Source organism: Anser anser (assembly GCF_964211835.1).
Source record: "Anser anser genome assembly, chromosome: 5".
NCBI lineage: Eukaryota > Metazoa > Chordata > Aves > Anseriformes > Anatidae > Anser > Anser anser.
The window spans coordinates 39812866-39957044 of NC_139725.1; the positions used below are offsets into that span (position 1 = coordinate 39812866).

Here is a 144179-nt window from a genome sequence, read left to right on the forward strand (position 1 = left end):
TGAAGGGGCTGCTATAATCCAGAGCGCTGTAAGGAACACCATGCTTTGCATGCATGTTGACTCCCATCAAAATAATTTCTTTTAATGCTTACTGAAAGCATACAAGCATCTGTGGGGAAATAGCAACATTCACTATTCTCAGAGGTAAAACTCTACCTGGCAAAGTACAAATTCCCTTTTGTAGGCAGATGGCTTTTTTTTTTTTTTTTTTGGCTCTGAAGTAATTTTACATTCTTAGCCTTAGACTGCCCTGTAGTGGCAAAGACAAAATTTGCAGCGTTACTAACTACACAGGATCTTTTAACTTTTGTATTTTCAAGTAGTTTGCCTGTCACTAGGAGGGATGGAAAGAGCCCATGCAGATTACAAAACAGAAATGAAAAAAATGAAGTCTGGGACATTTTAGTCTCCAGTGTAAATATAGCATGCAGCAAAAAGCCATTAATGACTTGGAATTTTTTATCCTTTTCATAGGAAACAAGGCAAAAGTGATCACACCATGTATCTGCTCATTTCCAGAAGTGATTCCAGCCAAATTTAACCACAAAAAATGAAAATCTTAAAGACAGCTAATGACCAACAGATTTTAAAACTAGCGGTCTTTAAAAACAACTCAAAGAAAAGTAGGGTTGTCAGCACAGAGGTTGTTACACAACAAAGAAACCACCAGAGAGACTGACCTGGTAAATGCTCCAGGAGAAAAGTCTCAGTCACATCTCACATTGCACCTAGAGAAATCCTTAGAACCCTGTACTGAAATAGAAACCAGGCTTCCATAGCGCTGGCACTTGCTACATAGAGCGGCTAAAATTTTCTTCATAGATCAGCTATCTTTCCCCCACCACAGAAATGAGCTCTCTAAAGGTAGTATTTTGAAGACACCAAATTTCTGATGTTTCATTTTCTGTACATCCCTACTGGTCCCTGCCTTTTAAGCTGCAACACATAGCAGCACCAAACGGTGACACCAATTCTACAACTTTAGGTACCTAAGATGCTTGCATTCAGATTGATGGTGCAAGAAGAGGCCTCAGAAGGGTAAGACAATTACTGTTCATTAACAGAAGCAAAAATAATGCCAAATACAATTTCTGCATACAGCAGCAGGTGTGTGTTACTCTAATTGTACTTCAGGTATCTTCAAGAGAGCTGTCCATCTCTCAGCTAATCTCCTTCAACTACCTTTGCAGTGACATCAGATAAACAGGCACTTTGGAGTGCAATTCAACTAATCTCCTTTGGCATGAGTTGAATGAATGTTGAAAATGGCTATTGCACTCCATTTCCTGTAGAAAAACCTAGGACTACTAGCTCAGATATGGACATCTTTTTTGTGAAGCTTGAAATTTGAAGACCTCCTACTATAGGTATACATCTAGCATACATGTAGATGAGATGTATATGGTATACATCTAGCATACATCTGAGGGATATATACACTAGCTATACATCCCTCAGAGTTCAAACAATGTGAATAAACTTCATATCCTCACAGCTGATGGACTGCTTAGTGAAAAGACATAACAGTGATGAACTGAGACTGTTCTAATTCACACGCAGCCCTACTAAAATGAGACTGGTGCTGAACTAGAATGAAAGTTTCTCAGAGTTATCTGAATCGTTTTATGATGCATTATTCACCTTCAGCTTTGCTCTGGCAGGCAGAATAAATTTTTGCCCCACCTTACATGTTGGCTCCTCCAGACGGAACCTTCTAATATTTCAGTTTTTTGGGAGCTACAAAGAAATACCCAAAGTATTTGGGAAATACATCAACTCACTTCCTATAACTTGAAAAAAAAAATCCTTCTCTGTTAAAGTTCAGGCTCATCTAGATAGCACATGAATAAGCACAAACCCCATGTTGTTTGAAATGCATTTTTAATCATTCAGAGAAAATAAGCTGATTATAAAACAATCCAGAGGGCTATGCACTTAGGAGAAAGTTCACTGTACTTTTGTACACAAATAAATAGAGTACTGTTAAAAATAGTCAGAGAATGCATAGAATATAGTAACTGGGAAAAGCAAAGTTTAAAAGTAGTCAAGGAAGATGAGAGCAGTGCAGAGTCCCTTTGAATGCAGTTAGGTTTCTTCGCATTCATTTTGTTGTTAAACTGATGGCCCTTCCGATACAGTTGGAGTGCTCTCGTGATTTTCTTCTATGCTCAGAGGCTCACTGGACTGTGGGATGTTGCAATGAGTGTCCTGGCAGCTGCAGCTTTCCACGTATACATACTTATGTTGAATCGAGCGCCCAGACGGGCATTTCAGTTCCACTTCCCTCGTGCTAGTTTTTGCTTCCCTGCAGCAGGAACAGCTGTGCTCCAAAGAATTGGCCTCAATAGAGTATCTGTTAAGGTGGAGAAAGACAACATTACTTTGTGCTAGAAGCCAGTGTACATAGGAAAGAGTGAAGTTAGATATAGAACTCTGTGAGAAGTTTGGTATAATATGTAAAAAAGCCATATTAAGGCTAATGCAGGTGTCACACCAGCCACTTTCTTATAGCTACTAACACCACCCACAAGGCATTTGTTTTCTCACTTCGTTACTGTATAAAAATCATTCATGTTTGAAACTTCCTTTAAAAGACAGATGTGTATTTCATTTTATATGTTAATTCTTGAGAACCACTTTTCGACTTATGAACATCAGGTTTGGCTGCTCTCTGGGCTCATTCACATTACAAGAAATAATCCATGTTCTCTTGTGATGACTTCTGTCCAAGATGGTCTGACAAAAATGACAGACAAGCCATCTCTTAATGAATGAACAAACCTTATCATAGCATAAATCCCAATGCAATCCAATACCCTTTTCTGTTTTGCATTAAAATTAATCAGCTCTTCAGTTGTCCATGATTTTGTGCCCATGAGTTTGAGAGCTGATAGTTTCAGGTCTAGCATTCTCTAGTCTACCTATGTATTGTTCCTTTTATGCAAATAATGTCAGTGACAGAATTCAAATCTCATTGTCCAATCAGTTTACTTACAGTGAGAAAGTTCCACATGTTCCTTCACATTCAGTCATGACAACCCTCTCCACAGAACGGCAGTTCTTATAGACAATAAAGTCTTCCCTTTCACGGACAGAGCACGGTGTGGGACTATCCAGAGGTATACCTAAGGGGAAAGATCAGAGCATACGTTCAGTGAAATAGCTCCATAAGTTCCCTGCAGTTCAGCACACTTGGCTTAGCTAGTGCACTGAAAAATTGTCTTAAGTGGTCTTTCTGCTTCAGTTTAAACTTTCCCAGAGAGACTGGGCACTGAATGCTTGGAATAACAAACATAAAGACAAGAGTATCTATTCAAATACTAACATATCGGCCTCCATGATATGGGCTAATATAAGAAGAAAATTAATTATCTGTTTTGTTGATTCAGGTATGCTGACATACTTACAGGTTTTGCAACAACCGTTAGGTAAGAATGTAATAGTTCCCTAAAAGAACAAAAAAGACAGGAAAATAGTATTATTTTCATTCCCTGTATTAAAGAGGCTTTTAGGCAAATAACTGAGGAGAGAAATTCTCCATTGGCTGGAAATTAGTAGCTAAAACTCTAGCATCTGAATAAACAGAATTGTCTATACCAGACTTGAAATCTATCAATTTACAGATGACCATAGAAATACAGGTTATGATTTAAAGGAAATCTACAGTTATCATCATGCATTTCTAACTCAAAAACAGTCCCAGAAAAACATTTTATCAGAGACTTCTATATTTGAATGGTGCATGGTGTTACTGGCAGCCTACTGTCTGAACAGCTGTGATATTCAAGAAAACATGGCTCTTTTTCAGACAGGACCCCACACAAAGCAATCAGCAAGGACTTTTATCTCAGTGCTGACCAGTTTTTTTTTTGGCTACTGACGGAGAGATGCTAGCAACAAGCTTTAAACTGTAAGCCAGGTATCTTATTTTATACACTCTGTAGGTTTGTACATGGATGCAGTGAAAACCTGTGCCCTTGGGACAGAGAAAATTTGGAGAACAATCATCAAAATTTAATGTGGCTTTTGTTGCTAGTTAGGTGGCTGCACTAAACTGAAGTAATTTATACATTAAGTAGAGGGTGAGTTTTCCACATTAACTTACAGGTTTGCAGCTCTCCGCATTGAATGCTGGACAGGTAATCTCAGATGTGGAAGAGATAAGCTGGTTGTGGAGACTTGTACAACTATAAATGGTGCAGTTGTCATAAGGATCTTTTACAAACTCTCCAGGCTGCAAGTGAAATACAAAATGTAATAAGAAAAGCTGAAGGGAGCTCAGGCAGAAATTTTCATGTCTTCTGACAACGACTTTCATATTGTTTCCCACTCAATTATTTTTAGGTTAGCAGCCATTTTCAATACTGATTTTTGTGTGTATTGCAGTATGCCACAAGTGGAGAGAATCTTCAGTTGTCCATGGGATTTCCCTTGGAAGAGAAATAAACCTCTAAAGCATTTAGAGCACATTAGCGATATTAACAGTCATTCATGCCAATGGATTTTGCCTAGGGAAAACTAAATAGGGGCAATAAAGTTGTTTCATATGCAGGCTTTTCTAGCATTCTTCAGTACACAGAAATTAAATAATATAGAAAAGCTCAAGCTTCTAGATATCACAAGAAATCCTTTGCTATTGTATTACTGACTTGTCATTTCAGAAAAAGCCTTCCAGAAAATTTGATTTTGTGAATCCTTCTTTCAGGACAAAAAAAAAAAAAAAGGTAGATAAGCTTTCCTTTAGGTGAGCTGCTGACCTTTCAGATATAAAGTTACACTAAGCCTTATCTCTGCCAAGGGGATGTTCACTCTCTGAAATGGGGAAGTTTACAGATTTGGTAGAAATGTAAGATGTAGAACATACTTACACTCAATATGAGGTTGGAACTGTGTGATGCATGTATAATACACTTAGTCTGCACACATTTTCCACAACATTCACCTTTCACTGATTGCCGTTCATATCCCTAGATATTAAAATGAAATAAAAATGAGAGCTCTGATAGATGCATTGAGGAGAAATAAGTGAAAACTCACTAACCTGTGAATTGATTATGCTTAGTAGTTTACTCTAGAATTTTGCCTTTCTGTGCCTGAATATCACTGACTCCACAAAACACAAGTAATAAAAGTAGGCTATAGATGGAATCAATTAAAGCACTATAATAAATATGCCTAATAGCTAAATATCATTCCACTAAGTGCTCTACAGAAATTTGTTAGCTAATCCTCCCAGCACGAACTGAATACTGTTCACTACATTGCCAAGCTACATCCAGTAGATTGCTCAAGGACAGTCAGTTTCCAAGCCAGAGCTGGATTCTGGATTTCTGCTCCCTATCCTTCAATTATGCAACAAATTGGTCACAGTATTTTTCATGTACGTGTGTATTTTAGTTTTGTTTGTTTGTTTAAGTGTGTCACTTACAGGTTCACAATATGTGTCACATGGAACATGTTCACAGGAGATGACATTCAGTTGAGTGCTGATGTTAACTTCATTAGTGCAGAAGCAATTCTGACACTTATCAACAAAGACTGAGGAATTAGGCTGTAAATTTAAAGAAACAAAGGTTCATGTATTAATGAGATATGATGTGTGACAGACATTTCTTAATTCCCAGAAGCCTTTAAACCAAGCAATGGAATAGGAATCCATCATAAACACTACTGGATAGGTATTTAGCTAGCTGGTTATGACAACATCATCAATATTGAACTTAATTTAGTATGTGTCTTCATTGAAGTCCTACACAGCAATGATGAACTCAGATATTAAAAGCAGAGAAGTCAACATATACAATAAATCAATTACTAGACTCAAAAGAACTTGTTGGGAATCTAAGTCCATTCAGAATAACCCTTCTTTACAAATCTTTTCATTTCTGAAAGCAGAGTCTTAAAACTGAAATAAAGTGCTGACCGTAAGTGTGAACTGACTTTTAAAAATGTATACACACTTTACTCTAAAACCATATCCCTCTCTGGTTCTGACATTTAGAAACAATTCTACAGTCTCTCACACATGGCAACATTTTCAGAAAATTTTTAAACTATGCTGAGCTGATAAATCCCTGACAGGAATCTGAAATTTTCTAAAATATTCTTTCTACTGGATAAAGCTCCTCCTAGCACCTCAGTTAAAGTATGCTAATTGGTCTTTCAGGCATTTTCAGAAGACTTTTGAAACAGGAACTTACCAAGAACTCAGCATTCTGATGTACACAAACCCTCTTGGGAACTGTTAACAAGGAAGGAGTTAGGCGGTTACATCAGGGAAAAAAAAGTCTTTACCCCACTCTAGTCACACTCATTTCTTCCACAATGAATCACAATGCTTATGTTCAAATACATTGGTTATTTTCCATTTCTAGTAGCAGATAAGGCTTATATAAAGTAAAAAAAACCTAATACTTCACATGCAAAAAGGGAGGAAGATTTGGCCCAATATACGTAGTCCAGTTCATAGCCAAGACTGTTCACCTGACAGTTACGAGAAGTCGCCTGTTTCAATTACTAAGAATAAAACGGACTTTGTAAAGCTATTTTCTTTTGGGCACACTAACAGGGACATTTTTCTAGGTTAAACTGAGACCACAATCTCAGTTAGTTCTGTAGCTTTTCTTACAGGTACTTACAACCAGGAAAGCTGCACTTGAACTACCAGAGCTCTATATGATTTTGCAGCTGTTTGTCATAACTATGGCAGTAATAACCAATGTTAATGGTAACCAATTCATGCAATCCAACTGGGTTATTAGCTCTTTCAATATTACATACAGTCTCATTAAGCCTGATACTAAATTATGTAATAATTATATAATATATAATGTTATTCATTGTAATATATTTCCAGAGTACTTACCACACTCGTACACAGGACAGCACTGATCACTGGGAATATGAGAATAAACTTCAAATCCCAGTGTACACTTGGGGGGTTCAGTTGTGCACAAGCTTGTATTGCATTCTGAAAAAAAAAAAAAAAAAAGAGAAACACAAAGTATATTAAATCACGGCTAGGAAGAGGCATCTCTCAGACTCCCACCTGAGCACTTAAGATAGACTTTCCACTGCTAGGGAATATTCCAGATCCTCCCCAAAGAAAAAAAATTGCAGAAAAAGGACACATTTTTCCTAGTGAATCCAGGCACTGGATGGGGGGGGCCTACACTAGTTTATAAAACTTCTGGTATGTAATTATCAAGTATAAGAAAAGTACCACATTTTTTTTGCAGAGAAACAGTGAACAATTGTTACAGTACTCTGTCCCAGATCGTAGGCAACTGCTGCAAAATGAAAACCTTACAGCCACACAGAATTCTATGATCTGCATTTTACTTTAATATGGGATTCTGAACTCAAGAACTGTAGATTCAGTTATGCTGAAACCCAGAATCATAAATTCTGTTATGCTGAGTCACTGCAATATTAAAACGCATTTTCCCTAACACTGGACAAACTGATTTTAAAAAGCATGATATTATTTTGTGACTCCCTATTGCAGGTCTCTGGTGCTAAACTAGTTTAGGTTCTCTTTTCTTTTCAGTTCATAAAGGGTAGAGAAAGGCTAGAAACAAAAGTAAAAACTCACTACAGGTGACAATGGGGCAGCAGGAGTCTTCAGGATTGACTTCATTGACCTCGTAGAAGCCGTTTCCATTACAACTCCGCTTATTTTGACTGGGACATTTGTGAGGCTCACATACAATGCCACTTCCACCTTCCAGGCAAATACAGTCCTGACAGTCTGCTGTAAACCTTTCCCCAAACTGTCATTAAAGAAAATAATGTGAGTGACTGCATGGTTACCAATTAAAAAGAACAGAAGTAAAAGCAGGAATGAGAGGCTGGGAAATGACAAAACAGAGAACATTTTTTTCTCCCCATCCCAAACCTCTTCTTGAAATATAGAAGCAAACGTACCTCTCTTGGTATCATATCCAATCCAACACAGCCTGTGAAAATATCAAAATAAATTTCCATTACCACTTATATAACAGTAGATATCTCCACTATATGTTGTATGAATACTGCATAGTCAGATCTATGTTGTATGCATCAGAAGGCCATAACAAAAAGGAAATCAACATGCATCCAATTGAAGTGGTAAAACTCACCGCAGGTGTTTACACAGACATCCACACCAGAGTCATACAGCATTGTACCATTAGGACAGAAACAGCCTTCCACTTGTTTAACTGCAGTTTCATTCTGCTGACTGTATGAGACAAAATGTTCAGAGGAACACCATTACTGTCACAGGCATGCAGAGGAAGGTTAAGCTGGATAACCATTAATTGAAAATAACAGGGCAATTAACCTGCAGACTTGCGATTCAGGGCTTTTTCATGTTTGGTTTAGCCAAATAAAAAGTACAGGCACCCAGATTTAGGATCAAGAGAACAGTGGTAACAAATAGGATAGTCAGCTAAAGACAGGACAGGAGGCTGTTTGACTTCTCTCATCCACTTATCCTTTAGGTATGACTGAACAGTTATATGAGATCTAACAGTGAAGGAACTCTTTACCTTGATTTGCAGGTTATCTCTTTACTAGGACCACATGCTCTATATTCTTTATGTTTGGGACATTCATAAGCTGGAATAGGAAAATAAAAAAGAGGAACAGCTCAGGAAAAATATCATAGAAAAAACCCATGACCTTATGCCAAGAAATTAAACACTAGTCATTTTCCTATGTATCTTTGACAATCTTGAGAAGCATAGAGATTAAATAGTTACCAGACTCATGTCTCTGAGTGGGATTACTTTATACAATTTAGCCAGAGGTACAGCACCATACTTTAAATTTAAGGAGATAAAGCCAGGAGTCTATATCCTGAATACAACTTTTTCATAATTTGGGTCTCTTTTGTATAAGTTCTCAAAGAGGAGTGTATTCCTATCCTCCCATCCTCTTCTGATTACACTAAATACATGAAAGATCTGCTACTGCCTGTAAAATACACAGTTGACTCTGCTAAAAATAAAAAAATAAAAAAATCTACTAATACAGATGTTTCTGATACAGTAACTGGATGCATATTTTTGCAGGCTCATTTATCATTTCCATTTATAAAAATGTTACCTGACAATTACTTGAGGAAAGCAGCTATTGTAATTTATTGATATCTTCATTGCTCAGAAAGCAATATGGCATCATTTGGACGTTATCATAGAATCACAGAATGGTTTGAGTTGGAGGGACCCCTGAAGATCATCTAGTCCAGCTCCCTGCCATGCTCCCTAGCATAGGCTTTTCCCATGGTTCAAACTGAAATAGCTGAAATAGTTATACAAGCTTCCCTAACAGTCCATGATAAAACAGCTAAATACTTACAGCAAACACCATTGGTATGACTTCTCCAGTCAATGCAGACATTTTGATCAGCGCAGATGGCAGCATAGATCTGCAGACTTGAGCATTCCAGGTCTAAGCTGGGAAGTGCACAACTATCAAAAACACAGGCTGCATAGAATCTATCAGGGTTAACAACTGCATGGCACTTCTCGAACACCCTAGAAATAGAAACATGCATCGTTATTAGTTATTGAATAAACCATGAATTCTCCAGTGTGCTTAGCATATTATAATGTGGCAACAGTGACACTTAAGGAGGTGTGAACAAGGACTATTACTGAGAGATTTCTACTAAGAGCACTCGACTAGATTGTAACCTATCAACATATTTTAAAGAATTCTCCCCTCATCTACAAAACACCCAGGCACCACTATTTTCTGTCCAGGAGCTACATGATTATTATCAACTGTAGCCAGGGACTACTTTTCAAACTAGATTTTATTCAAACTATTTTTAATTCTGGCCAGGTTCCAAAAATGAAGATCTCTTTCTTCAGTTGGTCTCTGCTGCTAAGTAAGAATAGGAAAAGGCCAGAGCATAGGACAATGAGAGCAGAAAGCACAGAAGAAAGTGAGAACATCAAGAAAGGCTAAAGTAGCAGTCAGACGGTTGGGAGTAAGCTGTATCAGCAAAGAATGACATCTAGAAACAGCAAAAGAAATGGAAGAAACCTACAGAGCTGCTAGATGGAAGTAGCCACTAAATGGAAGAATAGATGGAAGAATAGTTAGAAACATTTTGTATTGAGAAACGAACCCCAGAATTGCCACTTAACTTAAAGATCAAATTCTTATAAGCACCAGAGGACTGTTGGAATATCTACCTTCCCAAAATAAGCTTGCAGATGGAAGATTCTTTGCAAGGCTGTCCTGTGGTTGTGCCAGGTGATTTTGTAGGAATTAGGCCTGGAGAGCATTGTGGTTTGGAGGGATCAACAACTTGCCAATGATCTGCCATGGTTTCACAGTTTTCTGCAATGTTTCCATTTGGTAACCTGCAGTCATCTGCTGTGTTGTTATTGCAAGTACCTAAAACGGGTAGGGAGAGAAAGAATTCACTCACAGATTTGTTATCAAATGCCACTCATCTCTCTGGCACTGCTGTCATTTACTTGTTTGAGGTTTTCTGAGAGTATAAAAACCATAACAGCAAGACTTACCACACTGTCCTTGAGTGTTGTTGCCAAACAGGCTGTAGGGCATTCTGATAGAAAAGGACAAGCCATTGTAGGACACATTCATTTTAAGCTCAGGAATTTCCACTACACGATTTATGCCTGACTCATAGATGCTCACTCCAAATTTTTTATAAGGCAAAGCCACTGTCTGTTTGTTTACAGTCACCTGATAAATAAAACAGAAAAGAGACACATATTTCATTTGATTTTAGAAAACAATCAACTGTTCATTACTTAGCATTGGAGATGCAAATGTAAAGGTAAATAATGTGCATTTAGTTTATAACAATTGTCCCTGTCTTTCCTTTTACATTACTGAAAAGTCAAACTTACTTTCTTGAAGCCAAAGAAAAGGCCTATCAGCCACTAATAAACTAGACTACAGTTTGGAGTTTAGACCAGCAAACACTCTATAGATTTGTTAGAATGACTATGGCATGGAGGACACCCTGTACAAGTACAATATAAAATTCTCCTAAATTCTGAGTGCACAGAGTTTTATCCTTCTTGGAACCATCAAAATCACCAAAATAAAAGGAACATGTTTGTAGCGAATTTTTAAGGAAATAATTATAAGGAAATTGCAGGAAAGCACTAAGCCAAAATCTGTATTATTTATTTAAAGATTTTCCTTGATATACCTATAAAATTAACACTGATAGTTTTACTCAGCAACAACTGACTTAATTGCTTTAGAGAAAAAAAAGAAGTCTATAAGTTGGAATTTTTCTATAATTTCACAGATTTTTTCAATAATTTCAAGAATCACAGAATGGCCGATGTTGGAAGAGACCTCTGGAGTCATCTGGTCCAACTCTCTAGCTCAGACAGGGCCACCTGCTTGTCCAGAATCATGTCCAAGCAGCTTTTGAATAGCTCCAAAGAGAGAGCTTTGCCTAATGCAGTCCATGATACCATTAACCTTTTTAGTGGCAAGGGCACATTTGCTGCAACCTAATTTGTAATATTCCCACACAGTAACATTCAAAACAAACACACAAACAAATCAACCCCACAAAAGCCTAAAAAAAATTCAGTTGTCACCCAATTTTGAATTCCCAAAGTTGGGACATGATGTTTACCAATTAGATAAACACACAGGAGCCCCTCTGAAAAATGAAAAAGGTGACACCAATCTAAGATAGTAAGGATCATTTCTTAAATGCTTAAGCCAGTACTTTAATTGCTATGTCTAGTTTATGTTGTATCCTCCCATTCAACATTCTTTTTCTTTCTTACATCAATGTCAACTGTAAATTAATTTATTTTATACCGTTAACTCTTAGCTATTCATCCATGTTTATGTATTTAGGAGAGATAAGACACTGCAAATATTTATTATAAAAAAGGGATAAAAAAGAATTTGTAGAATATTTTTCCAGTATTCAGATTCAGAAAAGCAGTCCTTCCCTGCAGTCCTAATTTATAATCCACAGATTCTATTTTTATTTTTTTCCTAACAATGTAAAATTATCAGATTCATACTTTATAAATAGTTCAGTCAAGAAATCAAAGGTAATATTCTCCAATACCTCTACTTGTAGGGTATTTGGTTTTACTGTTGCTATGCGCACTTCCTGAGTCTCATGTCTCACAATGAGCGTTCGTGGACATGAGACTACATCCCGTGCATCACAATGGTAGTTATCAATGTAGACACCAAAGTTGTCGACTGTTTTATTAATCTCTTCCACAAGAACATATGTGCAATTCCCTTGATAGCTGTAGTACAATCCATCAAAAGTCATGTAGTGTGGGTCTCCCCAGCCAGTGCAGTAGCCTGTAAAAACATAAAGCTAGGTTAGCTTCTTATGGTAACATACAGAATCTGATCAAACTACAAAAAAAAATATCCGTAGGTGTGGGATTCACCTCATTTAACTTTAAGCATTTAAATATTTAGAGTGCATCTGCCAATGCATAACCTCATTTCTAAAACTCATCAATAATAGAAAAACAAAACAACAACAACAACAAAAAAAAAACAGACTTTCAGGGCACAGTATATCTGACATTTCTGAAAAACAACTGAGAATAGGATTAATCGTGCCCTAGAAGTACCTTTACAGATCACCTCAACAAGTAACTTATATGCAGACCTCTAGCCTGTAGATGTCAGCATCTGGACATTTAAATTCTACCATAGGAGACCAATTTGTTCTACTAACAGAACAGTGATGTTGAAATAATGGCAACCAAATTAAGTAAAAACCACTCGTTAAGTAAAAAGGATCAATGTAGCACTCTAAAAGAGACCAGTACTGGAAGTCTGAGGGCCATATCTTGCACGACACTTAGCCCTTGATAAACACTGCTGTTCTTTACACTAGTATTGTTCACACAGGAGAAAAAAATATTTCATAAAATATATACTTACAATCACACTCCCAATGCCAACAGCATTGATCGTCATCAAGGACTGGCACAGGAGCAAGACCATTGGCACATGTGGGTTTAGGAGGTGGCTCACAGATGACTGGAAACAGCTGGACTGTATTGTTTTCTACACATACTGCCATAGTGCAGTTACACGGCCACCATGACTCACCTGGCTGTATTTGGAAAAAGAGAGAACGAGAGAGAGAGAAGCCTTATGAAGCAGTCAGAGTGAGTCAGATGGGTAACATTTATACTGGAATACTTTTTGCAGAGTTTTAAAACACCTTATGTTTATTGACAGATTTTTTTCCAGCAGAAGTCTGAAATTGGGAAGGAAGAGCAGCATTCAGCACCATCAAGATCTGCAAGATAACCTAGCTTTATTGAAAGCTGCTGAGTGAAAGGCATTGATTAGGAATCAAGCCAGTAACCAAAAAGCAGAATTGCCTTTTGCAGTTTCAGTTGTCTAAAAGTATGATGTCTTATCTAATTTCAATACCTAGGCTTCCCTCCAACAGTTAAAGACAAGTATGCTCAATCACCTTCCATGAATGCTTAGAACAGATTAACAGCTGAAGCTACAATGAACACCAGCAATTTGGGGAGTAATGTCTAAGGCGACTATAAGCATGCATTGTGAGTGTTAAGTATTTTTTCTAACTTGGACCATTTTGCAGCCACTAATTCTTTTTATCCCAGCAAAACTAGATGGTTTCAAAAAACTTAGAATTGGAGTGAAAATTCATAAGCATTTGAAAGTGGTGATCTTCACAGTTAGCTCTTGAAATCAGACTATGACCAAAAATAACTGCAGAATAATTCCAAACACTGACTAGTTCAATCCAATGTTTTCTTGTTGGGTGGTTGCACTGTAATCACAGCAAACAACGTGGACATATTCAAAACCAGAAATAAGAAAAGAAAGTGTAGCAAGACTTAGTCCTTAGTTACCTCCTCAGAAAAGCTTTTCTACAATAAGGATAAAGATTGATCTGTACTCTACCTCCTTGAATGAAGAAAGCCTTTTAAAAACTATTGTTGAAGAGCTAATACCAGTATACTTGTTAAAAAAACAAACAAAATTCATTGGAAGTAATGTTGGTACCCCCTCCAAAAAAAAACCACAACAGAATGAACAGATACCTCATTTTCTATCCAGATGAATATTTACACACTATGATAATAACATTGTAATTATGTACCTAGACACCTTTGAAAGAACAATGATATAAATCAGAAAACGAAATCTACTAACCGCATATGTTTCATTAGGTGAAATGGTACAATTTGCGCCAGGACTGGGAGTTGAACTTGAAGTACTGAGTGTAGTAACTGTGCTGTATGTGGAACTTCCGGGAACAGTGACTGCACTTGATGCTGGAGTAGTGCCAAAAGTACTAGTTGAACCAGGGGGAACAATTGCAGATGTGGTAATGGTGGTTGAAGTGACATTGGTAAAAGGAATAGAGGTTGTTCCTGAAGTAGTGGTAAAAGATTTGGTGGGAGTTGTTCCTGAAGTAGTGACTTCTGATGGGGTTGTTGATACAGAAGAAGGTGAGGTACTGATAGACGGAGTTGACAATGGGGAAGATGATCCCAAGGTTGGCGTGCTAAAAGGGATGGTAGGCGATGATGTCGAAGGAAAGCCAGTCCCGGTGCTAGTTTCCTCAGTGCTACTTGATGCTGTTACAGTAGTAATAACATGAGAAGTAGTTCCTGAGAAAACACAGTGGTTTACAGAAAGATGGAAACACGACTTTTGGTATTAAAACCTATACATTCTAGAGAGTTAAAAAATGGAATAGAAATAAAAGCAAAGGAAATTTAGATACCAAAAAAGAAGAAAAAACTATTTCAAAGACCGAGGCTGCAAGAATCTCCGCAGAACCCTGAGGCTACAGGAAACACAACAGCTTATGCTCAGAACACCTGCATCCTCCTAATCTCTCCGTAGCAAGCCCTGGAATGCCTGGAACCACAGAGCGGGACTCCATGCGAGACTTGGCCCACAAAAGCAGAGCACCTGCTTGAGCAATATCTGCGCTAGACCTCAGCCAGCCCTTTTGAAACTACTCCCCCACGTATTGCCATGGCGGGATAGGAAACTCGGGCTCACTATGCTGCTTCATCCTTCTCTCGTGAGCACGCTAGTTCTCGCTGTGGGCCTCAATGCCAGAACTGCTTTTCGTTTGCACTGTTAGAAACTGTTGAGGACACACTGAGGCCTGCCTCAGAACCGGCTACCTCTGTGCTAGTACAGCGAGACGTGAAGATACGCGTAGGAGAGAGAGGAGCACTGCATACACCAGAAGAGCACAGGGCTAATGCAGCACAAGAAAAGGAAGAAAGTTGGCAAAAGCTGCGTCCCAACAGCGCCTGGAAACACAGTGACACAGAAGACAAGCCCCCCTCCCCTCGCATACACCGCTTCCTGCTCACGACGTTCTCTCCAGCTGAAGGATGAGGCCCCGCAGCAGCAAACGCAAGACTTCCACTCCGATCCCTATCTGACTAAGCCGGCCGGAGGCCCCAGGCTGGAACAACCTCCACAGAGCACTGCAGCGTTGGGAAACACCAGAGCTTCTGCCCAGGACCCCTGCACCCTCCTCACCTCCACACAGCCAGCCTCAGGCCGAGCGCTGGGCACCAGCGCTTTTCGGGAAGGCTCAATAACTCCTGCCAGCCCTCGTCCCACACAGAAAGCGCACACAAGTCGAGGTGCTCACAGACCTTCATTTCTCCCCCTACAAGGAAACACGTGTCCCCATGGCCAGACAATTACCTTCGCTTGTCGAGGACGGAGGTGACAGGGAGGTGGTGTGTGTCGGCGTGGGCGTGGATGCGCTGGTAGTAGTCAGGGTAGTCGGGGACGTGGTCGTTGGAGGAGTAACAGGCGTTGTCCCCGGGGTGCTGCTGCTGGAGGGCGTCGTGCCACTGGTGGTACTGCTGGGACCTGTCGTTGAGATTGGTGGGAGAGTCGTGGTCGACACAGGGACAGTCGTGGTACCGGGGGGAGTGGGGCCTGTCGTCGATATTGGCGGGCGAGTGGTGGTCGACACAGTTTCAACAGATGTGGTGCCGGGGGGAGTGGTTCCTGAGAAAACACAGTGCTTTATTGCAAACCGGCAAATGGCGCTTGGCATTAACCTCCGTGGCTTTCCAGCAACCTCATGAAACGCCATCAACCTGAGCAGAGGAAGTGCCGACAGGAATAAAGCAGAACCAGCTCTCCTCGTGGCACTTGCAGAAGAACATGGGGATCACAGACAAAATCTCCTACAGCTTGCACAGCAGACAGATGCCAACACTTCCGCAGGGACCAACGCTGCATGCAACAGCTCTCTGGAGTCTGAAAACTCTATACTGCACAGAAGAGCTCAGCAGTCCCAAATCCAGCCCAATTCACGGACATCACCAGCCACCTCTTTGCATCCTTCCCTATCGCTCTCACCCTGTAAGCCATGGACAGATCCCCGCTCCCTGTGCGTGAAATCACGGGGCATGGTCACTCCAGAAGCCCATCCCCTCTGCGAGACTTGGCTCATCTGAACCTCAGTAGCTGCTTGAGCAATATCTGCGCTAGACCTCAGCCAGCCCTTTTGAAACTACTCCCCCACGTATTGCCATGGCGGGATAGGAAACTCGGGCTCACTATGCTGCTTCATCCTTCTCTCGTGAGCACGCTAGTTCTCGCTGTGGGCCTCAATGCCAGAACTGCTTTTCGTTTGCACTGTTAGAAACTGTTGAGGACACACTGAGGCCTGCCTCAGAACCGGCTACCTCTGTGCTAGTACAGCGAGACGTGAAGATACGCGTAGGAGAGAGAGGAGCACTGCATACACCAGAAGAGCACAGGGCTAATGCAGCACAAGAAAAGGAAGAAAGTTGGCAAAAGCTGCGTCCCAACAGCGCCTGGAAACACAGTGACACAGAAGACAAGCCCCCCTCCCCTCGCATACACCGCTTCCTGCTCACGACGTTCTCTCCAGCTGAAGGATGAGGCCCCGCAGAAGCAAACGCAAGACTTCCACTCCGATCCCTATCTGACTAAGCCGGCCGGAGGCCCCAGGCTGGAACAACCTCCACAGAGCACTGCAGCGTTGGGAAACACCAGAGCTTCTGCCCAGGACCCCTGCACCCTCCTCACCTCCACACAGCCAGCCTCAGGCCGAGCGCTGGGCACCAGCGCTTTTCGGGAAGGCTCAATAACTCCTGCCAGCCCTCGTCCCACACAGAAAGCGCACACAAGTCGAGGTGCTCACAGACCTTCATTTCTCCCCCTACAAGGAAACACGTGTCCCCATGGCCAGACAATTACCTTCGCTTGTCGAGGACGGAGGTGACAGGGAGGTGGTGTGTGTCGGCGTGGGCGTGGATGCGCTGGTAGTAGTCAGGGTAGTCGGGGACGTGGTCGTTGGAGGAGTAACAGGCGTTGTCCCCGGGGTGCTGCTGCTGGAGGGCGTCGTGCCACTGGTGGTACTGCTGGGACCTGTCGTTGAGATTGGTGGGAGAGTCGTGGTCGACACAGGGACAGTCGTGGTACCGGGGGGAGTGGGGCCTGTCGTCGATATTGGCGGGCGAGTGGTGGTCGACACAGTTTCAACAGATGTGGTGCCGGGGGGAGTGGTTCCTGAGAAAACACAGTGCTTTATTGCAAACCGGCAAATGGCGCTTGGCATTAACCTCCGTGGCTTTCCAGCAACCTCATGAAACGCCATCAACCTGAGCAGAGGAAGTGCCGACAGGAATAAAGCAGAACCAGCTCTCCTCGTGGCACTTGCAGAAGAACATGGGGATCACAGACAAAATCTCCTACAGCTTGCACAGCAGACAGATGCCAACACTTCCGCAGGGACCAACGCTGCATGCAACAGCTCTCTGGAGTCTGAAAACTCTATACTGCACAGAAGAGCTCAGCAGTCCCAAATCCAGCCCAATTCACGGACATCACCAGCCACCTCTTTGCATCCTTCCCTATCGCTCTCACCCTGTAAGCCATGGACAGATCCCCGCTCCCTGTGCGTGAAATCACGGGGCATGGTCACTCCAGAAGCCCATCCCCTCTGCGAGACTTGGCTCATCTGAACCTCAGTAGCTGCTTGAGCAATATCTGCGCTAGACCTCAGCCAGCCCTTTTGAAACTACTCCCCCACGTATTGCCATGGCGGGATAGGAAACTTGGGCTCACTATGCTGCTTCATCCTTCTCTCGTGAGCACGCTAGTTCTCGCTCTGGGCCTCAATGCCAGAACTGCTTTTCGTTTGCACTGTTAGAAACTGTTGAGGACACACTGAGGCCTGCCTCAGAACCGGCTACCTCTGTGCTAGTACAGCGAGACGTGAAGATACGCGTAGGAGAGAGAGGAGCACTGCATACACCAGAAGAGCACAGGGCTAATGCAGCACAAGAAAAGGAAGAAAGTTGGCAAAAGCTGCGTCCCAACAGCGCCTGGAAACACAGTGACACAGAAGACAAGCCCCCCTCCCCTCGCATACACCGCTTCCCGCTCACGACGTTCTCTCCAGCTGAAGGATGATGCCCCGCAGCAGCAAACGCAAGACTTCCACTCCGATCCCTATCTGACTAAGCCGGCCGGAGGCCCCAGGCTGGAACAACCTCCACAGAGCACTGCAGCGTTGGGAAACACCAGAGCTTCTGCCCAGGACCCCTGCACCCTCCTCACCTCCACACAGCCAGCCTCAGGCCGAGCGCTGGGCACCAGCGCTTTTCGGGAAGGCTCAATAACTCCTGCCAGCCCTCGTCCCACACAGAAAGCGCACACAAGTCGAGGTGCTCACAGACCTTCATTTCTCCCCCCACAAGGAAACACGTGTCCCCATGGCCAGACAATTACCTTCGCTTGTCGAGGACGGAGGTGACAGGGAGGTGGTGTGTGTCGGTGTGGGCGTGGATGCGCTGCTAGTAGTCAGGGTAGTCGGGGACGTGGTCGTTGGAGGAGTAACAGGCGTTGTCCCCGGGGTGCTGCTGCTGGAGGGCGTCGTGCCACTGGTGGTACTGCTGGGACCTGTCGTTGAGATTGGTGGGAGAGTCGTGGTCGACACAGGGACAGTCGTGGTACCGGGGGGAGTGGGGCCTGTCGTCGATATTGGCGGGCGAGTGGTGGTCGACACAGTTTCAACAGATGTGGTGCCGGGGGGAGTGGTTCCTGAGAAAACACAGTGCTTTATTGCAAACCGGCAAATGGCGCTTGGCATTAACCTCCGTGGCTTTCCAGCAACCTCATGAAACGCCATCAACCTGAGCAGAGGAAGTGTCGACAGGAATAAAGCAGAACCAGCTCTCCTCGTGGCACTTGCAGAAGAACATGGGGATCACAGACAAAATCTCCTACAGCTTGCACGGCAGACAGATGCCAACACTTCCCCAGGGACCAACGCTGCATGCAACGGCTCTCTGGAGTCTGAAAACTCTATATTGCACAGAAGAGCTCAGCAGTCCCAAATCCAGCCCAATTCGCGGACATCACCAGCCACCTCTTTGCATCCTTCCCTATCGCTCTCACCCTGTAAGCCATGGACAGATCCCCGCTCCCTGTGCGTGAAATCACGGGGCATGGTCACTCCAGAAGCCCATCCCCTCTGCGAGACTTGGCTCATCTGAACCTCAGTAGCTGCTTGAGCAATATCTGCGCTAGACCTCAGCCAGCCCTTTTGAAACTACTCCCCCACGTATTGCCATGGCGGGATAGGAAACTTGGGCTCACTATGCTGCTTCATCCTTCTCTCGTGAGCACGCTAGTTCTCGCTCTGGGCCTCAATGCCAGAACTGCTTTTCGTTTGCACTGTTAGAAACTGTTGAGGACACACTGAGGCCTGCCTCAGAACCGGCTACCTCTGTGCTAGTACAGCGAGACGTGAAGATACGCGTAGGAGAGAGAGGAGCACTGCATACACCAGAAGAGCACAGGGCTAATGCAGCACAAGAAAAGGAAGAAAGTTGGCAAAAGCTGCGTCCCAACAGCGCCTGAAAACACAGTGACACAGAAGACAAGCCCCCCTCCCCTCGCATACACCGCTTCCCGCTCACGACGTTCTCTCCAGCTGAAGGATGAGGCCCCGCAGCAGCAAACGCAAGACTTCCACTCCGATCCCTATCTGACTAAGCCGGCCGGAGGCCCCAGGCTGGAACAACCTCCACAGAGCACTGCAGCGTTGGGAAACACCAGAGCTTCTGCCCAGGACCCCTGCACCCTCCTCACCTCCACACAGCCAGCCTCAGGCCGAGCGCTGGGCACCAGCGCTTTTAGGGAAGGCTCAATAACTCCTTCCAGCCCTCGTCCCACACAGAAAGCGCACACAAGTCGAGGTGCTCACAGACCTTCATTTCTCCCCCCACAAGGAAACACGTGTCCCCATGGCCAGACAATTACCTTCGCTTGTCGAGGACGGAGGTGACAGGGAGGTGGTGTGTGTCGGCGTGGGCGTGGATGCGCTGGTAGTAGTCAGGGTAGTCGGGGACGTGGTCGTTGGAGGAGTAACAGGCGTTGTCCCCGGGGTGCTGCTGCTGGAGGGCGTCGTGCCACTGGTGGTACTGCTGGGACCTGTCGTTGAGATTGGTGGGAGAGTCGTGGTCGACACAGGGACAGTCGTGGTACCGGGGGGAGTGGGGCCTGTCGTCGATATTGGCGGGCGAGTGGTGGTCGACACAGTTTCAACAGATGTGGTGCCGGGGGGAGTGGTTCCTGAGAAAACACAGTGCTTTATTGCAAACCGGCAAATGGCGCTTGACATTAACCTCCGTGGCTTTCCAGCAACCTCATGAAACGCCATCAACCTGAGCAGAGGAAGTGCCGACAGGAATAAAGCAGAACCAGCTCTCCTCGTGGCACTTGCAGAAGAACATGGGGATCACAGACAAAATCTCCTACAGCTTGCACGGCAGACAGATGCCAACACTTCCCCAGGGACCAACGCTGCATGCAACAGCTCTCTGGAGTCTGAAAACTCTATACTGCACAGAAGAGCTCAGCAGTCCCAAATCCAGCCCAATTCACGGACATCACCAGCCACCTCTTTGCATCCTTCCCTATCGCTCTCACCCTGTAAGCCATGGACAGATCCCCGCTCCCTGTGCGTGAAATCACGGGGCATGTTCACTCCAGAAGCCCATCCCCTCTGCGAGACTTGGCTCATCTGAACCTCAGTAGCTGCTTGAGCAATATCTGCGCTAGACCTCAGCCAGCCCTTTTGAAACTACTCCCCCACGTATTGCCATGGCGGGATAGGAAACTTGGGCTCACTATGCTGCTTCATCCTTCTCTCGTGAGCACGCTAGTTCTCGCTCTGGGCCTCAATGCCAGAACTGCTTTTCGTTTGCACTGTTAGAAACTGTTGAGGACACACTGAGGCCTGCCTCAGAACCGGCTACCTCTGTGCTAGTACAGCGAGACGTGAAGATACGCGTAGGAGAGAGAGGAGCACTGCATACACCAGAAGAGCACAGGGCTAATGCAGCACAAGAAAAGGAAGAAAGTTGGCAAAAGCTGCGTCCCAACAGCACCTGGAAACACAGTGACACAGAAGACAAGCCCCCCTCCCCTCGCATACACCGCTTCCTGCTCACGACGTTCTCTCCAGCTGAAGGATGAGGCCCCGCAGAAGCAAACGCAAGACTTCCACTCCGATCCCTATCTGACTAAGCCGGCCGGAGGCCCCAGGCTGGAACAACCTCCACAGAGCACTGCAGCGTTGGGAAACACCAGAGCTTCTGCCCAGGACCCCTGCACCCTCCTCACCTCCACACAGCCAGCCTCAGGCCGAGCGCTGGGCACCAGCGCTTTTCGGGAAGGCTCAATAACTCCTGCCAGCCCTCGTCCCACACAGAAAGCGCACACAAGTCGAGGTGCTCACAGACCTTCATTTCTCCCCCCACAAGGAAACACGTGTCCCCATGGCCAGACAATTACCTTCGCTTGTCGAGGACGGAGGTGACAGGGAGGTGGTGTGTGTCGGTGTGGGCGTGGATGCGCTGCTAGTAGTCAGGGTAGTCGGGGACGTGGTCGTTGGAGGAGTAACAGGCGTTGTCCCCGGGGTGCTGCTGCTGGAGGGCGTCGTGCCACTGGTGGTACTGCTGGGACCTGTCGTTGAGATTGGTGGGAGAGTCGTGGTCGACACAGGGACAGTCGTGGTACCGGGGGGAGTGGGGCCTGTCGTCGATATTGGCGGGCGAGTGGTGGTCGACACAGTTTCAACAGATGTGGTGCCGGGGGGAGTGGTTCCTGAGAAAACACAGTGCTTTATTGCAAACCGGCAAATGGCGCTTGGCATTAACCTCCGTGGCTTTCCAGCAACCTCATGAAACGCCATCAACCTGAGCAGAGGAAGTGCCGACAGGAATAAAGCAGAACCAGCTCTCCTCGTGGCACTTGCAGAAGAACATGGGGATCACAGACAAAATCTCCTACAGCTTGCACGGCAGACAGATGCCAACACTTCCCCAGGGACCAACGCTGCATGCAACAGCTCTCTGGAGTCTGAAAACTCTATACTGCACAGAAGAGCTCAGCAGTCCCAAATCCAGCCCAATTCACGGACATCACCAGACACCTCTTTGCATCCTTCCCTATCGCTCTCACCCTGTAAGCCATGGACAGATCCCCGCTCCCTGTGCGTGAAATCACGGGGCATGGTCACTCCAGAAGCCCATCCCCTCTGCGAGACTTGGCTCATCTGAACCTCAGTAGCTGCTTGAGCAATATCTGCGCTAGACCTCAGCCAGCCCTTTTGAAACTACTCCCCCACGTATTGCCATGGCGGGATAGGAAACTTGGGCTCACTATGCTGCTTCATCCTTCTCTCGTGAGCACGCTAGTTCTCGCTCTGGGCCTCAATGCCAGAACTGCTTTTCGTTTGCACTGTTAGAAACTGTTGAGGACACACTGAGGCCTGCCTCAGAACCGGCTACCTCTGTGCTAGTACAGCGAGACGTGAAGATACGCGTAGGAGAGAGAGGAGCACTGCATACACCAGAAGAGCACAGGGCTAATGCAGCACAAGAAAAGGAAGAAAGTTGGCAAAAGCTGCGTCCCAACAGCGCCTGGAAACACAGTGACACAGAAGACAAGCCCCCCTCCCCTCGCATACACCGCTTCCCGCTCACGACGTTCTCTCCAGCTGAAGGATGAGGCCCCGCAGAAGCAAACGCAAGACTTCCACTCCGATCCCTATCTGACTAAGCCGGCCGGAGGCCCCAGGCTGGAACAACCTCCACAGAGCACTGCAGCATTGGGAAACACCAGAGCTTCTGCCCAGGACCCCTGCACCCTCCTCACCTCCACACAGCCAGCCTCAGGCCGAGCGCTGGGCACCAGCGCTTTTCGGGAAGGCTCAATAACTCCTGCCAGCCCTCGTCCCACACAGAAAGCGCACACAAGTCGAGGTGCTCACAGACCTTCATTTCTCCCCCCACAAGGAAACACGTGTCCCCATGGCCAGACAATTACCTTCGCTTGTCGAGGACGGAGGTGACAGGGAGGTGGTGTGTGTCGGCGTGGGCGTGGATGCGCTGCTAGTAGTCAGGGTAGTCGGGGACGTGGTCGTTGGAGGAGTAACAGGCGTTGTCCCCGGGGTGCTGCTGCTGGAGGGCGTCGTGCCACTGGTGGTACTGCTGGGACCTGTCGTTGAGATTGGTGGGAGAGTCGTGGTCGACACAGGGACAGTCGTGGTACCGGGGGGAGTGGGGCCTGTCGTCGATATTGGCGGGCGAGTGGTGGTCGACACAGTTTCAACAGATGTGGTGCCGGGGGGAGTGGTTCCTGAGAAAACACAGTGCTTTATTGCAAACCGGCAAATGGCGCTTGGCATTAACCTCCGTGGCTTTCCAGCAACCTCATGAAACGCCATCAACCTGAGCAGAGGAAGTGTCGACAGGAATAAAGCAGAACCAGCTCTCCTCGTGGCACTTGCAGAAGAACATGGGGATCACAGACAAAATCTCCTACAGCTTGCATGGCAGACAGATGCCAACACTTCCCCAGGGACCAACGCTGCATGCAACAGCTCTCTGGAGTCTGAAAACTCTATACTGCACAGAAGAGCTCAGCAGTCCCAAATCCAGCCCAATTCACGGACATCACCAGCCACCTCTTTGCATCCTTCCCTATCGCTCTCACCCTGTAAGCCATGGACAGATCCCCGATCCCTGTGCGTGAAATCACGGGGCATGGTCACTCCAGAAGCCCATCCCCTCTGCGAGACTTGGCTCATCTGAACCTCAGTAGCTGCTTGAGCAATATCTGCGCTAGACCTCAGCCAGCCCTTTTGAAACTACTCCCCCACGTATTGCCATGGCGGGATAGGAAACTTGGGCTCACTATGCTGCTTCATCCTTCTCTCGTGAGCACGCTAGTTCTCGCTCTGGGCCTCAATGCCAGAACTGCTTTTCGTTTGCACTGTTAGAAACTGTTGAGGACACACTGAGGCCTGCCTCAGAACCGGCTACCTCTGTGCTAGTACAGCGAGACGTGAAGATACGCGTAGGAGAGAGAGGAGCACTGCATACACCAGAAGAGCACAGGGCTAATGCAGCACAAGAAAAGGAAGAAAGTTGGCAAAAGCTGCGTCCCAACAGCGCCTGGAAACACAGTGACACAGAAGACAAGCCCCCCTCCCCTCGCATACACCGCTTCCCGCTCACGACGTTCTCTCCAGCTGAAGGATGAGGCCCCGCAGAAGCAAACGCAAGACTTCCACTCCGATCCCTATCTGACTAAGCCGGCCGGAGGCCCCAGGCTGGAACAACCTCCACAGAGCACTGCAGCGTTGGGAAACACCAGAGCTTCTGCCCAGGACCCCTGCACCCTCCTCACCTCCACACAGCCAGCCTCAGGCCGAGCGCTGGGCACCAGCGCTTTTCGGGAAGGCTCAATAACTCCTGCCAGCCCTCGTCCCACACAGAAAGCGCACACAAGTCGAGGTGCTCACAGACCTTCATTTCTCCCCCCACAAGGAAACACGTGTCCCCATGGCCAGACAATTACCTTCGCTTGTCGAGGACGGAGGTGACAGGGAGGTGGTGTGTGTCGGTGTGGGCGTGGATGCGCTGCTAGTAGTCAGGGTAGTCGGGGACGTGGTCGTTGGAGGAGTAACAGGCGTTGTCCCCGGGGTGCTGCTGCTGGAGGGCGTCGTGCCACTGGTGGTACTGCTGGGACCTGTCGTTGAGATTGGTGGGAGAGTCGTGGTCGACACAGGGACAGTCGTGGTACCGGGGGGAGTGGGGCCTGTCGTCGATATTGGCGGGCGAGTGGTGGTCGACACAGTTTCAACAGATGTGGTGCCGGGGGGAGTGGTTCCTGAGAAAACACAGTGCTTTATTGCAAACCGGCAAATGGCGCTTGGCATTAACCTCCGTGGCTTTCCAGCAACCTCATGAAACGCCATCAACCTGAGCAGAGGAAGTGTCGACAGGAATAAAGCAGAACCAGCTCTCCTCGTGGCACTTGCAGAAGAACATGGGGATCACAGACAAAATCTCCTACAGCTTGCACGGCAGACAGATGCCAACACTTCCCCAGGGACCAACGCTGCATGCAACAGCTCTCTGGAGTCTGAAAACTCTATACTGCACAGAAGAGCTCAGCAGTCCCAAATCCAGCCCAATTCACGGACATCACCAGACACCTCTTTGCATCCTTCCCTATCGCTCTCACCCTGTAAGCCATGGACAGATCCCCGCTCCCTGTGCGTGAAATCACGGGGCATGGTCACTCCAGAAGCCCATCCCCTCTGCGAGACTTGGCTCATCTGAACCTCAGTAGCTGCTTGAGCAATATCTGCGCTAGACCTCAGCCAGCCCTTTTGAAACTACTCCCCCACGTATTGCCATGGCGGGATAGGAAACTTGGGCTCACTATGCTGCTTCATCCTTCTCTCGTGAGCACGCTAGTTCTCGCTCTGGGCCTCAATGCCAGAACTGCTTTTCGTTTGCACTGTTAGAAACTGTTGAGGACACACTGAGGCCTGCCTCAGAACCGGCTACCTCTGTGCTAGTACAGCGAGACGTGAAGATATGCGTAGGAGAGAGAGGAGCACTGCATACACCAGAAGAGCACAGGGCTAATGCAGCACAAGAAAAGGAAGAAAGTTGGCAAAAGCTGCGTCCCAACAGCGCCTGGAAACACAGTGACACAGAAGACAAGCCCCCCTCCCCTCGCATACACCGCTTCCCGCTCACGACGTTCTCTCCAGCTGAAGGATGAGGCCCCGCAGAAGCAAACGCAAGACTTCCACTCCGATCCCTATCTGACTAAGCCGGCCGGAGGCCCCAGGCTGGAACAACCTCCACAGAGCACTGCAGCATTGGGAAACACCAGAGCTTCTGCCCAGGACCCCTGCACCCTCCTCACCTCCACACAGCCAGCCTCAGGCCGAGCGCTGGGCACCAGCGCTTTTTGGGAAGGCTCAATAACTCCTGCCAGCCCTCGTCCCACACAGAAAGCGCACACAAGTCGAGGTGCTCACAGACCTTCATTTCTCCCCCCACAAGGAAACACGTGTCCCCATGGCCAGACAATTACCTTCGCTTGTCGAGGACGGAGGTGACAGGGAGGTGGTGTGTGTCGGTGTGGGCGTGGATGCGCTGCTAGTAGTCAGGGTAGTCGGGGACGTGGTCGTTGGAGGAGTAACAGGCGTTGTCCCCGGGGTGCTGCTGCTGGAGGGCGTCGTGCCACTGGTGGTACTGCTGGGACCTGTCGTTGAGATTGGTGGGAGAGTCGTGGTCGACACAGGGACAGTCGTGGTACCGGGGGGAGTGGGGCCTGTCGTCGATATTGGCGGGCGAGTGGTGGTCGACACAGTTTCAACAGATGTGGTGCCGGGGGGAGTGGTTCCTGAGAAAACACAGTGCTTTATTGCAAACCGGCAAATGGCGCTTGGCATTAACCTCCGTGGCTTTCCAGCAACCTCATGAAACGCCATCAACCTGAGCAGAGGAAGTGCCGACAGGAATAAAGCAGAACCAGCTCTCCTCGTGGCACTTGCAGAAGAACATGGGGATCACAGACAAAATCTCCTACAGCTTGCACGGCAGACAGATGCCAACACTTCCCCAGGGACCAACGCTGCATGCAACAGCTCTCTGGAGTCTGAAAACTCTATACTGCACAGAAGAGCTCAGCAGTCCCAAATCCAGCCCAATTCACGGACATCACCAGCCACCTCTTTGCATCCTTCCCTATCGCTCTCACCCTGTAAGCCATGGACAGATCCCCGCTCCCTGTGCGTGAAATCACGGGGCATGGTCACTCCAGAAGCCCATCCCCTCTGCGAGACTTGGCTCATCTGAACCTCAGTAGCTGCTTGAGCAATATCTGCGCTAGACCTCAGCCAGCCCTTTTGAAACTACTCCCCCACGTATTGCCATGGCGGGATAGGAAACTTGGGCTCACTATGCTGCTTCATCCTTCTCTCGTGAGCACGCTAGTTCTCGCTCTGGGCCTCAATGCCAGAACTGCTTTTCGTTTGCACTGTTAGAAACTGTTGAGGACACACTGAGGCCTGCCTCAGAACCGGCTACCTCTGTGCTAGTACAGCGAGACGTGAAGATACGCGTAGGAGAGAGAGGAGCACTGCATACACCAGAAGAGCACAGGGCTAATGCAGCACAAGAAAAGGAAGAAAGTTGGCAAAAGCTGCGTCCCAACAGCGCCTGGAAACACAGTGACACAGAAGACTCGCCCCCCTCCCCTCGCATACACCGCTTCCCGCTCACGACGTTCTCTCCAGCTGAAGGATGAGGCCCCGCAGAAGCAAACGCAAGACTTCCACTCCGATCCCTATCTGACTAAGCCGGCCGGAGGCCCCAGGCTGGAACAACCTCCACAGAGCACTGCAGCGTTGGGAAACACCAGAGCTTCTGCCCAGGACCCCTGCACCCTCCTCACCTCCACACAGCCAGCCTCAGGCCGAGCGCTGGGCACCAGCGCTTTTCGGGAAGGCTCAATAACTCCTGCCAGCCCTCGTCCCACACAGAAAGCGCACACAAGTCGAGGTGCTCACAGACCTTCATTTCTCCCCCCACAAGGAAACACGTGTCCCCATGGCCAGACAATTACCTTCGCTTGTCGAGGACGGAGGTGACAGGGAGGTGGTGTGTGTCGGTGTGGGCGTGGATGCGCTGCTAGTAGTCAGGGTAGTCGGGGACGTGGTCGTTGGAGGAGTAACAGGCGTTGTCCCCGGGGTGCTGCTGCTGGAGGGCGTCGTGCCACTGGTGGTACTGCTGGGACCTGTCGTTGAGATTGGTGGGAGAGTCGTGGTCGACACAGGGACAGTCGTGGTACCGGGGGGAGTGGGGCCTGTCGTCGATATTGGCGGGCGAGTGGTGGTCGACACAGTTTCAACAGATGTGGTGCCGGGGGGAGTGGTTCCTGAGAAAACACAGTGCTTTATTGCAAACCGGCAAATGGCGCTTGGCATTAACCTCCGTGGCTTTCCAGCAACCTCATGAAACGCCATCAACCTGAGCAGAGGAAGTGCCGACAGGAATAAAGCAGAACCAGCTCTCCTCGTGGCACTTGCAGAAGAACATGGGGATCACAGACAAAATCTCCTACAGCTTGCACGGCAGACAGATGCCAACACTTCCCCAGGGACCAACGCTGCATGCAACAGCTCTCTGGAGTCTGAAAACTCTATACTGCACAGAAGAGCTCAGCAGTCCCAAATCCAGCCCAATTCACGGACATCACCAGCCACCTCTTTGCATCCTTCCCTATCGCTCTCACCCTGTAAGCCATGGACAGATCCCCGCTCCCTGTGCGTGAAATCACGGGGCATGGTCACTCCAGAAGCCCATCCCCTCTGCGAGACTTGGCTCATCTGAACCTCAGTAGCTGCTTGAGCAATATCTGCGCTAGACCTCAGCCAGCCCTTTTGAAACTACTCCCCCACGTATTGCCATGGCGGGATAGGAAACTCGGGCTCACTATGCTGCTTCATCCTTCTCTCGTGAGCACGCTAGTTCTCGCTGTGGGCCTCAATGCCAGAACTGCTTTTCGTTTGCACTGTTAGAAACTGTTGAGGACACACTGAGGCCTGCCTCAGAACCGGCTACCTCTGTGCTAGTACAGCGAGACGTGAAGATACGCGTAGGAGAGAGAGGAGCACTGCATACACCAGAAGAGCACAGGGCTAATGCAGCACAAGAAAAGGAAGAAAGTTGGCAAAAGCTGCGTCCTAACAGCGCCTGGAAACACAGTGACACAGAAGACAAGCCCCCCTCCCCTCGCATACACCGCTTCCCGCTCACAACGTTCTCTCCAGCTGAAGGATGAGGCCCCGCAGAAGCAAACGCAAGACTTCCACTCCGATCCCTATCTGACTAAGCCGGCCGGAGGCCCCAGGCTGGAACAACCTCCACAGAGCACTGCAGCGTTGGGAAACACCAGAGCTTCTGCCCAGGACCCCTGCACCCTCCTCACCTCCACACAGCCAGCCTCAGGCCGAGCGCTGGGCACCAGCGCTTTTTGGGAAGGCTCAATAACTCCTGCCAGCCCTCGTCCCACACAGAAAGCGCACACAAGTCGAGGTGCTCACAGACCTTCATTTCTCCCCCCACAAGGAAACACGTGTCCCCATGGCCAGACAATTACCTTCGCTTGTCGAGGACGGAGGTGACAGGGAGGTGGTGTGTGTCGGTGTGGGCGTGGATGCGCTGCTAGTAGTCAGGGTAGTCGGGGACGTGGTCGTTGGAGGAGTAACAGGCGTTGTCCCCGGGGTGCTGCTGCTGGAGGGCGTCGTGCCACTGGTGGTACTGCTGGGACCTGTCGTTGAGATTGGTGGGAGAGTCGTGGTCGACACAGGGACAGTCGTGGTACCGGGGGGAGTGGGGCCTGTCGTCGATATTGGCGGGCGAGTGGTGGTCGACACAGTTTCAACAGATGTGGTGCCGGGGGGAGTGGTTCCTGAGAAAACACAGTGCTTTATTGCAAACCGGCAAATGGCGCTTGGCATTAACCTCCGTGGCTTTCCAGCAACCTCATGAAACGCCATCAACCTGAGCAGAGGAAGTGCCGACAGGAATAAAGCAGAACCAGCTCTCCTCGTGGCACTTGCAGAAGAACATGGGGATCACAGACAAAATCTCCTACAGCTTGCACGGCAGACAGATGCCAACACTTCCCCAGGGACCAACGCTGCATGCAACAGCTCTCTGGAGTCTGAAAACTCTATACTGCACAGAAGAGCTCAGCAGTCCCAAATCCAGCCCAATTCACGGACATCACCAGCCACCTCTTTGCATCCTTCCCTATCGCTCTCACCCTGTAAGCCATGGACAGATCCCCGCTCCCTGTGCGTGAAATCACGGGGCATGGTCACTCCAGAAGCCCATCCCCTCTGCGAGACTTGGCTCATCTGAACCTCAGTAGCTGCTTGAGCAATATCTGCGCTAGACCTCAGCCAGCCCTTTTGAAACTACTCCCCCACGTATTGCCATGGCGGGATAGGAAACTTGGGCTCACTATGCTGCTTCATCCTTCTCTCGTGAGCACGCTAGTTCTCGCTCTGGGCCTCAATGCCAGAACTGCTTTTCGTTTGCACTGTTAGAAACTGTTGAGGACACACTGAGGCCTGCCTCAGAACCGGCTACCTCTGTGCTAGTACAGCGAGACGTGAAGATACGCGTAGGAGAGAGAGGAGCACTGCATACACCAGAAGAGCACAGGGCTAATGCAGCACAAGAAAAGGAAGAAAGTTGGCAAAAGCTGCGTCCCAACAGCGCCTGGAAACACAGTGACACAGAAGACAAGCCCCCCTCCCCTCGCATACACCGCTTCCCGCTCACGACGTTCTCTCCAGCTGAAGGATGAGGCCCCGCAGAAGCAAACGCAAGACTTCCACTCCGATCCCTATCTGACTAAGCCGGCCGGAGGCCCCAGGCTGGAACAACCTCCACAGAGCACTGCAGCGTTGGGAAACACCAGAGCTTCTGCCCAGGACCCCTGCACCCTCCTCACCTCCACACAGCCAGCCTCAGGCCGAGCGCTGGGCACCAGCGCTTTTCGGGAAGGCTCAATAACTCCTGCCAGCCCTCGTCCCACACAGAAAGCGCACACAAGTCGAGGTGCTCACAGACCTTCATTTCTCCCCCCACAAGGAAACACGTGTCCCCATGGCCAGACAATTACCTTCGCTTGTCGAGGACGGAGGTGACAGGGAGGTGGTGTGTGTCGGTGTGGGCGTGGATGCGCTGCTAGTAGTCAGGGTAGTCGGGGACGTGGTCGTTGGAGGAGTAACAGGCGTTGTCCCCGGGGTGCTGCTGCTGGAGGGCGTCGTGCCACTGGTGGTACTGCTGGGACCTGTCGTTGAGATTGGTGGGAGAGTCGTGGTCGACACAGGGACAGTCGTGGTACCGGGGGGAGTGGGGCCTGTCGTCGATATTGGCGGGCGAGTGGTGGTCGACACAGTTTCAACAGATGTGGTGCCGGGGGGAGTGGTTCCTGAGAAAACACAGTGCTTTATTGCAAACCGGCAAATGGCGCTTGGCATTAACCTCCGTGGCTTTCCAGCAACCTCATGAAACGCCATCAACCTGAGCAGAGGAAGTGCCGACAGGAATAAAGCAGAACCAGCTCTCCTCGTGGCACTTGCAGAAGAACATGGGGATCACAGACAAAATCTCCTACAGCTTGCACGGCAGACAGATGCCAACACTTCCCCAGGGACCAACGCTGCATGCAACAGCTCTCTGGAGTCTGAAAACTCTATACTGCACAGAAGAGCTCAGCAGTCCCAAATCCAGCCCAATTCACGGACATCACCAGCCACCTCTTTGCATCCTTCCCTATCGCTCTCACCCTGTAAGCCATGGACAGATCCCCGCTCCCTGTGCGTGAAATCACGGGGCATGGTCACTCCAGAAGCCCATCCCCTCTGCGAGACTTGGCTCATCTGAACCTCAGTAGCTGCTTGAGCAATATCTGCGCTAGACCTCAGCCAGCCCTTTTGAAACTACTCCCCCACGTATTGCCATGGCGGGATAGGAAACTTGGGCTCACTATGCTGCTTCATCCTTCTCTCGTGAGCACGCTAGTTCTCGCTCTGGGCCTCAATGCCAGAACTGCTTTTCGTTTGCACTGTTAGAAACTGTTGAGGACACACTGAGGCCTGCCTCAGAACCGGCTACCTCTGTGCTAGTACAGCGAGACGTGAAGATACGCGTAGGAGAGAGAGGAGCACTGCATACACCAGAAGAGCACAGGGCTAATGCAGCACAAGAAAAGGAAGAAAGTTGGCAAAAGCTGCGTCCCAACAGCGCCTGGAAACACAGTGACACAGAAGACAAGCCCCCCTCCCCTCGCATACACCGCTTCCCGCTCACGACGTTCTCTCCAGCTGAAGGATGAGGCCCCGCAGAAGCAAACGCAAGACTTCCACTCCGATCCCTATCTGACTAAGCCGGCCGGAGGCCCCAGGCTGGAACAACCTCCACAGAGCACTGCAGCGTTGGGAAACACCAGAGCTTCTGCCCAGGACCCCTGCACCCTCCTCACCTCCACACAGCCAGCCTCAGGCCGAGCGCTGGGCACCAGCGCTTTTCGGGAAGGCTCAATAACTCCTGCCAGCCCTCGTCCCACACAGAAAGCGCACACAAGTCGAGGTGCTCACAGACCTTCATTTCTCCCCCCACAAGGAAACACGTGTCCCCATGGCCAGACAATTACCTTCGCTTGTCGAGGACGGAGGTGACAGGGAGGTGGTGTGTGTCGGTGTGGGCGTGGATGCGCTGCTAGTAGTCAGGGTAGTCGGGGACGTGGTCGTTGGAGGAGTAACAGGCGTTGTCCCCGGGGTGCTGCTGCTGGAGGGCGTCGTGCCACTGGTGGTACTGCTGGGACCTGTCGTTGAGATTGGTGGGAGAGTCGTGGTCGACACAGGGACAGTCGTGGTACCGGGGGGAGTGGGGCCTGTCGTCGATATTGGCGGGCGAGTGGTGGTCGACACAGTTTCAACAGATGTGGTGCCGGGGGGAGTGGTTCCTGAGAAAACACAGTGCTTTATTGCAAACCGGCAAATGGCGCTTGGCATTAACCTCCGTGGCTTTCCAGCAACCTCATGAAACGCCATCAACCTGAGCAGAGGAAGTGCCGACAGGAATAAAGCAGAACCAGCTCTCCTCGTGGCACTTGCAGAAGAACATGGGGATCACAGACAAAATCTCCTACAGCTTGCACGGCAGACAGATGCCAACACTTCCCCAGGGACCAACGCTGCATGCAACAGCTCTCTGGAGTCTGAAAACTCTATACTGCACAGAAGAGCTCAGCAGTCCCAAATCCAGCCCAATTCACGGACATCACCAGCCACCTCTTTGCATCCTTCCCTATCGCTCTCACCCTGTAAGCCATGGACAGATCCCCGCTCCCTGTGCGTGAAATCACGGGGCATGGTCACTCCAGAAGCCCATCCCCTCTGCGAGACTTGGCTCATCTGAACCTCAGTAGCTGCTTGAGCAATATCTGCGCTAGACCTCAGCCAGCCCTTTTGAAACTACTCCCCCCACGTATTGCCATGGCGGGATAGGAAACTTGGGCTCACTATGCTGCTTCATCCTTCTCTCGTGAGCACGCTAGTTCTCACTCTGGGCCTCAATGCCAGAACTGCTTTTCGTTTGCACTGTTAGAAACTGTTGAGGACACACTGAGGCCTGCCTCAGAACCGGCTACCTCTGTGCTAGTACAGCGAGACGTGAAGATACGCGTAGGAGAGAGAGGAGCACTGCATACACCAGAAGAGCACAGGGCTAATGCAGCACAAGAAAAGGAAGAAAGTTGGCAAAAGCTGCGTCCCAACAGCGCCTGGAAACTCAGTGACACAGAAGACAAGCCCCCCTCCCCTCGCATACACCGCTTCCCGCTCACGACGTTCTCTCCAGCTGAAGGATGAGGCCCCGCAGAAGCAAACGCAAGACTTCCACTCCGATCCCTATCTGACTAAGCCGGCCGGAGGCCCCAGGCTGGAACAACCTCCACAGAGCACTGCAGCGTTGGGAAACACCAGAGCTTCTGCCCAGGACCCCTGCACCCTCCTCACCTCCACACAGCCAGCCTCAGGCCGAGCGCTGGGCACCAGCGCTTTTCGGGAAGGCTCAATAACTCCTGCCAGCCCTCGTCCCACACAGAAAGCGCACACAAGTCGAGGTGCTCACAGACCTTCATTTCTCCCCCCACAAGGAAACACGTGTCCCCATGGCCAGACAATTACCTTCGCTTGTCGAGGACGGAGGTGACAGGGAGGTGGTGTGTGTCGGTGTGGGCGTGGATGCGCTGCTAGTAGTCAGGGTAGTCGGGGACGTGGTCGTTGGAGGAGTAACAGGCGTTGTCCCCGGGGTGCTGCTGCTGGAGGGCGTCGTGCCACTGGTGGTACTGCTGGGACCTGTCGTTGAGATTGGTGGGAGAGTCGTGGTCGACACAGGGACAGTCGTGGTACCGGGGGGAGTGGGGCCTGTCGTCGATATTGGCGGGCGAGTGGTGGTCGACACAGTTTCAACAGATGTGGTGCCGGGGGGAGTGGTTCCTGAGAAAACACAGTGCTTTATTGCAAACCGGCAAATGGCGCTTGGCATTAACCTCCGTGGCTTTCCAGCAACCTCATGAAACGCCATCAACCTGAGCAGAGGAAGTGCCGACAGGAATAAAGCAGAACCAGCTCTCCTCGTGGCACTTGCAGAAGAACATGGGGATCACAGACAAAATCTCCTACAGCTTGCACGGCAGACAGATGCCAACACTTCCCCAGGGACCAACGCTGCATGCAACAGCTCTCTGGAGTCTGAAAACTCTATACTGCACAGAAGAGCTCAGCAGTCCCAAATCCAGCCCAATTCACGGACATCACCAGCCACCTCTTTGCATCCTTCCCTATCGCTCTCACCCTGTAAGCCATGGACAGATCCCCGCTCCCTGTGCGTGAAATCACGGGGCATGTTCACTCCAGAAGCCCATCCCCTCTGCGAGACTTGGCTCATCTGAACCTCAGTAGCTGCTTGAGCAATATCTGCGCTAGACCTCAGCCAGCCCTTTTGAAACTACTCCCCCCACGTATTGCCATGGCGGGATAGGAAACTTGGGCTCACTATGCTGCTTCATCCTTCTCTCGTGAGCACGCTAGTTCTCGCTCTGGGCCTCAATGCCAGAACTGCTTTTCGTTTGCACTGTTAGAAACTGTTGAGGACACACTGAGGCCTGCCTCAGAACCGGCTACCTCTGTGCTAGTACAGCGAGACGTGAAGATACGCGTAGGAGAGAGAGGAGCACTGCATACACCAGAAGAGCACAGGGCTAATGCAGCACAAGAAAAGGAAGAAAGTTGGCAAAAGCTGCGTCCCAACAGCGCCTGGAAACACAGTGACACAGAAGACTCGCCCCCCTCCCCTCGCATACACCGCTTCCCGCTCACGACGTTCTCTCCAGCTGAAGGATGAGGCCCCGCAGAAGCAAACGCAAGACTTCCACTCCGATCCCTATCTGACTAAGCCGGCCGGAGGCCCCAGGCTGGAACAACCTCCACAGAGCACTGCAGCGTTGGGAAACACCAGAGCTTCTGCCCAGGACCCCTGCACCCTCCTCACCTCCACACAGCCAGCCTCAGGCCGAGCGCTGGGCACCAGCGCTTTTCGGGAAGGCTCAATAACTCCTGCCAGCCCTCGTCCCACACAGAAAGCGCACACAAGTCGAGGTGCTCACAGACCTTCATTTCTCCCCCCACAAGGAAACACGTGTCCCCATGGCCAGACAATTACCTTCGCTTGTCGAGGACGGAGGTGACAGGGAGGTGGTGTGTGTCGGTGTGGGCGTGGATGCGCTGCTAGTAGTCAGGGTAGTCGGGGACGTGGTCGTTGGAGGAGTAACAGGCGTTGTCCCCGGGGTGCTGCTGCTGGAGGGCGTCGTGCCACTGGTGGTACTGCTGGGACCTGTCGTTGAGATTGGTGGGAGAGTCGTGGTCGACACAGGGACAGTCGTGGTACCGGGGGGAGTGGGGCCTGTCGTCGATATTGGCGGGCGAGTGGTGGTCGACACAGTTTCAACAGATGTGGTGCCGGGGGGAGTGGTTCCTGAGAAAACACAGTGCTTTATTGCAAACCGGCAAATGGCGCTTGGCATTAACCTCCGTGGCTTTCCAGCAACCTCATGAAACGCCATCAACCTGAGCAGAGGAAGTGCCGACAGGAATAAAGCAGAACCAGCTCTCCTCGTGGCACTTGCAGAAGAACATGGGGATCACAGACAAAATCTCCTACAGCTTGCACGGCAGACAGATGCCAACACTTCCCCAGGGACCAACGCTGCATGCAACAGCTCTCTGGAGTCTGAAAACTCTATACTGCACAGAAGAGCTCAGCAGTCCCAAATCCAGCCCAATTCACGGACATCACCAGCCACCTCTTTGCATCCTTCCCTATCGCTCTCACCCTGTAAGCCATGGACAGATCCCCGCTCCCTGTGCGTGAAATCACGGGGCATGTTCACTCCAGAAGCCCATCCCCTCTGCGAGACTTGGCTCATCTGAACCTCAGTAGCTGCTTGAGCAATATCTGCGCTAGACCTCAGCCAGCCCTTTTGAAACTACTCCCCCCACGTATTGCCATGGCGGGATAGGAAACTTGGGCTCACTATGCTGCTTCATCCTTCTCTCGTGAGCACGCTAGTTCTCGCTCTGGGCCTCAATGCCAGAACTGCTTTTCGTTTGCACTGTTAGAAACTGTTGAGGACACACTGAGGCCTGCCTCAGAACCGGCTACCTCTGTGCTAGTACAGCGAGACGTGAAGATACGCGTAGGAGAGAGAGGAGCACTGCATACACCAGAAGAGCACAGGGCTAATGCAGCACAAGAAAAGGAAGAAAGTTGGCAAAAGCTGCGTCCCAACAGCGCCTGGAAACACAGTGACACAGAAGACTCGCCCCCCTCCCCTCGCATACACCGCTTCCCGCTCACGACGTTCTCTCCAGCTGAAGGATGAGGCCCCGCAGAAGCAAACGCAAGACTTCCACTCCGATCCCTATCTGACTAAGCCGGCCGGAGGCCCCAGGCTGGAACAACCTCCACAGAGCACTGCAGCGTTGGGAAACACCAGAGCTTCTGCCCAGGACCCCTGCACCCTCCTCACCTCCACACAGCCAGCCTCAGGCCGAGCGCTGGGCACCAGCGCTTTTCGGGAAGGCTCAATAACTCCTGCCAGCCCTCGTCCCACACAGAAAGCGCACACAAGTCGAGGTGCTCACAGACCTTCATTTCTCCCCCCACAAGGAAACACGTGTCCCCATGGCCAGACAATTACCTTCGCTTGTCGAGGACGGAGGTGACAGGGAGGTGGTGTGTGTCGGTGTGGGCGTGGATGCGCTGCTAGTAGTCAGGGTAGTCGGGGACGTGGTCGTTGGAGGAGTAACAGGCGTTGTCCCCGGGGTGCTGCTGCTGGAGGGCGTCGTGCCACTGGTGGTACTGCTGGGACCTGTCGTTGAGATTGGTGGGAGAGTCGTGGTCGACACAGGGACAGTCGTGGTACCGGGGGGAGTGGGGCCTGTCGTCGATATTGGCGGGCGAGTGGTGGTCGACACAGTTTCAACAGATGTGGTGCCGGGGGGAGTGGTTCCTGAGAAAACACAGTGCTTTATTGCAAACCGGCAAATGGCGCTTGGCATTAACCTCCGTGGCTTTCCAGCAACCTCATGAAACGCCATCAACCTGAGCAGAGGAAGTGCCGACAGGAATAAAGCAGAACCAGCTCTCCTCGTGGCACTTGCAGAAGAACATGGGGATCACAGACAAAATCTCCTACAGCTTGCACGGCAGACAGATGCCAACACTTCCCCAGGGACCAACGCTGCATGCAACAGCTCTCTGGAGTCTGAAAACTCTATACTGCACAGAAGAGCTCAGCAGTCCCAAATCCAGCCCAATTCACGGACATCACCAGCCACCTCTTTGCATCCTTCCCTATCGCTCTCACCCTGTAAGCCATGGACAGATCCCCGCTCCCTGTGCGTGAAATCACGGGGCATGGTCACTCCAGAAGCCCATCCCCTCTGCGAGACTTGGCTCATCTGAACCTCAGTAGCTGCTTGAGCAATATCTGCGCTAGACCTCAGCCAGCCCTTTTGAAACTACTCCCCCACGTATTGCCATGGCGGGATAGGAAACTTGGGCTCACTATGCTGCTTCATCCTTCTCTCGTGAGCACGCTAGTTCTCGCTCTGGGCCTCAATGCCAGAACTGCTTTTCGTTTGCACTGTTAGAAACTGTTGAGGACACACTGAGGCCTGCCTCAGAACCGGCTACCTCTGTGCTAGTACAGCGAGACGTGAAGATACGCGTAGGAGAGAGAGGAGCACTGCATACACCAGAAGAGCACAGGGCTAATGCAGCACAAGAAAAGGAAGAAAGTTGGCAAAAGCTGCGTCCCAACAGCGCCTGGAAACTCAGTGACACAGAAGACAAGCCCCCCTCCCCTCGCATACACCGCTTCCCGCTCACGACGTTCTCTCCAGCTGAAGGATGAGGCCCCGCAGAAGCAAACGCAAGACTTCCACTCCGATCCCTATCTGACTAAGCCGGCCGGAGGCCCCAGGCTGGAACAACCTCCACAGAGCACTGCAGCGTTGGGAAACACCAGAGCTTCTGCCCAGGACCCCTGCACCCTCCTCACCTCCACACAGCCAGCCTCAGGCCGAGCGCTGGGCACCAGCGCTTTTCGGGAAGGCTCAATAACTCCTGCCAGCCCTCGTCCCACACAGAAAGCGCACACAAGTCGAGGTGCTCACAGACCTTCATTTCTCCCCCTACAAGGAAACACGTGTCCCCATGGCCAGACAATTACCTTCGCTTGTCGAGGACGGAGGTGACAGGGAGGTGGTGTGTGTCGGTGTGGGCGTGGATGCGCTGCTAGTAGTCAGGGTAGTCGGGGACGTGGTCGTTGGAGGAGTAACAGGCGTTGTCCCCGGGGTGCTGCTGCTGGAGGGCGTCGTGCCACTGGTGGTACTGCTGGGACCTGTCGTTGAGATTGGTGGGAGAGTCGTGGTCGACACAGGGACAGTCGTGGTACCGGGGGGAGTGGGGCCTGTCGTCGATATTGGCGGGCGAGTGGTGGTCGACACAGTTTCAACAGATGTGGTGCCGGGGGGAGTGGTTCCTGAGAAAACACAGTGCTTTATTGCAAACCGGCAAATGGCGCTTGGCATTAATCTCCGTGGCTTTCCAGCAACCTCATGAAACGCCATCAACCTGAGCAGAGGAAGTGCCGACAGGAATAAAGCAGAACCAGCTCTCCTCGTGGCACTTGCAGAAGAACATGGGGATCACAGACAAAATCTCCTACAGCTTGCACGGCAGACAGATGCCAACACTTCCCCAGGGACCAACGCTGCATGCAACAGCTCTCTGGAGTCTGAAAACTCTATACTGCACAGAAGAGCTCAGCAGTCCCAAATCCAGCCCAATTCACGGACATCACCAGACACCTCTTTGCATCCTTCCCTATCGCTCTCACCCTGTAAGCCATGGACAGATCCCCGCTCCCTGTGCGTGAAATCACGGGGCATGGTCACTCCAGAAGCCCATCCCCTCTGCGAGACTTGGCTCATCTGAACCTCAGTAGCTGCTTGAGCAATATCTGCGCTAGACCTCAGCCAGCCCTTTTGAAACTACTCCCCCACGTATTGCCATGGCGGGATAGGAAACTTGGGCTCACTATGCTGCTTCATCCTTCTCTCGTGAGCACGCTAGTTCTCGCTCTGGGCCTCAATGCCAGAACTGCTTTTCGTTTGCACTGTTAGAAACTGTTGAGGACACACTGAGGCCTGCCTCAGAACCGGCTACCTCTGTGCTAGTACAGCGAGACGTGAAGATACGCGTAGGAGAGAGAGGAGCACTGCATACACCAGAAGAGCACAGGGCTAATGCAGCACAAGAAAAGGAAGAAAGTTGGCAAAAGCTGCGTCCCAACAGCGCCTGGAAACACAGTGACACAGAAGACAAGCCCCCCTCCCCTCGCATACACCGCTTCCCGCTCACGACGTTCTCTCCAGCTGAAGGATGAGGCCCCGCAGAAGCAAACGCAAGACTTCCACTCCGATCCCTATCTGACTAAGCCGGCCGGAGGCCCCAGGCTGGAACAACCTCCACAGAGCACTGCAGCATTGGGAAACACCAGAGCTTCTGCCCAGGACCCCTGCACCCTCCTCACCTCCACACAGCCAGCCTCAGGCCGAGCGCTGGGCACCAGCGCTTTTCGGGAAGGCTCAATAACTCCTGCCAGCCCTCGTCCCACACAGAAAGCGCACACAAGTCGAGGTGCTCACAGACCTTCATTTCTCCCCCTACAAGGAAACACGTGTCCCCATGGCCAGACAATTACCTTCGCTTGTCGAGGACGGAGGTGACAGGGAGGTGGTGTGTGTCGGTGTGGGCGTGGATGCGCTGCTAGTAGTCAGGGTAGTCGGGGACGTGGTCGTTGGAGGAGTAACAGGCGTTGTCCCCGGGGTGCTGCTGCTGGAGGGCGTCGTGCCACTGGTGGTACTGCTGGGACCTGTCGTTGAGATTGGTGGGAGAGTCGTGGTCGACACAGGGACAGTCGTGGTACCGGGGGGAGTGGGGCCTGTCGTCGATATTGGCGGGCGAGTGGTGGTCGACACAGTTTCAACAGATGTGGTGCCGGGGGGAGTGGTTCCTGAGAAAACACAGTGCTTTATTGCAAACCGGCAAATGGCGCTTGGCATTAACCTCCGTGGCTTTCCAGCAACCTCATGAAACGCCATCAACCTGAGCAGAGGAAGTGCCGACAGGAATAAAGCAGAACCAGCTCTCCTCGTGGCACTTGCAGAAGAACATGGGGATCACAGACAAAATCTCCTACAGCTTGCACGGCAGACAGATGCCAACACTTCCGCAGGGACCAACGCTGCATGCAACAGCTCTCTGGAGTCTGAAAACTCTATACTGCACAGAAGAGCTCAGCAGTCCCAAATCCAGCCCAATTCACGGACATCACCAGCCACCTCTTTGCATCCTTCCCTATCGCTCTCACCCTGTAAGCCATGGACAGATCCCCGCTCCCTGTGCGTGAAATCACGGGGCATGGTCACTCCAGAAGCCCATCCCCTCTGCGAGACTTGGCTCATCTGAACCTCAGTAGCTGCTTGAGCAATATCTGCGCTAGACCTCAGCCAGCCCTTTTGAAACTACTCCCCCACGTATTGCCATGGCGGGATAGGAAACTTGGGCTCACTATGCTGCTTCATCCTTCTCTCGTGAGCACGCTAGTTCTCGCTCTGGGCCTCAATGCCAGAACTGCTTTTCGTTTGCACTGTTAGAAACTGTTGAGGACACACTGAGGCCTGCCTCAGAACCGGCTACCTCTGTGCTAGTACAGCGAGACGTGAAGATACGCGTAGGAGAGAGAGGAGCACTGCATACACCAGAAGAGCACAGGGCTAATGCAGCACAAGAAAAGGAAGAAAGTTGGCAAAAGCTGCGTCCCAACAGCGCCTGGAAACTCAGTGACACAGAAGACAAGCCCCCCTCCCCTCGCATACACCGCTTCCCGCTCACGACGTTCTCTCCAGCTGAAGGATGAGGCCCCGCAGAAGCAAACGCAAGACTTCCACTCCGATCCCTATCTGACTAAGCCGGCCGGAGGCCCCAGGCTGGAACAACCTCCACAGAGCACTGCAGCGTTGGGAAACACCAGAGCTTCTGCCCAGGACCCCTGCACCCTCCTCACCTCCACACAGCCAGCCTCAGGCCGAGCGCTGGGCACCAGCGCTTTTCAGGAAGGCTCAATAACTCCTGCCAGCCCTCGTCCCACACAGAAAGCGCACACAAGTCGAGGTGCTCACAGACCTTCATTTCTCCCCCCACAAGGAAACACGTGTCCCCATGGCCAGACAATTACCTTCGCTTGTTGAGGACGGAGGTGACAGGGAGGTGGTGTGTGTCGGCGTGGGCGTGGATGCGCTGGTAGTAGTCAGGGTAGTCGGGGACGTGGTCGTTGGAGGAGTAACAGGCGTTGTCCCCGGGGTGCTGCTGCTGGAGGGCGTCGTGCCACTGGTGGTACTGCTGGGACCTGTCGTTGAGATTGGTGGGAGAGTCGTGGTCGACACAGGGACAGTCGTGGTACCGGGGGGAGTGGGGCCTGTCGTCGATATTGGCGGGCGAGTGGTGGTCGACACAGTTTCAACAGATGTGGTGCCGGGGGGAGTGGTTCCTGAGAAAACACAGTGCTTTATTGCAAACCGGCAAATGGCGCTTGGCATTAACCTCCGTGGCTTTCCAGCAACCTCATGAAACGCCATCAACCTGAGCAGAGGAAGTGCCGACAGGAATAAAGCAGAACCAGCTCTCCTCGTGGCACTTGCAGAAGAACATGGGGATCACAGACAAAATCTCCTACAGCTTGCACGGCAGACAGATGCCAACACTTCCCCAGGGACCAACGCTGCATGCAACAGCTCTCTGGAGTCTGAAAACTCTATACTGCACAGAAGAGCTCAGCAGTCCCAAATCCAGCCCAATTCACGGACATCACCAGACACCTCTTTGCATCCTTCCCTATCGCTCTCACCCTGTAAGCCATGGACAGATCCCCGATCCCTGTGCGTGAAATCACGGGGCATGTTCACTCCAGAAGCCCATCCCCTCTGCGAGACTTGGCTCATCTGAACCTCAGTAGCTGCTTGAGCAATATCTGCGCTAGACCTCAGCCAGCCCTTTTGAAACTACTCCCCCACGTATTGCCATGGCGGGATAGGAAACTCGGGCTCACTATGCTGCTTCACCCTTCTCTCGTGAGCACGCTAGTTCTCGCTGTGGGCCTCAATGCCAGAACTGCTTTTCGTTTGCACTGTTAGAAACTGTTGAGGACACACTGAGGCCTGCCTCAGAACCGGCTACCTCTGTGCTAGTACAGCGAGACGTGAAGATACGCGTAGGAGAGAGAGGAGCACTGCATACACCAGAAGAGCACAGGGCTAATGCAGCACAAGAAAAGGAAGAAAGTTGGCAAAAGCTGCGTCCTAACAGCGCCTGGAAACACAGTGACACAGAAGACAAGCCCCCCTCCCCTCGCATACACCGCTTCCCGCTCACGACGTTCTCTCCAGCTGAAGGATGAGGCCCCGCAGCAGCAAACGCAAGACTTCCACTCAGATCCCTATCTGACTAAGCCGGCCGGAGGCCCCAGGCTGGAACAACCTCCACAGAGCACTGCAGCGTTGGGAAACACCAGAGCTTCTGCCCAGGACCCCTGCACCCTCCTCACCTCCACACAGCCAGCCTCAGGCCGAGCGCTGGGCACCAGCGCTTTTCGGGAAGGCTCAATAACTCCTGCCAGCCCTCGTCCCACACAGAAAGCGCACACAAGTCGAGGTGCTCACAGACCTTCATTTCTCCCCCCACAAGGAAACACGTGTCCCCATGGCCAGACAATTACCTTCGCTTGTCGAGGACGGAGGTGACAGGGAGGTGGTGTGTGTCGGTGTGGGCGTGGATGCGCTGGTAGTGGTCAGGGTAGTCGGGGACGTGGTCGTTGGAGGAGTAACAGGCGTTGTCCCCGGGGTGCTGCTGCTGGAGGGCGTCGTGCCACTGGTGGTACTGCTGGGACCTGTCGTTGAGATTGGTGGGAGAGTCGTGGTCGACACAGGGACAGTCGTGGTACCGGGGGGAGTGGGGCCTGTCGTCGATATTGGCGGGCGAGTGGTGGTCGACACAGTTTCAACAGATGTGGTGCCGGGGGGAGTGGTTCCTGAGAAAACACAGTGCTTTATTGCAAACCGGCAAATGGCGCTTGGCATTAACCTCCGTGGCTTTCCAGCAACCTCATGAAACGCCATCAACCTGAGCAGAGGAAGTGCCGACAGGAATAAAGCAGAACCAGCTCTCCTCGTGGCACTTGCAGAAGAACATGGGGATCACAGACAAAATCTCCTACAGCTTGCACGGCAGACAGATGCCAACACTTCCCCAGGGACCAACGCTGCATGCAACAGCTCTCTGGAGTCTGAAAACTCTATACTGCACAGAAGAGCTCAGCAGTCCCAAATCCAGCCCAATTCACGGACATCACCAGACACCTCTTTGCATCCTTCCCTATCGCTCTCACCCTGTAAGCCATGGACAGATCCCCGATCCCTGTGCGTGAAATCACGGGGCATGTTCACTCCAGAAGCCCATCCCCTCTGCGAGACTTGGCTCATCTGAACCTCAGTAGCTGCTTGAGCAATATCTGCGCTAGACCTCAGCCAGCCCTTTTGAAACTACTCCCCCACGTATTGCCATGGCGGGATAGGAAACTCGGGCTCACTATGCTGCTTCATCCTTCTCTCGTGAGCACGCTAGTTCTCGCTGTGGGCCTCAATGCCAGAACTGCTTTTCATTTGCACTGTTAGAAACTGTTGAGGACACACTGAGGCCTGCCTCAGAACCAGCTACCTCTGTGCTAGTACAGCGAGACGTGAAGATACGCGTAGGAGAGAGAGGAGCACTGCATACACCAGAAGAGCACAGGGCTAATGCAGCACAAGAAAAGGAAGAAAGTTGGCAAAAGCTGCGTCCCAACAGCGCCTGGAAACACAGTGACACAGAAGACAAGCCCCCCTCCCCTCGCATACACCGCTTCCCGCTCACGACGTTCTCTCCAGCTGAAGGATGAGGCCCCGCAGCAGCAAACGCAAGACTTCCACTCCGATCCCTATCTGATCCAGCCTGCCGGAGGCCCCAGGCTGGAACAACCTCCACAGAGCACTGCAGCGCTGGGAAACACCAGAGCTTCTGCCCAGGACCCCTGCACCCTCCTCACCTCCACACAGCCAGCCTCAGGCCGAGCGCTGGGCACCAGCGCTTTTTGGGAAGGCTCAATAACTCCTGCCAGCCCTCGTCCCACACAGAAAGCGCACACAAGTCGAGGTGCTCACAGACCTTCATTTCTCCCCCTACAAGGAAACACGTGTCCCCATGGCCAGACAATTACCTTCGCTTGTCGAGGACGGAGGTGACAGGGAGGTGGTGTGTGTCGGTGTGGGCGTGGATGCGCTGCTAGTAGTCAGGGTAGTCGGGGACGTGGTCGTTGGAGGAGTAACAGGCGTTGTCCCCGGGGTGCTGCTGCTGGAGGGCGTCGTGCCACTGGTGGTACTGCTGGGACCTGTCGTTGAGATTGGTGGGAGAGTCGTGGTCGACACAGGGACAGTCGTGGTACCGGGGGGAGTGGGGCCTGTCGTCGATATTGGCGGGCGAGTGGTGGTTGACACAGTTTCAACAGATGTGGTGCCGGGGGGAGTGGTTCCTGAGAAAACACAGTGCTTTATTGCAAACCGGCAAATGGCGCTTGGCATTAACCTCCGCGGCTTTCCAGCAACCTCATGAAACGCCATCAACCTGAGCAGAGGAAGTGCCGACAGGAATAAAGCAGAACCAGCTCTCCTCGTGGCACTTGCAGAAGAACATGGGGATCACAGACAAAATCTCCTACAGCTTGCACGGCAGACAGATGCCAACACTTCCCCAGGGACCAACGCTGCATGCAACAGCTCTCTGGAGTCTGAAAACTCTATACTGCACAGAAGAGCTCAGCAGTCCCAAATCCAGCCCAATTCACGGACATCACCAGACACCTCTTTGCATCCTTCCCTATCGCTCTCACCCTGTAAGCCATGGACAGATCCCCGATCCCTGTGCGTGAAATCACGGGGCATGTTCACTCCAGAAGCCCATCCCCTCTGCGAGACTTGGCTCATCTGAACCTCAGTAGCTGCTTGAGCAATATCTGCGCTAGACCTCAGCCAGCCCTTTTGAAACTACTCCCCCACGTATTGCCATGGCGGGATAGGAAACTCGGGCTCACTATGCTGATTCACCCTTCTCTCGTGAGCACGCTAGTTCTCGCTGTGGGCCTCAATGCCAGAACTGCTTTTCGTTTGCACTGTTAGAAACTGTTGAGGACACACTGAGGCCTGCCTCAGAACCAGCTACCTCTGTGCTAGTACAGCGAGACGTGAAGATACGCGTAGGAGAGAGAGGAGCACTGCATACACCAGAAGAGCACAGGGCTAATGCAGCACAAGAAAAGGAAGAAAGTTGGCAAAAGCTGCGTCCTAACAGCGCCTGGAAACACAGTGACACAGAAGACAAGCCCCCCTCCCCTCGCATACACCGCTTCCCGCTCACGACGTTCTCTCCAGCTGAAGGATGAGGCCCCGCAGCAGCAAATGCAAGACTTCCACTCAGATCCCTATCTGACTAAGCCGGCCGGAGGCCCCAGGCTGGAACAACCTCCACAGAGCACTGCAGCGTTGGGAAACACCAGAGCTTCTGCCCAGGACCCCTGCACCCTCCTCACCTCCACACAGCCAGCCTCAGGCCGAGCGCTGGGCACCAGCGCTTTTCGGGAAGGCTCAATAACTCCTGCCAGCCCTCGTCCCACACAGAAAGCGCACACAAGTCGAGGTGCTCACAGACCTTCATTTCTCCCCCCACAAGGAAACACGTGTCCCCATGGCCAGACAATTACCTTCGCTTGTCGAGGACGGAGGTGACAGGGAGGTGGTGTGTGTCGGCGTGGGCGTGGATGCGCTGGTAGTAGTCAGGGTAGTCGGGGACGTGGTCGTTGGAGGAGTAACAGGCGTTGTCCCCGGGGTGCTGCTGCTGGAGGGCGTCGTGCCACTGGTGGTACTGCTGGGACCTGTCGTTGAGATTGGTGGGAGAGTCGTGGTCGACACAGGGACAGTCGTGGTACCGGGGGGAGTGGGGCCTGTCGTCGATATTGGCGGGCGAGTGGTGGTCGACACAGTTTCAACAGATGTGGTGCCGGGGGGAGTGGTTCCTGAGAAAAGACAGTGCTTTATTGCAAACCGGCAAATGGCGCTTGGCATTAACCTCCGCGGCTTTCCAGCAACCTCATGAAACGCCATCAACCTGAGCAGAGGAAGTGCCGACAGGAATAAAGCAGAACCAGCTCTCCTCGTGGCACTTGCAGAAGAACATGGGGATCACAGACAAAATCTCCTACAGCTTGCACGGCAGACAGATGCCAACACTTCCCCAGGGACCAACGCTGCATGCAACAGCTCTCTGGAGTCTGAAAACTCTATACTGCACAGAAGAGCTCAGCAGTCCCAAATCCAGCCCAATTCACGGACATCACCAGACACCTCTTTGCATCCTTCCCTATCGCTCTCACCCTGTAAGCCATGGACAGATCCCCGATCCCTGTGCGTGAAATCACGGGGCATGTTCACTCCAGAAGCCCATCCCCTCTGCGAGACTTGGCTCATCTGAACCTCAGTAGCTGCTTGAGCAATATCTGCGCTAGACCTCAGCCAGCCCTTTTGAAACTACTCCCCCACGTATTGCCATGGCGGGATAGGAAACTCGGGCTCACTATGCTGCTTCATCCTTCTCTCGTGAGCACGCTAGTTCTCGCTGTGGGCCTCAATGCCAGAACTGCTTTTCGTTTGCACTGTTAGAAACTGTTGAGGACACACTGAGGCCTGCCTCAGAACCGGCTACCTCTGTGCTAGTACAGCGAGACTTGAAGATACGCGTAGGAGAGAGAGGAGCACTGCATACACCAGAAGAGCACAGGGCTAATGCAGCACAAGAAAAGGAAGAAAGTTGGCAAAAGCTGCGTCCCAACAGTGCCTGGAAACACAGTGACACAGAAGACAAGCCCCCCTCCCCTCGCATACACCGCTTCCCGCTCACGACGTTCTCTCCAGCTGAAGGATGAGGCCCCGCAGCAGCAAACGCAAGACTTCCACTCCGATCCCTATCTGACTAAGCCGGCCGGAGGCCCCAGGCTGGAACAACCTCCACAGAGCACTGCAGCGTTGGGAAACACCAGAGCTTCTGCCCAGGACCCCTGCACCCTCCTCACCTCCACACAGCCAGCCTCAGGCCGAGCGCTGGGCACCAGCGCTTTTAGGGAAGGCTCAATAACTCCTGCCAGCCCTCGTCCCACAAAGAAAGCGCACACAAGTCGAGGTGCACACAGACCTTCATTTCTCCCCCCACAAGGAAACACGTGTCCCCATGGCCAGACAATTACCTTCGCTTGTCGAGGACGGAGGTGACAGGGAGGTGGTGTGTGTCGGCGTGGGCGTGGATGCGCTGCTAGTAGTCAGGGTAGTCGGGGACGTGGTCGTTGGAGGAGTAACAGACGTTGTCCCCGGGGTGCTGCTGCTGGAGGGCGTCGTGCCACTGGTGGTACTGCTGGGACCTGTTGTTGAGACTGTCGCGCGAGTGGTTGTTGTCGTGGTTGTAGTGAAAGGAGTGCTCGTTGTGCTTGAATGGGTTACTTCTGTGGTTGTGGAGTGGATGGTTGTTGTGGTAGTGGATGTAGTAGTTGTAGTACACCACGGAGGTAGTTCGGGAACACAGCAGACTTTGATCTGATAATTGACGCAGACTGGCATTGGAATCATGCCTCCTGGCTTCTGATCCTCATTTTTACAGAGGAGCCCTGTGTTAACGTTACATTCCACCTTTTGCCCTAAATCTGAAATGGGAATGTCAGGCCATTTCTCTGCTCTGCATGAAATATTCTCAACCTTTGCACAGTTCCATGGAGGCCTATTTATCTGAATCGTCTCAAAGGTCTCATCATCACCACCGTTTGGGCCATATTGTGGGTAACTCTCATCGATCCAGTCAGTCCAGGTGCAGCCCTCTGGAGGGAGTGTGCAGGGTTCTAATGGGGAACAGCAACAAAAGCAAACAATTAGAAAGAGGAAGGAAAGAATCACTTCAGACAGGTTTAGACAGATCTAATGGTCAGGCATAGCAGCATATATTGGACGTAAGGGCTGCCACAGAGTCTGAACACAGAGTCTAGCAAAAGGTGGGCTGCCATCTGAAGCCTTCTGCAGAATCCTGCCAGAGAATATCTGCCTTCTCACAGCCACACCTACACTTCAGTGGCAGGAAAGGCCACAGAGAAAATGCAAGAGAGGAAAGGGAAGAAAGTAGAAAAGTTGCACCCAAACAACACCAAAAGGGAGAGTAGGAAAAGAAAAAAAGCCCCTCTTCAATGGAAAAACAGGCATCAAAACAGAGTCAATATTTGTGTATCACTAAAAACAGTTGTCGATGTGGTGCTCGTGATGGAGGACATTATGCCACTGGTGGTACTGCAGGGACCTAGAGTGGTGGTGGATATAGGGACAGTTGTGGTACTGGGGTGAGTGGGGCCTGTCGTCGATATTGGCGGGAGAGTGGTGGTCGACACATTTTCAACAGGTGTGGTGCCATTGGGAGTGGTTCCTGAGAAAACACAGTGCGTTATTGCAAACCGGCAAATGGCGCTTGGCATTAACCTCCGTGGCTTTCCAGCAACCTCATAAAACGCCATCAACCTGAGCAGAGGAAGTGCCGACAGGAATAAAGGAAAACCAGCTCTCCTCGTGGCTCTTGCAGAAGAACATGGGGATCACAGACAAAATCTCCTACAGCTTGCACGGCAGACAGATGCCAACACTTCCCCAGGGACCAACGCTGACTTCCACTCCGATCCCTATCTGACTAAGCCGGCCGGAGGCCCCAGGCTGGAACAACCTCCACAGAGCACTGCAGCGTTGGGAAACACCAGAGCTTCTGCCCAGGACCCCTGCACCCTCCTCACCTCCACACAGCCAGCCTCAGGCCGAGCGCTGGGCACCAGCGCTTTTCGGGAAGGCTCAATAACTCCTGCCAGCCCTCGTCCCACACAGAAAGCGCACACAAGTCGAGGTGCTCACAGACCTTCATTTCTCCCCCCACAAGGAAACACGTGTCCCCATGGCCAGACAATTACCTTCGCTTGTCGAGGACGGAGGTGACAGGGAGGTGGTGTGTGTCGGTGTGGGCGTGGATGCGCTGCTAGTAGTCAGGGTAGTCGGGGATGTGGTCGTTGGAGGAGTAACAGGCGTTGTCCCCGGGGTGCTGCTGCTGGAGGGCGTCGTGCCACTGGTGGTACTGCTGGGACCTGTCGTTGAGATTGGTGGGAGAGTCGTGGTCGACACAGGGACAGTCGTGGTACCGGGGGGAGTGGGGCCTGTCGTCGATATTGGCGGGCGAGTGGTGGTCGACACAGTTTCAACAGATGTGGTGCCGGGGGGAGTGGTTCCTGAGAAAACACAGTGCTTTATTGCAAACCGGCAAATGGCGCTTGGCATTAACCTCCGTGGCTTTCCAGCAACCTCATGAAACGCCATCAACCTGAGCAGAGGAAGTGCCGACAGGAATAAAGCAGAACCAGCTCTCCTCGTGGCACTTGCAGAAGAACATGGGGATCACAGACAAAATCTCCTACAGCTTGCACGGCAGACAGATGCCAACACTTCCGCAGGGACCAACGCTGCATGCAACAGCTCTCTGGAGTCTGAAAACTCTATACTGCACAGAAGAGCTCAGCAGTCCCAAATCCAGCCCAATTCACGGACATCACCAGACACCTCTTTGCATCCTTCCCTATCGCTCTCACCCTGTAAGCCATGGACAGATCCCCGATCCCTGTGCGTGAAATCACGGGGCATGTTCACTCCAGAAGCCCATCCCCTCTGCGAGACTTGGCTCATCTGAACCTCAGTAGCTGCTTGAGCAATATCTGCGCTAGACCTCAGCCAGCCCTTTTGAAACTACTCCCCCACGTATTGCCATGGCGGGATAGGAAACTCGGGCTCACTATGCTGCTTCATCCTTCTCTCGTGAGCACGCTAGTTCTCGCTGTGGGCCTCAATGCCAGAACTGCTTTTCGTTTGCACTGTTAGAAACTGTTGAGGACACACTGAGGCCTGCCTCAGAACCAGCTACCTCTGTGCTAGTACAGCGAGACTTGAAGATACGCGTAGGAGAGAGAGGAGCACTGCATACACCAGAAGAGCACAGGGCTAATGCAGCACAAGAAAAGGAAGAAAGTTGGCAAAAGCTGCGTCCCAACAGCGCCTGGAAACACAGTGACACAGAAGACAAGCCCCCCTCCCCTCGCATACACCGCTTCCCGCTCACGACGTTCTCTCCAGCTGAAGGATGAGGCCCCGCAGCAGCAAACGCAAGACTTCCACTCAGATCCCTATCTGATCCAGCCTGCCGGAGGCCCCAGGCTGGAACAACCTCCACAGAGCACTGCAGCGCTGGGAAACACCAGAGCTTCTGCCCAGGACCCCTGCACCCTCCTCACCTCCACACAGCCAGCCTCAGGCCGAGCGCTGGGCACCAGCGCTTTTTGGGAAGGCTCAATAACTCCTGCCAGCCCTCGTCCCACACAGAAAGCGCACACAAGTCGAGGTGCTCACAGACCTTCATTTCTCCCCCTACAAGGAAACACGTGTCCCCATGGCCAGACAATTACCTTCGCTTGTCGAGGACGGAGGTGACAGGGAGGTGGTGTGTGTCGGTGTGGGCGTGGATGCGCTGCTAGTAGTCAGGGTAGTCGGGGACGTGGTCGTTGGAGGAGTAACAGGCGTTGTCCCCGGGGTGCTGCTGCTGGAGGGCGTCGTGCCACTGGTGGTACTGCTGGGACCTGTCGTTGAGATTGGTGGGAGAGTCGTGGTCGACACAGGGACAGTCGTGGTACCGGGGGGAGTGGGGCCTGTCGTCGATATTGGCGGGCGAGTGGTGGTCGACACAGTTTCAACAGATGTGGTGCCGGGGGGAGTGGTTCCTGAGAAAACACAGTGCTTTATTGCAAACCGGCAAATGGCGCTTGGCATTAACCTCCGCGGCTTTCCAGCAACCTCATGAAACGCCATCAACCTGAGCAGAGGAAGTGCCGACAGGAATAAAGCAGAACCAGCTCTCCTCGTGGCACTTGCAGAAGAACATGGGGATCACAGACAAAATCTCCTACAGCTTGCACGGCAGACAGATGCCAACACTTCCGCAGGGACCAACGCTGCATGCAACAGCTCTCTGGAGTCTGAAAACTCTATACTGCACAGAAGAGCTCAGCAGTCCCAAATCCAGCCCAATTCACGGACATCACCAGACACCTCTTTGCATCCTTCCCTATCGCTCTCACCCTGTAAGCCATGGACAGATCCCCGATCCCTGTGCGTGAAATCACGGGGCATGTTCACTCCAGAAGCCCATCCCCTCTGCGAGACTTGGCTCATCTGAACCTCAGTAGCTGCTTGAGCAATATCTGCGCTAGACCTCAGCCAGCCCTTTTGAAACTACTCCCCCCACGTATTGCCATGGCGGGATAGGAAACTCGGGCTCACTATGCTGATTCACCCTTCTCTCGTGAGCACGCTAGTTCTCGCTGTGGGCCTCAATGCCAGAACTGCTTTTCGTTTGCACTGTTAGAAACTGTTGAGGACACACTGAGGCCTGCCTCAGAACCGGCTACCTCTGTGCTAGTACAGCGAGACGTGAAGATACGCGTAGGAGAGAGAGGAGCACTGCATACACCAGAAGAGCACAGGGCTAATGCAGCACAAGAAAAGGAAGAAAGTTGGCAAAAGCTGCGTCCTAACAGCGCCTGGAAACACAGTGACACAGAAGACAAGCCCCCCTCCCCTCGCATACACCGCTTCCCGCTCACGACGTTCTCTCCAGCTGAAGGATGAGGCCCCGCAGAAGCAAACGCAAGACTTCCACTCCGATCCCTATCTGACTAAGCCGGCCGGAGGCCCCAGGCTGGAACAACCTCCACAGAGCACTGCAGCGCTGGGAAACACCAGAGCTTCTGCCCAGGACCCCTGCACCCTCCTCACCTCCACACAGCCAGCCTCAGGCCGAGCGCTGGGCACCAGCGCTTTTCGGGAAGGCTCAATAACTCCTGCCAGCCCTCGTCCCACACAGAAAGCGCACACAAGTCGAGGTGCTCACAGACCTTCATTTCTCCCCCCACAAGGAAACACGTGTCCCCATGGCCAGACAATTACCTTCGCTTGTCGAGGACGGAGGTGACAGGGAGGTGGTGTGTGTCGGTGTGGGCGTGGATGCGCTGGTAGTGGTCAGGGTAGTCGGGGACGTGGTCGTTGGAGGAGTAACAGGCGTTGTCCCCGGGGTGCTGCTGCTGGAGGGCGTCGTGCCACTGGTGGTACTGCTGGGACCTGTCGTTGAGATTGGTGGGAGAGTCGTGGTCGACACAGGGACAGTCGTGGTACCGGGGGGAGTGGGGCCTGTCGTCGATATTGGCGGGCGAGTGGTGGTCGACACAGTTTCAACAGATGTGGTGCCGGGGGGAGTGGTTCCTGAGAAAAGACAGTGCTTTATTGCAAACCGGCAAATGGCGCTTGGCATTAACCTCCGCGGCTTTCCAGCAACCTCATGAAACGCCATCAACCTGAGCAGAGGAAGTGCCGACAGGAATAAAGCAGAACCAGCTCTCCTCGTGGCACTTGCAGAAGAACATGGGGATCACAGACAAAATCTCCTACAGCTTGCACGGCAGACAGATGCCAACACTTCCCCAGGGACCAACGCTGCATGCAACAGCTCTCTGGAGTCTGAAAACTCTATACTGCACAGAAGAGCTCAGCAGTCCCAAATCCAGCCCAATTCACGGACATCACCAGACACCTCTTTGCATCCTTCCCTATCGCTCTCACCCTGTAAGCCATGGACAGATCCCCGATCCCTGTGCGTGAAATCACGGGGCATGTTCACTCCAGAAGCCCATCCCCTCTGCGAGACTTGGCTCATCTGAACCTCAGTAGCTGCTTGAGCAATATCTGCGCTAGACCTCAGCCAGCCCTTTTGAAACTACTCCCCCACGTATTGCCATGGCGGGATAGGAAACTCGGGCTCACTATGCTGCTTCATCCTTCTCTCGTGAGCACGCTAGTTCTCGCTGTGGGCCTCAATGCCAGAACTGCTTTTCGTTTGCACTGTTAGAAACTGTTGAGGACACACTGAGGCCTGCCTCAGAACCGGCTACCTCTGTGCTAGTACAGCGAGACTTGAAGATACGCGTAGGAGAGAGAGGAGCACTGCATACACCAGAAGAGCACAGGGCTAATGCAGCACAAGAAAAGGAAGAAAGTTGGCAAAAGCTGCGTCCCAACAGTGCCTGGAAACACAGTGACACAGAAGACAAGCCCCCCTCCCCTCGCATACACCGCTTCCCGCTCACGACGTTCTCTCCAGCTGAAGGATGAGGCCCCGCAGCAGCAAACGCAAGACTTCCACTCCGATCCCTATCTGACTAAGCCGGCCGGAGGCCCCAGGCTGGAACAACCTCCACAGAGCACTGCAGCGTTGGGAAACACCAGAGCTTCTGCCCAGGACCCCTGCACCCTCCTCACCTCCACACAGCCAGCCTCAGGCCGAGCGCTGGGCACCAGCGCTTTTAGGGAAGGCTCAATAACTCCTGCCAGCCCTCGTCCCACAAAGAAAGCGCACACAAGTCGAGGTGCACACAGACCTTCATTTCTCCCCCCACAAGGAAACACGTGTCCCCATGGCCAGACAATTACCTTCGCTTGTCGAGGACGGAGGTGACAGGGAGGTGGTGTGTGTCGGCGTGGGCGTGGATGCGCTGCTAGTAGTCAGGGTAGTCGGGGACGTGGTCGTTGGAGGAGTAACAGACGTTGTCCCCGGGGTGCTGCTGCTGGAGGGCGTCGTGCCACTGGTGGTACTGCTGGGACCTGTTGTTGAGACTGTCGCGCGAGTGGTTGTTGTCGTGGTTGTAGTGAAAGGAGTGCTCGTTGTGCTTGAATGGGTTACTTCTGTGGTTGTGGAGTGGATGGTTGTTGTGGTAGTGGATGTAGTAGTTGTAGTACACCACGGAGGTAGTTCGGGAACACAGCAGACTTTGATCTGATAATTGACGCAGACTGGCATTGGAATCATGCCTCCTGGCTTCTGATCCTCATTTTTACAGAGGAGCCCTGTGTTAACGTTACATTCCACCTTTTGCCCTAAATCTGAAATGGGAATGTCAGGCCATTTCTCTGCTCTGCATGAAATATTCTCAACCTTTGCACAGTTCCATGGAGGCCTATTTATCTGAATCGTCTCAAAGGTCTCATCATCACCACCGTTTGGGCCATATTGTGGGTAACTCTCATCGATCCAGTCAGTCCAGGTGCAGCCCTCTGGAGGGAGTGTGCAGGGTTCTAATGGGGAACAGCAACAAAAGCAAACAATTAGAAAGAGGAAGGAAAGAATCACTTCAGACAGGTTTAGACAGATCTAATGGTCAGGCATAGCAGCATATATTGGACGTAAGGGCTGCCACAGAGTCTGAACACAGAGTCTAGCAAAAGGTGGGCTGCCATCTGAAGCCTTCTGCAGAATCCTGCCAGAGAATATCTGCCTTCTCACAGCCACACCTACACTTCAGTGGCAGGAAAGGCCACAGAGAAAATGCAAGAGAGGAAAGGGAAGAAAGTAGAAAAGTTGCACCCAAACAACACCAAAAGGGAGAGTAGGAAAAGAAAAAAAGCCCCTCTTCAATGGAAAAACAGGCATCAAAACAGAGTCAATATTTGTGTATCACTAAAAACAGTTGTCGATGTGGTGCTCGTGATGGAGGACATTATGCCACTGGTGGTACTGCAGGGACCTAGAGTGGTGGTGGATATAGGGACAGTTGTGGTACTGGGGTGAGTGGGGCCTGTCGTCGATATTGGCGGGCGAGTGGTGGTCGACACAGTTTCAACAGATGTGGTGCCGGGGGGAGTGGTTCCTGAGAAAACACAGTGCTTTATTGCAAACCGGCAAATGGCGCTTGGCATTAACCTCCGTGGCTTTCCAGCAACCTCATGAAACGCCATCAACCTGAGCAGAGGAAATGTCAACAGGAATAAAGCAGAACCAGCTCTCCTCGTGGCTCTTGCAGAAGAACATGGGGATCACAGACAAAATCTCCTACAGCTTGCACGGCAGACAGATGCCAACACTTCCCCAGGGACCAACGCTGCATGCAACAGCTCTCTGGAGTCTGAAAACTCTATACTGCACAGAAGAGCTCAGCAGTCCCAAATCCAGCCCAATTCACGGACATCACCAGACACCTCTTTGCATCCTTCCCTATCGCTCTCACCCTGTAAGCCATGGACAGATCCCCGCTCCCTGTGCGTGAAATCACGGGGCATGGTCACTCCAGAAGCCCTTCCGCTCTGCGAGACTTGGCTCATCTGAACCTCAGTAGCTGCTTGAGCAATATCTGCGCTAGACCTCAGCCAGCCCTTTTGAAACTACTCCCCCACGTATTGCCATGGCGGGATAGGAAACTTGGGCTCACTATGCTGCTTCATCCTTCTCTCGTGAGCACGCTAGTTCTCGCTCTGGGCCTCAATGCCAGAACTGCTTTTCATTTGCACTGTTAGAAACTGTTGAGGACACACTGAGGCCTGCCTCAGAACCGGCTACCTCTGTGCTAGTGCAGCAGGACGTGAAGATACGCGTAGGAGAGAGAGGAGCACTGCATACACCAGAAGAGCACAGGGCTAATGCAGCACAAGAAAAGGAAGAAAGTTGGCAAAAGCCGTATCCCAGCAGTGCCTGGAAACACAGTGACACAAAAGATAAGCCCCCCTCCCCTCGCATACACCGCTTCCCGCTCACGACGTTCTCTCCAGCTGAAGGATGAGGCCCCGCAGCAGCAAACGCAAGACTTCCACTCCGATCCCTATCTGACTAAGCCGGCCGGAAGTCCCAGGCTGGAACAACCTCCACAGGGCCCTGCGGCGTTGGGAAACACCAGAGCTTCTGCCCAGGACCCCTGCACCCTCCTCACCTCCACACAGCCAGCCTCAGGCCGAGCGCTGGGCACCAGCGCTTTTCGGGAAGGCTCAATAACTCCTGCCAGCCCTCGTCCCACACAGAAAGCGCACACAAGTCGAGGTGCTCACAGACCTTCATTTCTCCCCCCACAAGGAAACACGTGTCCCCATGGCCAGACAATTACCTTCGCTTGTCGAGGACGGAGGTGACAGGGAGGTGGTGTGTGTCGGTGTGGGCGTGGATGCGCTGCTAGTAGTCAGGGTAGTCGGGGACGTGGTCGTTGGAGGAGTAACAGACGTTGTCCCCGGGGTGCTGCTGCTGGAGGGCGTCGTGCCACTGGTGGTACTGCTGGGACCTGTCGTTGAGACCGGTGGGCGAGTTGGTGTCCACAGAGTTGTAGTCGAAGTAGTGCTCCTTGTTGTGGACACTGTTGTTGGCGTACCGGTGCTGTATTCTGTACTTGGAATGCAGTTCTGGTCCTGGATGCAGCAAATTCTAATCTCGTAATTATGGCAGTATGTAGTATTACTGTTTACCTGATCTTTATTATTGCAGATGAGCCCTGTGTTAACATTACATTCCACTTTCTGCCCTAAATCTGCAATGGATGTGTCCGGCTTGTCCGTTGCTCTGCATGAGATATTCTCAGCTTTTAGGCATTCCCAGGATGTGTTGTACTTCTTGATATTTTCAAAGGTTTCGTAGTCCCCACTGTTTACATCAGAATTGTTTGGCTTACTCACGTCGAACCAGTCTGTCCATATGCAGTCACAATATAGTACTGGGAGACATCAGAAAGAAGAACCATTAGGAACAGCAGGGACAGAAACAGCATACTCATGAGCGGTGCAATGGTCCTCCACTGCACACAAGGGTGCACCTTGGTCATTGCCACTCACCTACACCCTCCCCCCGCAAATCAGTACACAGGCACTGTCAAGCCAGATTTGCTTCCCCTCATAATAAGGGCAAGGTGCTGTTTGGGGCTTTTCATGGCAAGAAACTGGCGTAAGGGAAAAACATTAAGTAGAACAGGACCAAACAGGGACTGTCAGAACTCTCACACCTTCTCTTCCCTATCACAGCGCCTGTTTTATCTCAAGGCAAAACACAGGACCACAAAGTGAGAAGGCATAGGACACACAGTGCTGCCAAAATGTCAGGCTGGTTCCCAGCAGTGTGAGGAATGGTCATAGGAACTCTGACAGAATCTGTCTGCCCAGAGTCTTGGTTTGTAGCAAGTGTCTAGCGATGGTCTAAAGCCTTTCCCCAAACCTACCAGTTAAAACCTGCCTTCCTAGAGCTAGAACTGCAGGTGAGTGGCAGCAACAACCACAAAGTCAATGCAGGAGAATTAAGGGAATAAAGTCTGAAAAGCCATGCCCCAACAGTGCTTGAAATGATAGTGCCACAAAAAACAACCCCCCTGCCATTGCACACCACACATCCTGCTGTGTATGTCCTCTCCAGCTGAAGGATGAAGCCCAATAGCAGCAAAAGCCAGACATTTCATCAGCACAGTAGCTGCCTAAGCTGGGCAGAAGCACCACGAAAAAAATATCCTTATGCTCAAAATAATCAAAGAATTGGAACTGAGATGCAGAAATATGTTGTGCACTCTTACTCCTAAATGGAGAGCTTAGTACCCTAGAGCTTAGGGCCTTTTTTTTTTTTTTTTTGAAATCTACATCAACAGCTTTCTTCAAAGCATCACAGTGAAGACATATGTTAAGTTGCCAATAGACCTTTTCCCCCATACTAAGGCAACACGTGACAACACAGAGCAGAGAATTACATGGTAGTGTAGTTGGAGGAGGCTGGGTTTGAGTTCTTATTGTTGGTGGGACCATGCTTGTAATAGTTGGAGTGGGTACTGATGTGCCAGGAACTGTTGTCGTTGTCCCCAGGGTGCTGGTGGTGCTCAAGGGTGGCATGCTGCTGGTTGCACTGGTGGGAGACTCCGATGGAGTTGGTGTGGGAGTAGTGGTTGGTACTGGGAGACATCAACAAGAGGAACAATTATGAACAGCAGGGACATAGACAGCAGGTAAAGATGGAAGCAGGTGCTTGAGTGGGACAGAAGATTTACTGAACAGAAGGTAGGACTTTGCCACAAACCTACAGTGGTCAGATCAGTCTTACTGCAACAAAGGTCTATATCACTAGTCTTTCCTTTCTGACTCCAGAATGCAGACTAGGGCCAAATCAGTACACAGACATGGTTGAGACACCCCTTAACTAGTGAAGACAGTTGGGATGTTGCTCTGGTCAGCTTCTCACTAGATGAAATAAACCCCCCAGTGGGTAAGAAATGAGGAGGAGAAAGGCCCTGTGGTTCTTCCCACCTTTGCCTTATCACTCTGAACACCTCACTATCTCAGGGATATCTCAGTGAGAGCTAAGAGGGGAAGGTGTAATCAGGGAAGGAAGTATGCACAGGGATATGTTCCTGTCTGAACTTCATGTCACCTCCCTGTGGTGCAATGGCAGCCTGAGTAAGAGGTTCAAAGAAGGACTAGTGAGTCTCAATGGCCAAAGGCCACAGTTCACAGCAAGTGACAACTGGCAGGGTGATACAATTCCACGAAGGCTACCAAGGCAGTCCTTCCTTCCTAGACTTAAAACCACAGTCAAGTATCAGTATTGACAGAGGGAAAGCAGGAGAAGGGGAAGAAATTCTGCACAGCTCCGCACAGACAATGCTTAAAATGATAGTACTCCAAATCAAGGTCTATTCTAATCTCACACAATGGGTCCTTCTGAGAATGTTCTCTCCAGTGGAAGGATACAGCTCAAAACCAGCAAAGTAAGATTTTGTGCCAGCTCAGTATCTGTCACAGAGATGGCATGCCTTAAGTAGCTGACAACCCGCTATTTATCCTATGGCAAGGCAAGAAAAGAGAGTATTGGTCTGCTAAATACCTGTGGAGGCCGAAGTTACTGGGCTGGTAACTGATGGCGTGGTTTGGCTTATGGTGGCTGGAGTGGTTATTGGTGGGCTGGTAGTTGATTTTGTTGGCAGGGTTGTAGTACTTGTGGGTATTGTTGTTCTGATGGTGACTGGGCTTGTAGTTGGAGTATCACAAGGAATTTCCTGCCACTCACAACAGTTTACTCTGATTTCATAATTATAGCAAAGACGCCAGATACTTGTGTCTTGCTCCTCATTTTTACAGATGAGTCCATACGTAACATTACACTCCACTTTCTGGCCAAGTTGCTCTAAGCTTAAATCAGGCTTATTTTTAGCCCTGCATTCAATGTTTTCAGGAAGGTCACATATTTCATGTCCATGTTTATTTATTTCATAATAGGTTTCATAGTCACCACCACCTTCTTCAGGTTTACTGACATCAAACCACTGAGACCAATCACAGATTAATCCAAGGCATGGAGCTGCAAGAAAAGACAGAGGTTCAGCATCTGAGCTCACAGAGGAAATTCTGAGTAGGTTCATTTTGTATTCTACTCCATTAATGATTAAAGTGATGCTTTGCAATTTGTCATTTTTGCAAGACAAACATTCTAAAATTGGTACAATGTTACCAGTTTCTTCAACAGGAAGCTTTGCATAAAAATAAAATCACCAACCTGGAGGCTTTAAAGGTCTTTCTTCTCAATATACTTACCACATTTTTACAATTTCAAGTCTTTAAAAATATATACTTTTTGGTTTTAAAACCAAATGTTTTTAAAACATTTTTTAAAATGTTTTTCTGTAGTAGTCATCTTCAACTTAGTAATCCTTTAGAAGTTCCTTTGACATTTTATAGTAACATTTTTTTTTATTTAAAACTTACTTGTAGTTCCTGAAGTTGTAACTGAAATAGAAAAAAAAAAATACTTCATCATCTGCAAGTTTTAGAAAAACATATAATACTAGCTTTAAATATTCTAATTACGATTTTTTGCTGTGACTACTGAGACAATTTCTATTATCTCAGCAGGATACTGAAAGGAGGGAATCCTGTACATTTATAGTCACAATTTCTTCCACAAAATGTAAATCAACTCAAAGTGTTAAAAATCTTCCCTAGTGCAGTGTGATAAAACTATTCGTAAGTATTGCTCTAGCTGTGTCAACTACGGTAAGCAACTCTGATAAGTATGATACTTGCACATTCTATCTTTAAAATATTTTCCTTAAAGAAAGTAATTTATAGATGTGGATCTCTGTTGAAGATTTACCTATGGTTGTAATTGTAGTTGTACCAGGGCTGGTTATAATGGTTGGAGTTGAAGAAGGTGTCGAAGGTGTTGTAGGTGTCAAAGGTGAAGTAGTTGATGGACAAGGAGAAGGCCCTACAGCAACTAGAGTTCCATTTGCTGCACAAATATATACTGTGCACATGACACCATCCTGTATTACTGCCACAGCGTCTCCCACTTCATATCTCGTTCCATTGATGACACAAGGACATGCTGCAAGAAAAAGCTTTTGTATGCAATTTTTCTACTAATGCTATCAGAAGACAAAGGCAAAATACTTATGGACCTGCCAAGGATACAAGTAAGTGTTTAAATGCTGTGTCATGCATGCTCATCTCATAGCTATACCTAAAGGTTATATCTAATATACTGATTTATCTTTACGTTTAGAGGAATGTTAAAACATATCTAACAAAGCCCTATATAAAGTGACTTGGAAGAACAGACTTACAAACCAGGCTTAAAAATACATTGAGAGAAACTGCAACTTAGGTTTAGTATCTGACACTTTTTAATAATACTACATGGTCCAAAAGTGCAAACTCTTGTAGTGAAATCCATTAGTTTGGATATGGGGCACGGGAAGAAAGAATACAGGGACATGAGAAAAAGATTGAACAAGTACTAACAGCAAGGTTCAGCAAAAGTGTTGCCCAGATTTCTTTGGCCACAACTTTCACTTGCACTGGAAAGAATTATTCCAAATCAGTACAAAGCCTTTGTAGAGACATACATAGCAGTTCTATGCATTTTTTTCTTCCTGTTTTTCTAAAAACAAACAGACATTATTTACCTGGGATTGGTGCACAATCAATGGATCCTGAGGGGCCACAGACACTAAAAGCAAAAATTTCAAAAATTAAAATGTTACAGGTGTTTTATGGCGCTCTGCTAGCAGACCAAGAATACAGAAGTGTACAAATTTGTTACTTAGTCTTCATTCATACTACTGGATATTTTTCTGTATAACATTTTCCAATATTGCCCATCATTATTCATTCAAACTAAGTCATTACTTGCATTCTTTAAGTGCAACATCTTAAGCTACCATAAACTGCTTTATGTTGCAAGTTGCAATGCGGCAGTAATAAAAGACATTCTTCTGAGTGGTAAATGTTCAGCTAGATCAGTGGGTTTTTTTGGTTTTTATATTTTTGTCTCTGGTCATCATGTGGAGTCATAGATGGCAATTCTACCATTAATAAGGTTCTAGGAATGAGCAGTTAAGACTCAGCTACCTCCTGCAGGGCTAGTACAGATCATTTCAGATTACAGTAACTTTGAAATTCTAGTCTTAAATGAGAATGCAAGGCAAACTAGCCCCTCTCTTCCCAAAGAGCCATGAAAATCAAAAGGTTGTTCTAGAGACACAGCCAGGTTTCATGTCATTGTATCACTTATGACACTTCTAAGAGTATATTTAAAGGTTGTTTGTTTGTTTTACTAATAGACCTATTGGAAAGACACTATCAACTTGAAATCTGTATTATTATGGGTCTGTAAAATTATGGATGAAAAATTTTGAATCTGTATATATTGGAAGTGCAGCATTTCTTAAGTTTATGTCTCATCTAGAATAAATGGCACTGTTACTCTGACTTGTATTGATAAATGTTAGAAAATATCAGTTCTTCAGTTGAAGTTGTATCTCTGCTTATTAAAATACATGCTTGAGGCCCAGTAAAGTAAATGAGGTGCTCAGCATACATAAATTATTTCCTGAATTATTGCAAATATTTTTGCATTTTTACACACCACTTTGTACAGTTCTCTTCTGTAGGTATTTCTTCGCCAGGGCGAACAGGACTACCATTGACATAACACCAACATTCATCTGAAGTCACACATTCCTTTGTCTCTTCATTATAAATGGGTGTCTTCTCAGGGCATCTGGGATAGCAACCTGATGATGACAAGTAGCACAGAAAACAGGGTGAAGAAAAGTATAAAAAGTTAATTCAGTAACAGGATATCTTCTGAAGGTAAATGATTCTTGCTGAATCAGGCATAGTGAAAGGCCTCGCAGAGAGATCTGGACAGATTAGAGAGCTGGGCAATCACCAACCGCATGAAGTTTAACAAGAGCAAGTGCCGGGTCCTGCACCTGGGATGGGGCAACCCTGGCTATACGTACAGACTCAGCGATGAGACGCTGGAGAGCAGCCCTGCAGAGAGGGATCTGGGGGTTGTGGTTGAGAGCAAGCTGAATATGAGCCAGCAGTGTGCCCTGGCAGCCAGGAGGGCCAACCATATCCTGGAGTGTATCAAGCACGGCATCGCTAGTCGGTCGAGGGAAGAGATTGTCCCGCTCTACTCTGCACTGGTGCGGCCTCACCTCGAGTACTGTGTGCAGTTCTGGGCACCACAGTACAAAAAGGACATTAAACTGTTGGAGAGTGTCCAGAGGAGGGCTACGAAGATGGTGAAGGGCCTAGAGGGGAAGATGTATGAGGAGTGGCTGAGGTCACTTGGCCTGTTCAGCCTGGAAAAGAGGAGGCTGAGGGGAGACCTCATCACGGTCTACAGCTTCCTCATGAGGGGGAGTGGAGGGGCAGGCGCCGACCTACTCTTTTTAGTGACCAGTGATAGGACCCGCGGGAATGGTGTCAAGCTGTGAGGGGGAGGTTCAGGCTAGATATCAGGAAGAGGTTCTTCACTGAGAGGGTTATCGTGCACTGGAACAGGCTCCTCAGTGAAGTAGTCACTGCATCAAGCCTGTCAGAGTTGAAGAAGTGTTTGGACTGTGCACTTAGTCACATGGTCTGAATTTTTGGGTAGACCTGTGTGGTGCCAGGAGTTGGACTCAATGATCCTTGTGGGTCCCTTCCAACTCAGGATATTCTATGATTCTATGAAATCAAAAATTCCCAATTCAAATGAATCCTTGGACAATTAGACTCTCCAAAAGACTTAAAATTTAATCAATTTTCATTTATAATACTAAGGTGAGGAGAACTAAAGAAGAGTCTACTCATGAAAACCAGGGAAGTGTATTTTTTCCTAGTTCAAAATATCGGAGAAACCCTTATATTCTATGGGTAGCTAGTAATTTTAAGACAAAGAAACATACTGATTTTTCTACAGATATTAAAATGTCATCACTATCTCAAATAATACTTTGGGGAAGAATATGGAAGTGGATTCAATAATGAACAGGTTTTTACTACATTTATTGGAATACTAGGTCTTATTTATGTGCCCTTAATAGACCAGGCATCTCTACCCCAAGCAGATCATTTATCTGCGTTTTTTTGTATTCTCAGCCAGTGACACAAACCCCACCTGCAAGGGGTTAATTATCTGTCAATCCCCATTGCATTTCTCATGTAAATACACTTTAAAAATTATGTTCTGCTTCCAAATAAACTCTCATAAAATTCAAGTCATGGTTACACAAAGACCCCCTTACACTACTTCACACTGCAACACTGTACTAAAAATGTTCTAACAGAAATAAGTCTGCCCTACTTTTTAGTAATCTAAGACAATCCATTCCAAACTATAGGGTTAATTTTCTTTTTATATTTTATTTTTGATTTTGCTTTTTTCAATTTTGTACCGTCAGTTCAAGGAGTAAAATAACAAAGCCAAAATCTGGGCATTTCTTTGCAACACCTAAACTGGAGATAACTGCTTCCAGTTCAGACCAGAAAGACAGTTTGGACAAAAAGATGCCCGTTTTCTCCTCCTTTATGATCCAGTAAAACAGAAAATACTTGTAACCTCATTCACATTTTTGGATCATTGCAGTTTCCATAACATGAAATCCTTTCCAGTTATCAAGCATATAACTTGACAGTTATCAAGTTGTATCATAGTTATCAAGCAATGATAAGATTAAAAAAATAAAAATAACTATCAGTAACTTGCTTCTTTATCATGTAAAAAGCTTTCCATTTCTTGAAACGTTCTTAGAATGTTGTTAAAAATAATAATGGTGTAATAATTTTACATGTTTCAGGATATTATCCAAGCAGAGACTTAGTTTTGTAATTAACATCCACTGGTGTTAATAAATAATAAATTACATTACATGAAATATTTACATGTGACTGGAGACACAAATTCAACATAACATATTTAGGAATATCTTGTCAAGATGAGTGACTTATCCATAGTTGTTAAACATACTTGGATGAAGTTTTATGAAATAGAAGACCAAAATTGCAAGGAATTTATTACCTTCCAGGTATGGTACTGAAAAATTGGTGCTGACATTATTAATCATCCTGCAGGTCATGACATCACTGCCACAAGGCTCATAGTGCCATTCACACACGTCACGAGGGTTATAGTAGTCACAAAATATTGCTGATGAGAAAAAAAAGAAAGTTGATTAAAAATACAGTTGCCAAAATGCAGCTCAGCCCATATGTTTAAAGGTAAAAGCTAAATGAATCTACAAGTTAAGCTAGCAAAATTTCTCTTAAGGTATGGGTCCTGGATTTTCTTCTACTACGCATAAACACAGGATACCCTCAAAATTTGGGGTCAAAACTCTGAGGCATAAGATTTTGATATTAAACACTTAAGCTGAGGGTGAAAATGTTTGATTCAAACCACACAAAAAAGTAAGAATTTGTATTTATTTAAATTTAAAATGAAGGGTGAAGTTCTGATATTTTTTTTCCCTAGCTACTAGCAAGCTTCAAAAGTCTCCTGCAGTATATATTCAAAACAGTTCTACTTGGCGTATCACATAGACAGTCACCTCCAGCAGACCATGAACAAGCATATGAGACATTATGAATACAACTTAAATGGAATTCAGCTTAGTTGACTATGGACAGAGGTAGGAGCTTTCATAAACCTAGAAATAAGAGCTAACTGAAATTTACAAGTTCTTACACTTGGAAACCTAAACTAGTCTTAATTCTGAATCAGAATGAATTTTTACAATTCAAAAATTTAACATTTTTGGCACTTTTTTGAGAGGGGAATATGAATTTAAATGTTATTTTACACATAATGGTAAGAGCATTAGCACCGCTAGTGGACACTGCTTAATACAGTCAATACTGATTAAGTTCATGTACACAGGGGTACTTCTATGTACTTTTGTTAAAACCAAATTCTGAGTTATTTGCAAAAAGGAACAAGAAGAAAGGAAACAGGACTTGGAGTTCACCAATTATCAAGCAAAATGGAAGGATCACTTGACACCTAGCCTTAAAACTATCCCACCTCCCCCCACCCCACCCCCCCAAAAAAAAAAAAAGCTAGGCTAGATAAAAGATAATTGATATACACAAATTTACTAGTTCTATTTGTTCCCTTATGTGCTGTGAAAATAAATCACTCTGCACAGCCAGCACAACCCTGCAGAGGACAGTATTACAGTATTCATAGTTTATTTAATAGGCTTTCTGACAGCAGACAGAAAGACACGGTTGTGTTTAGCTATTACTCACGACATATATCAGGAGTTCTCCAGAAAACACAGGCCTGAGCCTTGGTACATTCTTGAGCATATGCAGCAACTGCAGAACAGAAGCAATCGCAGTCTCCACCACTGTCACAAGAGCAGGCATCATGAACACAAGCATCATAGAAAGGAGTTGGGTTCACCTGTTGGAGAAAGGAATGTTACCCCAGTTCATATCCAAACTAATAAGCTTGAGATACCTCTTGAGATCTGGGAACTGAGCTGGGCAGGAATGAGGCTGTTTCTAAGAATTACCAAACATTATAGGCTAGAAACTGCTTAATGTATTTTGTATAAAAATGGACTTAAAGTAATATAGCACCTTCATAAATTCTTAGGATTAAAAAAATAAAAGTCTTTTGCAGTGCTCACATCTTCTGAGTTCCATTCTATTGCCCTCAATAATGAGTTGGATTAATGCCAGTGAAGTTGGTGTTTTGTTTTTTTTTTTTTTCAGCAAGCTTTGCCAGCCAAGTTGTGACCAACCTCAAAAAGGCTGCACTCAACAGGAAATACAAAGCAAAGAATTTTGTGTTTGCCAGATTTGGAGTTTATCTCATCACACATTTCTATGTTTTTGCCTGGGACCAGAAGAGGAGAAACCTGGATTGGATTTTAGCTCCTGAAGGGATCAATATAGAAGCTAAGGCTAGCTGAACTGTGCTAACACCTCTAGCTGAACTGAAGACTTAGCTGAACATCAGTCTACTTAACTCTCTTCATTCATTTCTGATATCTCACTGTTCCTACAGTAACAGATGCACTGTGCAATCCCATCACTTACTGCTCTCTACAAACCTTGGAGTGACAAATTTTGAAGACATCACCCAGGATGAGGCTGCATTCTTTCTCTGCCCAGGACTTGCGATGTGGTTTCAAATCACAGGGCTTAACCTCTTCTGTGACATCTGGACACACAGAAGACTGTTTCCAGGAATTCCCAAATGTCAGAGCATTAGTCTCCTGCAGCCCACTCCTGGTTGTAAAATCATTGTTAGACTTGTCATCAAAGTTGCCACACAGACCGCACACTTTGCCCTGGAAAAGGAAATGAACATACCCACAGCTTTTAACTATACCATGGAAGTGAGAAGCAGACTCACATAAAGTAAGAACAAAACATTGACATTAAAAAGGACAATTGATTCTCCCTGTAAATGATGTATTTTCACCTTTACTTCCAACTCATTTGTACAGAAATTAAACTTTCATTTGTCTGTGTACTCAGCAAACTACTCAGCTGCCAAGTCTTCCCTCTTTTAAAACCAATTATATCCACCGTATCTCCATGCCTGCGTCCCTTCATCCCACTTCTAACACTGAAGAGTGGCTAAGCTTCTTTCAGCTGAGAAGAATGAATTTATTTTCCATTCTTCTCAATTTATTGTAATTCAGTTGAATGAATATTATTAATGTAAACCTGAGAGAACTGAATTCAGCTCAAAACTATTTTTTTCATTAAAAGCATCTGATGTACTTAGCATCATTTCTTTATCCATGAAACAAAAAAGCCAGGCACTCATTTTTCTTGAAAGAAAAAAAATTAGCAACCTACCCACAGCAGTGAAATTTAGGTAGTGATATATATACTAAGGTATATCAGACCCATGAAGAATTATGATCCTGTTACTTAACCCTGCACCTCCTCATTCAGCCCAGTGAAGTTAGTACTCTGTAATTCAGCGCCCTGATTTTCAGAAATCTGAACCATCTCCTGACATTGCACAGGGAGTGTGGTTTTGACTTGGAGCTGAGATTCTATGCAGGTTTCCAAGTTCATATAAAGTCAATTAACATCCCCTAAAATACTCTGGATGAGTGTCTCTTAACATTCGCAAACTCTGAATGTCTTAGACACTTAGCTTTATTGCAATCGTATGCTATGCATCCTCTGTGATGCACGTTAATGGACTGTAAGAAACCTTGCACCCCTGCAAGCTGTGATAGTAATAACATAAGCTAATCATTCATGTGTAGAAGATACAGGATTAAATTCAGAGTCAGAATAAAAGATTATCCATGTTTTCTTATCTCATCTATTCATACTACTATTTCAGAAAAAGACAGAGAGATCCTAACTTTGTAATCAGGGGTCAGCTTGATGAAAACTGTGGTCTTCTTATCCCAGATAAGCATCACACCATTGCTAGCCTCAATAACGAGGTAGAGGCCTACAGTCTTGTTCCAGTAATACACATCATCACCAACATCTCGCTGAATTTCTTTATAATCTTTGTTCTCCAACTTCAGCTCAGTTTTCTGAAAGTTAAAAAGATGAGAAATATTATAAAACTTTACTGATGAGATGAAATATTAGACATTTGTGACAGTACATCTTAGTCTGAAACTAAGAACTCAAAGTCTGTTGGATGACTTTCCAGGATGACAGAACGTGGTGTAGCACCTTTGCTTGAGATAACTAGAACAGACTTCAGTACCTAAGAATCTATACCTTCACACATTTAATAGGGTCTCTAACCTTTATTTATTATAGCTGTCTTTAGTGGCTAGATGTGGCTTTGTATCTCTATATATTCAGAGCATTATTTTTTTTGAAATACTTGAATATTGATATACACTCATGAATATCACTACTCACCCCCAGAAACATTTTAATAGCCTTTGAGCAGGTGACACCTGTAGTTCCACAAGGGACGTTCTCTGTGATGATACTGAACGAGCCGACAGAATTTTTGTCACCACAATAATCCTACGGGAAAAGGAATAAATGAGCATAAGAAAATTGAGTAGGATATTTAATTTTTATTTCAATCTAATAATAATTGCAAACACTTAAATCTCCACAATGTATAAATTGTTCCTACTGCTTCATATATAAGATCCTACATACCTATATTTTTACAGATGCACTAACAAATACATTTTATGTATACAGAAATGTATGTGTATATGTTTGGGCATACATATAGTATGCAGAGTCTCATGTTTGACAGAACCTGGGAAACAAGTTGTGCAATGAAACAAAACAAGCAATTATCTTTAAATAAAAATATTTTTGTTTTGTAAACTCAGGATTTTCACTTATTTCAGATTATGATGATGAGCTGTTAGCTCTCACTATAAACTAGTCCTTTTACATACAATTTATGTACACTGTATCAAAAGAAAACATTCACACAGTTTGCCTGTGCTAAAAATACAGAATTTATCTTGGCATAATCTGCAAACATCTCAAGAACAGTGATGACAGCCAATAAGAAATGGCAAAACCAAAAAGGAAATTAGATCTTCAAGGCAATTGGAAGGCACTGCAAGATGCCAGTTCAGTGCAGATAAGCATTACCTGAGTAGCCACGTATTCACAACTCCCATCAAAGTCATAGAATTTTCCATCAAATGTGATATAGTGGCCACTGCCATAGATCATACAAGTCCCATAGCACGCTGTTTCAGTGCAGCTCCAGACTCCTTTCTGACAGGTACTAGAAGAGAGCAGAAAAGTTGACTTTTCAGATCTCACCAACAGTGTGCTCTTTGGAAAACTGCAGAACAAACCAAGCAGCTACCTGATACAATTTCATAATACCCACTTTGGTTTTACTGAGTGTCTTAATTCTCAGCTTCAATAGTTTAGCCTGTTTTTAAGTTTATAATGTTTTTCAGCTCTGACTAGCTACTTTTTTTAGATCGGTTAGTAATTATGCCTAAAAAATGAGTGCACTTCCCCTATAAGAGATGCCTACTGAAAACAGAAGCAGCTAGTTATCCCAATATTTTCAGTACAACCTTTGTTTCCTCAGACAGCAAAAAGCGTGCCAGAAAATAAAGACTATATACTTGCAGCTATCATAGCTACTATAGTACTTAAGCCTAGATATGACTTTTAATTTAACACGTGGAATATATTCTAGAAGAAAACACAGAATAATAACTTACCAGGTATTGCAGTCCACTGCTATGCTCCGTCCATGATTATACCACTCATTGTTATGAAAACATGGGCAGTCTTCTTCCTTAACGCAGCCCCCTCGGCCGTCATCAAACAAACCTTCAGGACACACACAGCCTGAGACACACTCTGCTTGGTACTAGGGAATAGAAGGAGAAATTGCTACCTTATTAAAAAGTATTAAATTTTTCTCCACTTTTTTTCTTCACTTCACTCTGGTACAAACAAGCCTCACATTCATTTGTTTTTTAAGGTTTTTCTTTCTAGGTTCCTAACATTTTTCATTCTTTTTTTTGATTGTCTGAGAACCTGAATTGGATTTGCTTGGGAGGTACATCTCTACAGAACACTTAGTGAAAACAAAACTGAGAGGCTAAACAAGAGTAGAATCACCATTACTTTGGCAACAGATTAAAATCATTGGGGAAAAATAAAGAAAGATAAATAAGAAAGGGAAACAAAAATTTTTAGTTACAATTACTTTCTCTGAAATACAGGTTGCACTGTGTCATTTATAAAATAGAGAATAAAGAAGATGACATGGAGAAAAATTAAGCACATACATGATCGGTTTGAGGAGTACCACAGCGAAGTTGTATAGGCGTTTGTGAAGACCAGTTCGGGGAGGTGTTGCAGTCAAAGTAGGTTTTGTTAGAAGGGCATTCTGTTATACCTGAAAGGTACATTTTTGGTTTAGGTTAACTGAGAAAAGGCAAAACAAGTGCGTGTGAAGGGTGGTAGTCACTGAGACAGAAACCCCAAGGAATGTCCATCCTTATGAAAAAAAGAGACTCAGTGAAGACAGAACAAAGTGAAAATGTGTAAGTCTTTTCCAGAAAAAGAAAAAAACAACAAGCAAAATAAACAGAGAATTCAAGTTGAAAGTACATTGTGGGGCTAGGAGGCTTGGATTGTTTGTTTTTGTTTTTGTTACTTTATAGAATGCCACTTACTTTTCATTCTCATGTACACTGAAGTACACTGGACCTTTGCATTTCGGCAAACACTAGGAAAGAAGTGAAATAAGACAAATTCAGAAAAATGTAATTTCAGTATCTTTAATTTAAATTTAAGGATTTTAAAATAAAGAAGAAAGTATGTATCACAGACATCCTGAATAATTTCTACTAATATTCCAAGGTAAACTCTATTGAGGTGCACTTATGAATATTCACTTGGTGAAACGGTGTGTGGAGATTTTAGTCATAATGCACAGAAATATTATGTTTTAAGGAATTAATGTTAATCTATTAATCCTTAATACTATGCTTCATAATAACTCAGTAAAGAGATAGTAATGATCATTTAAATCAAAGCATACACAATAAATTTTCATGCCCATTCATGTAATATGCTGTAAATCTGTTGGCCTGTACACTTCTTCTCCCAGTTCAGTCCTCCTTGGGAGAGAAGGAAGTATTTCAGAGTTTGCACTTATGTTTGCACCAAACAGTTGTCAGAGTGTTCATGATAAAAAATACTAGACCTGTGAAAACTGCTTTCAAAAGCCTATGGTATACCAAATACCTATCAAGGGGACCTTCCTCCAGTGGAAAACATGAGCAATCAGTTTCTGACAGAAAAGAAAATAACAAAACATAATAGCTGGCCTTTTATTACCTTATTTTTTCCCTTTGTTTAACAAAATCCTAATGACAGTGCAGCTTCAGGGGCTCATTACTTGTGAAGGCTGGTACTCACAACTCCAAACAAAGCTGTACCTCTCACTTATTAAAGAATTACATTGCAACAGGACAATATTTTGCTCAGCATGACGATAGTGTGAAACATTATAAATGTTCATCAAAGCACCATTAGTAGCCTAATGGCTTACACTTAATAACTAAATTTAAAAAGGGCTTTTATCCCCATGAATGAGAAGCCACAATAAAACATACCAACGCTCTCCATCTTTTATGACATATTCCCCTGGTTCCAGGTATGACCCCTTGTAATAACACGGGCATTTGGAAACAGGCACACATGTATCCTGGTTATCCAAGTATGTATTATCTGGGCAGCCACAGCCATCCACAGGAGCAAAGTCTTGCAAGCAGTGCTTTTCACCATCAGCAATGGAACGACAGGTTTGCTGACACATTGTAAGATTGTAAAGGAAGATTTGATTTCCTGGGCAGGCAGACAGTTCACCAGCTGGAAGGAAAATAGCAGACTGATATACAACAAATGCAGGATAGACAATTTAATCTTCATGTTTCTATTTTGGTTTCTTTGGCTGTGCAGCAAGTAATGGTAAAAATACTCCCTTAGATTTTACTAAACTGAAAAATATCATAACTCATAAGAATGCAAGCCTAACTTTGTTTATCAGTTGAAAATTTCATTTTAACTGCTACTAATAGTTGGTACTTTCATACCCATATGTTTCACATACAGATAACCAGGGAGAGAACATGTTTTAACAAACTCCTATTCCCAACAATACTGTACTGTTGATTAAAAAGGATAGACAATGATAAACAAAGACACTGATAGGCAAAGACAACGTAAAAGCCATGATGGCTGGGACTCCCTTAGTCAAAGACGGAAATAGCATTATTTAAAGTGGGGAAAGAAGGTGAAAGTGAAAAATACTGCCTTCTGAGTTTGAAATGTGTGTCATAAACAAATGAGGTCTAAAGAACATAGCATAAATTAGTTAACACTATAAGCATTGTCTATTTTAATTCCATTAGTCATTTCTAAAATACTCCACATCTCTTAAAATTAAGATCATTGACAACTAAACTCAGAGAAAACCTACTCATTTCTGGTGGCTAATTAATTTCATGGGGATTACAGTTCCACTACTTACTGCAGATGCTTTGTCTCCAGCCTCCCAGTATGATCCCTTTGAAAGCACAGGCTCTTGAGTAAGAGGACAGGGCAGCACACAAGCATTCTTCATTGTCCTTGCAGAGGCAGGTGTCATATTTACATCTCTGAAGAAGGAATGAAGGGGTCAATACGCCCATAGGCGAACAATTAGCTATTCCAACTCAGTTGCTATTAAATATCCTGCACCCTTTCTCTCATGTCATTTTTATTAATTCCCATGATCTACAAACAATAGAAGGAATGGACAAAGCTCAGAGACTGAAAGTGCTGCTTCATTTCATCCAGAATAAAAATGTTTGTATGCTTATCCTAACCTAAGCAAAGCCTCTTGAATCTTTAAAAAGCAGCCAGCTTCCTAACAACACCTTCCATAAGGGATTTTGATACCACTCTTTTTTGGTTACAACTTAGAAAGCCAGAGATCCACAACTACAAAAAATCATAATGGCAAATTAACCAGATTAATGAAGATCTTCACAAAATTTGAGCTCAGATTGAGTTCCAAGTATATGTGAAGACTTAGGAATTTCTTCTTTTTTGCTCAGATAACCTTCACTTACACTTCTGTATATACCTGCATCTGTTGAATTTTCTTTCCAGTTCAGAAATCCAATCCGCTAAAATGTACATTAAATACAAACCATAAATAAAAAAGAAGAATAAAGTTACCTTTTTCTAAAGGAGCACACCATGAGAATCTTGTTATAGAAAATACTTTGAATACAAGCTATGCTGCCTCGGTTAATCACTACAAAAACTTCACCAGCTCTTACGGCCAAGCCATTCAGTAATGTCTAAAACATTTGAGCAACGATGTCTGTACCATCCACCTGAAATAAAGCGCTACTAAAAAGAGTGCAAGATTGCAATACCTTATAGTATTCTGAAGGATCAATGATTGAGTGACATCTTGCAAAAGGACCCTCTGAGTTTTTCAGCAAAGAACACCAATGCTCAGCATAATTTGCTGAAAAAAAAAAAAGGAGGAAAATGACATTACATAATCATATTCATTACATTCACTTATCTTCCTCGTGCTGTCACATCAATAAATCCAATGCAACAATATAAACACTCTGGGGAGTGGAGAAACTACACGCAGTCACTGCAGATGTATTTCTGTTCTATGATTCAGTTATCTAGCAGTAGACACACAATCATAAAATCAAAAATCTTACTGCTGCAAGTTTTCTACATAGAATCATGACAGCCCTTTCCATTTGGGGACCGTAAAGCTAAGTTGAACATAATAAGAAATAATACTAGGAATTATGCGATGCCTTTGCAGGTAATATAAATTAATGTCATTGCTTCCCTGTCTTCCAGCTCAGGATTCCTCTCCAACTCTCCTTAAACTTTCATTCCAATTTGTTGTGAAATCAGTGCTGTTATGTATTCATACTTGCAGAAATGAATGATTAATTTAACGGTCCTCTAAAACAGATGAACATCACAGTGCAACTCCTACATGCCTGCTGCAGTAATACACAGCAAAGGCTGCTCTTCCTGGCAGGAGGCAACCATCCGACTTATTAGTGTGCTTACCACTTTCAATGCTGAGACTGCAGGGATCTTCCAGCCTCTCTGCCTGGTCTGCACAGATTGACTGAGCTTTCCATGTGTTAGCAAAGGCAGATCCTGTAGCTTCTACCAATCCACTGGTTGTTTTAAAGTCATCACCTTCCATTCCATTAAAATTTCCACAAAGACCTATTGAAAAAGGAAACATTTTCCCTAATTATTACTCATTCTCATTCTGAAAGGTCAAAGGGACAACCAATCTCAAACACTGGAGACAGAAACTCATACAGCTGATTCTTCTACCTCAGTACTAATGCATACTTGTAAGTACTCAAAATTTAGGAACCCTGTTTTAAATGTTAAATCTCTGAGAAGAATAATCTTCTTAAAGATATCTCTGCCTCAGGAGATCACCCCCAAAATCTGTATTTTTAAATGCTTTTTGGTGAAATTAAAACCACAAAGTCTACTAAGAGCCTGGTTTGGTGGATAGTTTGAAATTAAACTGAATAAAGAAATAAGGAATATTCTAAGAAACTTTCATTCACCGGCACAGAAATGATAAGTGAAATTCAATATGAAATAATAACATATTTCTAGTTTGCTTGAATCAATTCTTTTCTAGTATTCTGGTTTCTGTCTTTAGTCTTCTGAATTCAATAAATAGCATGACGGGACAAGGGGTAGCAGTTTTAAACTCAAAAATGGTTTAAACTAAAAGAGAGTAGATTCAGATTGGATATTAGGAAGAAATTCTTCATTATGAGGGTGGTGAGGCACTGGAAGAGGATGCCCAGAGAAGCTGTGGATGCCCCATCCCTGCAGGTGTCTAAGGCCAGGCTGGATGGGGCTTTGGGCAAGCTGATCTATTGGGAGGTGTCCCTGCCCGTCGCAGGGGGGTTGCAACTAAGTGATTTTTAAGGCCCCTTTCAACCCAAACCATTCTACAATTCTATGATTTACCACCCATGTAAAGAATATATGACTCTTCAGCTGTGGAACAGCATAGCTTTGCTTCCCATTTGAGTGGACACTCACCTTGAAGATTTTCTTGGACTGATTGATCGACAGTCACAAACAGCTGCATGATTGGAAACAACTGGATCTGCAGCTGAAGCCCAAAAGAAGTTCGTACAATGAGGTAGTAGGAAGACGGCTTGAAAACTGAGAAGCTGGCTGAAAAACAAAACATGAACTGTGTAGTAAATACATCGGTTGCTGAAACAAACATTTCTTATTAGCTTCTGAGATATTGTTTATCATAAAAACTCCAGAGAACAGGATCAGAATATTTTTTTTTCCTCTAAAGATCATTGGTCAGCTAGACACAATAGACTTACTAACTTAACGAGTTAATTACCTAAAATGACTCAGCCCTAAGATCAGAACCAAATTCAGATTTTCTGCAAGGCAGATTCAATACAAACTCATTTATGATGAGCAATCTGAAAAGGAAGAGATTTTTTGAGAAAATATTATCCCAGCACTGCTGTGTGCACTGAGTAATGGATGTGTCTCTACAAGAGATACACAGCTATATACTGCTTCTAATAAAATCTTAGATACTCTTTCCTGAGCAAAATATGGGAAAGATATAGACCAGTGGTCCTTCCAGTCAAATTCTCTCATAAGCTGTTGCTGCATACTTCTGGAAAGGAAATTAAAGCTGCATAATATGCAATATTATAAACCCTATAACATGCTATATATAACAAGCCCCTGCAACACGCAATACTATCCAAGAGAATGTCGTTTTTTAGCTAGCTATCAACTTATGCCCTGATCCAGTGGGATAACAATGCTTTGCCCTATTTTAAAAACTGCACACACAATAATATTAACAAAATAAAACCACTTAATTCTAAATGTTGTTTTAGTCGTAAGGTACTTGAAAAAAAAGGCTCTGGATTTTCTTATATTTTACATGGACAATATAACATAATCAAGCCATTATAGAAAACCCAGAAGAATTATGTATAAAATCAGCATAGTAGAGGAACTGGGCTCCCTATTTCCTGATACATAATTTCTTATAGCAAATCAATTATTATATGCTCTATTTATCTATTTAATCCATTTATTAGATGGTCTACTTTATCGCCTAGAACAGTTTTATTTCTCTAAACCTTCAGCTAGACACTGTAATTGTTTTAAAATAAACATTCACAACTGTCTCCTCCCATGAATGCTTGTCCTTTCAGATAAAGAATTACTTCCTTGCAAGTATTTTATCATCTGCAGATAGGCTGGTAAATAAGAAGCAACACATACTGTGTCAGTGTGCTGCCTGAGCATATCTGAAAAGGAGTGATAAAGAGAAGTTCTACATTGCTTTCAGAAGTTACTCCAGGACATCACAGCTGCTGTTTGATAATTACATCCCACCAGAAGTTAGGGTCCTAAATTAGGTCATCTGAGTCAGTCTCTGGAAGTGTCTATGTCCACTGATTATATAAAAATATTTTGGTGTCTCAAGCGAGCTAGGAAGATAAAAGGACACTACATAGCACATCTCTCTTTCCTGCCTTGGTTGACCATAAAATATGGCAGTTATCCTGTGCCAGGCTTTCTTTCCACAGACAAAAGGGCATGGGGAAGTGGTGGGGTGGGGTCCACATGCCTGAGCCTTACGACGACTGAGAGCTAGGACATTCCAACATCACATACCCAGACTTTGAAAGTGCTAAACGCTGCTTTGTAAGTAAATTAATTATATACTTTAAGTTTAAGCCACGACAATTCCTCTTCCCAAGTTACATGCCAAAATATATTCAAGCTGTATGAAAAAAGTTAAGGGACATTTTTTTTAGTCATTCTCTGCATACATATTGAATCTGTCCATGAAATTTTCAGTGACAATGATTAAATCACATTCACCTCAAAATCATTCAGAACACATTCAGTTCTTTTTTCAACATTTGAACATATTTCACATGCCTCTCTCCAACTTTTGTCTCTGAAAAAATACATCCCTACATGAGAAGTCAGCTGTGTGACAACACTTAAGGCTGTATCCCTTACCTGATACATGAGGCACATTCACTGTCATCTCATTCAGTAACACGCTGCCATCTGATTTGAAAACCACCACCTGTACAAAAGCAAATAGGATCAATGAGGTTCCAGGTACTAAGAGGAACACAAATTGATAAAAAATAACTTTATATGAGGGGAGAGAGAAGAGCCAACATTTTGCACATTTAGACCGTGGCTAGAACTTAAAATTTAGGACAGGAAGAATCTGTCTTAAAATTAAAGTGGAAGTGGGCCTGTATAACATGAGCAAAGTTTGGTCTTGCTATTCAGTGTTTCAATTACACTTGCCTACAACAATTCATGGCAGTAACAAAAAGAGTTGGTTATTGCTCCACAGTATAGGAAATATGCTAATTTTCAAAACATTCAGGAGAACCCACTCAACACTTACATTTTTTTTGGCATCTACTAACAGCACAACAGTCTTCAAACAGGTCTGCCCATCTGTGGAGCCACAGGGAGCCAGCTCTGCCAGGAGGGCATGAGTATCATTTACAGTACCCTACAATGACAGGGAAATAAATGTCCAATCAAACATCTCACATACAAGATGATTTCCAAAACAATGACTAAACTCATCAGTCACAATAACAATTGCTGTAGAACTTAGTGCTAAAACTGAGGTTTTATAGCTATCTCCATAAGAGAACACTTTCAGAAAAACAAACAACAACAACAACAAAAAACAACAGTGGTATGGTTTCTAGTTCAACAAGATCTTTGTCATTCTCTGGAAAAACAGGCACTAGATACTTTAGGGATAAATGAATGAAATAGCTGCCAAGCTCTTTTCCCTAGCTGGTTTTGACACTCAAACACAGAAACACCTATAAAGACCTGGCTGAGACATTTTAATCCTGACAACTGCCAATTTTTTGCAGTATACCTATCCAGGTAGCCAGCATGCTGCTTTGATTTTTTTTTTTTTAATACATGAAGGACTCCGTTGGGTAATGACAGCATATGTAGTCTGCTAAGTAAGCCACCCATTGCAGCAAGGGCCCAAGTCCTCCCATGGGGCTGTTATAGCCCATCCTGAAATCGTCACTCTTTTAGCATTTCTTCTTCCCTAATCCCATAAAAGTAGAATAAAAGAAAAATTTACAGCTGTTACATAAGTGCGCAAACACTTACTTGCCTTCACTCTATGAGAGTAAAGCCTTACAGTACACAGTACCTTGGCCAACACATAGTAACAGTCTCCATGGAAGGTGTATTTCTTCCCATCAAAGGTAGTGATATGGGAACCTCCTTCCACTGAACACGTGCCTGGACAGGGTAAATCTTTGCATGTCCATCTGCCTGAATCACAGGTGCTATAAACAGAGAAATAAATAATCCAGAGATGCATGTTGGTATTATAGCAGCTGAGAGCACTGAAAGCATCTGTATAGCTAGCAAACGGCAACACATCCCCAGGTGTTTTAAAACTGTTTATTTGACCATTTCCTTAAGATTTCCCCCTCTCATAAACTATAGATACAAGACAACTTTTCAGAAAACTGGCCGTATAGACAGTCAACATATACATAAGTTCAGAATGTTTTCAGGAATTTTACAACTACGTGGAATATTGAAAAGGACAGACCCACATACAATCATTTAAAAAAAGGTGTATAACCATGATCCTTACCATTCTTCACATTCATTGGTAATGGTTTCTCCAGGGGAATACCCCTTTCCATGGAGTCTGCAGTGGCACTGGCTAACAGGTATGCAGCCTTTTTCAGTAATATCATCATACACAGTTCCTGTAAAGCACAACAGTAAACAAACCATTACAGCTCCTTCTGAAATGAGCAATTTCCACAAAGAAGAAAATCTGAGAGGGGAGACATTCTCAACTTGGCACAGAAAACAGAGGCTTAGGTAAGCAAAACTGAAGAAAAGTGTTTCTAATTTTTTGTAATCTAAGAGCTATGGAAAACACTTTCATCCAGCTTTGAAAATCTTAGCCTAGCCATTTGCACAACTACACACAAATGAAAAGATTAATAAAAATATAAAATAACAATCTCAAAATTTTACCTCTTCAGCTTTTCAGACCTTCTGGCATACAACCTATACTGTCATAGTAATCTTTTTTCTAAATTTGACAATAAGTCCTAGAATTTAACTCAAAATAATGAGTTGCAATAATAATTTTAAGATACAATTTGATGACATTTAATATTTTAATTATACCTCCTTTGCTAGAGTTCCTAGTTTTGTTCTTGTTTTGCTTTCTAATACAAAGATAAGTAAAAATAATACAGATGCATGCACATACAGGAACTAGAAATACACTTGCCTTCAGGACAGAAACAACCATCCATGTAGTGCTCCTCACAAAGGCTGCTGATCTCCAAGTGTGAGCAAGTATCCATGCAGGGTGAGCCACTTTCTCTATAGATCATGTTGCCAGGACAGGTCTTGGCTGAAAAAATGAGAAAGACACCATCAGTTATTTGAGTGAGAAGTCCATCATTCCTCGAAAAAATACAGATCATATGACCCACTCCCCTCAAGCTGGTGGTGTCCCAAGACAGCCTCCATTTTGCAAAGCATGTTTAATGTTTGTTTCTGAATTGCTATCCCTGCCTTTTTTATTTTCTCCCTTCAGTCTTGAATAAATCAAGTTATCTCACTCACCTACAGTATCAGATCTTGAGCTTTTTAATGGGAACAGAATTTCTATTTGCTGAAAATGATTTCTTTATAATCAAGGTAATAGAAGAAGAAAACAGCAAAACCATAGTATTTAGTTTATTGCACTACTGGTATGCAATTCATTGTGTATGGCTATAACTTTGTAAAGGAGAAATTAATTTAAATATTTCACAGCGCTACATTCATGAGACATTTGTTTTTGTAAAATTGATATAGCTGCTTACGGCAAAAGGACTGTGTCCTCCATTCACCCGGCCGGCCACCTGCGTGCGAACACTGACGAGAATACTCCGAGATGGTGCTGCAGAGGCAGAAGGAGTCCTCATTTCCATTACATGCACACTTGTCCTGCATGCAGGCTTGGATGTACATTTCCAAATTAAGGCGTGACTGACAGTCATCAAATGCAGAGGAGGTCAGCAGCCTCTCACACTCATCACGCTAAGGAGGAAGAGTAAAATTATTTAAGAGATTTGTAAGCACCTGACCTCCTAGACACTTCCTTTCCTGGTCATAAAAACTGTATTCTCCTGAACAGCAACAATTACTCAAGCAAGGAAGAAGAAACCATTTGCCCTGGAATGGCTGAAATCTTCCCATCTCCTCGTGCACAAACACTCCATAGTGCCAGGATGTCTCCATGTGCCTATGAAACCAAAGGTCACAAGTAGGATTACTCACATGTTCATTACAGCTTGGAAGAGCCAGAGTTTCATCGGGGTCTTCACATTTGTCATTGGGTTTGCTGATCTTCTGTAAATTCCCATATGTAATTGCATTGTAGCTTGCCACTGTGAGAAAAAATTAACAAGAGGTTTTGCTAAGACCAAAAAATTGACAACAAGGAACATCTGATTCCTGTGACTCTACTGATTAAGAAAAGCAGTTACTATAATACAAACTAGGTCTGTCAAATGCGGATCTCTGTTCTGAATTATCTCTGTTTGAAGTGTACTTAAAAATTTAAACAGGTAACAAGAAAAGAAGGCCAGCAGAGAAGAGAAAAAGATGATGAACCTGGAATAAAGCAGGCGTAGGCTAGGAATGCAGCACTGGAATACAATGCTTACTCTTAGACAAACACAGAGATATCAGAGGTAAAATTTGCTCTCTTGTGATGCTCCTATACACAATGCTTATGAGCCTATCTTTTGGGATAACTGTCAGTGTGGTATGATGACTCACCTCCACTGATAAACTCATTGTAGATTGGAATTCCATTGTAATCCCCGCAAAGACCACAGGTCTGGTTGCTAAACTTGCTGTCCAGCTCCACCTAGGTAATGGAAAGAAAAGGGGGAAACAGAAAAGAATTACATTTTTTTTTTCCCTATATACATAAGATTTAAGTCTTGCTGGAAATTAGGTAAATTGATGATAGCGGTCCTTTACAAGGCAAATAAAGGAAAATGCAGATCAGACTGTGGGGTGTTACAGTAAAAACTTCAGCTATTTCTCAGAAAGCTCCCGTTCCCTTTCTTTTGACTAGTAAGATCATCTGCATGCCATACTACTACTTCTGTCACATTGCAGAGAAAGGAACTTTACCTTTTTAAAATAAGGTACACTAAGAGCCAGTTGGATGAGTCAGCCTAACACTGTAGCTCTGTTCAGTCCATCAAATTCTACTTCTGTTCAGTCTATAGTAGTCTGTTAAACTCAGGAAATGCTAGATAAAAATAAATTGATTATACATACCATCAGTGCATCTTCCTGATTCCATATCAGAATCAGGCCTAACTTGGCATAAACCTTGGTGTAAATGTCACTGCTCTCAATAAGCAAACCAGAGCTGTAGTAAGGTGTTTTGACTCTAGGAAAAAAAATCACAGACTTTGAATTAGTACAGAAACATAAAGGGTGGTGTGAATATCTGTGATAAGCCAAATACCCTAATGAATGGAGAAATCAGCCTCTAGGGAAACCATGGCCTCAGGCCTGTCAGTGGTCAAGAGGCATTTGGATACTGCCTTAATGTTATGCTTTAGTTTTTGGTTAGCCCTGAAGTGATCAAGCTGCTGGACTTGATGACCTTTGAAGGTCCCTTCCAACTGAACTATTCTATTTTATTCTATTCTATATTTGATATTTCTATCTATCTGATTCTAGCTGCACAGGATGCCTGGTTTTAATGAGGCATAAAAATCTCCTTCGCTGACACTTGACAAGAAAACTCATTGCCCTTAAGTTGTAAAGCATCTTCAGTGGCAAAAGGCTCCTCGAAAGCATAGGTTCTTTAATTAAAAAAAGAAAAAAAACAGGCAAAAAAAAATCCAGATCTCTTCAACATCATTGTGGTATTAATAGAGAATATTCAAATGCTCGCTAATCATTTACTTTTACCAAAGAAATAACAGCATAAATAGAAGTTTCTCTGTTTAAAAACTCTGGCAACCATTTCAGAAGGAATGAATGTTCTTTTGAATGGATTTTCCATTTCAAGAGATAATTCAAAAAACATAGGCAGGTATGGGGACTGACAACAAATTGTTAGAAAAATGTGTAGAGAAGGAAGCATGTTAAGAGAAGTTCAGTAGTTAGTTTCAGTAGTCAGTCCAGTAGTTTTCAGTTGGCAGAACCGAGCTTATTAATGGTGACAGTAATGCATGTTAATGTGACATAGGATATTTTGCACAAGGCTGGGTATAGAAGGTTTTTGTCTGATAAGGAATCAATTCATGGGACATCTCTCCTATTTGTGTATATCTGTCTTACGGTGCACTATGGAACAAGTCACACCGCTGAAATTCATCTGGCAATAAAGGGATTGTGGCAAGCAGCCTCATCCTATAAAATTGAAAAGACTGAGTCTGTTCAAACAAAAGGAGTGTACACTGGAGTCCAGTCAAAATAACCTGTACATTTTCTACAGACTTGCCAGTGGTAATTGTTATCTATTAGGATTTATATGTCTATGAATGTCTCTACTTAACTAGTGTCTTGACAGGGAGAATTTTATCTCCTTATCTCCTGTCGCTGGGATCTTTCCAACTGTTTACCTCAGGTATTTTTAATACGGCCATATGACTCACACATCTAAATACTAGGCAGGAACTCAGATGCCATTATTTCTACTTCTGGCTGCATTGTTTGTCCTTCACAATGAAGCCTTACTTGATCATATTTTTAGAGAGGATTATAAAACATTGGGCAGCTTTTCACCTCTTAGATATCACAGCGTGGAATATTCCTATTTCTTCTAATACTATAACATTCAATTAAGCAGTGGATCAGGCACCAAAAGGCAAATTCATAGATTTATCTGCTTTGCAGGTTTCACTTCAGTGGTGTGAAATGGTATTGTATATGGAAATGGATCATACCCATTTAAAGAGCAATATGGGAAATTAAGTTCTACAAAATCTAAATCCTGCATGCAGCAAAAACCTGTTCTACAAGCCTCTGTTCATAAAGAATCTATTGTTTTATGAACAATACTTGAGATAAAAAGAGGCCTGGTTCAAGAAAAACAATTTTTAAAGGATTTCTAAACATGTTTTTCATGGAGTTCTTTATAAGACCTGAGTACACGGTGAGGGGCTTTTTCAGTTTGGGGCAAGAACGCATTTTGTGTAACTTCATGTTATTTTGTTATGCATTCTGGTATGATCCCTGGAGAACAGAACGCTATTTTCTATCTTTGAACAGATTTTTATCACAGTAAAGCCCCTCCCCAAAGCAACTTTTATGCTGGATTTTCAATGGCTTTTTTGGCTTATAGAAATGTTTTTAGCTATTAACTTAAGAGGTATACAGAAAGATGTGTAAAGAATTTATCTTGCTTTTAGCTTCCCAGCAGTATTACACTAAAGGTACTTACATCCGCCCATCCACCACAGTCAGTTTTGGTTGGAGGTACACCGTGAAATCCTTGATTGTTAATAGAATATACTGGATCTCAGGGTGGTTATTGCTGTTCAGACCACGCTGAATGTGGACAGAGAACTCCTTGTAAGTCTCTTGGCAGTCAGAAACAAAATTATACTCGCAAATGCCAGGAAATTGATAGATGTCTCCATCAAAAGTTTTGAAGTGGTTGTTTCCCCAAGTGCTGCAGACATAGTGTCCATGATTTCTTGTCCTTCCTGTTAAGTTATGAAAAAGTAGTAGTCAGGAAAAAAGTGAAATGAAGGAACTAGAGTCAAGAGAAGGCAAGTGCTGCAGTATACAGTAGAAGCCATTTGCAATTAAATGCATGGTGACTCCATATCTCAAGCCTAATCAAGTATCTGCCTATTAAGCAGAAGAGATGTGAATATCTGATGAAAAACAAGACATTAACAAATATTGCTGGGACCTGGGTATATATTGCAGTCCTCACTGAGGTGAAGGAATCTGCAAGGTGGGGAAACTTAACCCTCTGACCACTAACAAGCTGGTGCATAAGTACAATAGAGGTTGCTTCGCCAAATATATGAATTTATTCTGAATCACAGTGATATATTAGTAGTATTTAGTATTTCTAAGAGTTATTTCCTTCCCCGGTGCAACATGCACTAGAAAGGAAACAGTTAAGAAGTCAAGCAAGTGCCACTACTATTCTGGAGGACAAATAGGTAAAATCTGTGCATAGCAGGAGTTTTTAAAGAATTATTCATTTTCCTAACTGAAATAGTGATTTCTATTACCACAGAGAGCTCTGCAGAAGATAGGGTAGAGAATAACTGTGGCAGTAGCAGCCAAGAAAAAGAAAAAGAAAAAACATAAAGCTGATGCTCTGAAATTTATTCCCTTTCCAGCCATGGTAAATCTCAAGATGCTGCAGATTAGAGGTGAGCATAGAAGCTGAGCATACTTGGGCAGTTTGACAAGAGCACACTTGCCACTCACCTCCACAGGGTTTTCTTGCAGTGTTTAATCTGAGAAAGCAGAACTACCATGGGGACCTCAAAGTTACTGTACTTTGATGGTATCGATCATACCAGATGCATCCAGCCATGATGGTACTAACCAAGCTGGTATGCTTCTCTCCCCAAAATGAAGGCTACACAGAGATTTGCCCACAGCTCACAACTAGGATCCAAAATGCAAGATAGCGCTTTCCTCCTATTGCTAAACTCAAGACACAGCAAACCAAGATCAATATCCCAAACTCAAACACTGCACAAAATTAATCACCTTTCTCTAAAATAATTATCAGTACGAGCATTCAATTTCAACACTTTAAAGTTGATAACATATAGAGTAAATTGGAGTTTGTAGAGAAGGATTATTCATGTCGTGAATGACAAAATGAGCTTTGTCCAATGTCAGTATGCTCACTTCTGAAGAAAGCATTTATGTTGTTCCAAAGTAACCATGTAATGCACGATCATATGCTTTCTTCATTGTGTAACAACGAACCAAACGAAATTCTGTAATTTCTTTCTGTCAAGTAGTTGTAATGCCTAAGAAACTCTCAACACATGGAAAGAAAAGTAATACTGAAAATATTTTCCAAGCACTTCATATGAGAGATTAATGCTGTAGATATAGGCTCCAACCTCTCCGAAGAGAACAGTATCTACCTATGTTGGGCTGAGCCATGCAGCCTCAGTATTTGAAAGTTAAAGAAATTCAAGACACCTTAAAACTCCATTGTGATATTTAAATACACTACCTCCTTCTACCTTTGCAGTAATATTTTAATTCTCTCCTCTCTCTTTTCCAGGAAGTGATCTACCACCATATCATTTCCAGAGCTTACCTTTTCTTATTTCATTTGTGTTGGAAAGAGCCAGCCAAAGCATAAAGAGGCTGGCAATTCTTAGCCCCATGGCGGCTAAGGTGGGTGAACTGTGAACTCCACTGAAAACTTTTCTTTATATAATATCCACTGATGCAATTGATTCTATCACAGGGGAGGAGATGCAAAGGGAGGAGGAAAGAGGAGGGGTAAAAAAAATAGGTGTGATATTTACAGAAGATAAGAAGTAAACAGACAGGTATTTTTCACTGTAAATGAAAGAATTTAGTATACAGGAAATGGCATAATATTGATTCATTAATCATTAAGTTTTTTATTGCTCTATTTCTTTCTCCTACAGGATGCTATGCTTTTAAATCCTTCTAATGCTCACGCCAAGTTTAACCTTCAGTAACTCCTATAACAAACAGTGAATTTTGGAGTGGCAGAGAAAGGAAATCCCTTGAATGAAGTTTAAAGTGAGATATCCTTAAACAACAGCTTCAAAGCCAAAGGACTTCCATTTTTCACCATCACATAGAATGATTTCCCTAAATATGAAATATGTCTTCTGAAGCTCCTATTAGACAACTGTAACCCTTATAAATAAAAATAATACCTTTATAAAAAAACCTTTATAAGGTTTATAAGGTTTATATTAAACCCTTTATATATATATGATATATATATATATAATATATATATATACACCTTTATAAAACCCTTAAAAATTATTCACAGATTCACAGATTTTTCTAGGTTGGAAGAGACCTCAAGATCATCGAGTCCAACCTCCGACCTAACACTAAGTACTCCACTAAACCATATCCCCAAGCTCTACATCTAAACGTCTTTTAAAGACCTCCAGGGATGGTGACTCCACCACCTCCCTGGGCAGCCCGTTCCAATGCTTAATAACCCTTTCGGTAAAGAAGTACTTCCTAACATCCAACCTAAAACTCCCCTGTCGCAACTTTAGCCCATTCCCCCTCGTCCTGTCACCAGGCACGTGGGAGAATAGACCAACCCCCACCTCTCTACAGCCTCCTTTCAGGTAACTGTAGAGAGCGATGAGGTCGCCCCTGAGCCTCCTCTTCTCCAGGCTGAACAAGCCCAGCTCCCTCAGCCGCTCCTCGTAAGACTTGTTTTCCAGACCCCTCACCAGCTTGGTCGCCCTTCTCTGGACTCGCTCGAGCACGTCCATGTCCTTCCTGTAGCGAGGGGCCCAAAACTGAACACAGTACTCGAGGTGCGGCCTCACCAGAGCCGAGTACAGGGGCACAATCACTTCCCTCGACCTGCTGGCCACACTGCTTCTTATACAGGCCAGGATGCCGTTGGCCTTCTTGGCCACCTGGGCACACTGCTGGCTCATATTCAGCCGACTATCCACCAATACTCCCAGGTCCTTCTCGGCCAGGCAGCTTTCCAGCCACTCATCTCCCAGCCTGTAGCTCTGCTTGGGGTTGTTGCAGCCCAGGTGCAGGACCCGGCACTTGGCCTTGTTGAACTTCATGCAGTTGACCTCAGCCCATCGCTCCAGCCTATGCAGATCCTCCTGCAGAGCCTTCCTGCCCTCGAGCAGATCGACACACGCACTTAGCTTGGTGTCATCTGCAAACTTACTGAGGGTGCACTGGACGCCCTCATCCAGATCATCAATAAAGATATTAAGATATTAAAGAGGACCGGCCCCAGTACCGAGCCCTGGGGGACTCCACTAGTGACCGGCCTCCAGCCAGATTTGACTCCATTCACCACAACTCTCTGGGCCCGGCCATCCAGCCAGTTTCTAACCCAGCGAAGCGTACGCCAGTCCAAGCCCCGAGCAGCCAGTTTCTTGAGGAGAATGTTGTGGGGAACGGTGTCAAAAGCCTTACTGAGGTCAAGGTAGACCACGTCCACAGCCTTTCCCTCATCCACCAAGCGCGTCACTTGGTCATAGAAGGAGATCAGGTTCGTCAAGCAGGACCTGCCTTTCATAAACCCATGCTGACTGGGCCTGATCGCCTGCTTGCCCTGCAAGTGCCGCGTGATGACCCTCAAGATAATCTGCTCCATGAGCTTCCCCGGCACTGAGGTCAAACTGACAGGCCTATAGTTCCCCGGGTCTGCCCTGCGGCCCTTCTTATAGATAGGCGTCACATTGGCTAGCTATTATGACACACTATGCATGGTAAAATTATTTTGCAGACAATTGTTGGACTTTTGTTGGATTTTTAGAGCTTTGGGATGCATCCAAAACAATATACAGCCCATATGTCATCATATTGTGCCCCAAACATAATTTAAAATGGGTATCAAGAAAAGTTAAAGAAATTCACAGTACAAGAGATGCTCTACTGAGCATTTCTGCAATGCAACAGTAAGTCCATCAAAAATTGGCAAAGTACCTCACAAAATATTAAGCTTTAGGAAAAAAAAAAAAAAAAAGGAAAAATGGGAAAACATTACAGTCTATACTGAATAAAATTTCATGTTTGTTTTCAGACAGAATCCCCCTGAACAGTTCATTCTTGCTTACCTTCTACACGAAGGATAAATATCCAGTGTACTGTCCCATGTCAGATCCAACAAAAAGCTATAGGCTCAGCTTTGCTTTGTGCAGAGAAAGATGTAGAGGATCCTTGGGAGAAGAAAAAAGCAGAAGACAGAAGCAGGAACCAGTGCAGAACGCTGCTTCAGAAATAAAAGATTTCACATGCACTGTACTTTGCTCTGAAAAATTCCTCAGGGGAGACGTTTCTGCAACTCTCTTCAGAAGACATAACACAGGTTCCTTGAGGTACAATATATTTATTTCATCAGAAATTTTAAACATAGTTGCTTCAGAGCACTAAAAGTTTACTTCTTACAGCTCCCACGCTAGGCTCAATTTTCTTGTCATAAGTTTCTCATTGCAGTGTCGTGAAATCTCTAATCCTCTTAATTGTTCAGAGTGTTCCTTACTTTCATTGCTCAAATTACAACTAAGTAGAACTTCTATATTTTGTAAAACACAAGGAAACTCTTCACTTATCCCTTTTGGCTTCTCAAGTCAAGTAGAAACACCCCTTTGTCATGGAAGCATGGTTTTTAGCTATTGTTTCCTTTTATTTACAATTTTTGACACACAGACAGCCTAGACTCATGCCTAACATCTTACTGTTTTCCCTCAAAAGATCTCAGGCATTCTGCTTTTCCTATCTGAGGATGCAGATTTGCACTTCTCTCACCCATACAGAGGGTATCATTCACTTAACAGGCCTAACTGAATTTTAGTAGCTACCCTTCCCTCCTGTGGGAGCCTATCACTAGAAGAACATAGAATTGATTTTCCCTCATGGAAAATAAAAATAAATGCAGCAATAGCCAGTTAGAATAAAATTGTCAAAGAAAAAAGAAGTAACCCTATAGAGATTTCTCCTTGATGGTTATTTTAGCCGGTCTAACTTCCTATGCCACCTCAGAGGCGTCCTCTGTCTTGGAATTTTCTTTCTTTTATGCCACCGACGTTCTCAATTCAGAAATGTTTTCTAAAAGTACTTAGGAGATTCCTGAAGGACTTTATTCTCAGCTTTTCTTTTCCAGATAAACTCCTGTCTGGAATTGATGTTGTCCCAGATAAAAAAAGGTCTCAATGACTAAATTCATATACAGTCTAGCAACTTTAACAGAAACTCCACATACACAGCAGAGTTGACCTTTTTTACATTAAATTGGGTGTATAAACTGCAAACTTGCATATTTGCCTTTCAAGTTTCTTTGCCACGAAAATTCCTGATGTGGAACCTGCCTCATTTATTTGCTACGACTGTGAAAGGTAATCATCTTTCACCTAAAGATGCACCATCCTTCAATTCAATATGCTGGTGTTTTTTTCCTCCTGTGCATGGTGACAGATGCACTTTTCTTTGGGTTGTATGGAGAGGTCAAACTCCCTGAAGAGCTGCTCTGAGCCAAGCACTACTGGATTTTAGTGACTGATTTTCTCTGCTTGAACTCTCACCTGTCTGTACAGGAGGCATGATCCCATTTTGGGCTACAGAGTATACAGATAAAACAACACTACTTCCCTTCTCCCATCTTTTATTCTCAGCGTGAACAACAACTTCTCATTGCCCCTCCTTTTGACACACACAGGAAGCAGTGGCTCATTGTGACATCCCAACCTGGAGAATAAAGGAATGCTTTTTGAACCGAGACCACTCTTACAGAATTTGTACTTAGGCCAGCACAGCTATGACAATCTAAGAATTGAGTACAGCTCTTTATTTTCATAATTCATAAGCATCCATACTTTTGCTAGCATTGGGAAGTGAGCTAAACTATACCATCTCTGTTTCCTTATTGTCAGAAAGGTAACGCTCCTGTCTACCAGCTGCTTTATATGCCTCTCAGAAATAACAATATTTGAGATACACAATCATAGCTTGTTTTATGTCATGATCAACTAACTTGCTTTACGCATTTTAATCCAGATGAATCTTATTGGTAATGCACAGATAAAGTGCATCCATATTTTACTATAAATTGTTTGACAATCTAAAGTAATCAAACCATTTTAGAACGGAGATAACTCTGCTCTACCAGTAGCATCTTTGCTTAAAGCTTATCTGGGTTCTCTACTGCTAAGCCACATTTTATTGCCTCACAGCTGAGTTGACCTGTCTGTAAAATTTTGTGCTGTTCCTTGCTTCTGGTCATCTTAATCAGAAGTCATGTTTCCTCTTTCCAGTACCAGCTGTTCACCTGCCTTTAATGCCAATGATATTTCTTATAATTCAGCATTGCAGTCCAGTTCTCTCCCATTAGGGACACAACAACTGAGAACATACAGTAATCCTACCTGGACAAAAGCCACTAATGCAAGTGGCATCACCAGAACAAGTTATGAGCAGTGGTCTTTTCATATTTAGGTCCCACTCCCGAGCCTCAACACAAATAGTTTCTTAAAAGTTCCTCAAGTCCATGAATAGAAATGCAAGTTTCCATGATCTTCCCCAATATGTCTGAACTAGGAGCCCCAACACCAGTGCCCCAATAGCAACAATAGCAACAGGCAACAATCAAAATCAAAGTTTAAAAAAAACTCCAGTGCTGAAGCAAAGGGGAAGGATCATGTCCCTTTTCCTGCTAGCAATACTCTGCCTCTGCCTAATGCAGCCTGTTAGCCTTCTTAGAGGCAAGGCTCACTGCTGGCTCATGTTTATGTTCATTACAACTACATCTGGTCACTGAAATTTGTTCCGTATTTGGTTTTGCATTTCTGACTTGCTGCCCATCCCAGGCTGTCAAGCATCGTCCCATCAGTGAGGTTACCCTGCAGGAGCAGTCACAGGAGTTCGTTCTGCCACTCTCCCATTTGCCAGCATTTACAAGAGCACACGAGGGCTTCCACATGCCCATCCAACTGCACAACATAAACTGCACTCCATTTGTCTCAAGCACAGAGATGGTTTATCTGAATTACCTGTCAGCCATCCTGAAACAGCAAAATACAGGCAGAGTATGAATTAAGAGATGCCTGACAAGCAATCACAGTTCTTCCTTGACCGAGGCACCAGCAAGTACTCTATAGTGCACCTTGACAAAAGGAAAACAGAAAAGCAGCAGAATGCTGAATAGTGGGTGAAAAAGAGAGTTAAAGTGATGAAGCAGAAGGATGCATTTCATTTTGATATATATGTTGTCAACAGATTAACCTAGAATTATGAACAAGAAATGGCCTGTCTTTATATGGAGGTATAATTGTTATAAAATCACTGTAGATATTTTTTTTTTGCATGTTACTAAATAATTAAAAATAAATGGCAAAAACATGCCTGTAATCAACTTTCTAACCTCTCAGACATTCTAATGGGGAGATCACTAGCTACAATTTTTACAAACAACTTTAAAGCACAGAATGCCCACTTAAAGATACTCAACTAACAGTCAGACTTCTATGTCAAAAGAGCAAAGGAGATGTTACAAAACAACACATACCTTTGACTGATCCTAGCTTTCTTCTGTGACCTCATATCACGTAATTAGTTCTTTTAATTTTATCCTAGGCTATTTAATGTCTGGTTGGACTAATTGCTGCACTACCACTCATTTACTCACTGCGACCTTGAGCAAGCCTTTGGTTCTTGGCATCCTTTTATTCAAACAAATATAATTGTGCAAGGTATCTACTGATGCTAGCTGGAATATAATATTTTCACATGCCCTTCCTTAAATGGCTTTGCATAGAAATTTTAAGATTAGCATCTACTTTCCACTCATAATACTTCCTTCTTCTAGTCAGTAGCCCATAGTCTATTTGAGACAGAGGTTGCAAAACATTTCCTTCTCTTCCAATTAGGTACAAACTGGGATAAATGTGTGACACAATTACTGGGGACTAGGAGCAGAAGTAGTAAGTAATAACCTCAACTAGTAAACTTTCCTGCTAACAGTTCCTTTCTAGAAAAAGGTATGTCTGGGAGAAGTCTCAGCGTGACAGCTTCTATAGCAATACACATGGAAAAATAACTGAGCATTCAAAAAATATTAGAATGGTTCTCCTTTGCTTGAGCATGAGTGGGATTTACTATAGGGAACTGGACACAGTGCCAAGAAAGGATGACTTAGAAAGGCCATAAAGTGAATCACACTCATCATTCCCTTCACCCTGGCAAATTTTGTCTCAGTGGAGTGGGATTTTCCAAACCTTTTATTCTCTATCTAGGAAACACTGGAAAGAAAAATGGTAGCAAAATATGCATTTTTTTTTTCCTTCCATCCTCTTAAGAAGTGTTTTTTTTTTTTTCATCCTGAAAATGCAACTTGCTAAGAAGCTGGGAAATGTTCTATGCAAAGCATGTGCACCTAAACCTGCATACTCTGAATGGAGTCTGCAACTTGCATTAAGGAGATGTTAGGAGCTTGAACATGAAACAAAGTGAGCAGATAAGATTTAATATCAAATACCTGAGCTATACAAAAAATATACAGGCCATGGTATGACTGTGGTGATGGTTTCACAGGAAGCTATGGAAACTTGAGTTCACCTGCATGAAACTTGCATTTCAGCTAAAAATTTGTAGTCTTCCTCCTCCCACTACCACGTATTACAATCCAGCTGGTACAATATACTACACTTGCCATAGCTACAGTAAACTTTAACTTCATCTGTTATATAAGCAAGCAGTTACATAATTTATAGCACCTTCTATTGCGTGTCAGGGGAAAAACTACGTCAAATGCAAGAATATATCTGATTCATATCCAAGTCTTCCAGCTGCCATGCACATTTTTTAATAATGTTACTTTATAATTAACTTTTGAATAATCAGAAAGGCAATATTGTGAATAACAGAGTACAGTATCATGGAAACATGGTGAATATACAGGTGTACATTGAAGAACACTGCGAGCTGCTGCCTCCCACGCAGCAAATGAAGGAAATGTAGGCAACCTAACATTTTCCTTCACAGACATCCACAATATTTTGCCCTGTTTGTATTTATTTTGCGTGCATTTGCAGAATTCAAATTGGATCACAGTATGTGTCTCCACAAAACTCCTGTCCCAGTATTTACAGCTGCAGAATTAAACACCCAGACAGAGACACGGAGCAACAGAAGTACTTAGGCGATCTAGAGGATGGACTCAAAATCAGATTTACATTGCCAGCATCCTGAACATGTTGCTGCCTGACAAATCCCCCCTCACCCCCGCCAAAAAAAAAAAAAAAAAAAAAAAAAAAAAGGGTCTAAGTTCTAGCTTTTTCCTGTCAACCATGGCTAATAGCTTCATAGACATGAGCTTCTTCATGAACACAACATTTCTTTACTGAGTGGGTGATGGAGCCCTGGCACACGCTGCCCAGAGGCTGTGGGGGCTCCTCCTTGGGGAGCTCCAAAAGCCACCTGGACGTGGGCCTGGGCACCCTGCTCTGGGTGGCCCTGCTGGAGCGGGGCCGGGACCAGATGGACCCAGAGCTCCCTCCCCACTTCATCCATCCTGTGGTTTTGTGACAGCTGCTTCATGAGTGTCAAGGAACAGAGCCATTTCTTCAAAGCAATGTCAGAGGAGAACCCTTCTTTCATCCTACAGCTCAACTGAGTACTCATTCAGAAAAGAATGACGTACCTAAATCTGTACTGGGGACACCTACTCACATCTCCTGTGAGAATACCTATATCCCTGGGCTCTAAGGCTCCCTCCTACTTTTGAAACTGCTTTGCACAGAATGTGTAAGAGTTTCATTGTTCTGAAGACCAGGAAAGCAGGAGTGAGGATAACTACAAGGCAGAAAGTAGAGGGACTTGCCCATGAGTAGAGGGAAGAGGGTTTTGGCCTCAGTTTATCCAAACATTTGGTATAAAATACTGGTCACGTCCTGGGAATAGCAACTTTGGTATGGATCAGATTGTTTAATATCATTTACAAAGATGTTTCTGAGTTTATGCAAAGAGAAAGATTAAACAAAAATACTTAAATTTGTATCTTGACCTAAACAGTAAGACTTATTCGAATACACCACAGCAGACTGTTGTTGATGCACTGTGATATGTGTAAGAGAATGTGCAAATAACAAACTGAATGTAAATAAATCAAAATCAGCTTTCTCTGCCCAGTTTGTAAAACAGTTATTTTTGGCAATGTTTCCGTATGTTAGAAGCATTACAGCGAAAAGTATTTCATAACAACTCAGTAAGAGATGTTTGCTGTAAGCAAATAGCTTAATAAAAATGCTAAATCAAAAGCAGGTCCAGAAGATAGATGATAATATCTTCTGTGTACTTTTCCAAGACAGAGCAAAGTTCAGAATAGTACCTCATCAATATCACTTTAAGCTTTGCTGTAGTCGAGCAAACCTACAATTAGATAAAAATCTTCTTCATTTTTCTGGATGTGGTGGGATAATCCTGGCTGGCTACCAGACACCCACCCAGCAGCTCTCTCACTCCCCCTCTTTAGAGGGGCAAGGGGAGGAAATAGTATGAAAAAGCTCGTGGGTTTAAAAGAAAGACACAGTAATAAAGACACGAATTACTGTCATGGGCAAAACAGACTTGACAAAAAAATATATATATTTATTGCGAATTAAAAAGTAAGAGTAGGATGGTGAGAAACGAAGACAGAAACTAAAAACAACTTCCCACACCACCCACCTTCTTTCCAGGCTCAATTTCCTTCCTTCATTCCTGACTTTTCTACCTCCTCCCTAACCCTGAGCAGCATAGGTGGGTTGGAGAATGAGGAATGGTGGTCAGCTCCTCTCCGACAGTCCTTCCTCCTCACAGTTTTCCCCTGCTTCAGCACAGGTCCTTCCCAGAAGCAGCATTCCTTTGCAACCTGCTCCAGTGCGGAACTTCCACAGGCTCGAGCAAAACCTGCTCAAGCGTGGCCTCCTCTCCACAGGTCACAGTTCTTGTCAGGAGCCTGCTCCAGCATGGTTACTTCCCACAGGCTGCAGTTTCCTTCAGAACATAGCCACTTGCTCAGGTATGGGGTTCTCGATGGGCTGCTGCAGTGCGGATATCTGCTCTGAGGTGGTCGTCTCCACAGGTTGCTCCACCATGGTCATCTCCATGAGCTGCAGAGGAGTATCTGCTCAGCACCTGGAGTACCTCCTCCCTTTCTGTCTTCTCTGGTCTCGGGGTCTGCAGTATTGTTTCTCATACATTTTCTCCTCACTTCTCTCTCACACACATCACTGCATAACATTTTACTCTTTCTGAAATATATTTTCACACAGGTACCACCAAATTCACTGACGGGCTCAGCTGCGGCTTGTGGTGGGTCTGTTGTGGGTAGTTGTCTCCACTACCAAAACCTTGCCATATAAACATCTCTTTACCAGCTCAGAGAGCCACAGGTTTCAAAAAGGATCTTTTTTTTTTTTCCAGAATCTTAGACCAGACTGAACATAATTGTCTACAAACTAAGAATGCAATCAGACTTTTACTCTTCAGGTATTGAATCCAAGCGCTAGCGTTGTCTGACAACAGCAGAACATTCTTCTGTACTTACCCATCATTCAGAAGTTGTTTAAAACAAGAACAAATGATAAAAAACAGTCAGACCTTAAGGCAGATTTGACAGTTACCTTGAACAAAGCGTTCAAGGTAACTTTGGATGCCATGGAAACAGAAAAACTAAGACACATGAACATGAGCTCTTGAAGACTATTTTAATAAAACAACATGTATATCATACTTCTGTCATGTGAAAAAAAAATCTGGTAATGTCGTGCATTTTGAGGTAAACTTTTCCCCTTTTTCCCCTTTTTTCCCCTTTTTTCTCCAAGAAATTTGTGGGAATCTAGATATGTCAAAAAAAAAACATCTGTTCTCAATTCTTTATTCTCCTAAACTCTTCACTTTCATTGTCATTACAGGGGAATTCAATGAATTTGGAAAGGGTGGATCATCTCATCCCAAGACAGGATGCATAAACAAGATCGGCATGAACAGTGCAGACAGTAATTTTGAACTAAGAGAATTTGGTTTTCCAAAGTTAAACAATATTTGTATAATCCTCTATATTATCTTGAATCCTGCTATATAAATCAAGCTATAACAAGCTGGTAAACAAAGTGAACATGGAAGTAATTGATGCTTAACTTATGGCATTTACCTTTATTGTAAGCTTTCTAATTGACTAAGAAGGTGTATCCTCTTTGTGTGAATCCTGAGAAACTACCATACAACCTGGTAACTCCCATTTTACAAAGTGAAATTAAAAACTATAAAAGTAGACTGATGTGAACAGAAGATTAGTGTGTATTACTGAGTCACTGAGTGTACGCAAGTTAGGTATGCACAGTCTACATGAGTCTTAGGAAGAAGCTTTCTTATTTGATTAGCTGGAAGGGAAGACGACAAAAGAGAGATCGTGATACATAGTGAAAATGAACAAAAAGATTTCAGTTTCTAACTTTCTATACAATCTGTAAACATGTATTTGTATTTAATACAAATCAAAGAACAAGACAGATATGTCAGAATAATGATTGTCTAAGTATTGTCATTGGACAGGAAAATGCACTGGATTTTAGTTCCTACAAAGTTGTCTTTGCTACCATTCATTTTCTCACAAAATCTCACAGATAATTCATGTCTGGACCTGCCTGAAATACAAACATCACTAAAAATATGAGCCAAAAATTGCAAAAGAGCAATAACAAAAATTAAACAAAACAAGAAAAAAGTGAGAGCGTGAGGAAAGAAAAAAAAAATAGTCTGGGCAGCACTATATAATACCATGAAGCACACAGCACTGAAGTTGCATTTCTCAGGAACTTTTCTCTTGATTCCAGGGAAAACCTAGTGAAGACATTCAAATGATCCTGAACATTGCTAGTTGCAGACATATTTCCGGAGACACAGCCTGTACCTGCCCAGATCTACCACTATTTAGTTTGCATATGTTCTTTTATAATGTAAGTCATGCAGTATAAGAAAAGGCAGATAGATCTATAATACCTAGAAGCCTATACCTCTATGTATATGCTATATACCTGCTTCAGGAATTTGACAAAGTATCCTCATTCTGTTTCAGGTTTATGGCTCATCCTCATGAGATGTCAATTTTTCAGCTACTAAAACAGAAATAGTTTTGAGGCAGAGTCATTTTTATCTATATCAGCAACATGTCTTTTCACAGACAACTTTTTTTTTTGTCTGGGTAGATTAAAAAATTCTACTATGTAGCACATTTTCAATGCTATTAATTTATTTTTTCTCTAGATTTCAGGAAGCAGGGTGGTTTGGTTTGATTTTTTTTTTTTTTTTTGGCACATGAACGTCAGCTAGGAACAATATTTTCAATAAGGCAGAGACTGGCAGAGCTGCAGTGTTGGGTATCTGACTACCAAATATAGAGCTGTGTTTGTAATGCCAATGAGCTCTATATAGGGACTTGTCCACTATAGGTAGGAATGGAGATACGAGATGCTGTAATAACGCTTTAATGTAAATAATTCAACACCTATAGGATTAGTAAAGCCATTAATACCAAATGTAACAAACTGCCAAGGCTAGATGGCATTCCTTAAATGTTCTAAAGAAGCTCAAGTATAAAGCTGCTAAAATTCAATAAAAGCTCTTACATGGACAAGCTCAAGCTCACATAGAAGAGCCTGTTCTCTCCTGGATTAGCAACCTTCTTATGAAATTTATACAAACTGTAGGAAATTTCACAATGGACAGAAATAAATGATGGGTTTCATCAAGCTTTAAGAGAGAATTGTGAAGGTACACAGTTTGTTAAAATCCCAGATTATCTAGGATAGACAAAAATAAACTGAAAGAGAACTGAAGAATTATCCTGCAACATTGAGAAGGAAAAAATGACAGATAAAAATCAGTGACTACTTGTGTAAAGCAATGCATGCAACAAAAGAATTCCAGTTTGCCCATACTGTCTTCCTATCTTCTGTGTGTGCGTGGATGCCTGTGCACATGCAGGCACAATATTAGTTATCACCTCTCAAGAAAAAGATCAGAAAACCAACATGACAAATATCAGGAAAATATCATCTAAGTGACCAGTGACAGTCAAAATGTTAATAGAATGATCATTCTAATCAGTCCATCCCAAAAAGCATATCTTAAAACTAGAAAAAGTAGAGAAGGAAAAGAAGAGTCAGGATGGGATACATTCCCAAAAGTGACAAAAAAGTTGCCATGTAACATCCCAGCTATGATACGTGAACTGCTTGTAAGAACACTGAATGGACTGAATAGCTATGGCTGCTTGCCTTCTTCTACACCATTTTTTCCCTTGCTAAGTGTATATGTTATATATTATTAACTGCCAGTGAGTATGGGTTACACCATTAAAAGGCAATGAGCTAGATAATGGTGAGATCTACTAATGTTCTGATAGTCAGTTCTAAAACCACAGTATTTGTCTTTAAAGATTGTTTTCTTAAAGAAATTTAAGACAGAATAAATTCAGCTCAGTGTAGCACACAGCAGGCTAGTAGAGAGAAGTGTATTTTATCCCTTGTCATGCATTTGACACAGAAATACTAATTCACCATGTAACAGCACCAGGACAAGAAATGCACTAAACAATGTATTTAAAATGGGCAAGAGAAAAGCACTGAGCTTTAGAAAAATCTTATTATGTGCACACATAACATGTTACATAGACCACTAATTTTCCTGCTAGTTTATCAAGAAAACTGGCTAAAGACATAATCCAAATGAAGAAAAACAGACAATGAACATTAATCTGATGTAAGATTTAGGAAAGATGAAAGCAGCCATATTCTATGGAAAGGATCACATCTTAACAGCCAATGATGCCAAAAGGCTACAGAGATCTGTCCAAAGCAATTTGTCATTGGCAAAATTGCCAATCAAGAAGAAATCCAGAAATGCAACAGGGACTGTACAGCAGTGTCTCTTGTCTACTTTGCACACCTGGTCCAACCTGACCACACTTAGTTTCCCAAGTTTAATGCTTGTAACTTTGTAAGTGTGTGAAGTGAAATGAGTGAAATTCAGAAGAATATTAATGTAAGAGGATAAAATAAACTCATTCAGAGATTTTATAGATAAGTACAGCCTGTCTTTTCCATAAGATACTACATTTTATTGTATAAAATTTCCTGCAGAGTGATTAAAAACCAATTTGTGGAGCAAGCTGAGTTAAGAAGACCATTATTATACCTGCAACTCTGAAGCAGAAAGAACACATAGGCATGCATATGCTTCATATTCTTTATTCACTTCCTGAAGCTGAACTACACCTTCAGATTCAACTTTGAGTTTCTTATGCTCACTGTGTTCTCAAACTTGGAACAGATTTCCTAGGATAAACATTTGAACTCCTGACTTGTGGTGCTAAGGAAGAAACTAAACAAAACACCAGTGAAAAGACCGCTAGTGTAGTTCCCTTTGGGCCTCTTTATAGTCCTGAAAAATCAATACCATCTTTCCCTTCAGATAAAGAGGTCATGAATGCTGCTGCAATTCACCTTACTTGCTGGCAGCTCTGATTTACAGGAGAGACGTACTGTCGACTATCAAGAAGAGGGAGCAAAAATCAAGCAGATTTGTGCCTGGCAGATCTATCTGACCATACAGTACTGATCATCCATGGGAAGTACAGCCAGCACCATATCAATGGCATTATTTTTTTTTTCTTATATTCCTAATGATTTGAATATTCTGGTTGGTTTTGTTCCGCATTCCCGGCTTTGGGCCCTGCCCATGGTGCTGAAAAGAAAATCCCGCCCAGGCAAATGTGTTCTGCAAGTTTCTGTACTGCAGGAATCGAACACAAGCTCCTCACCGATGGAGGTGTGGGACTGAAATCTCAACTGGAGTAAAACAGTAAAGTTCATTGGACCTACACCATTCCACACCACGTTGCACTCAAAGGCTTTAAGAATGTGTGACTAGTCTCTAGACAGTATTCTTTCTGAAGGAAGGTTTGAGAGGGACGCACTGCCACTTGCACATGAAGAACCACAAATTGCAAGAATCCAGGCAATCTAACACTCTTTAAATATTCTGTCTCGGCCATTTCAATTTATGCAATTCCCACAGCCTTTCTATGAATGCGGTGAGGTATACAAGCACCCTAACAAGGTAATATAATAATTAGGACAGTCTTATTTCACAAATGATTTTTGATAGGTATTCCTTTCATCAAGACTTCTCTTCAGCAATGCAGCATACAGCATTGTAATGTCTGCAGCACAGGCATGCAGTCTGACTGGATTTTCTCATAAAAAAAAACAAACAACATACACACACACAAAAAAAACCACTGCCATGAAGTATTGGTTATGCAGGAGAGACATTCAGAAGTCATGCGCAGGATGAAAGAGGACTACGCAAGTAATAATTAACCTTTCCTTTCTATGCTCAAAAAAGTAGGAAATAGTTGATCACGAGTAGAAATGGGCTGGCTTGAGAGGTCACAGAGTAAGATAAACAGTCTACAGAAAGTATGTTTATTTAGTAATTCATTTTCAAAAATCATTGAAAAGGTTGTGGGCCTTTTTTTGGGGGGGAGGGGTGCTGTGGGAGGATGTTGCAGGTATATGTTATCAAGAGTTCATTTCCCCATCTTTGGAAAAAAAAGCATATTAGCAGCAGTGCCAGTACTTTTGAATATGTAACTGCTGTGCACATACATTACTAAGCAAACACGTACTCTCGGTCATATCCACTTTCTCGCTTCTGATTCCTTCCTCCATTTCTGCCTTTTCCTATGCTGCATGTATAATCAAAAGCACATGAACGTAGTCCTAACACATAACCAGCATCTTACATAAAGTAGGATCTGACTCTGTGCCTGCTGTTAGCACCATGACTTCTGCTCATTTCTAGATTTCACTCTTTGACGAAAAAGTGCTGAACTCCTCTTTGTGGTTATCAGAAAAAAATTCATTATGTAGGAAGAAAAAGATGCAGCAATATTTAGCACTTTCTGGCAAGACTGGACTTGTGAAATAAATGCCCCTATTTGCCCCGTAATAAACACATGTGCTTGAGGCCACCAACCAGTCCTCTCAATCTGAGTGCTTGACAGCTTATTCCTGTCTCTTCCTTTGCAGTGAGGCTTTATGTAATTAGCATGTACCTTGGTAGCCTTCTTTTACAAGTTTCATTTCTTAGACAAGACTTGCCACTTCACCTCTACTTACCTACTTAGTAAATGTACCCTTTTTACAAACGAAGCTGCTTATGTACACAACAGTTTTATAGACACTAGTGCTAGTTCCTTCTTACGTCAAAAGTTAATTCAAGCTATTGAAAAAAAAAACAGAAATAAATGTAACATTAAACAAAAGTCAATATAAAACTGTACTTAATCGGTCATATACATATTGTTTTTTTCATATCAAGAATACTGACATTGATTGAAAGATATTGGCCAATTAATTTGAATGCAGAGACACACTTCTTTTTATTGCCTCTGTTTTTTTATGCAAACATGCTTGCTTTCTGAAATATACTTTTTGTTTCCTTAATTTTAGCTGCAAATGACTCAAGTGTTGACATTTGCAGGAGTTTCCACTGTATGGTTTCCTTATTTCTGAATTCCAGAAATAATTTACATTCCACTTCTTGGCACGTTTAGGCTTTCAGCCAGTGTGAGCAAGTGTTAAATTTCCCTTACAAATCTACAGTTCCAATTTTTCCTTAATCATCCTGGTATATTCAATCATTATGTCCTTTCTAGATATATGGCCTGCTCTAGGATGTAATAAGCATACAAATTTTGACAGTAGCTGTAGTAACATATATTGTTGATAACAGTATTACAACAGATTGTTAAGAACAATAATATTCTTCAGCAAAAAGAGAAGAATATATGATATTGATGACTGAACTACAACAGGATGGCAATTTTTTGGAAAAAAAACTTGTAATAATTATATATGCATTTCTATGCATATGCATGTATAGTCCCTTCAAATTTGGAACCATCAGCACCACAAATATCCTATCACATTATACTGATTTCAGTTTTTTAAAGCAACAACTGAGATGGAATTAGAGCTGAGGGGTAATAATAGAACATGTCTTTACTACTTGGCCTTTTCCGTTTATATAGCATCTTAAAGACACAGCAAAAGAACAGTAGCTCAAATGCACTTCAAACTGCATGCACACCCCATTTAAAAAGAAATCATAGCAAGTATGGCAACTCTTGTAGTGATTGCACAAAAAGCAAGCATGATTGGAGAAAAGGTTAAAAGATGAGTACCTAGAAAGGTTGCGCATAAGAGGCATAGGTATGAAGCCTGAAACAGATATCATGGTTAGCACAGTTCTGTCACTGTAGACCACTAATCTTTTTAATAATTGTTAATGAGATTTAGAGCCTTTTTATATCTTGGACAGAAATTCAAAACCAACTTAGATAATAGTGCTGAGGTTAAATCATTCCAGCTTTACTACACTGCATAGGAATGTGCTATTTTCTTCCTAGCTTCTGTACACAGGTATTTGTCTGACTTAAATCATAATCAAATGCAGTAGTATTTCAGATATTTTTCATTACTGCCAGCGGTCACTCTGCATCAGAAAACTATAATTAGAAAGGATGAAGAAGCATAAACTGCTCCTGACTATATTATATCAACTCTGTGGTTACATTAAATTATTTAAGCACCCAGTTGTAGCAATTTAGTCTATTCCTTAATAATACTGGTGGCTGGGGGACTGTTGGACCAGATGACCTTGGAGGTCTTTTCCAATCCTAATAGTTCTATGATTCACACAGTTGCACGCATTAATTTTCAAAAAAATTAAAAATTAGAAAATAATTACTAACTGTGCACAGAGCATGTTCTTCCAGTTCCACAAGTACAGCTTGCTGCTTGTACAGTTACAAAATCAAACACCACAACTCTGTCCTTCGCAAAGTATTTCTGCCTTCCAGAATTGAACTTCGATAAGCTGCACTAGCATACAGCTCAACAGGTGAATGATATTTTATTCACCGCAACACACGTACACACTTTCAATCTATTGGACAAAACACCTATTTTTCATTGATTGGATTCTCAATCAAAAGATAAGGCCATTAACAGTCGTCAAACTCTTTGTGGAATGAAGCATCTCTGAAATCATATCACTTGGTGCAGGAAAAACTCAAGCTCTGGGGGAGAACACCAAAAAGAAACTGACAGTTTTCAAGAAGCAGGTTTCAGTTCTCAGAACACTGCAGCAATACTGAGATAGTGAAAACGAAAACTCTCTTTGCCATGGGGTGAAAACAACGTTCACATTGAAGTAGCTGCCTGGCCCAAGATTAACAGCTAGTAAAGAAAGTCATTATTTAATCTCTGCCCAGTTTCTTAAGGGAGCAAGCAATAAATCTTCCAAGTGTTCTGAAGAACCACCAACAGCTGTTTGCCACAGATGATAAAAATATAATGACTGTGACACTGCCTACAATGGAGTTTGCACCCGTCTCCATGTTTGTGACGAGATTTATGGCAAGTTCCTGGTGCAAGGGACGGGAGTTCCGGTTTTGTAAACAATGCCCTCCTTATAACTATATGAATACAGGACTCTACTTACCATTTCCTAAAAAAAATCAGCTTTTGCTGTACCATGAATTAGACAGTTGTCACACACAGTAACATAGTGTATCTATGCCATCTTTCCATGTAACGGAGCATGTCAATGCATTTTGAACAGGACTCCAGGTTAAAATGCCACACATTCAGTTGCACAGAGTATCTTGTTAGCTGAGTGAGGTGACTGCTAAAACGGGGATTGAAAGCAAGACTAAGAACAGAACTTGAAAATGTGAAAAAAACAGTATTATTTAGTATACGTTCCTAAATTTAGGCTGTATTGTACAATATAGGGTCCACTTAAAGATGCTATTCAATATATTTAAGTGCTTAAGTATACTTTATTTTCTAACATTTTAATCTATGTGCCCCATTGATGTTAAACTCATTCCTAAGTTTACGGGAGGTTTGCCATTATTTTTTAATGAACACTTTGTCACTACTGGGGACAGACTTAAAGCAAAACTTTAAAAGTACTTTAAATCTTTGAGTTCAATGTTGAAGTTAATAGCATTCATACAGAGGTACCTTTCCCATTCGAAGTATGAATTCATGAATTCTAGAGCAACTGATACCATTGAATAAAAATGAATTTTGGTATATTCCAAGTATTCTGGAAAAACAAAACAAACCTTATTTTTGTAGAAGAAACTATTTTGCTTAAGTTTAAATGCACACTGCATTTTATTTGGATGTACCTAAGGCAGTTTAGCTGCTGTGGCCATGGCTGACAGCTGAAACTTCATAAAAGATTCAGGATGAATACAGCAAGAGAAGAAAATTGGAAATGTAAGGCCATGTAAGGAGCTGTGGTAGAAATATCCCTAACAAACACACGGAATATTTTGGAACTCCTCATAGTTTTTATGAAAAAGAGTAAGCATCTGCCATTTGGAGGAGGATCAATTTTTGTCATCAAAAAGGTTCTCTTGACAAGCCATACACGTCACCACTTTTTTAAAAAAGCTGTGATTGCCAACTTCAAAACACTCTTTTACAGAATTCGGCTTCGGATAGAATAACAGAGAATTAAAGTCCTGAGTGTTCATATGCAGTGTAACTAACACCACCACGTCTCCAAAAAAGAAAAATAAAAAAATAGGGGGGTGGGGGGAGCTAAGTAAATCTTAGCTTCAGCAGGAGTGAAATGTTATACACAAGTATTTATATTACAAGAGACAATACATAAACATAGATATTTGTGCACAGCATTTAGTTTCTGCTGAGGCTAAATAACTGTAAGGAAGTCAGCTTGTAAATTTGTATTTCTGTGCATATATATTTACATACACACACACACTCCCCCCACATGCACAGATATGTGCACATACACACCCCCCACACATGCAACTCTGGTCATGAAGATACACTCTCAACACTTATTTTTAAGTCTTCTCAGGCTGCAGCAGACCTACGACATCAGCCCAGCGTTTTCAGAGTCAGTGTTGGCCTGAGTCCGACTCTGCCCAGGCAGGAGGAGTTAGGTGTGTTCAGAGCATGCCGAACATACCAGTCTCGTCTGGGAGTTTAAATGCAAGGTCACTTAGTTCCTGGATTTATAGTACAAAGGCAGGAGTTGGGACAGCTTACAGAAAAGTCACTGATTATGAAGCATGTACATTAACACATCGTTAGGTATGGGGTCAGTTCTGCTGGATATCTCAAGCACAACACAGCATTTTAGGCAGGACTTGTCAGACTGACATCTTTTAGAAGCCTGTGTGCTATTTTAGAGTTCATCCTCAACCTTCTAATACCATTTTATAACATCACAACAAACCTCTGCAGAGGTATCACTGGGCTGCAGTTCACCATATAAGCTCCCTAGGTACAATATTCCAACAATTGCAGCATTTCCAATGAAGAGAATAAGTCTATTTGCTGGCCTGCCAAGAAGAACCATTTCTAACGCTGCACTGAAGTGATAACCAGTCCCCACACTGTTTTAGCAAAGTACACGATAATAAGGATGCCGTAACTGGAGTAGTGTCTCTAAACATATGCAACGAGTCCACACACATATATATATATATATATATATATATGTTCTGCTGATATCAGTTATGGGCTCACTTCTAAAAGACACAAGGAATAGTACTCAAGTTCTAGGTAAAGCAGACTGGCTAACTCATAATAGACTTGTTTAAACAACATAAACAAAATTGATAGCATGATCCACGAGGTATGCCTTTCAAGGGCAAAATAGAAAAAAAATGCAGCCAAAAGCTTAGGCACATAACCTGGCTTGAAACAAAACAAAATACAGGAAGATATGGAATAAGATTTATCTGTCATTCATTCATATTAAGATACTTTGGGTGTTTCCCACAAGAGTCTGTCTTCAAAAAATTAATATGGGGAATTTGCACAATGAGCTTCTAGTTCTTAACCTCACTGATGTTATTGCTACTCTAATAGGTATTACCACAGTTTAAACCTGGAAAGATCCCATCTACATGCACACACAAAAACTAGTCTCCATTAGACTTCCCATTGAGGTCACATATCTTTCAGTAAATTCATAGTAAGTGTCAAGAAGCGTAACTTTGCATGAATGGGAAAACACACTGAACAAGGCTGAGTGAAAACCACCAATACAAAACAGCTGTGCCCCAGTCGAGAAGGTGAGAAAATAGAAAATAAGAGTAACCTTAAAATAATCACAGGAAAATAAGAGTACTGTCTATGTAAGTTTTTCAATTGCAGTAACTGTCCTGTAATTGAATTGTCAGTCTAACATACTGAAAACACATTGAGCCAAACTACAGAAAGATCACGGATAGGGTTTTTAATCATTGTTTTTGTCTGCCTTCATTTTCCTCAAGTCCCCAGTACTCAGACTTAACATGGCTGCAGAACAACTGACTCTCCAAAATATGGAGAAAAAAGATGACTTGGACTTAAATAAAAGAGGCCTTAATGTAAAATTATGTTACAGAAAGGGACAGAAAAGTCTGCCTAGGACAGATCATCAAGCTTCTTGTTAGCCTCTCCCTCTAACTCGTTCCTTTTTTGTTCACCTCACCCCACTTATTCATCCCCCCCCCAAATTAACCTTACATGCTTTAACTTCCTGCTTAAACTCTGATGCTCCTGCTATCCTCCTCCAACCTCAAGGACCATCCACCTTCCTCCTGGGCATGGATTTCCAATGGTAGGAGACAGCTTTCTCCCTCAACTGCCTCTGAGGAATCCCCTCTTCCCTTTTCTCATCCAGCTATTAGGAAACTGAGAGGAGGGAGAAGCAAAGGCAAGTCTGATTCACTTTCAGCCACGTGGGGGAGTGGGGTGGGCAGGAAGGATTAGTTTCTGCATTGCTTCTAAACACGTCTCTTCTTCTCTAGGAGGTTTAACACTTTCTCTCCAGTATACACTCATCTAAACGCTACTCTGGTCACTAAAAAAAAGTTAGAGATGATTATTTCATTCTTATGAAACCATTTCCTCTAGTCCTTCTTTGCTAACACTACTCTTACTAAGCAGCCACTGAGTGTTGCTTTGCACTTCCAGTACCATTCGAACACCATTTTTTTCCTACCTCCACTGACTCCACCCCTGCTCTGTTAGAAACTCAGCAGGAGGCTGAAAAGGGATTGTTCAGGCAGTGTCTGTTAAGTGCTCCAGCTCTGAATAACATCATGGTAGGCTGTAAGTTTGTCGAGGTTTGGGCCTTGCTGCTCCATGGCATTTACATGGTATGATTCTTCCACGACGGCAGAGAGCAGACTAACCTGTGATACCCAGGTCCTTCGCTTGGTTTTGCAATGCAAATAAGCATTGCATCTAGTTTGGTTAACGTATGCACTGCCTTTACTGACTATACCATGCTTCCCATGCCAACAGTAGGTGGCATGTTTGGATAAGAAATGTAAGTACTCTGTCTCAGTGGTGGAAGAGGGGTGGGGACAAGGGAAGGAGCACAGGGAGGGGCAAAGAAATAATGCATTAAGATGCTCTCTCACTAATTTTCCATCATAAACTCAATCTGCCACTAAAAAGTTAAATTCTAGACGGGCAGCTCTTCTATGTCTCATTAATGCTGGTCCATCTGGAGGGGAAGGGTAACATTTTCCCTTGCAGCAGACAAGTGAAGATGCTCGGATACCTCAGCACCTGCCCATGGGATGGAGTGAGAATATATCTATTTTGCACTTGGGGGTTGCCACAGCTGATATTTTCTAGACCTTTGTTGAGGTGTGATGGCGAGAGCCCACACAATGTACAGAAAGCAATAACAAGAGGAGCTAGGAGTGGACACTGGGCTGTAATTACTTATGTTTTCTCATTTGAGTAATGAGTTAGACACTGCTTTCTCACATCACTCATATGCAGGGTCTGAGATTATGGACATTTAATGCTTCTGATTTTCTATGCCAGAAGAGGACCAAAATTATTTAATTAATGAGAAGAACAAAGGCCATCCTCCCAGACAGGAGAGGCAAAAGCATCTCCAGAAAACTGATCTCATTCTTATTGAAATACACTCTGGGTTTATGCAACCTCATGATGAACAGCACAGTTTAGAGCAGGCCTTACCTGGACAGGCTATTTGCAAGCTCCCAGCCCAGAGTCTGGCTTTTTCCAGGTCTTCTAGGTCCTGCACCAGCCTATGCTTCCCCACAGCATCATACCAGTGTAGCTTAAGCCTAATCTGTCTCATGTCTGAAGCCTTCAAAAGGACACAAGGTTCATCACAGCCATTTAAGCCTGTGGCAAAGAACAAAGCTCAAAAAAGGGACAGTACAGAACTGAACAACAAGGTAGCAAATGTATATTTTCTTTCTGGGAATCTGGCTTGGCTTGGTTGTATGTGTGGGGGTTGATTTCAATGGGGAAGGGTCAAGAAGAGTTAATTTTTAGATAATCAAGCATTCACATCTAAGCATATGTAGCAGTTACAAATAGAAAGAAAATACATGTAGAGATATGGACATATTAGAACAAGTCCAGAGGAGGGCCATGAAGATGATCAAAGGGCTGGAGCACCTCTCCTATGAAGACAGGCTGAGGGAGCTGGGGTTGTTCAGCCTGGAGAAGAGAAGGCCCTGGGGAGACCTCACAGCAGCCTGCCAGTGCCTAAAGGGGGCTGCAGGAAAGCTGGGGAGGGACTCTTTGTCAGGGGGTGTGGTGACAGGACAATCAGTAATGCTTTTAAACTAAAAGGCAGGTAGGTTTAGATTAGATATTAGGATGAAAGTCTTCACTCAGGGTGGTAAGGCCCTGGCCCAGGCTGCCCACAGAGGCTGTGGAAGCCCCATGCCTGGAAATGCACAAGGCCAGGCTGGATGGGGCTTGGAGCAACCTGGGCTGGTGGGAGGTGTCCCTGCCCATGGCAGGGGGTTGGAATTAGATGATCTTTAAGGTCCCATCCAACCCAAACCATTCTATGATTCTCTATATGTGTTCTCAGAAAAAGGACAGCACAAAAGTGAGGGACAGGGAAGTCCATGTGTATATATATAAACATAGATAAATATAGATAGACACTGTTTTCAGCAACACCAAAGAATCAGTTGTCAGAACTGTTTAAACACCAAGCAGTAGGCAGGAGTCACATCATTGGGTAAACTAATGCCTTTCTGTTAGAAATGAAGAGCCAAACACAGGCCGCTCCAGGCCAAAGGACCATGTTTTCTACAGGCAGGTCAGGTGCTTGCATACTTCCTGTTAGAGACAAGCAAAACAGTCTACGTGGGAGAAATTATTCCCAGCTGCTGTCAAACATCACAGTCTGTAAACAAAAGCAGCCCAAAATGCCTGCACTTATGCTGTGGTTGATGACAAGGATAGGAGGAAAGACATGTTGAGGATTCACTTTACTGTCTCTTCTCCCTGAAATGCTAAATCATCCCCATGCCCTTGCCCTGGCACCATGCAGATGTCTGCAAATAAGGGATATAAGGACAGCATTTGTTTGTTTGTTTTTGTATAAGATCCTTTGATCCTCCTGGGTATTTGCATTTTCCCGATTCTCATCTCTGGATTTGCAAACCTTCTGTGTTTACCTCCAAAGAAGAAAATGTATGAGTGATTAACTTAGTTCTAAAAAGCCAAACCGGTCTCATGATAGTGAAACATAAGGGTCACAGGACAACAGGGTTCTTTGGATACCAGACTACCTACTTGCCAGTAGAACCCCCCTCATTGTCACTGGATGACCAAATAGTCCCATCCCCACCTTCCAGATCTGCCACTAAAATGGAGGATTGGGGTTGTTCATCCTTCTTTTGAGGATTTTTCAATGATCCGATTTTCAATCTGATCTCCCCCAAATTGTATAGTGGTCATGAGATTTTTCACATCCATTTTCCTGTTCTGATATTGTTTCATTAAACCTGGAACTCAGATTCTAATTGTTCAATTTTTCTTTATAAATCATCTTTATCATTCTCAGACACCCTCCAACAGCAACACAGAAGTTTGATCAGACCTTCCTTTTTCTTTGCCTAATTTATTTTTCTGGCATTAATGTCAGCCCACAGATTGTTCCCAAACATTAGCAGGGTCAGAGCAATTTGATCAGGTCCAGTCCTGACTACAGGACAGTCCCTTCCAACATCCCTTCAGACATCTCCTCCAAGGCATTCCATTTATCGTTAGTCATTTTGTGCCTGCTATCCTTCCCAGTATGCCAAAAATGTCACAGCACAACAGGGTTCTTTGGATACTAGACAACAAAGTGGCAATGAACTGAGTGCCAAGTAGCAGCGATTTTATTGTAGCAGTGAGCCTTAACTACACAAACATCTATATCTAAGCAAAATGTAAATGATTTAAGCATAAGCATCCTAAGCAACATGCAAACAATCCAAACATGAGTGTACTAAATGAAATGCAAAAAAAATTAAGTATAAGCATACCAAAGCATAATAAAGCTGGGAGAAAAGCACATGTCAAATTGACAAGAGCTGGCTCCTTTAATGATTAATCTCACCCACTGATGAGCTATAGTCAGGGACGTTGTCAACCTCTCCCATTCTCCATCACGTTGGATGAGATTCCCCCTCATAGTTACTGGATCAGGCACCAAATAAATTGCTGCTATAGCTACACAGACAAAGTTGCTTAGCAGAGATGCTGTTTTCTTCAGTGCACACACATACCAAAAAATATATATACACATATATGTAGTATTACTGCAATGAAGGCTCATTGTAGGATTCAAGAGTCAGCTGTGGCAGTAACAATTGTAAAGCTATCTTCCCGTATCAATCTGCCTGTATGCTCAATGGTCCTTTTAACAAGGCCAATGCAGCCTTAAAGCAAAAGGGGAAATAATCTGGGTTCTGCATCAGGACCGTGAAAATTGTATTCTGTTCCTGGATCTTCCTTTTACCCCATCTTAAGCAAAACATTGAGCCTTTGTGTGCCTGTACATGGCACACCTGCTGAGCTATCACATTTGGTCCATGGGTGGTTGGTTATGGGTTTCTGGCCTAGACTGGCTTTGTACTTTAGATGCCTGTAACATGATTTTGTTAATATATACGTATCACTGTTCTTTCCTACGCATGCTTTATCTCCTCCCCAGCCTTAAGGTACTTAAAAAAAAAAAAAAAAAAACTTTTGTCTCCAAGTATGAGTTTCAGACACTACGATGCTAGAGATTTTTGAAATCCAAATACAGATTCTAATTTTAAATTTCTCTGCAGCTCCAAGTATTGCTGACACGCAGATACATACAGCTTTACAGATACGTCATTTGTTGTTAGAACTATTACCTTGTGATAGGATATGTCTGTGAAATGGGATAAGTTATGTCTGTGTTAGCAGAACAATTCTGCCATAACTGCAGGCTTTGATCTCCGATGGATGTTCTTTGCATATTTGGGGGGATTGACTGCTCTCTCTAGCCTGTTGACGTACCTGACGTGTCTTTGAGGAACCTGTCTCATGGATACCTGGAGTCTTTCCTTATCCTTTTTGATTTATGTCTTCTACCTAATCTTTGTTTCACAGTCAATTCTCTGTCACTCCACAGTTACGAACTAACAGAACTGCTTATTCTTATAAATCCTCAGTCTACTTTCTGTGAAATCACAGATGCACTGAGACCTGTGGAAAAACAGATACTTAATGATGATAACTCAGCTTTACTTTGTCAAAGATTAGCAGACGCACTGAGTTTCACTTACGTTTATGTAAACATCACAGACAGAAACTTGTTTTATAGACAGAAAAAGGACCTATGAGGCAATAGGTCAAACATTATATAGAATTTAAGTTGATAGTAGCTAAATTATTTCACTTGAATGAGAGAAATGCTGGTAATGCTGAGGATTTCAGTCTTTCTAGACACCTGAGTTCCTGAGTTTTGGAAGATAATACAAGTATAAAGTGTTTCTGGGTTTTTGTTCATTCATGTAGGAGAGAATTATGAATTGTCTGATCTCTTACATTGCATGCTACAGAGTATCCCCCCATGCAGAGAAAATACCACATAATAATCCTGTCTAGTTTTAAATATTAAGAAGTATATAATTAGACAGATTCCTAAAAACAAAAGCGGTTGCTATAATATGAGAGAGAAAATGCTACTCCAATTAATAACCAAAAACCAACCAAACAAATCACTAATCCGTTTTCAAAAGAAGTAATTCAAAGCATTTGAAACTACTTTAAATGATGCAGAACATAGAAAAGAAGTGAGAATTCCTTTTAAAATGACTGCTACTTACCTTCTTCAGCCAGAGGTAACCCTTTAGCAAAACTGGAAGAGAAGATGCTGTCTCTTTGTCAGCAGCCCTCTCCATAGTTTTATGAACAAGGTGGAAAGTCAGCCTATGCCTCTTCAAGTTTCTTTCCCCAACCTTAGCTGCAGTCATGTCTCACTGAGGTTACGGCAAGGAAATACAATCCTCTCTGTTTTAAGACCGTGGAACTTTTGTCCCTACACCTGTTGGTCATTTGACAGTGCCTGAGCTCTGAAAAGCAGTTCTGGGGTCTGATGCAGATGGTCTGAGCGATTCTAAGCATTTGCAGTGAACACTATTTCTCACAATGCCCATGTCACGACAGCGGGCTCCCAAGAGCACATATTACTCAGTCTTTTTCAACCCAACGCTAACTCCTGAGTCTCTAGGTCTGATTCTCTAAGTAAGTTTATTATCAAGGAGAAGTGGGCTTCTGTTCAGCTTGGCTTTCATTTTAACTGCACCTGCCTGAAAAAAATACGTTAAAAAAGAAAAAAAAAATACAGATCTCATCCAGTCTAGCAAAACCACAGAGGTTATTGCTATGAAGTGCGACTTTTTTTACAAGGTAACGATGCCGACAATGTTGTGGTAGACTCTATAGTGTGCTAACAATTGTAATCTTAAAGACAATCAATTTTCCAATCAACCTCTTCACCTCCTTGCTCTATATATTTTAAAATAAAAACAAGGAGAGAGCAACACTATCCTTACCAAACAGTATCTAAAACAATTGTGATACACTGGTTAGTTGTCTCTACTGTAGATGATGAAACATCATTGTTCATAAAAAGTGCTGCTAATTGAATCTTTTAAAAGTATTTATTATAAAACAAAATCCACAAAATCTATAGTACAAATGCAGAATCTGTTATCCTTACATATATTTATACAAAATATCAGTTACTTCAAACAAGACTTCAGTTTTGTTAACATAAAGAAACATTGCAGTTTCATGACCAGAAAATTGTTGATGTGTAATTGTCTTAAGTGAGGAAAGCCTCAAAAGAAATTTTTCTTAAGACTTTACCACTAGGTTCATTTGTATGCTGGAAGGCCATATTTGGAAAAACAATTGGTAAAGACTTGCTGTAACACAATAAATGGCTTTAATGAACAGTACTGCAGTGACAATCTGAAAATAATGTCAATTTAATCCCCAAATACATAAGTATCGCTTGTTAGCATTTCTTTTTAATGTTATGTACTTAACAGGTGTCAAGATTGCTGTTGAAACAGATACGAATATATAAAAGTCCACTTGAAATAATGCATTTGAGACAAATTCTGATCTAGTACAAACTTAAGATAAATACGCTCAAAAAAAAATCAAAAGTTGTCAGCTTTCACTTCCACTTGAGGCTGTATGTATTTTAACTGAGGAGAACCCTAGCAGTAACATGATGCTGTGTTAGAACCAGGGGAGTACAATCAACATATGATTCTGGGGACATTCGTGATTTAAGGCTTTACTTCTTTCCCCAGTCAATGTCTGAGCTGTTTAAAATACACAAGGCACTTAAGTATTGGGTTTGCTTGTCCTTTGTAGTAACAAATTCTACAAAATGATACACATAAATCTGTAATTATTAGGCTTTTTGCAGAATACACATTTTAATATAAATATAAAAAAGATTGTGTGGGTTTATCATAAAAATTCTTGGTAGTCTTTGTATATTCATGTACATTTACAATAGCAGCAATTACAATACAATTAGATAAGTAAGAAAGCAGTCTGGGTTAGAGTTTTTCTTTATGATGCCCTCCAAATTTCACATCCAACAGCAAAGCAGTCCTCCTGTTTTCAACAGCTTTTGTTTTTATCTCTTTAGGCTGATTAATTCCATTTACAACTATTGCAGCTGTAGTTGCAACTAAAACTCTTCCATACTTATTTACACGCTGCAGGATCTCTGTACAAACCAAACTGGAACATTACTCCCTTTGTCAAACGGTGCTACCCTGGGAATGCTGTCACAAGAGCAGCATTACTCTTTTCTTAGAGAAACGGGCATCAGTGGGAGTACTTGCTTTTCAAAGACGTGAATGCTGGTGAATTGGGCTGTCACTGTGGCTGTCAAAAGTCGCTTTTCTCCTCTGATAACTCCTTCAAGTCATGTCCTCTGCATGTATTTTGTGAATATAAAACGTCCCGTTTAGGAATGGGGATTGCGGTCTTTTAGCCACCAGGATTCTGGAGAGAACCAAGCCCCCGACTCCTGAGGTGAGCTGCAATGAGGGCTGTGGGTTGTGCTGCAAACAGCCAAGGTAGGCTGACTTGCTGCCGCGGGCAGCTGGGAGCATGGTCAGCATGTGGCACACGAGGAATTTTGTTGTGGAATGCAGGAGCCGTTTGTATCAGACTGGTTTCCATCATTCCTATCAGTAGGCTCATTTAAAATCAACTTCTCCTTTCCCCCACTCCCAACCCCTTGCCCAGGGGTTATGATTTTATGTGAAGAGACCCACAGCATAGTTGGCCAACTGCAAAGTAAATGTAGTAAATAAAAGATCCCCTTTACAAAAAAAAAAAAAAAAACTTTTGTAAATTGTTTTCTGGAGGGAGAGCTAGCAGACGTGACAGCACTGAAAATACCTATGTATAAGACTATTTCTTTTAACATTTCATAAATATCTTGAGGTGTTTATCTAAACTCCTCATAAATGATGAAAGGGCTTTTTACATTTAATGATGAAAAGAAAACGTTGCAACGCATAATGGAAGAGTAACAGAACCAGCAGGCACTTTCAGCATTTAGGACACAGCCTTCCCTGAGTCTTTTACAGAGAAGTCAAACTTCTGGTGAGGACTGCACTCAACATTTATAATGCACTCATAACTGAGCATGGAAATAACTGAATATGTGATCTGCAAACGACTGTCATCTTTGACTGTGGCTTGTCTAAGGCTCAGTCCAAATATCGAAGTTTATAAAATGTCCCTCAGCACTGTAGCAACAAACATGTTATTTCTAACTCAGGGCGCCATGCCAGGCACTCTTGTGTGTTATTAATTATTGGGAACATGCCTGCCTTCTGTTTTCATTTCCTGACATTAATGGATATCACTTGTAGTACAATCATAAGCACAACTACTCATTTGGAGTGACTGAACACATACCCCAACAAAATGACTGACATCAGAAAAGATCTGCTTCTGATAATGCTTGAAGCAAACAAGATACAACTTTTGTGAAGTCTGACTGACCACACTCATAAAGTACTACAACATGCTCCACAGGCTCTAATGAAGGGCAGCAATGGAGTTCTCTCTAGTAAAGGGATCTACCCTATGGGCAATGGAGAAATGTTTGTGTGATTGACATCAGCCCATCATGACAAGCCCCTACTGAGTGCTGCTGCCTCCAAATCCTTGTTCATTGCTGTGCCCAGACACTTAAAGTTTCAAAAGCCCCAGAATCCAACTATGACTAGTTGACCCCCATAAAAATGGAAGAATATGAGTCTTATATCTAGCGTATGACCTTCTAAATATCAGACTAAATATAGGTCCAGGGTAAATGGGCTTGGACCTGGAGATCTCCAAAAAGCCTATCCCAGCTGTGTGGGACATGTTGAAGAGAGAGAGACCATTTTGTTGTTACATTGAGAAGAATCAGAATTTTAAGGGAGTGCTTGCACTCTTTGCAAACCAGAGTGATCAAACTTTATTACCAAAAAGTCAAACCCATTATTGAAAAGAAGAAATTTTTCGATTATTTCACCTTTCCTCTTTAGATCATGATGATAATGGCACAACTTCATTTTTGGGACATTTTGTACTCTGACATTACTCTGAAGAAAACAGTTTGTTGTACATACAGACTTATCTTAGCTTGACTGCTCTTTGGCAATCTGTCCAAGCAGGAAAATTGAAACACTAAAACAACTAGGCAATGCTAACAAAGTTTCCTCAAAATCATCCAGCAGTGGTGAACGAATCAATGACACCCACTGTAAATTTCAGGGTGCAGTGTCTGTTGATCAGTCCAGCTGAAGTCCATCCATAATTTACACAAATCCTTTGCTTGAAATTAAAGGATACTTCAGTACTGAAGACCATGATTTAATTTTAAGTCTGCTTATTTGCCTTACAGCTTCACACTGCTGCTACATCTGTTCTGCAAACAGGACAAAGACAAAGAGAAGATGTCCCTAGTAGCAGCTTTTATGACTGCACTGGAAGGCAAATCAGCTGCTAGGACATCTGTCCTTTCAACGTGACACAGAATCAACCCGATCATTTGCCTATCACTAGCTGCCATCCAGATGCTGTTCTATATTACATCCTGAGCTGCTTTAAGTGGTGATATGTAGTCATAAATGGGCTTGGAAAACATTTGAATAAACTGATACAAGTACTCACAATTCACACAGCTAGTCTAGTCGCATGCATCCCCCTGCAGATTCTCAGGGCAGAACTCCTGAGATATTTCAGCCTGCTTTCTCAGACTACATTTTTGCAGTAGTAGAATTATGCTTAGACCTCAATTAGACAGCACTTCCCCACTTACTTCCTGTTTAGCCCCGAAATGCTACAATTCATCATATGCATTCAGTAATTCCATGCAACTCTTTCCCTCGTCCTGATCTAGAAGAAACTAGCATCTGTTTTCGAAGTTTTAGCCAGAAAGCTCACAGGATAGAAACCACGCTTTACTAAAAACTCGTTGGGAGATAGTTCTGGGGAGAAGTAGCTCCTCTCATTCAAATATATCATATTTTCTGACACCAAGAGTGCATTAATCCTTTTATAGTAGATACCCTACAGCAATCAAAAGTAATATTTTAGTATTTAAATGTTTTGATGCTAAATTTGCATACAAGTTCTTTTTAGAAAGGCTTTTAATCAATAGTATGGAGCAGAGTGGAACTTAGATTCTGATCACAAAACCTCAAGTCCCTCAGATGAAGTAATTTCTCAGAAAATATCAGCAGCAAGAGAATCTGAACGTCCAACTGAAATAAGAGACTTAATTCATTCATGCTTAGTTCATTCCATTCAGAAAGTGATTGCTTCCTACTGAATACCTAAGGTCCAAAAGAATTTGACCCTTAAGACAGTTTAACTCTCAGCACAACTGCTAATTTTCAAGGATTCAACTCCAAACTTTGTACTAGGATACAAGATGAAGTGGTTAGGATTGCTACAGTTGTGGCTCTTTAAAATGACCAGTGGTTTAATTAAAAAAAAAAAGGTAATTTTTCATCCAGTGTCATCACAAGAACACAGGAAAATTAATATGATGTGGTTCTAAGCTAGGACTGTAACATGAAACAGTTAATGCATTCACTGTAAGTGGCAAATGGTTATGCACAAAACTACAGATGATGTGAAATTAGACCAACTGCTCTAACGCAGGACAAGTATTCCTTCATATGATTGATGTGATACATAAAATATCTGTGAATCTAAAGTCATGATTTAGTTCACTGAAACACGATCACATGAAAGCGCTCTTTTGTTTTACCAAATCATTGACACTTTTTCAGAGATCTGCCAAGTCATCCTAAGAGTAACAATCTATGACCTTGTCTCTCCTGGCATGCTATAGTTACTAATGTTGACAGGGGATAGGAGAAGATAATCCATTCTTAAACTCCGAACTCCAATGCTGTATTCTCCAATTCTGTATTTTTCTCCACAAAGAAAATGGTGGGCATCATCTTTGTGCCAAACGTGAATCTCAGAAGTGAAAGTTTAGCCGTGAAGGTAATAAAAGCTACTTAAAAAGTTTCAGTAATACACCGGTGCCAACACAAATATTATCCTTGAGCAATGTAGGTTGGAAGACAGATCTGCACTAACAAATCTGGAAACACAAACTGGATCAGAACACTGTGGTCCCAGCTCCTAAGACCCCAAACCAAATATGAATTAAATTCAAAAAAGAAAAATTTTTCGTCATTGCCAACAATATTAAGGCTGTCAAAGACCTAACACATCTATTATTCAGCAGCTGCAGAAACAGGTGCAGGTCTGCATATTCAGATCTTCCCTCAGATGTCCAGGTAGGCACTCACATTGTCATCATCAGAGCTGGATTTTATCATCATCAGAGCTGGATTTGTGAGTGACATGCAATACCCAATCCTTGTTGTTACAGCAAGAGAAGAATCAAAGCAGAAAAAAATCTCCGATATTGTAAAAGGCACGGATTCTAGCCCCCCATTCACAAAGGGGTTTTTTGGTAGGAGCTGGAAGCATGAGCACTTCAATGATCGTGGTGTCCTGAGGATACAGGAGTTTGTTGTTTTATTATTATTATTTTAAGAGAATCAGAAGTATGTCTTCTCTAATTCCTGTGCTTTTTATGTTTCTAAACCTGAACTAATTTGGTGGAAAATTTTGATGACATGACTAAATTGTTCAAATGGCAGGCGTTTTGTTTTTGAGCTAGGCAGGTAACGTTTTCTACAAACACAGATTAATAAGCAACAGCTTTCTCATTTAAATGAACACAGGTCACCATATCATCCCACTTTGTGAAACGAACATCAAAGACGAAGCAATTCTTTGATCAGTTCAACACAGGTAAACACCTCAGAGATGCAGCACAGTGAATTACTGGACTTTCGGGTAAAAACTGAAGTACCACTGGTTTTTGAGAAGCAGCTGACTATCACAGCTCCTTCTCACACAAGTCACCAAAGCCTCACAATGAAGTGGCTGCTAGAAAAGGATGAAGGAGCTTGGTTTCATCACCATTAAAATGGCGAGTCTGAGCAAAGCTGCAGCTCATCAGGCATTTCTCTCTGCTGAAAAGCTATGTCAAGAGCCCCTTGATCTCTGTGACAGGTCAGTATAACTGCTTCTACTACCACGCATTCAAAGTGGGGAACTGACTGGAGCTAAAATAAGCTTTTTGGGGCTGGATATATTTCTAGCTAGAATCAGTTCCAGAACTGGCAACATGCACTGTTGGCATGAGTTAGGACACAACTGTGGGCATAATTAAGCTGGAAGGTTTGGCTAAAAGAAGGGTTCTTTTAGTTCAGTGCTGAGCAAATGGAGAGCGAGGTTCAAAATCCAAGTCTCCATATACAAGTTCTGCTCGGAAGCATTCAGCTCACTTGAAATAGGAGCATCTGACAGTGGTACTCTTTGCACGTTTTGTCCCAGTGGTGGAGAAGGGATGAGATACTGACAAACAATTCTATTTAAGCATGTCTTCTCCAAGAGTATTAGTCTTTCTTTAGTGTTCTCCTCCCACAAGCCACTTAACTTTCTTTTTTCACATTAGTAAAAATAATTACACACATTTTGCGTATAAAAAGGTGACAAATTCAAAAAAAGCTCAACATCCCCCACCCACCCCCCAGTCCTTTGGAGATTAAGTCAGTTCCACGATTTCAAAAGGCAAATATGGCACAAAAGAATGGAAATTAAGTTAAAAAAATCAATTTTATAAATATTCTTCCTCTGTACAATTTTCACAGCCCCATCCCTCCCACCCATTTTTATTCACATTTTAAAAAAAAATTCCCACCCCTATTTAACTTTAAATCATAAAATATATATTTTAAATCTGTTCATATTTAAAAATATTTACAGGAAAAGTTCCTTCTGTTGAGGTCATGAGGAGTCTGTACAAGGAGAGGGTGGAGGGGGGTAGAGGTGAAAATAGCTTCGTTCTGTGGCAGGAGATGGAGGGCAACTTTCTTCTGCCGACATATACTGGCTGCGAGGTGTGGGTGGAGGGGGATAAGGGTCTGAGTCTGAATTTAAATCTATATAGTATTTGTTGGCCTTCCATCGGCTGGTAGTATAGTCACTGTCACACACATCTGTGCTGCATGGGGTTGTGGGTGGAGCTATCCCTCGTATAAGGTAAGGCCTGCAAAGAAAATGCACAGGCATTAGTTGTAGTTTGGGGAAAAGGAAAACAGAGATTGAAAAAGAATTTGTGTTCCCAGTCAAGAGAGCTCTTTATTCATCCTGTATGCACATAACTCTGGCTTTGATAGAAACCAACAAGAAGTACTTGAACTGTGCTAAATTTGAATGGCACAGTCACCCACAGCCAGCAGAGCATTATGACAGTCCCTGACCAGATGGATCTATAGATCTGGACAGCCAGAGAAGACCACCGTGACCATTTAGTCCAGTCACTAACAAATAGGTCAACCCACCAGAGTTTTAACAGAAAACACCAAAATTCTCTACACAGGATGCTAAGGCACCATAACTAAGCAATATATACATTGCACATGTTTTATTCTTAATCAGCAACACTGTGTTGAAAGGTGTTAAACCCTGTTATGTCAAAATAAGATGTGAATCCATTGTTTAAGGTCACAGCTGGCATAATCTCAATTTGAATGGTCATTTATGAGCAGAGGGAAAGGTGGCATTTTTACCTTGTTCAAAAAAAACCAACAATGTACAAACAAGAACATTTTGCTTAAGATCCAAAACTAAAGGACAGGTCAACAGAAAATTTATCAAGTCTTTTTATCTGAGCTGTACCTGTAAGATCTCGTGGTTGAAGGAATGTTTGAGGAATAAAACATCTCTGCATTATACAGGGAGCGATCAGTAGCCGGGGACGGAGGTGGGTTCAAGATCTAGGAAAAATAAAAAGCAATATGTAAGTTTGAGATCATTATACAACTCTATTTATTTTGAAAATACTACTCATGTCTTCAGCAGGTCACTCTACCTTATTTTACCTTCCTCTCCTTGCTGTTTGGGTAGATTAATGCATTTTTTTTAAAGGTCACCTAAGTTCACTGTGAGAGATTACTCTGGGCTTAGGTACACTGCAGGTCTTCTATGTTCTCGTGGTAAAGGGAATTTCCTTCCTTGCTACGCTCATTGTGCTGCTGGAAGGCTGACGTAAAGCTGGAAACTGGACCCAATTTTTCTGAATGTCAGTGCAGTTCCTTGGACGTAAGGACTGACATCATCCTCAGCAAATGCTAATAGGAAATAAAGTCTGTTCCACCCCCAGGTCTTAAACTTACCACCATACAATAGCAGGGTCAGGAGGCCCAGTTTGGCACAGTTCACAATGCAAAGAGCCTAGGAGCTAAGAAATAGTTACAGCCTGCCCTAGCCTGTATGTGCATGTACATGATTGTTTTCATAGATTAAGGGTTATTAACAGCTTGTTATGATTCAGGATAAATATAACCCCTTTAGGGTTCTTACCCCTCTAGCAGGAAGCAGAACCTGTGACATGACCAGCAGGACAGTGGCCTAAAACTACGGAGAGTGCTTCATCCCTTCCAATGCAGAAAACCATTGCATCGCTGCTGATGGCAAGGCCTTGCTACTGTTGTGAGCATCTTCTGAGCAGCCTCTCTAGGGCATTCTGCTGAGCTACAGCCTGCCACAGTAACTGTGACAGCATCCTTCCTCAGCCTCTGTCCTTCTCTCATAGTAATACTGTAAGATCATTGAAGTAGAGATCATCCTTTAGGTCTTCACTGTGCGGTGTCTATCAAAATGACTCCTGGCCACTGAGCTGAGCTCATCAGCACCCACAATAATACTGATAATGTGACTAATAATGTCAAGCCCTGCATCCAGACTTCATGTGAAGGCAGACAAGCTTGAATACCACACATTGCCAGCTGTGGGGGATGATAACTAATTGCCCCAAGAATCTCTTCCAGAACTCTACTTCTGAATCCTCTTGATCTATCCTGACCTGCATCAACACCACTCCACATTCAAATAAAATACAGCAAAAAGTGTCAGCCAGGATGCCTGTGGCCAGGTTCTCAGATATATAAACTGGCATAATTGCCAATTCTTCCCTAGTCTGTATCAGACTATCCATCAGTGCTACTAAGGTGTATTAAACAAATATTGGGCAGTAAGGGGAAGCCAAAACATCTAGATGCTCAGACCACTTGTTTTTGTTGTTAATGTGAAGCTAGGTAATTAGTTACCAGGTAGAACTGACCAAAACATTTGGATCAGCAGTAGCAAAGCCCTCACAACAGCCTCTGTATAAGAATCTGGCACCCCACCTTTCCTAAACAAAAGGCTGATATTGTCCCTGAAAGTCCTGGCTCACAAAGCCCTGAACTGAAAGGATGGAAGAAGAATTCCCAGTAGCAATCAGGTTAGTTTAGGCCAGCAGCCTAATGGAAGAGTCTGGGACAAATGTAGATACTATATAATGGCAGAGCCGGGATCAGCTTTTGGGCTACTTTTGTCTTTCAAGATTTAAGATTTTTTCTTTTAAATAAATCCACCTACATTTTTTCTATTCATCCTTTTTAGTGTGGCACTGACACAACAACCATGTACTAGCATGAAATTGTTCAGGAAGTTTCAGAGATGCTGGTGAAGCATGAGACAAACTAAATTAGGAGGCCCGCTGAATTCCAGTATCTGCTAGCCATGACTAGCTTGGCTTCAGTGAGAAGGTAATGTAGAAAATAAGTCTAACCAATTTTACCTTTTCAATTAATAAGCTCACAGTCGTCTCTCCTCCATCTTTACCCTTCTTAAAGGGGAGAGAACATGCTTGTCACTAGGCAAAACACTATCAATCAAAATGTCCATATGTAATATAACAGTTTACATGTAAACACAAAGGCACATACACCCACACAACATGTAGGCTCCCAATTAAACACTAATGAAAAACCACCTCAGTAGCTAGAAGATTAATATTACAAGCTTGTGCAAACAAAAGTGAATGAATTTCCTGCTCAAAAGCACTAAGGAAAATGTCATATGACCAAATACTGGCAATGAGTAAACTTTGATCTCTCCTATATATTCTTAGAGCTTCTTTTCCATTCATACTGTACATCTTTGAACTCAAGAAATTGATTTGGGGACTAAAATTCTGTCACTTCCAACAGTTAAAAGCCAGAAACAGGTTAAGTTATAGCTAAAAAAACACTAATATAACCACCTCTTCTAGTACCAGGATTTTCTCCCAGTGTGAACACTTGGTTCTTTGAATCAATAATCAACGCTTCAGGTAAAGAGCACGCTGAGCTTATTTCTTATGCATTTTCATTCTACTCCTTGTCTTTTCATTCCATGTGTGCCTGCTGTATTATACAGCACAAAATGTCATTGGGCCACTGACATCAGAGTTCACACAGAGCAAAAGAGGTGCAAAGATATCTCCAAGGGAGTCAAGACAGAAGAACAGAAGTGCCCAGGAACAACCCAACTGAGTATCACTCTAATAACAAAACGTTTTAGACATCATATAGCATTGTGTAACCTTGGTGAAATACAACAAAACTCTTTTGTGAAGTTGAGCAGGTGTTGGACTCGGCCTGTATTCTTCATAAACAGTACCACCCAAGAACAACTGTTATTAACTTCCTATGTAGTAGCAAAAATTTTCATCTTCGTTTTCTTGAGAAGTGGATCTAATTCACATCTATATTTTCAAGACACACCTGAGGGTAGAAAGTGGCTTTAGTGCTGGATGAGCTACTAGAAGAAGCTCCAGTAACGTGATTTCTGTCATACAAGGGGGCACCACTGCTTCCTCCCATGAGGCTCATGGAGCTAATCATAGACTTTCCACAAGAGATGCCTGCAGTGAAACAGAGACAAAAGCAAGGTTAGGTAAACCACAACTTCATCTACCGATGCAAAACAGAAAACAAGTCCACAGCTTGGCAAACCCATGCAACTCGGTTGTCACTTTTGGAATGATCTTTTATATAAAAACTTCAGGATCACAAGGAACAACATATTTTCAGTTTTATATTATGTAAAGAAAACATCTCATCCTCAGATCACCTATTGTGTCTCTGCAGCAGCGAACTCCTCACAAACAACTATCACCGTCTGCTGAGGAAGGAATCTCTAGAACAGTTGATCCAAACTTTCCACAAAATCGTTAATTAAGAAATTTTCCAATTAAACAAACTCATGCATTCGCAAAAAACAATCAAAACAAAAAAAAAAACCAAAACATTATACATTGCCCAAGAGAAACAAGGTAGAGACCTACAAAGTTTTCATTTTTTTTCATTTCCATCCAAAGAAATTCAACTGCAAATTCATGAACAAGAGCAAAAAATAATTATTCTTACTGAAAAAAAATAATAACTGCTTAAACTGAAAATCAACAGAAGAAAAAGGAAGGAAATCTGAGTGACAGGAAAAGGGGAAGAAAACATCCTCCAATCTGTTTAATTCCGTGATGCACTTAAATCAGGCAATAGATTTTCAGCTTCTTCCTGTCAGAATATCCAGTGCTAATGAAAGAGTTTAGTTTGGAAGTTTTCAGAAATTTTTGAGACTTGGGACATATACATTACAAGCAGAGTGACCGTTTGTGAGCATCATTTATGGCCACTTAGCTTTTTTGAAATGCCATGCTATTAATAAATTATGTCTTCTCTTTAGAATTAACATCAATGGTAAGATTTTTCAGCTGTTGTAATTTGTCGCAACAATACAGAGAAAAATCTATGGCAGCAGGATTAGGAAATAAACCCAACAAATATGAACAGGGATCAGAACGACAGCTTAGATCAGCACCCACAGTGCTACAGATTAAAAACCACTAATACTTTCTTTAATTAAAAAAGCTTTTATACGAAGTCCAATTCAGAACACCACTGCAAAGATTTCACCTGCAATGATTTCATCCTCAAATTTTATTTCCTACCACAAAACCTCTTGATAACCATAAAAGCATAGTTTAAACAGGAACAGCTGAGCACAGTCATTAAAAAGCAAGAAAGAGTATCTGGTTGTCTTCAAAATCATGGCTAGACGAAACCAACAGTTAGCACATCTCAAAATCTTGTTTATATGAAGAAATGACACATCTTTTCACTGGTCATTTTTCAGTTTATCATTTATCTGATTTTCAGCTGACAGGAAAAACAGACTCTAAGCACTCTGAAATATGGATTTCTTGCATTCTGACACTGTCTGGTAGGTTTACAGGTGACCATTTACTTTACAGCTTTCTGAATAAGAAATATTACTTCTCAGCTAGGAATTTATTATTTCCTCTATGAACAGTATATTTTACATTTGCAAAATCATCCAAAATACATCACTTAAGGGTTTACTCTGGGCTGTTATCTATTAGCTGAATATCCCAGCCTTTTTAAGTCCTTCAATCTCATCTTAATATCTGCATACAAGTCTCTGGATTGGTGTTTTGATTACTTTTCAAGGTAGAGAAGTTTTGCTGTTTTACAGATGGAGGACTGAGACACAGAGAGAATATAAATACTTTGTCCAAAACAAACAGGAAATTTATCTCAGAGATGGACTAAACCAGAGGGGATGTTTTCATTACATTTCAGGCACTGAGCAGCCAGACTGCAAAACCACACCCAGACTGCTTATGTTCTTCCACATTTGTTGTTTTAACTTTGGGGAGGGATGTTTAGCCCCTGCTTTTATGTATTACATTAGCCTAAGCTTCTTCACTTCTTTTCTCTGTTTCTTTCCACTGCGAAAGAACTTATCCACCCTGAGCACACAGGGGAAAGCTGTGTGAAGACCTTTGAATGTACAGGACAGAAACAAGGACATCGGAGTACAAGTCACAAAGAACAGAACAGAGCTCTCACTGAGACCTTGAATGGCACAAAGCATTCTTAAGTTTCCAATACTGTGCATGGTTCACTACTCTTCATAGTGTTTTGCAGCCTCAAGTAAGAAGTATTATGCAAAACGCAGACTCCATTACATACACCAGAAAGTTAAAGGGGATGTTTTCACAGTCAAAATATTTTTATAGTTTCTATCTTTTTAGATAAATGTGCACATGCAGTCTAGGGAAAAAAATGTATTTGAAAATCTATGATTTTCTAGGTCCCTAGTGAACTGCATCTAGTAGTTCTTGCAAATCTCATCCAAATCACAGATTTACACCAAAACCACAGAGCAGATCAACAACACCATTTCTGCTCTTTGAAATCCCTGCCTCTAGGACTCTTAACCTGCAAAACCTGTAAAAAAAATATATCCAGACAATGTAATGATACTCATTAGGGTTCTTACCAGTAAAAGTGCCATGCTGAGAACTTCCTGGAGCAATAAAATTAAGAGGGACGTGAGGGGTTCCACTGACATACTCATGTGGAAAGGGGCTATTGGGCCCAGCATAGCGCTGACACACCACTCGCTGGCAAACAAAGTACATTCCTCCCATGACAAATAGGGACAGTATTATCCCGATGACAGGACCGATGGCACTGCTGTGGGGTTGTGGTTCATCTGAGGCTGGCTTTGTTTTTTCTGGAAAGAGAAGGAAAAAACAAGGAGGTTATTAAACATGGCAGTACATACGATGCTGTCCTGGAGCATGTGCAGCACATCAGTCAGCTCCCAGTCATTCACACAGTGTCTTTGAAAGTCTCTGCACCAAACTCAGGCATATCTTTATCTATTCTGATTTAACACACAAGACACCATGCCTTTCCTTACCCTCCATGTACTTAAAGAAGTCATAGCAAGCTACTCTCCTTTCTGTCTAGCAATTCTTCTTGTAACAGGATTCCTTATCATCTTGATACAATAACAGCCCACAGAGTTTTCTTTACTCCCCACCTTCAAAATCTGTTAAAGATATAGGACACTCATAAACATTAATTCCTTATCCATAGAGGAATCTGGTCTCCCAAAAGTCATTTGGACTAGCAATACCATTAAAAAAAAAAAAAAGTCCTCACTGGTGGGGAAAGCTACGATGGATCTCTTCCTACCTAAAATATCCCTTAAACAGAATACTTTTCCTTCCTAAAATGTCACTAAGTAACTTGTTTTCTAAAAGGAACCTTAAAAACTGGAGGAAAAGCACAACTCAAAATATCTTTAATACTTTCTACTTTTTATTTCTTTTCCTCATATACAGCCTAGTGTTACATAATAAAAAGTGCTGCAGTATTTGAGATGAGTTTTATACCTTATCTCCCATTGACTATGGGCAACACATTCCAAATTATTCCCAAATTCTTGCCTTTCAGTTGAAAGAAATGCAAAAGAACTGAAATTTGAGAAGGAAGATAAAGGAAATACAAAGATCTATCAAACTTTTAACAGCTCAACAAGAATTCATTTCTGTTGTACTTATTAGTGCGTAGCAGCTTTTATGTCAGCTGAGGACGTAACCTTTAAATAGGCAGATTAGTTCAGATATGATACCAGAAAAAAAGCGAAAACAAAATTAAAACATTCCCAAATTAGCTAATTTAATGCACAAAATTCTCAATTCTAGCTTTTTTTAAATGCAAGATCCTTATCCTGAAAGTAGCAATCATTTTTATTATCTACTTGACCTCTTTCCCTCTGTCAAGCACGAAACCACAAAATGCGCTGTGTCACAAAGTGTCCAGAAGAGACAGTCTTATGTCTGCAAAAAGACTCATTTAGATCAGTTAAGACCTAATTGTAGGACTGGATCCAATGTGCAAACAGGAAACAGCTGCATTAACTTGGCAGCACAAAAGTTTGCCAAGCGCATGTGCACACACGCACAACAAAAAAAGTGGCTTTACAATATCCAGGGAACTGGGTGAGGGCTGTCAGGTAAATGAAAGACACTGGAGAATGAAAAGAAACGTGTTCAGTCTGAAATTTCCAACAGGAGTTGGAAAGACTCACTGGGTTTCCCTGAAGGAATATTCCTACGCAGAGCCTGAGGCTCTGCATATGGTTGCAAGGTATTACGCCTGAAAACAGAGCTCTTGAATCTGAAGCAAAGACATCTCACCACAAATGAGCTCATCAGATCCATCGATGCAATCTGGAAAGGAGTCACACTGTTGCTTCAGGAGGATGCACTGGCCACTGGCACATCGGAACTGATTGGGCAGACAAAGTGCTGCACAGAAAGAAAAGATTAATCATTTCTTGCATGGCAGCACCTTAAGAAAACCAAAACGTGAGATATGTCAAGCCACAAATACAAACAGGGAGGCACCAGAACACCTGCTTTGCTGCAGTAGGTAAAATGCAAGTCTGAATTTCTCTGATTCCTCCTTCTTCTTACACATCCTACTCAGTGGGACTAAAATAAAATTCTGATCCAAGTAACACCACATCCTTTGTCAATTTGGTCCCGTTGGGGCAAAACTGGGAATAAATCAGCAAGGATCTTTTACAATAATTAACAAAGTGTAACTGATCATCTGCCATTTAAAAAATGTAGTAACTCAATATATTATCAAACCTTATATACTCTATGCTATCTTATGGCACCCTATCAACTCTTACTCGGCTAACTGTTAAACTTCTTATCTATATACAGAAGCCTCCATTTCAGTAAAAAGGACGTGTTAATTAACTTTGGAATCTCTGTGATGTTAAAGCATATTGAATGATCAGTAAAGAGAGTTCTTATGAGAGCCAGTAACCAGCACCCCTGGAAGGTTCATTGTATAGAGGAAAACAGAATCATTTGATAGCTTAGCTAGGCTTATGGGTAACGCTTTTTTTCCCCATTTGAAACTAAAAATCATAAATGTACATCAGGAATAGTTAGAATCCCAAATAGGTGCTTATGTTAGAGCCAAGAGGTAAGGAAAATGAATCTTACTATCACAATCCACTTCATCAGATTTATCTTGGCAGTCAATTTCTCCATTACACCGCAGATGTGCATCAATACATTGTCCTTTCTCACACTGGAACTGGGATGCAGAGCATATGGGGCAACTATCTTCATCACTCTGGTCATCGCACTCTGGAAATCCATCACATCGCCATGCCATTGGGATACAGTCGATTTCTCCAGTTGCACAGGTAAATTGGTCTGGGGAACAAGTTGGAGGTTCTGGAGAAAGAGAAAACAAAGCACATGTGTGCATTCAATTTTAGCTCTTTTGACAGTGTAAAATGAGATGGACTTCTTCCACAGATGGAGAAAACCATGCTTATGCCTTCACTGAAGTTCTTCTGTAAAAATGCAAGCTATTTTTGAAGTGCTGCTATCCTCCTTCATTAAGGAGAAATGTTCAAGAATGAGACGAAGTATAATCAAGAGCTTGAAAAACACAAATGCAAGTAAAAATCCAAATGTGCTTGATTTTTTCAAAACCTTATGATTTCTAAGTTTCTGCGTTATGATTATTTGGTGTAGCAATACTGAGGACTGCAAATACAACCAGTGACCTGACAGCTGTAGGTAAGATAAAGATCCCATATATACACATCAAGGTAGTTCTTGAATTAATTTTGATAGGAACATTCTGTTCGGATAATTCAACAGCCAGATTACTAGTTCTGTCTGAATCAAGAGCCACATATGATTCTATGATTTGCTGCATTATGGCTTCATTTGGCAGGCACAAGCTTGCGTTTAAAAGCTTGACAGGAGTGTTCACGAGGGTACATGGACAAATATTCTCCAGTCAAAATAGCTACAAATCTGTTTGGAAACACTTGCTATGGGCTGCTACTACTGCAGACCAGATAGATCAAAAAGCCATTGCAGGCTTACAGAAGGATTAGAATAAAAACAAACAAACAAACAAACGAAAACCAGAGACTGAAAGGAAGGCCCCTTAATTTTTACATTTATAGGAGATAAAGTAGTGGGATATAATCTCCCATAGGCCATGTTTTTTGTTTTTTAAAAAAAGCACAGCAACAAATATAAGTAGATTGTTTTATTTTCCCTCCTGCAGATGTAACTGCCACTACTCTGAAACCACATAGCATGTTGTGGTCATGGGAAAGAAAACAGTTTATAATAGAAAGGACTGTCCCACGGGAGATCAGAGCTCAGCCAGAAGAATGAAATCCACAGCAAAATGAGTACATAAAAAAGCCAAGACAACCAAAAGAGACAGATGATTAAACACGGGATACCACCCAAAAAATAAATATTTTTTCCCCATTTTAAATAAATAATTTTTCCCTATTTACTCTCTACAAGAGTAAGGTAACAATTTTCAAAAATCCTGGGACCGGGAGATCAAAGTCTAAAGGGAAAGTCTACCACATGGAAAGACAAGAGCTACCTTAATTAAAAAGGATTACAACTGAGTTTTTTGCCTCTCTCTCATTAACTAGACAGGACAGTGTTTCATGTTATCAGGCCAAATTCATTTGAAAGACTGTAGTGGTGTGGGAATCACATGCACAGTTTCTGCTACTAGGTTATCGTCGGTTGATTCAACATCATGTTATAAGCAGTTGTTTATAGCACAAAGCTGTCACATCATACAACCATAAGAAAATCTCAGTGGAAGATGCAACTATTTTAAGGTCTAACACAAGTATTCTGCACGCAATGAAAAGTCACACGTCCAAAAACTTAAGCAGAAAAAAGCTAGCAGAAAATCAAAGGTCACATTTAAGACATAATGCGACATATCATGTCTAAGAAAACACTGTAAATTCACATTCTGGATTCGAGTGCAACCTCCTGCAGAAAATCCATATAATTTTATAGCACATAAAAGTCACAAATATCCTGGTGGACAAGTTTCTTGCATCAGTTACCAACTGATTTTGGTCACTCTGACTTCATTCATTTAGTTATTTTTTAAAATATCTTATTCCAGAAAGAGAGTTCTCAAGACCTATCAGTGCATCAGCTTGTGACATAGTCAAGACCAATTTTCTGATGGTTCTAAGATTACATCTCCTCAAACCCCATCTTTTTTTTTTATTATTATTATTTTTTACTTTTAAAGTTTAACAGTTCTGCTAAGAAGTTTACATAACTCACCTCCACAAGTTAAGAGATTCTGTAGAAGCACAAGGTGCTCTGGACATGAACATCTTGGAGTCCCATCCCCTTTGGCAATGCAGATGTGCGAACATCCACCATTGTCACGGGAGCATGGATGTGCAGCTGCAGAAACATACAGAAAGGAATATTAGACAGTATTAAAAAAAAATCCTAACTACTAGCTAAGGCAAGCTCACAAAACCACTCATAAAGCACTTCTGTTTTTAGTAAATAACATTTCACTAAAATTCATAGGAAGATAATTGCAGGATTTTTCAGGTCTGTGCTCAAAAGCTGATTTACTACTACACAAGGACTACATTTCTCCCAGACAGAGTGATATGGAAACCTTTAAAGGACTTCTAAAATGAATTTGGGAGCTCAGGTGAAGAGAAGTGAGAAAGCAGATTTGAGAAGGTCACATTTAAGATGTACCTACATACCCCATCTGTACTTCTAAGGTAGTCAGGCATCAAGAATTAACATATATTACTTCAGAATGCCAGCCTCCCCAAAACCCTCAGGAATTCTCCTCTAATTTCAGAGACCTCTTAATATCCAGCCCTACCACTCAGCTCCTGTTCCCCCCAACAAGCCCTCCACCACTTCCCTGTTACTCACAAAACTGCAGTGAGAACACACACTTGCCAGAAGACACATGGCTGTGTTCCCAAATCAGTTATTCAAAAGCACCGAGTACCCAAGAGCTTCTAATGCAATCAAACTAAATTAATATTAGTTGGATGAGAAACAGGCACAGAGAGGTGAAGTCACTGTCTGAAGACCCCAGCCCAGCTGAGTGAGAACAGAACCAGCCTCCTGCCTGCTTATCTCATGTCCTAAGTGTGCCGAGCATCTGCTGGAGTGATCTGTGGAGCAGGAGCCTCTGTTACTCGTGATGCCACCGAACAATGCATTCTTTACTACTAGTGAGGACCAAGAATTTCCACAGGGAAGAAATGGTATAAATATCATTATTTCTGTGCCAAAGTTGTCTTCCATCTGTTCAGGCTTCTCAGTGGTCTGCTTTCACCCTTAAAAAATTAATCAGTTTAACACAGTGATGGAAACATTACTGTGTGAGGCACAGGTTAGCAGGTTTTCTGCTAGCAGAAAAAGTGCACACGTATACTTGTGTGGGCATGCACACATGCACATGTATTTTTACTCCCTTGTAACAGAAGTCACCTATATTGGATAGAGTTCAGATGTAAAAAGTGATTTGCTTCAGTGCATCTCTGAATAAATACTACTCTTGCCATAAAAAAATAGACATTTTAAAAAACACATTGATATAAAGTTCTTTTTTTTTTTTTTTTTTTAAACACGAATGTCCCCCAGGTACCCTTTACAGATTAATCCAGGGTCACCATACAAGTTCAACTCATCACAGGTCACAAAGTCTAAAGAGGCTTTCTGTTTCCCCCACCTTGTGCTTTTATATTCTCAGCAGGCCTGGTGAAAGCAGGAGGAGCTGCAGGTTGCCACCCTGAGGAGCGACTGCTTCAAGGGGATTCTACACTCTCCCTCAGAGCACTGGAACTGAGGCACCAGGCCAGAAAAATAAGGTCCAACCATCAGCGGCCCCTTTCAGAAGGGATCAGCTCCACCTCTGATAGGAGAGAAATTCCACATCCACTGAAATTCGTTTTAGGAGCTTCCCGCCAATTCCCCCTCCCTTACTGGAGGCTTTCATGTTATCAGTTGTGCTGAGTCAAACGTTTTACAAATGGGTCTGAAATGCCTCAAGAAAAGGCAAGTACTATCCTCTCCTTTCTTTTTAAAGTTTTTCTGAACTCTGTTACTTGGTTGTACTTATATATATATGTAGAAAAAAATAAAAACCATAATTCCAATCAGCTTTTAGAGTGAATTCAGTATCATGTGAGCTTGTACAAAGCAGCTAACTAAGGTGTTGTGAAATTGCAGTCTAGCTGAACAGGAGGACTCCTCAGGACAAGAGTGAGAAACTTGTTTATCTTTCTATTCTAGAGTCCCAGCCCTCCAAGTTGAAAGCGCTCCATGTCTTAACTTAAAGCCCACAGGGCAATATTATTAAAACACGCAGCTGGATGAGGAATTTGAGAGACAGTGGCCAAGAGTCACAGAGAGATATTTAAACAAACTCACAGAATTCCTCCATATCGAGTTCTTCCACAGCATGAATGCCTGTTAGGTGAGCGATTCGGCCTTGAATTCTAGTCCTTTTGTACCCATTAGTTTTCTCCACTCTCTCAATCATCTGCTGCTGACGATCAATCCAGTACAGGTGATTCCCCAGCACCGTCAGTCCCATCGGCTGAAGGATGTTGGAGTCCTCCAGGGTCACGCGGTTAGCACCTGAGATCAGCAGAAACAACGTTTAATTCATTTCCACAACAACAAAACCAAACCAAATCAAACAAACAAAAAAAAACCACTACATTTTGAAATATGCTCTGACAATTTTGGGGGTTTCTAAAACCAGCTCCAGTACATTCATTTTAGAAGGAGCTCTTAAGTTAACGGCTCCATTTGTCTTGGCAGACCATGGCAGTACTCCTTCAGTTTCATTTCAGGTAAGTGCAACAAATTATTACACAGGCAAGCAGATCCAATATGAAGCACAGCTCATCCTTGGGTACCTTGGCTCGTCAGCCAGCCATGAAGAGCCTCACATTGGCATGCTCTGTTATAAATAACTGTGAGCAGTTCTGTTATGGTTTTGGCTGGTATAGAGTTAATTTTCTTCATAGTAGCTGGAATGTTTTGGATTTAGGATGAAAATATGTTGATTACACACCCATGTTTTAGTTGTTGCAGAGCAGTGCTTACACTAAGTCAGAGACTTCTTGGCTTCTCATGCTGCCCTGCCAGGGAGGAGGCTGGGGTGCACAGGGAGCTGGAAGGGGACGGAACCAGCACCGCTGACCCAAACTGGCCAAAGGGATATTCCATACCATGTGCATCATGCTCAACCATCAAACTGGGGCTGCCGTTGCTTGGGGACTGGCTGGGCATCATTCAGCAGGCAGTAAGCAATCGCATTGTGCATCGCTTGTTTTGTTTATTTTTATTATTTTTAATCATTTTGCTTTCCCTTTTTCGTTCTTATTAAAATGTCCTTATTTCAACCTATGAGTTCTTGCTTTTTGCAATTCTCCCCCCTACCCCACTGGGTTTTGGGGGGCCTCCTCTCTTGGGACTTTTTTTTTTTTTTAAACAATACATTCACACACCTAGCAGTAAACTTTGTTGGAATGTACAAGCAAGAGTGAAATAGAAGTAATTAGCTTTACTGCCATTCCTCTCATAAAACACAACACACAGTAATCATGCAAAACAGGAATCGAGCACTCAAATGCTGTCATATGCTATATCACATCCTCAGAGATAATGAACACAAAAAAAAACAAAACACCTTATATTCCAACAAGCATACTTTTCTTCAATTTCTTTCTTTCTTTAGTAACCAAGCAGAAAACCCAAGTTCCATGTTTAGCAACAGTGAAATGTAACTCGAGATGCTTTTAAACAGGATCATCATCAAATGTTCAGATTTACTGCTCTACAAAGTAAGTCTCAATCAAGGTGTAAAAATCAGGTTAAACAAAAATGAATTTTGACTACTTTTAATTTTAATTGCTTGCAGTCTTCTATCATGTGCTGCACTACAGTTAGTGGCATTTAATTGTTGCTTTTGTTATGCTTGCCTAGGGTGAACAAGAGGTCCCAGATTATTCTATTAATTCACAGAAAACATTTTTAGTGTATACCAGACATATTTGATTTCAAAAATTAAGAATACAAAACAGAATTATAACTTGGTGCTACCTCTGATCTGATGTTTCATTTTGGAATAAAGGTCTTATGCCTGCTTGCATTTTTAAAAAATGGAAGTTTTAAATATCTACTCAAAATGAGATTATTGAATCTGGATACATAATAAAAATGCTAATGAGCACTAGATTCAACTGATTTGCTGCATAAATTACGTGGAGCTCAGCCAAGCATAAGAATATGACATTTATTTCAATTACAGATTCTATTAATTTTGCACATAAACTTACTGCCCACAACTCTTGCCTGACTGCCATGATGAACACTGCCCAGCATAAACCAAATGAAATTAAGAAAACAGAATAAAGAGAGGTCAGAAATTCTTGTACTTGCAGTTAGGGTTTTAGTTCTTTATCCCTGAATATATTTTGCTTTCAAACCGATGACCAAGACACCTGTTTTGTTTCATTTTCAGAAGGAACACTCAGGAAGTGTGTATGATAGCACAGTCCTAGTTGTAATCTGATGCATCTATTATTGTACACGCTTCCACTGGATTTTACTCTTGTAAGGACATACGTAGAACAGAACAGACGCACTTGCACTGGTTTCACTAAATCAGACCCTTAGTGCTACTCTCAAGCAATGCAATTCCTGGCACGTCCTTTGTCTTCTCCTAAATGTACAGATCTTAAAAATTAGAAATACTGTGAAAATAACATTTTGACAAAAGAAGGTATACAGTGAAGAAAACACAGGGCACTTTGTTCATTTGCTCTGCAGTCTATGAGCACCCTTAGTCCCTACAAACTTCAGCAATGTTGGACCATCAACGATAACTGTTCTTTTGTCAAAACTTTGAAAAAGCACAAGTTTCAGCTGTATTTAAAATACATCAAGAATGGGAAAGCCTCATTTACAAATTGATATGATGAAAACCTCCTTTAGTTTTCATGTTTTTTAAGTGCTAAGTTGGTCACATCCATTTAGAAATAAAAGGCAAGCTGGCATCCTGGGGCCATCCTAAAACTGTGAAGACACGAGGTGTCTGGTGACACTCGCAAGCTAGCAGTCCTGCTACAACCCTAGCCTCTTTGAACAGCCTCCCAAACAGGCTACATTTAATGGTTTTTGGGATATACCTTCAAGCATCATCTTTTTCCTCCCTCCTCTATAAAAAGCTGAACATTGGTGATTTGGGAAGCTCTGGAGATAGCTCTGGAGACGGTGATTGATTTATGCTGAATTATGCTGGATTTGGTCTTAAGTAAATGACAGTCCAAATAGTAATTCTAAAAGGAGAGGCAAAGAGCACAGATAGCCCTGGATGACACCATTACATTGTTGTTTAGAGGATCGAATATAATGAAAAACAGAGTGAATAGAAAGATATTTTCAGCAGATATACTTAACAAATGGTAAAGAAAACATGTTACAAGTGTTGAATTTCCGTAGTAATTAAGTACTTTAGTTACCAAAATGAAACAGATGTGTAGTCTTTTCAAGATTGAAATTAATACTTAAATGTAAATAACTTTAAGGTGGAAGGACACCAATTGCTGTATTTGAAGTCTATTTGAAATTAAAGCATTTTTATAGATTTTTCCAGTCACTTCAACAATAATATAAAATGCTACTTTTTAATTGACTGATATGGCAGCCAAGTCATTTGCAGATGTTTTATGAATGTCTGAAAAGCATCAATAGCTCCAGCTGAAAAATCCAACAACTTCACAAATAAAAGTGTTCACTCTATGGACAGGTTTGTAGTTCTTTCATCCCTCTCTGAAAGTTAAGTTAATAAGTTGAACATTGGTCACCCAAGCATTTAGCAGGCTGCTATTAACTATCCGGGTGTAGGGAAAGCTTCAGAAACCTCCAGAAACATGTAATCTCCTCAAGTCTGTGAGGGAATAAGATTGTTTGGAACTGTCTAATTGGCAGGAAGGACACTACATACAACTTGGGTCCATTTTTTTCAGCAGCCTCAATTTATGCTAGCAAAAGGATTTCTAGTGTATGACCATTTAAAAGTGACAGCTCAAGAATTACTTTTTAGAGGAACTAATTCAACCCAACATAACTTTGGCTGTCATTTTTTTTCTGAAGTTGTGATATAAGACTGCAAAATATACAAAATACTTGAAAATAAAAATGTTAACTTCTAAAAAAAACCAACAACTACAAAACAGCTCAATGGATCAAATTACAGTGAGCTTTAGCTGGATCAAACACAACCACAGTTCTCTGGCTACATGATACATGGCTTCCAGTTATTGCTTTCCTTTAGTCCTGTAGCTTTCCTCCCCTTTATCTTGCCTTTAGGGTTTGATTCTTCAGTTGTGACCCCATCAAATAAATGTGCATTAAAAGCTTTGTTTCAATATTAACCAGAGAAAGCTTAGTTTTCTCTATAAATAAATAAATGGATTAAAATACAGATCCAGGATTCAAACTCATGCTTATATGGAGTTTCTACGTCACCAAAAGGAGGAATGTATACCACATACAAAGGAAATTACAACCACGATACAAACTACCAGAGTGTGATGGCCTAGCTGCTAATTTACTCATATATCACTTTACCAAAGTCCTTTTGTCTGGTCTTATTTATTCAAGACTTAGATCTAAAACAGTAATGTACAGACTGCTTCTGCCTTTTATGCTGTACCATGCAAGGACTCAGCTCATCTCCAGCAAGAAACACCCACCTCCTGTGATCCTCCTTGCCTGCTAGCTGTGATTCAGCCTTGCATGCATGTTAAATCCAAGGTGAAAAAAGGCATGCTTATGTACATACATGTAAAAGCCACAGCTAGGTCCACTGCATGCTACAGTTTCATTAAGTAATATGGCTTTCTGTTACGTGGGGGTCATCTTTTTAATCTATAGCAGCACCAGTTACTGGCCCTCTCCTCAGCTCATTAACTTCTCACAGGTGCATTTCCCCTCTCCAAGGCCATCAAACTTCCTCTCAGTCTTCCTTGGTACCTCTTCTCTCCCTCCCATTCTTGTAAAAAAATGAACAATTTTCACCTATTTTAGTTCATTGCCTCACAAGGGAAGGGATGTGACTACATGTGATTAAGAGAAAGTCCACCAAAAATTGGAGGCTCAGCTTTTTATGGCAGCTGCCAATCACTAGAACAACCCAGCTTCTACTCCCTGACACTCATTCACTTCTCTCTGTACTTCCTTTAGGAGTTTAATTTCTTCACACAAAGGAAGAGAGAATGAATCACAAGTGACAAGACACAGACATTGTGTCTTGTGCTATAGACTCTGTGCTATACTGCACATTTCTCCATTTTTCAGCACTGCCAACTGCTTTAAGAATTCAGTGATGAACAGTGCTCTATAAGAAGCATGTGGTGCTACTGCTATAGATGTGGAGTAATGCCTTGTTTTACTAATATGGAGAAAGTGCAATGAATTGACATCCCTTCACTGTTTTACAACACTGGTGTTCCAGCTGAGCTGCCTTATCATCCTTCTTAGAAAAAAGTTGCTACCCCTTCCATTTGTTCTTCTAGTTACCTTGATTTAGTAGGCTGTAACCTCCAGAGAAAAAAAATATTGAAGAGTCACGCAAACTTTTCAAGCCACAAGAAAATAAAAAGCAGGAGTGATTTAGTGGTGCCATGACTGGCAACACCTATTTAAATCTGATCTTCCAAGAGTTGCTTTCAGAACGTATCAAAAATCAAACGTCCCTCTTGGAGGGTGGCAGTCATTACAGACACATTTATTCCATTCACATCAAAGACAGAAGCCCACCAACAATTGTTAGCTGTGCCTGCCTGCACAGAACTGGCAACTGTGGAAGAAGTTACTGGGGTCAGTATCAAAGAGGGAATGATGTCCTATACATCACACACGCTGCTCCAAATGTTTAACTGCATACCACATACCTGACAAGTCACAGCTTTCGATGCGCTTCAGATCTGCATCCACCCAGAAAAGCTTTCCAAGTTTGTTGTCAATCACCAGCGCTACGGGGCGGATCAACCCAGTGGTAAAAAGCACTTCTCTCTCTGTGCCATCGAGGGCTGCACGCTCAATCTTGGGAGCTCGCTCTTGCATATTGGTGAAGTACATATACCTGAGAACAAAGCCACCAGCTGATTAACTAAAAGCTTCAGAAGTCAAGGGAAGCAGCTCACCTTTGCACACAGGTTCTCAGTTGTAAGTGGGGATGGTTTACACAGGGATGACTGGTGACTATTGCTCCCAACTGCAAAGATCCAGATCTACGCTGCTGCAGAAGCTCCAACATTTGCTAAACGGCATATTGAGACAGCCTAAAAGTAACTGCATTTCTCCTGAATACACCAGGCCATAAAATGCTTCAGCATTCAGCACTGCTGCCCTGCAATATTCCTGCAGCGGAGGTAGGGATTGTAAGAGGCTAGTACAGAAAACTTTCTGCAATTGTCCTTGGGTAAAGCTCTCCTCACCTTCTTTCTGACAAAAAAACAAACAAACAAAAAAAAACAACACAATTACCTCCTTTCTGGGGTTCCTTTCTTCTCAGCAAGTATAAGTTCCTACTAAACTTAAGAGGAACAAAGATCACAGAAGAAAGAACAACCGAGAATGTTGTGTTCCTTATGACATAGTTCCACGAACACTTTATCTCTGCCTAAGCCAGCTCAGCTGCAAACAGGAGCAGTTTCTGCTCTCCCCTGCATAATTAAAAAATGGTTTGCGCATCCACATGGTGAACTGAGAACTCCCTCAGGGAAAAATCTACCATTTCTTCAGTAATAAATAACTTGGGCAGATTCACTGCTGCACAGGCTTTCCTGATGGCATAAACAAGGAGATGCAGCAGTGAGGACTTGCCGAGGCGACCGGCTCCGGGGCAGACGCGTGCTGCAGCGGAGCGCGGGATCGGGACAGGCAGGGCTATTTTTCGGGCATCGAGCCTACGTGAGGGAGCCGCCAGGCACCGGCAGCCCTCGTGAGGGAGGCTGACGAGGCGTAGGCGGGGCCAGCAGCGTCAGCGTCAGCTCCTCCCCCCGGCCGTTCAAAGGCAGCCCTTAGGGAGCGCGAGCGACCAGGAGCGCGGCGACCAGGGCCGGCAAACAGGGAGTGACGCGGCAGTTAGCGAGGCAGTTGGCGCAGGCAGGGCGGAGCGCTCACACCCGCCCATAGGGACAACTCCTCTAACGACACTCTCCCGTCAGCTGGGCTGCGATGGTCTCCACCAGGCACGGTGCTTTCTCTAGGAAGTCAGTGCACACCCAGACCGACTGCCCGTCCAAACATGCGGCAGTTCAGGTCTCCGGATGCGGGGAGTGTCTGAGCCTCTTGCTGCCATCGGCGGGGGGCAGAGAGACTGCTTGCGTGAGGTGCGAGCAGGTGGACGACCTGGTCCGCATGGTGGCGGAACTCAAGGAGGAGGTGCAGAGGCTGAGGGATATCAGGGAGTGCGAGCGGGAGATAGACTGGTGGAGCGACTCCCTGCAGGACCGGAGGGAGAGGGACCAGGGTGAGACGCCCCAAAGGGGGGTGGACCCCCTGCCCTGTTGCCATCGGGCAGAGGGAGGGGACCTGCGAGTTGAGGAGGAATGGAGGCAGGTCCCTGCTCGACCTCGCAGGAGATGCCCTCCCCTTCCGGCGCCGCCTTCCCAGGTGCCCTTGAACAATAGGTTTGAGGCCCTGGAGCTGGAGAGACCGGTGGGTGAGGATGAGGTAGGAAGCCTACCCGGGAGGATGCCTGAGGTGAGGAAGTTGACTCCACGCCTCAGGACTGCCTCCACCAAGAAAGAAAGAAGGGTGATTGTTGTGGGCGACTCCCTCCTCAGGGGAACGGAGGGCCCTATTTGTCGGCCTGACCCCACACATAGGGAAGTCTGCTGCCTCCCTGGGGCCAGGGTCAGAGACGTTACCAGGAAGCTTCCAAACCTGGTTCGCCCCTCTGACTATTACCCGCTTTTGATAGTCCAGGCTGGCAGCGATGATGTTGAAAAGAGAAGCCTCAGGGCCATCAAACAGGACTATAGGGGGCTGGGACGATTGGTGGAGGGAGCGGGAGTGCAGGTGGTGTTCTCGTCCATCCCTACGGGGGAAGGGAGAGGCACGGAGAGGACATGGAAAGCTCATGTGGTTAATAGGTGGCTCAGAGGCTGGTGCCAGCATAGAAATTTTGGGTTTTTTCACCATGGGGAGCTTTACTCGGCACCCGGCCTGATGGCCCCAGATGGGTCTCTATCTCCAAGGGGAAAACGGATCCTAGGCCAGGAGCTGGCGGGGCTCATAGAGAGAGCTTTAAACTAGGTAAGAAGGGGGACGGGGCTCAAACAAGGCTTGTCGGAGCTGTGCCGGGGGAAACAATGGCTAGGCCGGGGAAGAAGGCGATGGCCCAGCTGAAGTGCATCTACACTAATGCACGCAGCATGGGTAACAAACAGGAGGAGCTGGAAGCCATTGTGCAGCAGGCAGGCTACGACTTGGTTGCCATCACGGAGACGTGGTGGGACCGCTCCCACGACTGGAGTGCTGCAATGCCTGGCTATCGGCTCTTCAGGAGGGACAGGCAGCACAGAAGGGGAGGTGGCGTGGCTCCCTACATTAGAGAATCTTTCGATGTTGTAGAACTCCAGGCTGGGAATGATAAGGTTGAATCCCTGTGGGTTAGGATCCGCGGGAAGGCCGGCAAGGCTAGCATCCTGGTGGGGGTCTGTTATAGACCGCCGAACCAGGATGAGGAGACGGATGAGGAGTTTTATAGGCAACTGACAGAAGTTGCAAAATCGTCGGCGCTTGTCCTCGTGGGGGACTTCAACTTCCCGGACATATCCTGGAAACACAACACGGCACAGAGAAAGCAGTCTAGGAGGTTTCTGGAGAGCGTGGGAGATAGCTTCCTGACGCAGCTGGTCAGTGAACCTACCAGGGGTGGTGCCCCGCTAGACCTTCTCTTCACAAACAGAGAAGGACTGGTGGGAGATGTGGTGGTCGGAAGCTGTCTGGGGCAGAGTGACCACGAAATGGTAGAGTTCTCTATTCTTGGCGAGGCCAGGAAGGGGACCAGTAAAACTGCTGTCTTGGACTTCCGGAGGGCTGACTTTGAGCTGCTCAGGACGCTGGTTGGCCGAGTCCCTTGGGAGGCGGTTCTGAAGGGCAGAGGAGTCCAGGAAGGCTGGGCGCTCCTCAAGAAGGAAATCGTGATGGCACAGGAGCGGTCCGTCCCCACGTGCCCAAAGATGAGCCGGCGTGGAAGAAGACCGGCCTGGCTCAACAGAGAGTTGCGGCTGGAGCTTAGCAGAAAAAAGAGGGTTTATAATCTTTGGAAAAAAGGGCGGGCCACTGAGGAGGACTACAAGGATGTAGCGAGGCTGTGCAGGGAGAAAATTAGAAAGGCCAAAGCTCATCTGGAGCTCAACCTGGCTACTGCCGTTAAAGACAACAAAAAATCCTTTTACAAATACATCAACGCGAAACGGAGGACTAGGGAGAATCTCCATCCTTTACTGGATGCGAGGGGAAACCTAGTTACTAAGGATGAGGAAAAGGCTGAGGTGCTTAATGCCGCCTTTGCCTCAGTCTTTAGCGGCAATACCGGTTGTTCTCCGGACACCCAGTGCCCTGAGCTGGTGGAAGGGGATGGGGAGCTGGATGTGGCCTTCGCTATCCATGAGGAAATGGTTGGCGACCTGCTACGGAGCTTGGATGTGCGCAAGTCGATGGGGCCGGATGGGATCCACCCGAGGGTACTGAGAGAACTGGCGGAGGAGCTGGCCGAGCCGCTTTCCATCATTTATCGGCAGTCCTGGCTATCGGGGGAGGTCCCGGTTGACTGGCGGCTAGCCAATGTGACGCCTATCTATAAAAAGGGCCGCAGGGCAGACCCGGGGAACTATAGGCCTGTCAGTTTGACCTCAGTGCCGGGGAAGCTCATGGAGCAGATTATCTTGAGGGTCATCACGCGGCACTTGCAGGGCAAGCAGGCGATCAGGCCCAGTCAGCATGGGTTTATGAAAGGCAGGTCCTGCTTGACGAACCTGATCTCCTTCTATGACCAAGTGACGCGCTTGGTGGATGAGGGAAAGGCTGTGGACGTGGTCTACCTTGACCTCAGTAAGGCTTTTGACACCGTTCCCCACAACATTCTCCTCAAGAAACTGGCTGCTCGGGGCTTGGACTGGCGTACGCTTCGCTGGGTTAGAAACTGGCTGGATGGCCGGGCCCAGAGAGTTGTGGTGAATGGAGTCAAATCTGGCTGGAGGCCGGTCACTAGTGGAGTCCCCCAGGGCTCGGTACTGGGGCCGGTCCTCTTTAATATCTTTATTGATGATCTGGATGAGGGTGTCCAGTGCACCCTCAGTAAGTTTGCAGATGACACCAAGCTAAGTGCGTGTGTCGATCTGCTCGAGGGCAGGAAGGCTCTGCAGGAGGATCTGCATAGGCTGGAGCGATGGGCTGAGGTCAACTGCATGAAGTTCAACAAGGCCAAGTGCCGGGTCCTGCACCTGGGCTGCAACAACCCCAAGCAGAGCTACAGGCTGGGAGATGAGTGGCTGGAAAGCTGCCTGGCCGAGAAGGACCTGGGAGTATTGGTGGATAGTCGGCTGAATATGAGCCAGCAGTGTGCCCAGGTGGCCAAGAAGGCCAACGGCATCCTGGCCTGTATAAGAAGCAGTGTGGCCAGCAGGTCGAGGGAAGTGATTGTGCCCCTGTACTCGGCTCTGGTGAGGCCGCACCTCGAGTACTGTGTTCAGTTTTGGGCCCCTCGCTACAGGAAGGACATGGACGTGCTCGAGCGAGTCCAGAGAAGGGCGACCAAGCTGGTGAGGGGTCTGGAGAACAAGTCTTACGAGGAGCGGCTGAGGGAGCTGGGCTTGTTCAGCCTGGAGAAGAGGAGGCTCAGGGGCGACCTCATCGCTCTCTACAGTTACCTGAAAGGAGGCTGTAGAGAGGTGGGGGTTGGTCTATTCTCCCACGTGCCTGGTGACAGGACGAGGGGGAATGGGCTAAAGTTGCGACAGGGGAGTTTTAGGTTGGATGTTAGGAAGTACTTCTTTACCGAAAGGGTTATTAAGCATTGGAACGGGCTGCCCAGGGAGGTGGTGGAGTCACCATCCCTGGAGGTCTTTAAAAGACGTTTAGATGTAGAGCTTGGGGATATGGTTTAGTGGAGTACTTAGTGTTAGGTCGGAGGTTGGACTCGATGATCTTGAGGTCTCTTCCAACCTAGAAAAATCTGTGAATCTGTGAATCTGTGAGAACAAGCAAGCCAAGGGAGAGC

The 144179-nt window shown here is 44.4% G+C and overlaps 2 protein-coding genes across 6 annotated transcripts in view; both read right to left on the minus strand.

Annotated features, from left to right (window-relative positions):
- Window positions 1-1870: 1870 nt before the first annotated feature.
- On the minus strand, window positions 1871-85970 carry MUC2 (mucin 2, oligomeric mucus/gel-forming). Its single transcript, XM_083840293.1, has 77 exons — window positions 85842-85970; window positions 83976-84240; window positions 81854-81968; window positions 81341-81431; window positions 80837-80946; window positions 80380-80596; window positions 79797-79922; window positions 79140-79257; window positions 78684-78822; window positions 77898-78008; window positions 77492-77561; window positions 75509-75646; window positions 74495-74659; window positions 73822-73916; window positions 72927-73053; window positions 72010-72265; window positions 71065-71117; window positions 70675-70784; window positions 70099-70250; window positions 69506-69644; window positions 68801-68911; window positions 68281-68460; window positions 67000-67239; window positions 66188-66344; window positions 64959-65087; window positions 62532-62679; window positions 61570-61613; window positions 60756-60989; window positions 60368-60388; window positions 59490-59963; window positions 58363-58560; window positions 56752-57348; window positions 54314-54955; window positions 52778-53089; window positions 51241-51552; window positions 49705-50016; window positions 47962-48603; window positions 46426-46737; window positions 44890-45201; window positions 43354-43665; window positions 41818-42129; window positions 40282-40593; window positions 38746-39057; window positions 37210-37521; window positions 35673-35984; window positions 34136-34447; window positions 32599-32910; window positions 31063-31374; window positions 29527-29838; window positions 27991-28302; window positions 26455-26766; window positions 24919-25230; window positions 23383-23694; window positions 21847-22158; window positions 20311-20622; window positions 18775-19086; window positions 17879-17936; window positions 17239-17409; window positions 15703-16106; window positions 14176-14636; window positions 12919-13093; window positions 12074-12321; window positions 10524-10707; window positions 10188-10392; window positions 9343-9521; window positions 8532-8601; window positions 8121-8221; window positions 7927-7958; window positions 7595-7772; window positions 6866-6970; window positions 6201-6241; window positions 5429-5551; window positions 4869-4967; window positions 4106-4234; window positions 3408-3447; window positions 2996-3125; window positions 1871-2353 (listed from the first exon to the last, which is right to left on the minus strand). The coding sequence occupies exons 1-77, from the start codon at window positions 85909-85911 to the stop codon at window positions 2113-2115; spliced, it is 16722 nt and encodes a 5573-aa protein (XP_083696419.1). The 5' UTR covers window positions 85912-85970; the 3' UTR covers window positions 1871-2112.
- Window positions 85971-119912: 33942 nt separating this feature from the next.
- LRP5 (LDL receptor related protein 5) overlaps window positions 119913-144179 on the minus strand; it is a 168567-nt gene continuing 144300 nt past the window's right edge. For all 5 annotated transcript variants that reach the window (XM_083838263.1, XM_083838266.1, XM_083838264.1 and 2 more), the window contains 9 exons: window positions 138838-139028; window positions 133298-133507; window positions 131165-131290; window positions 129026-129262; window positions 128201-128311; window positions 126490-126726; window positions 123909-124048; window positions 120997-121094; window positions 119913-120364 (listed from right to left, as the gene is read on the minus strand). In XM_083838263.1, coding sequence (XP_083694389.1) covers window positions 120103-120364; window positions 120997-121094; window positions 123909-124048; window positions 126490-126726; window positions 128201-128311; window positions 129026-129262; window positions 131165-131290; window positions 133298-133507; window positions 138838-139028 — 1612 coding nt within the window. In that variant the 3' untranslated portion in view covers window positions 119913-120102. The remainder of the gene's footprint in view (window positions 120365-120996; window positions 121095-123908; window positions 124049-126489; window positions 126727-128200; window positions 128312-129025; window positions 129263-131164; window positions 131291-133297; window positions 133508-138837; window positions 139029-144179) is intronic.

Coding starts and splice junctions, on each gene's coding strand:
- MUC2 (XM_083840293.1), bottom strand. CDS start 85,911: ATGGGGCTAAGAATTGCCAGCCTCTTTATGCTTTGGCTGGCTCTTTCC. Junction 80,947..81,340: donor CAATGAGTTTATCAGTGGAG/GTGAGTCATCAT, acceptor TTTTTCTCACAG/TGGCAAGCTACAATGCAATT. Junction 12,322..12,918: donor TTGGCATTGGGAGTGTGATT/GTAAGTATATAT, acceptor ATGTTTTTACAG/GCTACTGCACTGGCTGGGGA.